General features: G+C 40.8%; 1 protein-coding gene across 1 annotated transcript; it reads left to right on the top strand.

Moving 5' to 3' along the window:
• The first annotated feature begins 37,944 nt into the window (after nucleotides 1–37,944).
• Nucleotides 37,945–89,762, top strand: LOC124775449. Its single transcript, XM_047250282.1, has 4 exons — nucleotides 37,945–38,073; nucleotides 71,889–72,013; nucleotides 78,658–78,942; nucleotides 89,537–89,762. Exons 1-4 carry the CDS (start codon nucleotides 37,945–37,947, stop codon nucleotides 89,760–89,762), a joined length of 765 nt encoding a protein of 254 aa, XP_047106238.1.
• Nucleotides 89,763–144,179: the final 54,417 nt, after the last annotated feature.

Here is a 144,179-nt window from a genome sequence, read left to right as displayed (position 1 = left end):
TGTTGTAGATGTATGTAGGTGTAAGGGAAGTGTTCGTTTTTTTTTTTTTTTTTTTTTTGTATTGGAGGATGTGATCGGTAGGTTCTGTTGAGCTATATAGGTCAACGGAAGTGTTCGATCGTAATTTATGTGATTGGGAGCTGTTGTAGATGTATGTAGGTGTAAGGGAAGTGTTCGTTTTTTTTTTTTTTTTTTTTTTGTATTGGAGGATGTGATCGGTAGGTTCTGTTGAGCTATATAGGTCAAGGGAAGTGTCCGATTCTGGATAGGAATGTGTTTTTTGGTATTTGGTCAGTTTTGTGGGAAATACAGAAGCGTCAGATCTTACCCGTCAGCTTTGACCCATGACGTCACAAATGTAGCGGAAACGACTATAAACGACAATTCCAATATGGCGGATACAAAAACATCGCATACGTATTATCCAATATGGCGGATATAAAAACATCGCATACGTATTATAAACACTGAAATACACAAGTTTCACAAAAAGCCTAATGACTCTAACGGGACAAGCGTGGGAAATTGGGGGTTTTTGGGTGGGGACAATCTAAATATACACAAATGTAGCCACCGACCGCCATACAAAACCACGCAAAACTACGAAATAAATCAACATCACAAAACGGGTCAACAGAAACCTTCGATCTTACTCGTCGGCTTTGACCCGTGACGTAAGCGTGTTGTGGTGTGTGACGTCATTACGGCGCGGAGTTTGTTTTGCGATTGTGGCGTGTTTGTAGATGTCCTGTTTTTGTTTGTGGTGCTTTCTGGTGGTGTGTTCATGGTTTTCGTTTGTTTTAATTTAATGCTCATTGCTGTACGTCGGGTGAGTTTGTTATTGAGTGTATTTGGTTGTGGTTTTTTGTTCAGGAATGGATATGAAAGACACCGTTAGAAGTTATCAAGTTCTTACAACTATTCGGTTTAATCGCCGAAGTTGTTGATCGGACGCTTCTGTATTTCCCGCGTGCGTGCGTGCGTGTGTGCATTTGTGTTTGATTGTGGTGGCCAATCTAGTTTGTGGGGCTGGAACTTTTTTGAGGTAAGTTCCGTTTTTTTTGTTTTTGATGTATGTTTTGTGTCAACAGAAACATCCGATCTCACGCGTCGGCTTTGACCCGTTACGTTAGGGACCTACACATTGATCTGTAGCGTAGCCCTGAATACGAGGTTAGGTTGGGAGGTTTTTTTTTGGCGGGGGGGGTCAGGGGGGGCGCAGCCCCCCCTGCCTGTCCTCGAGTACCACTTGTTTATTATTATCTTTGTTCGATCGTAATTTATGTGATTGGGAGCTGTTGTAGATGTATGTAGGTGTAAGGGAAGTGTTGGTTTTTTAGGTTGGTGTTGGGGGATGTGATCGGTAGGTTCTGTTGAGCTATATAGGTCAACGGAAGTGTTCGATCGTAATTTATGTGATTGGGAGCTGTTGTAGATGTATGTAGGTGTAAGGGAAGTGTTCGTTTTTTTTTTGTATTGGAGGATGTGATCGGTAGGTTCTGTTGAGCTATATAGGTCAACGGAAGTGTTCGATCGTAATTTATGTGATTGGGAGCTGTTGTAGATGTATGTAGGTGTAAGGGAAGTGTTCGTTTTTTTTTTGTATTGGAGGATGTGATCGGTAGGTTCTGTTGAGCTATATAGGTCAAGGGAAGTGTCCGATTCTGGATAGGAATGTGTTTTTTGGTATTTGGTCAGTTTTGTGATGTTGATTTATTTCGTTGTTTTGCGTGGTTTTGTATGGCGGTCGGTGGCTACATTTGTGTATATTTAGTTTGTCCCCACCCAAAAACCCCCAATTTCCCACGCTTGTCCCGTTAGAGTCATTAGGCTTTTTGTGAAACTTGTGTATTTCAGTGTTTATAATACGTATGCGATGTTTTTATATCCGCCATATTGGATAATACGTATGCGATGTTTTTATATCCGCCATATTGGAATTGTCGTTTATAGTCGTTTCCGCTACATTTGTGACGTCATGGGTCAAAGCCGACGGGTAAGATCGGACGGTTCTGTATTTCCGACATGGGCAAGTTTGTGGAATACGCTATCTTTAATTTCAGTATAAAATGTATTTTCTCTTGGTAGCAATTTTTTTCTGGGATGATCGTTTTCGACTACTCTCGAGCCGGTCATGGGTAATTAAGAAAATATAAATTTACAATATAACGCTTGCATAAAATGGTCTTGTCTATCGTAACCAGGATACCGGCCTTAAACTCTGCGTCCTAAAAATTGTAATATCGCTTGTTCTTAAGAAATTCTATTTTAGTAACACATAGAGCCAGATATGCCTGATGACGGTTAGGAGAGAAAAGCTATTAAAACGTAAAAACAATAACATAAAAGAGGAAGAGAGGGAATGATTTTCTCCTTGATTCCAAATGTTGCTTTCCCTTGATATGCGTTAGAAAAACTATGTTAATTACCACGGGAAAAACCATTTTAGTCGAGATAGATTATAGTGTTTGACCTATTGTATTACACATTGAATATAAAGTTTAGGGGGACGTGACAAAAATAGCTATGGATGCGATTTTATTAGTTTCTGGAGAACTGAATTTCCAATATAGATGTTCCAGGGAAGTTTAAAACGTTTAAGAAGAAATGTTAGACAATGATATACCGAAGTTTGGAAATTGTGGGTAGCTGCATAATCATCAGCAGGATCGATCTGTTCGAAGAATGAAAAATTCACGTTGGCTGGGGCGTTGCGTAGTACACTGTTCCTTGCCACAAGTTGTTAACTCACTGTCCGTATCTTATTCTCACGTCCACAGCAGTATAAAACTTTAACGAGACTGGAACAGTATTCGTAACGGAACACTTACATTTTGCGGCCAGTAGTCTTCCACAGTTTCAGTCTCTCAGAATTTGTCTCCTCGTATTTAAATTCGGAAATGCTGGATGTCCCATAGCCTCGCCGTTGTTAATGGACTGAATTCTACTTTGCATGCAACGTCGTATTAGCAATGCTGGACTCTGGAATGGAATGAGAGAGGCGGTCGGAAGTTGAAGCCTTGAGCCGCCCCGTGAGGAATACCGGAATGCACAACAGTGGGAGAGCTAACTATGAAAATAAATTTCCTAGGTTCCAGTTTATGCGCTATTTAACTTTTGACGAATGTTCAGCTGGTAAGCAACTATCATAAGCTCGCCGGACAAGGTAATACTTACCCATTAGCGCAGTGTCTGTGTTAGACAGTGTCTGTCAAAGTCTGAAGCAATGTTCATTTGGACATGCATGCATGCATGCATCTATGTCCGAAGGAACGTTGCGTCGAACTTTACAGACACTGCACTATTGTATTTTATACCAAAGACAAGGCAATCTGGCGAGAAAACTATATTAGTCTCTCCGTGTACGGAGATCACATAATTGTGCGAGCACTATGGTTAGCAGGCACTGGGACATACGGAAGTCTGGGTCTGTCCGTGAAGCGTGCTCGGATAGCCGAAAGTTACGGTGACTGCTCCCATAAAGCGGGAAACACGGGTTCGTGTCCCGATCTGGCACGAATTTTCATTTGGCCCCAGTAAATTGTATAGCTCTGTGGTGATACGGTATTTTCAGTTTGTGAATATTCATGATACTACTCACTACCCCCTTCCCCCCTCCTGGCCTCACCCGTAAGGCAACACAATTTCAGCTTTCGAGTGCTCAACCGCTGATGTAAGTCACGGTAGTGAAGCGGTGTGTGTGTGTGTGTGTGTGTGTGTGTGTGTGTGTGTGTGTGTGTGTATGTGTATGTGTGTGTATGTCAGTCTGTTGTGCGGAACCAGAGTAGCAGCGTTTTTAGATTGGTCGACATGGAGATCAAAGAGATAGACAGAATGGAGTTAACGTGTTTGGATGTGATCATGACCACACTATGTTGAAGTTGCCTCTTTGTGGCAGCTATGTAACACGGCGTAAGAAAAGTGATCGTATAAGGATCGTATCAGAGGCCGGGTACGAGTGAGCCGCCTTATAAGTGACAATCGCTTACAAGCCCGATAGCAAATGCTATCGTCAATGAATGCAGATCCATCTTAACTAGTCTCTTCGTGAACATTGTGGAAGGAACTGTATGAAATGGATGTTTGGAGTCGGGCGCCTCGTGAAACACAATTGCTCACAGTGGTACATACGAGGGTTGTCCAGAAAGTAAGTTCCGATCGGTCGTGAAATGGAAACCACTGGGAAAATCCGGTAAATATTTGCACAGATGTGTTGGGCGGTGTCTCTATTATGCTCGTCGATCGTGTCGCGTCGCTCTTTTCAGTTTTGAGTGAGCAGTGAGCACGTAAAGATACGTAGGGAATAGCGTCTCCCGCCAAGTATGAGAGCCTGGTTAGAGATTTCGCCGGTGTCATGCAGCCCACATAACACAACTGTCGAGCAGTTCCGTCTTCATGCCAACTCTTGGCCGCATACTGCAGGGGCAATGAAGACGCTCCTGCAGCGTTTCCGATGAGATGTGTTTGATCACCCACAATACAGTACGTAATTGGCTCCCCCTGAGTTCATCTCTGCTCACAAGAACCGCTGGCTATGAAGACAAAAATTTTCCACAGACAACGAGCTGCAGGCCAGTGCAGATAACTGGCCGAAAGCACAGGCGGCTGCTTTCTATGACGAGGATATTGGAAAGTTGATGCAACACTACGACAAAACTCGAAGTTGGAGCGGCGACTATGTAGGGAAGTAGGTGAAAGGTGTACCTAACTGTTTCAAATAAAACGTTTCTGGTTTTCACTGTGGTTTCCATTTCATGACCGATCGGAACTTACTTTCTGGACAACCCTTGTAGAAATGCACATCATCAACAGGACTAACAACACAGCGAGTGGTCCAACGGGTCGCTAGTTTCCCTCTTTCAAATGATGAAAGGCGTCGAGTACACTGGCGGCCCGATGAGGGGCTCACCCTATAGTGTGTGGAGAGTGTAGTCAGGCCGAAAGTGGTTCTGTCATGTTTCGGGGGTGCGTTTCATACCACGACCGTGGACGTCAGTCAACCAGATTGTGTATTTCGACACTCTCGGTGACCAAGTGTTGCCCTTTCCTCTATAGCAACATTATGAGTATGGCTCGGCCACTCCCTTCTTCCAAGATGACAACAGCTGTGTGCACATAGTTGTACGCATAAGCTCGTTGTTTGCAGATGTAGTAATCAATACCCCCACAGTTCAGTAGCTCTGTGGGTTAATCAGTGAGTTGCGTCAGCTGGGTGTAGCATACTCGAAGAACCTTGTGGACTCTCATCCTCTCCAGATTGGGGCTCTTACCAGTGTTGGAGGCGATGTTCACGGTTTGGAGTGGTTCTTGAGGGGTAATAATTTTTTTGTCCGATTTGCTTACATGTGGAAAGAATCCGCCTCGAGTCGAGTCCTGAGCATCAGTTGCTATTCAACTTTTCACGAACGCTCAACTGTCGTGCATCTACTCCAGAGGGGTAACATACACGACACGGAAATCGCCTACAAACATAGAAGTCCGGGCCACCTAAATTAAAATATGTAACCTATCAGTAATTAACATAGCAGGTAGAAGAAGAAATTTAATGCAGCTATTGTATAATCCCATGCAATAAAAAAGGGATTATTGAAAGTATTAAACAAAATTATTAATACCGATAAATATGATTAAAAATTAAATGCATTATAGTAATTGACGCTCAGTATAAATACGCATAGGCCTATATTTCTACTTGTCATCAGACGTGCTTATAAAACCTTACTGTACTCACCTTAATCTCTAGTGAAAAATCCGGAGTGCTCTCTCTGAAGCGAAGATATTGATGACTTCATTGACATAAATGAATCCAGCCCTTTTCCTTTCGAAATTAAGGAGGCTGAGTTCACTACGTCTGATTTGGAACATAGGATTCCACAGATAGTTCTTTATAAGTTTTAGCTTCGAAAGTGAGCGTTCAGCTGTAGAAGCAGTAACAGGAACAGCTAAAAACAGATAAAACGCTAAGCATGCACCTGGAACGGTAACAACTACGACTGAATTCTCTATTACTAACAGCTTCGTTAAGTCAGCTGCAAACATTAAAGAGGCTGTGTCACTTTTTCATAGCGTTTTTAAAACCCACTATCTGCTCTGGGAATTCACTATATAAACCCTCCTCATATTCATTTCGAAGAATTATGGCTGCACTGTGAACCTCTTCGACGGAAGCAGAATTCAGATATTTTGAGAAAGTAGCTTTGAAGAAATGATTAACATTATGCATAACTCAAATTTGCTTTTTAACTGGGTCACAATAATGTCCAAATAGCCATTAAAAACAATGGTTCTGAAATACATATTTTGATCCACTAGGCGCTCCACAAGACAATTCATCAGAATGTTTTTTTCACTTTTCGAGTTCTTTTATTTTCGAACTGTGGTGAAATACTCTATTTCTTTGCCAGAGATGTAGCTGATTACATTGCTTCTTCAGAATTGTTTCGATAGCAAGGTAAATTACCTGTTGCATTCTGAACAAGAGAACATACTTTGTCAAGCTTCAAATTTTTCGACTGCATAAGATGAGACACTAAGTTAGTACATTCTAGAATCTTGCGGCAGTGCCTGAAAAACGAAATCAAATTTCTCTACTTTCGTTTACAAAACAACAGCTTCTTTTGCTGCTTCCCTTTTTTAAGATATCAATATTATTTTTAGCTTTGCCTTAAGTACATCGACGGAAGCATAACTCTGGACTTTAATAGAAGGCATTTCGAAGGCCAACGTGTTGTACGAAGCTTTCTTAAGGTACAAGAAGATGTCAAAAGTTCCAATTTTTTTTAATGCTGTGACTGAAGAAAAGATATAACATTTATACTGTGTTATCAAAAGGATCTGACTTTTGGATTCTACAAGCAACATCGTTAAGTAGCAGATTTAAATTTTGCGCTGCACAATCCACATATTCTGCAGTCTTTTGTTCGTGTTAAATTCTCGTTCTACCATACTGTATACATCTGACATATTTGCACAACCGTCATACCCCTGGCCACGGGACTTAGTTAACAAGAGTCCCTTTTCATCTATTGCAGTTAGTATTTCCTTTTCTATTCCTAATGCACTTTGAACTTTTGTTTCACGAAAATCTAAAAAGCTCTCTTTTGTCTTCAAGTCACAAGGTTTTCCAGTGACATCGTGTGAGACGGTAACATATCTAGATACCTGAGTTAATTGATATCATTTTTAATGGCCTGTGTGGTGTCCGTAATAATAGAAATGAATAGGGCAGCTTCAACGTCATTAATAGTTTCTATTTCAACTGTGCGTAGCAGGACGTTTATTAACTAATTTTGAACTGGAGTGCTAAGGTACTTTTGTGTATATTTTGGTCCATTTATTAGATCGCGCTAAGAGCCGTACTTTGCGAGAAGTTCAACTAATTTTTATAAAGTTTCCATTGTTAGAGTTTCCAGTTTCCTCCCCATGCCCTGAAAAGCTATATTATTGGTTGCCAGTGTTAGCGTCACTTCCACAATACGATGAAGGACCTGTTTCCATATATTACCACTTCTCCCACAGTACTGATCCAAACCGGAGCCGAATGTGTTTTTCTTACGCAGTGAAATGAAAACAATCAATGCATTTAAATGTGTGCATAGGTAATTTCGTGTCGCACTATGCTTTTTGGTTAGCCACCTCCAATCTCGAACCACTGCTCTCCAAGATGAAGACGATTTCTGTCCTCCAAAGAGCCAACTCGGTTTACAATAAAAAGTCATTTTTAGATGAAGAACAAAACCATTCTCCCCATACTCTTTGTCCTGTCAAAGCAACCTTTTCGTAATATTTAGTGGGGAAATGCCTATTTTCCTGCTTAGCATCTTTCGGGAATGGCCCCGCTGGCTGCTAAGTATTTTGTCTAACAAAGAACTTTCTAGTGTCATCATCTACACCTAATTTATAATCTGCTTGGTTATTTGAATAGTCTGCAACATCAACATGGCTAGTTTTATTTATCGTCATTTTGTTACAATGTTCTATTTCGCCTTCACGATTGCCATTATCAGTTTTCATTTCAGAAGCGCACTCATTTGTGGCACTGCAGAATTCTGTAATAGTTGAGAAGGGGGAAAAATTACTTATTTTCACTAATTTCTTGTTTCTTTTTCTAATTCTCGCTTCTTCTCTCTTTCGTTTGCATTTAACTTTAAAAGGCCTCATTTTTCCGCAGAAGTACACAGATAAATATGTAAAAAATGTCAAACTTTAAACTGTTCAAGTAAAATTTGAAAAATATCGTACCACTTAACGATCAATCTTTAACTTCCCGCGAAGAGAATTCGTCTGAAATTGAGTTAGCCGTTGACTGGTCGTTATTACACCACAACATCTTATTGGATAATTGACATTGTTGTCGAAAAAATGTGGCAAAGTAAACATTTAGAAAAAAATGTGCTTAATACTATCTCAGGTACACTACCACCAAGAAAGAATAATTTTCTATGTAAAAGTACACCAAAATAGATTTTCATTGTTGTCGTTGTTTCATAATAATTCTTCGTGACGACCGAGGAACATTCTGCAAACTAAGTTTTAGGAGGGACGACAACGACAAGCACAATTTGCACACTCTTACAGTCGTGTTAACTCAGCGTTGACCGATTCTACAAAACCGTTTTGGTCTGACCATTTCCCTGCAGACTGGCATTTGACTTGGCTATTTATTTAACACATATTTCTGTAATTACATTTGTGTATCGTTAACTGACTTTTTCTTCGGTTCTTGGCAGAACGTGATAACAGTATTAAAAAGGAAAACACAATCTAATATTCTGTAAAATTATATTTATTTTGTCACAAGCCGGCTTTCGATTTCTCAGGCCATCTTCAGGTGGCATCTGAGTGTGGCAAACATGTATAAGCATGATGATGTGCGACTTACACTGATATTATTTGTACAGAAGATACGAAAATAGCAGTGTTTACATAGGGAACATTACATTTTTTGGTCACATAGAAATAATTGCATTAACTAAAAACGAGGGAGGGGGAACAGAGTCTGTGTGTGAAGGTACATTCAACAGTAGATGAGGAATAAGCTGAATTTACAGTTTGAATCTAGTACTTGTAACGAAAGCTTAGTTTAACAAAGGGGAAAATGGAAATTGAGTCTGATTATTTAATGCTTGGCTGGCATTCTGTGTCATATGTTTGTAGATTTCCAGTATTTCCAGTAGGGTCATCTTTCTGCTTTTACATCATATGAATGATTTTCAGCTAAAAGATGATAGGCAAACTTTGAATCTTTCTTTCTTAATCTCCAGTTTCTCTCATGTTGAAGTAGCCTAACTGCCACAGCTGTACCTTACGGACCAAAATACACTTTTTCTCATTGCTTGCAAGTGATTTTATGTACACTACTTCATGAGAGTAGTTGCCGTTTTTCTTTACTGTTGAAGAATTTTTTTTAATAATCTATTGGTATTATAAAATGCAAGTCTGCAGACTAACTGTTTTTACAAAGTTGTCTGAAATGTTGCCAATATATGGGATTTTACACCAGGCTTTGTAATTGATGAGCGAGTGCTGGGTAGCCAGTACACAGAAGTGATTTGATTTTATGCATTTTCTATTTTCGTAGAATATTATCAATCAGAGCAGAGCTATAGCCACTGCTGGCAGCGATATGTTTGATTGTCCGAAGTTCTGTTTGAAAGAGTGATTCAGATAACGGAACAGATATGAGGCAAAGCACCATCGAATGTTCTATCATCTGAATCAGGCTTTCAGACAGAACTGCAGACCGTCAAACATAACGCTGCCAGCAATGGCTACAGTTCTGTCCTGATTTATAATATAGTATGAAAAAAGAAAATGTATAAAATTCCACCACTTCTGTATGGTGGCCAACAGCCATGATTCAGTAGTTACAAAGCGTAATACAAAATCCCATATACTGAGAACATTTCAGACAACCTTGCTAAAATGTTATGTCCTAATTACAGATCTGCATTATATAATACTAATAGCATGGCAAAATTTGTATTTAATAGTACAGACAAACTGCAACCCTTGGCACAGTGAGGAGTTTTAAAAACACTGTGGAAAAGTACATATTGGTCAGCCAGAGCTGGGGCAATTAGGTTATCTAAGCATGAGAGAAACTGGAGATTAAGAATGAAAGATTCAACCTTTGCCTTTCAAATTTTAGCTGAAAATCATTCGTATGATTTAAAATTTGAAGTTTTACTATCTGTTTAAGAAAAAAGCAGAAACATGACCCTATTGGAAATACTGTAAATGAACGAACACATGGCACAGCATGCCAGACTAGTATTAAATGATCAGTCTCAGTTTCCATTTTCCCCTTTTTTAAATTAAGTTTTCGTTATAAATACTTGATTCAAAGTGTAAATTCATCTGACTTATCATCTGTTATTAAACATACTTCCGCATAAAAACTTTGTTTACTCCCCCTCTCTCTTTTAGTTAATGTAATTATTTCTTTGTGACGAAAATGTATTGTTTTCCTACGTAAACAATGTCATTTTTATATCGTCTGTACAGATTATGCCAGTCAGTTGTCACCTGAAGCTGGTCTAAGAAACTGAAAGCCAGTTCATGACAAAATAAGTATAATTTTGATCAAACATTTATGATGTACATATGCAGACTACGAATGAAAATTTGTACCAAGGCCGGAATTCGAACCCGTGTCTCCCACTCACTAAGCAAATGTGCTGACCACTGCAGCACATTGGCACAGTGGCTTTGCATAATTGCACAGACTACACTAGCACGCCACCTTCCTCAATCCAAAGTCCCATTCTTTCCTTCTTTGAGAGGGAGGAGGAGGGGGGGAATACTAAGTGGGCTGAGACGTTAATGGGACTTTGGGTTGAGGAGGGAGGGATGCTGGGGTTTTCCATACAGTTGTGCAAAGCCACTGTGCCAGGGTGGTGTGTAGTGGTTAGCGCATCTGCCTAGTGAGCAGGAGACCTGAGTTCGAATCCTGGCATTGATTTTCCTTCGTTGCTTCAATCTGCAAATATACATAATAAATATCTAATGTTGCAGAACAGTAGGTAGTGTTTCCTTTTTAATAATAATTTTTAAACTTAATAGTAATATTTTAGTTGTTTCTCTGCGCGTCCCTGAAGTGCCGGGCGCTAACGTCACGCCTCTGATGCAGCCTGTGCAGGCGGAGTGCGCGATGTCGGTGGTGGAGAGCAACAAGGAGGGCGGCGACGCGGCGCCCGCGACTCTGCTGCAGCCCACCAGCCTGGCGGTGGCGCCCTCGCTAATGCTCGACCCGGCGCTCTCCGAGATGTCGGATGAGCTGTCGCAGTCGCAGTCCCTCTTCTCAGCCTACACTTACCACGAAGACTCTGACGACGCCTACTCACAGGTTGTTGCTTCTACAAAGCTTCGATTTGAAAGGCGTCCATCAGCCCGTCCCTGCTTGACAACTGCTAAGGAACAACTGACACTTGCTAAGGAACAGCGGCTAGTCTTTGCGGAACACCCGACCAATTACAGTAAAAGGAAATGTAGGAGGCGGCACTTGTCAACTGCAACAAAGCCCGTGCACGAACGTTTTGTATGCATTCCACAGTTCATGAAGTACGGTGTTTGACGAAGGTCTGTGAGACATCATTTGAGTGATTTCCATCGTGGTCGAGCAGTTGGACAGCTCGAAACAGATCAGAATGTCACTAAAGTGGCCACAGTAACAGGCGTGTCCAAAAGTGTCATCTCGCGATTAAAGAAGGCCGCTGAAGGTGGCAACAGCATGTCGCTGGTCGTAGACAGACTGCCACACTGCAAGAGGATTGAGTGTAGCCCTAGTGGCGAAAAGGAACAGACATCTCGCTCTTAGGCAGATCACTGCACACCTTGCAACCGTTAACGGTATACGTCTCTCCTCCAGAGAGACGCCCCGATAGTTTAGTGGTCAGCGCGGCGGTCTGCACGTCATGGGGCCCGGGTTCGATTCTCGGCTGGGTCGGAGATTTTCTCCGCTCAGGGACTGGGTGTTGTGTTGTCCTCATTATCATTTCATCTTCAATGGAAGACAACGGGAAACCACCACTATAATCACTTCCCTAGAGCCAGTCGGTGTGGCCGAGCGGTTCTAGGCGCTTCAGTCTGGAACCGCGGGACCGCTACATTCGCAGGTTCGAATCCTGCCTCGGGCTTGGATGTGTGTGTTGTCCCTAGGTTAGTCAGGTTTAAGTAGTTCTAAGTTCTAGGGGACTGATGACCTCAGATGTTAAGTCCCATAGTGCTCAGAGCCATTTGAACTTCCCTAGACGCTCATGCGATGGACCTCTCTGACGAGGCTTCCTCCATGACAAGACCTGCCGTAAGGCAGAGCACAAAAGTTTTAGTTTTAAGTATGCACGGAAACATGTTATATGCGTTCCATTTCATCCACGCCAATGTCGAGAAAGAGTTCATTGGTGTAGGGTGCATGTTCGTTCACTATGGCAAGTGATTCTGGCCACCAGTTAGTGTAGACAGAAAGAGGGGAACACGTCACACAGCACAGAATGTTCATGAACGTCGTCGGTATGGCCTAGGCTGTATTGTATGGGCAGGCATTATCCACAACGGCTAAACTCCGCTGCATATCACTGCGCGAGGTACTGTTAAAGCAAATCGGTGTATTCTGGATCACGTCCATCTGTTTATGGGTGCGCTAGATCCAGACTTTCTGTTTATGGACGACAAAGCCTGCCCACATATGAAAGCTGAGATGTTGAACCCACAGGAAAGTGAAGATATTGAACGTATGGAATGGTCTGCTAACTCCTCGGATCTGAATCCTACACAGCATGCCTGGGTTGCCGTTGGTAGCCGTGTTTGTCGACGAATACCCCTTCCCCGAACAACGCAAGAACTTAAAATCGCCTTGTGAGGGTACTGGAACAATAACCCAAAAGGACTCCTCAACAGTTTGGTAGCCAGCATAAATAGCAGGTGCAAAATGTGCATTATTGCCTGAGGAGGTCATATTCCTTACTGAGAGTCCGATACCGACCTTTATGTTGGAAGTTCGACCTGTCAACCATGAATGTCATTTACTTCTGTTATCCTACTTTTCCATGTGGTCAAATATGCACCATTCTTCATTATAAATGTACTACTCGGCTTGTATTACGTATGTACTGTGTTTCACGTCGTCCATCATTGCCTGTAATCTTTCCTGGCCAACGATGCCACTGTTCCTTAGCAACTGTCAAACAGTGTAGGTTGGTTGTTTTGCTTTACCAAGTAAGGCAGAGTATCTTTTTCTGTGCTTGCGTTTCCTCATATTTTCCATGCCAGGAAGGAGGATCTAGTAACCTAGATTTGTGTGTGTTCATTGTCATCTTCATTGTATCTGATAGTCAGCAGAACATAAACCTGTAACAGAATGTCCCGAACATGAATGATCGATCGTTTTGAATGAATGTCTGTGTAATTACAAATGCATGAAAACAGGCAAATTCATGTGAAAGTACTTGGTTTAGCTTTGCAGTACCAGCCAGGGAAGGCAGGTCAATGTTATTTTCGAAGCCAGCTCCAATGGCAACACTGAGTTGCCACAAAGGGCGGGGCGTCCCAAGGCGTGCGGCCGCGTGGTTGCCCTTTTCGAATTCGAGCTTTGGGTCGTTATCTTCAAAATTTCAGACACTGAACGGAATGGAAAATTTTAGACCGAAAGGAGCAAGTGTTTCGTTCCCCGTCTTCTCAATGGAGAAGATACCTGCTCTTTCTCGAAAAAGCAGCTTCATGATTGCTCAGTGCGCCCTCAGCAAGTTGTCACTATCTGTAGGCAGAGGCGAGGCAGTTGATTTTGGAATGAACTTTACTGGGGCGCGCACGACGTAACTCGCAGAAAGCATTCACTGCTACATGTTCAAATAAGAAGTGCTTTTTGGATGGGGATTAGTTCCGATTTTGAGTTAGGTTTCTCAATAACGAGTAAATTCAATTGTTACAAGCAGTGTGGAATACTCACGAGTTATGATTTCAGTATCGTTCTACGCAAATTAAGACGGAACCGAATTCGTTGTTCAGTCGGTCGCGATGTACCCTTTATATCGCGTGCCTAGTTAATTCTCGTTATTCTTTTCGTGAGCTGGCTTTAATGATTCAATTAGTAATGCGAAGTGGCGAACTTCGCTTTCGAATCTTTGTGTGTGAGTAACTGCGCGTCCATGTTGCCATGTAGCGTTTCCTCAATCCAATCAATTCTTTGATGACAAATGTCTGGTATTTTACTATCGTTTGCTCGTATGGAACCATAAGATTAGCTTTTCAATAGCGTTCCATGCAACTGCAGTCTCATGAGTACACTCCATATGTTAAATGGATATTCATATTGCAATTCAGCTCATTAAACTTCGCCACAACGTGTACGCTAGCACGCTTTCCCTTATCCTGTAATCTCTGACCACATGCATTCTATGACAGAAAATTATTTAATATATTTAATGAGGTGTGGGGTCCCTGACCTGTCATTCTGGAGCCCACTAATTAAAATGCTGTTGCGAAGTTTTCTCTTTAACTTCAGATGATTTGGCGCTCAAAGCCGAGTATGTAATGTTAAGCACGGTATTTGTGCCGTAAGTAGAGTTCAGCTAAAAAAATTCTTGTTATAAGGCGAAAGCGGGCAGTTAGTTCTCAACTACACACTTAAATACATACTTTTAAATGATAACTTCGAAAATATCATGCTACGGCCACGAAACTCAGTGACGTTGTAGCTCTTCCACTAAATATTAGCCCTTCAATATGATGTATTTTTGCCAACGATGGGTCGTTTAGCGGAGACCTTCTTTGAAGACGTTATAAATTTAACTGTTCAAGAAATACTTCATCTCCGTCATCTCCTGCCACACAATGGTTTCTTAATCTGAGAAAAGAGGCAGAAAGGGGGGGGGGGGATTGATAGCGCAAAGAAGCAGCATGTGTGACTGTCTTCTGCAGAATGAGTTTGGCCGTTGTCGTGGATCAAAAACATCCATTGACAGCTCCCTGTAACGGTTCGTCTTCACAGCCCCCCCGCAATTTCGTCAGTATATTTAGGTTGTATACTCCTGTGACTGTCTGCCCCATAACAGCATCCATTGTTAGCAGCACACTATCATAGCTCCAAGAAACACTTAGCATCTTCTCGCCGTGCAGATAACACTCCCACACCCGCTGGAGTGGCGTCTCGTACCAACTTTGAAATTCTGAATTTTCAGCTGTTGTTTCCAGGCCTCCGGCACAAGGCTACACCAAGAAAAGCCACTCCAATTTACCAAGTTGCATGCGTTCGTAATTACATTCAAATTCGTTCTATTTAGCGATCGTCGACGTTCAGGACCGGTGGTTACAAGTTCGTAGTATGCTGAATGTCAAATGTAATAAGAATGAAAAGAAAAAGAAAACCTCGAAGTCGGTTCGCAGCGTGAGCGTCTTCTCTGGGATGGAAAAATGAGGATACACAGGTAAGGAGAAGACCTTCTGCAGAGCTTGATAAAGCGAATTGACTCTCGCCTCTCAAAATGCCTGATCACAAAATATACAAGCAGCCTGTAATTTACTACCTAATTAATTCAGTACATTCTTTCTGTATGTATAGATATTCTTCACAATTTCGGAAGCCCTCAGAAATCAGAACTGTGGCTTTAAGAATATATTATTTATTGTCAGATGGTTAAAAAACCTATTGTTCATTACCTTTTCAAAATTTTTCGAGAATGCTGCAAAAAGTGAAACTAGGCGGAAGATTGATGGTATTTATTTATATCCTTTCTTAAACAATGGCTTTATTCGAATATATTTCAATCAATCAAGAAATGTTCCACTGATGAATGGCCGGTTATACGTAGAACTTAATGTGTTGCTAAGCTCAGAAGGACACATTCATATTATTGAATTTATATGAGTGGTCTGAGATACTCCAAGACAGCATCTACTGAACCTGGCAACCGCATCTTTTCAGTAAAAGTTCTGAAATGCTTGTTAAACAGTTTTGAACGCTGCAACATCTGTTAATAACGTATCATTTACTCGTAATGATCTCTTCTCCTAATCATCTCTTGTTCTATAGGAGTCCTTCTTCACTATATTTCATACTGTCTTTTTTTTTTTGTATTCCGATTTTGGCCGTCTAGGGACCGCGTTAAACAACTATTTTTCAATGTACATTTCTCCTATTGCGCTCCTCCTCTTTTCTCTTCTTCCAATATGTCTTCATCCTCTCTCTGTGCTACTCCCTTCGGTCTTCTGTCCACACTGTTCCTCCAGTTCTTCTCTTCTTCACTTCAAATCCTTCAAAATGTTGAATTTTGTGTCTCATTATGTCTCTGTTGGTTATATCATCTTCTCCTATACCCATCTCCTCTAAGTCTGCTTTGACTTCTTTGAACCAGGTAATTTGGGTTCTGGGGTTCTTGTCAAAAAACATGAATATTTTCTTTGTCAGCCTTTCATCATTCATTCTTTTCAAATGGGCGTAAAAGCTTACTCTTCTCTTCCTCATAGTATCTCCCACTTTCTCAATTTTGTCATACACTTCTCTATTACTTCTAAGCTTCCAAGTCCCATTCTCAAACCTCGGCCCAAGTACTCTTCTAATGATTTTTCGCTCCTTTTTTGCTATAGCTTCCATTTCCTTGTTAGTGTTCATTGATAAACATTCAGATGCATACAGACACTCTGGCTTAATTACAGTGTTGTAGTGCCTTATTTTTGCGTTAATTGATACTGACTTCTTGTTGTACACATTCTTTGTTAGCTGGAATGCCATTTCCATTTTTCTTGTTCTTGTTTTATTTCCTTCTTTATCTGAAGCATTGGGCTGGATGATTTCCCCTAAATATTTGAAATTAGAAACCTACTTTATCTGCCCATACTTTGTAATCATATTGTTCGGTGCCTCTTTTACATTGGTTAGGTACTCTGTCTTTTCAAAGGAGATTTTCAGTCCTGCTTTTTCTGCTGTTTCATTCAGAATATTGATCTGTTTGACTGCTTCTTCCAAACTTCCTGCCAGAATCGCTAAGTCATCAGCAAAAGCGAGGCAATCTACTTCTAATCCATCCTTTATTCTTCCTAATCTGATTTTTTGTATTCCTTCTTCAGTCGTTTTCTTCCTCCACTCTCTAATAACTTTTTCTAACACACAGTTGAATAGGGTACGTGACAACCCATCTCCTTGTCTTAATCCTGTTCTGATTTTGAATGGTCTGGATACCTCACCACGGAACTTTACTTTTGCATAGGTATCCGTAAGTGTTTCTTGGACGATTGCGACTGTTTTCTTGTCTGCTCCAAACTCCCTAAGGATGTTAACCAAGGTTGTTCTGTCAACGGAGTCGTACGCCTTCTTGAAGTCAACAAACGTGATAAAGATGTCTTTTCCTCTTAATCGTCTATATTTAATAATTAACTTCAAGTTTAAAATTTGCTCCACACAAGATCTTCCCTTCCTAAAGCCTGCTTGGTATTCACCAATTTCTTGATCAAGTTGTTTCTCCAATCTGTTTTGTAGGGCCTTAGATAGAATTTTATACGTCACCGGAAGTAAAGATATCCCTCTGTAGTTATTTGCATCGGTTTTATCCCCTTTCTTGAAGATGGGGTGGATTAATGCAGTTTTCCATTCTTCCGGTATACGTTCCGTTCTCCAAATCTCATTGATTATTCCCAATAGTTTTTCTTGAGTTGTATTATCCACACTTTTCCACATTTCTGCAATTATCATGTCTTCCCCTGGTGCTTTATTGTTCTTAAGGTTTTTAATGATTTCTCTGATTTCTATGAGGCATGGGGGTTCAGAATTATTGTTTACTGTGTTTGGGGTGTTGGCTGGTAATTTTTCAATAGGTTCCTGACAGTTGAGGAGTTGTTCAAAATATTTTGCTAATATTTCACAATTTTCTTCATTATTCATTGCTAGTTTTCCACTGGTATCTTTAAAACACAGATTTGGTGCTACATATTTTTGTAGTCTGAATGTGCTGTAAAAGGATCTGTTATTGTTTCTCTTAAAATCTTTATCCATTTGTATAAGTTGATTCTTTTCAAATAGTCTTTTTACTGATCTAATGAGTTTTGTTGTAGAAGATCTTTGCTGTTTGAACTCCAGGTATACCTTATCACTTTTGGTTGAGTGCCATTTCTTCCATGCCTTCATCCTTTGTTCTATTGCTTCCTCACATATCTCATCCCACCATTCGTGTTTGTTTCTCTTTTTCATTTTTGCGGCTTCTTGAGCAGATCTTATCATTCCTTCTTTTATATCTTCCCATTTATCCGAACATATAACTATGTTTTGACAGAATTCTTCTCTTTTCCCCTTCAAGATGTTTGCGTCTATCTTTTGAGTTTTCCTGTTTTGTATTTGTTTCTTTCTTTGTGCTATGACATTTAATTTGATTGTCGATAAGTAGTGGTCAGTTACAATGTTTGCCCCTTTCCGAACTCTCACATTCATTATTTCTTTTTGATTATAGTGTGTGATGGCTATGTGATCTATCAGGAACTCTCCAATACTTGTGTTTGGTGATTTCCATGTTTTCTGTTTCTTAGGAGGTTTTTTGAAATTTGTAGACATTAATTTTAAGTTATGACCCTTGCATAGTTCTATTAATCTTTCTCCATTTCTGTTTGTCCTTTTGTGAGCCGGGTAGTTTCCTACTGTTTTTTTGTATTTTTTTTCTTGGCCTATTTGTGCATTGAAGTCCCCAAACAGTATTTTCACATTTGATGTTGGGATTTTAGAAAGTTCGTGGTCTAGAGATTCCCAATAAGTATCTACTTTCTGAGGGTTTTTCTTATTGTCATTGTTGGTGGGTGCGTGGCAATTAATAAGTGTATAGGTTTTATTTAGGGGGCGGAATGTGAGAAAAGACAAGCGTTCATTAGGTGACTGGAAGTCGGTTATTGAGTTTACCCAGTTAGATTTCACGATGAAGCCTGTTACAAGGTGGGGAAGGCCTCTTCCACATGGGTTCCAGCCTTTCTTTCCTTTAAATATCCTGTATCCTTCATAATCCATTAAATCTTCATCTGTAAATCTGGTTTCCTGCAGCGCACATATTTGGATTTTATATACCTTCAAGACTTTGGTGAGCTGCTTCAGTTTTCCCGGCTTCAAGAGCGAGTTAATATTTAGGGTTCCAAAGAAATGTACGCTGTTTTTCTTCAGTTTAGAGGATTTTGAATTTCTTGAACGACATGGTGCTTCAGGCTCTCCAGAATCCTTAGGCCTGATTGCGCTGCTGTTAGCGGCGGAGGATTGGTTACCTCCTGGAGTAGTTCTATCTAGAGAAATTGACATCATGCATAGTTGTTTGAAATTCAGGGGGGAGATGGCTTTTTGGGCCATTCCGAGGTTAAAACTGGGATTGTAAGTTCCAGAGTGTGTGTTCAGCCGCTCCTAACATGGAGAACAGACGCTGTTTGTAGCCGCTCCCCTAGGAGTTCAGACGCTACATTTCGTTAGTTTTTGGTCCGCCCTGGGTATTTGATTTCCCCAGTACCACCTATATCTAGGAGGCATTCCCCTATCCGCCACCTGGGGAGGCGCCCGATGGGGGTACTAACAACCCCACACGGGATTTAATACTGTCTATTTTGTTATCTGGTATGATTATCTTGCTCCCGTCCGCTGTGCGCCAAGTCCCCCGCTGGCGCGCTGCCACGTTGCGTAAGCTGGGGGTCAAAGTCCAAGCGATAAGAACTTTAACATGGAACAGGCTGTTGCTACCATGAGCGGTGGTGTGGTTATTAAATGTATTGAATGTACAGTATTCCTTGTGCGTCGACGGTACCTCGGCATCGTGGCGGCGTTCAATGCAGTTGCCTGTGCAGCAGCCGTAGCGCGACTGAGCGCCTGCGCATGCGCAGTGCGTCAGCGCGGGGACTTAGAGATTATTTTCACAGTGCCAGCAGAGCGTTATCCCGGACGGGAGCACTAGCCGTACTAGGTGCTCCCGTCCGCTACAGATACAAATACTGTGTACAAGACTATTGAAAACATCGAATTCGCAACAGCAGCTGGCAAGAACAGGATTCCTGTCAAGAACACTGCTGCTACCGCACTCGTCGACGGACCATGTGTTTTCTGTGGATGTCGACTGAATTTCAGCATTGACATTAATGATTCCTTCTCACATGGCAATGTACGAGGTGAATCGGGTGTTCCACAAGTTGGAGGCCTGGAAAGTTTTGTTGATCGTGACGTCATAGCCTATCGAACATATCACGTGACTGAACTTGCAAATAAAGACTTTGGTAAATCTGCTTATATGTCACCTTCTCCTTTGTCCTTATATACACGTAATAAAAGAAAAATATCTGTAAATGAATCTGTATTTGTACACAGACAATTTACAAAACAATTGAGAACATCGAATTCTCTACATCTGCTGCAGACAAGAAGAAGAATACTGTGAAGAATACTGTCGCCACTGCACTTGTCGATGGACCATGTGTGTTTTGTGGATGCAGACTTAATTTTAGCATTGACATTAACGATTCTTTTACAAATAAAGATATCGACGTCGTGTTAAACAAACAGTATATAAAACAATTGAAAACATAGAACATTCCTTCTCACATGGCAATGGTTGGCTGTTGCTGCACAGCAACAGCTGCTGGCAAGAACAGGATTCTTGTCAAGAACACTGCTGCTACCGCACTCGTCGACGGACCATGTGTTTTCTGTGGATGTCGACTGAATTTCAGCATTGACATTAATGATTACTTTTCACATGGCAATGGTTGGCTTACTGTTGCCATTGTACGAGGTGGTACTGGAGTTCCTAATGTGCCTGGCTCAGTCGCGCTACGGCTGCTGCACAGGCAACTGCATTGAACGCCGCCACGATGCCGAGGTACCGTCGACGCACAAGGAATACTGTGTACAAGACTATTGAAAACATCGAATTCGCAACAGCAGCTGGCAAGAACAGGATTCCTGTCAAGAACACTGCTGCTACCGCACTCGTCGACGGACCATGTGTTTTCTGTGGATGTCGACTGAATTACAGATGACCGTACCTAGTAATATCACAATTAAAGTGATAAAGATACTTATAATAAGTTATGCACCCACCCGCTGGCACTGTGAAAATATTCTAAGTCCGTATCAAGGTCACAGACTTAAGCGAGCGATCGCCGCGTAGCGGCTGTTTCGCGCTGCTGCTGCTGCACAGGCAACTGCATTGAACGCTGCCACGTTGCCCATACATTGTCTGCGTTCCATAATTACAACAATTCACCATATAATATGTCTTATAACAGCCATTGACAACGTGAATTGAAAAATTTAAATACACTTCTGCTGCTGCACAGGCTACTGCATTAACGCAGCAATGTCCACCAATCAATCTAATACGTCCTAATATCCTTTACCTGTATAAATATAATATTAATTATGCCCGTGACATTATCTTTAACATTTTGTAGTATCTCTTGTAATGTGGTACAACAGCAATATCAGATCTGAGTCTGACTGACAGATACTGTTTCCTCTTTGTCTCACAAGATACCTTTGTTCCTTGAGTAATCCATAGCTTCTGTGCAGACTTTTGTCTAATCTGCGCTACTTTTGGGGGAAAACAGCTTTCAGATAAAGTAAGGACGTTATTAATGAAAGTGTCGTATTTTTCATGAGCACTGTAGGCATTATTCCAGTTTATGTCATTGAGGAGTGTTGTAAGATAATTTTTGGCTTAATGAGTAAACTTTTAAACCCAGATTTAGTAGATGTTATACCCTCTCCAGTATTCATATTTAACAAAAGGAGCTGAGAGATCATTGACTGTTGGTTACATAATATAATTCTGTTCATTACATCTTTCTATAAAGATATTATTAGTGACTATTTTTGAGCGATTAGCTAACCTAGTTGGGAAGATTACAGTAGGAATTAAGGTAAGTGATCGAGTTTCTCACTATAACAAATTCTTACTGGAATAATTTTTAAGCAAATCTGTAACAAAATCATCCGTAATCACTTTTTTGTTCTTTGTTACTAAGTAGGTCAATAGAGTTTCTAGGACATTTATGAACATTTTCAAAATTACCTGCCACAGCTATTAGAAGGATTTATTATGAGGTTTACTCGTTTTGCACATGGTTCCTTATGCTGTTCTAGGCAAAATTTGTGAATATCTATGTTCTTAAATATATGACAATTCCTGATGAATGTGGCAATGCTCCTTTCTCCATTTATGCTCCACAAAAGTTAGATGCTAAACTAAATCCTGTAACACTTAATACATCTCCACCAGTGGTCACATAATGTTCAGAGAAACAGATTATATCGACTGTGTTTAATGATTAATTCACCAACACAGATAGGTAGTTCACTAATAAATAAAGACAGCTAGTGTCACGACGACAGACATAAAACTGAGTGGAAATAAAAAGTTTCTGTTGATTGTTGAAATCTTTAACCAATAGCTGTTTGTGCTGATGCAATATGCCAGATTTATGTAGTTAAATTTCTTTCTCAAACAGCGGGTTCGCTCTAACTCTAACATCTCTTAAAACTTTATTTCTTCCTGTTCTTCCTATCCCAAAGCTTCATGCCGTACTAATTTGTACAGAATATTGAAAAGTGACTTAATTTGGAAGCGCTAGTACCAGAAAAAAACGCATTATCTCTGAGGCATGAACACCTAATCATAGGAGAGACTATGGTTGCGATTATTGTACTTTTCGTACATACGAATGGTTCAGTATACTTTATATTCTTTTTTCCACTACTGCACAAGTGGGCTACATCTACAGCTGCATCTACGTCTACAACTATATGAGTACACTGCAATTCACACTAAAGTGCTTGCCAGTCAGTCCAGACTATGTCTCGATCATTCCACTCTCGAATAGCACGTGGAAAAAATGAACACCTATATCTTTCCGTGCCACCTCTGATTTCTCTATTTTATTACTATGCTCATATCTCAGTGTGTTGATGGAAGCCAATAAAATATTTTTGTGTTTGGAGAAAGTTGGTGGTCGAAATTTCGTGAAAAGATCTCTCCGTAAAGAGGAACGACTTTGAAGTAACTACGTAGGCACATAGGAGTAGGGGCATCTTCCCTTCACCAAAACTAGTCTTGCCCTAAGGAAGACCGTTGTAATACGATCGAAACGTTGGTTTTACAGTTTGCAATTAAAGTATTTTTATAGAACGATGCGATACAACACCCAAAAGAATTTTAATCATAATGAAAAACGCCTTTGTTTAAATGATTCCCTCCCCTCCTCGCGGATCATATCGGCGACACTGTCTCCCCTATTTCGTGATAACATGAAACGAGCAGCCCTTCTTTGAACTTTTTCGATGCCTTCCGTCAAACCTATCTGGTAAGGATCACACACCCGTCAGCAGTACTCCAGAAGACAACAAACAAGGGTAAAATCTCTTTAGTACCAGTAGATTTGTTGCATTTTCTAAGTGTTCTACCAATATAACGCAGTCTTTGCTCCGCCTTCCACGTAACATTTTATCTGTGATCATTCCAATTTAAATTGTTCGTAATTGTAATCCCTAGATATTTAGATGAATCAACATCTTCAAAGTTGTGTGATTTATCGTATAGCCGAAATTTAAGGTTTCCTTTCAGTACTCATGTTGGGGAACAAACATTTTTTATTGTTTAGAATCAACTCCCTTACACACATATTCTCTAGACCATTTTTCGATTGGTTTTGGTCTTCTGATGATTTTATTAGACCCCAAAAAATCTAAGAAGCTGCTCGGATTGTCTCCTAAATCGTTTTTATAGATTGGAAACTCCAGAGGGCCTGTAACACCAGCTTGTGGAACACCAGAAGTCACTTTTGTTTCACCCTATGACATTCTGTTGATTAGTAAGTATATTTCATCAAAATATTGGGAGTTTAAAGAATAAAGTAGATGAGCTTCTGGTTTGTTTAGAAGATTTAGAAGCTGAGAATGAAATAGATATACTATGCCTGTCTGAGCATCACATTGTTACTGATATGGATAAGGTAAATGTAAGTGGTTATAAGCTCTCTGCACATGTAATGAGAGAAAATATGGAGAAAGGAGGAGTTGCCATATATGTCAAAAATTATCATTGTGCAAAAAGTATAGAAACAAAAAAGTTTTGTGTAGAGAAAAATATAGAAGCATGTGCCTGTGAGCTTAAATTAAATAAAGGCACATTTATAATTGTAACTGTATATAGGTCCCCATCAGGAAATTTTCATCTATTTCTCAAAAATTTGGACTCCTTGTTGTGCTATCTGTCAGACAGGGGGAAGCAAATTATTATTTGTGGGGACTTCAATGTAGATTCTCTGAAAGAGGGTAATAGGAAAAATGACCTTGAAGTATTACTCGGTTCTTTCAATTTGACACCCGTTATTGATTTTCCTACTCGGGTGGTAAAGGATAGCAGCTCACTGATAGATAACTTCTTTATAGACCAAGATAAGTTTAACCAGATAAATGCTCAGCCTGTTGAGAATGGTCTTTCTGATCATGGTGCACAGCTAGTTACAATATATGACATAGCTCCATTCAGCAATACTAAACAGTTCTCCAAAGTAGTGCGTTCAGTCAACGATTTAACAAATGCAAATTTCAGGGAAAGTCTACAGCAGTTTGACTGGGATGAGGTGTACCGTGAACCTGATGCCAATTTAAAATATAATTTATTTCATGACATTTTTGTAAATGCATTTGAAAACTGCTTCCCCAAGAAAATAGTTAAATATACTCGTAAGAAACCTTGTAACAAACCATGGCTTACTAAGGGTATAAAAATATCTTGTAACCGGAAAAGGGAAATGTATCTGACAGCAAGAAAGAGTAGTGACCCAGAAACTATCAAAAATTATAAAAACTACTGTGTTATACTAAGAAAAGTTATTAAAAAATCCAGGAGTATGTGTATCATGTCTGAAATCAGCAACTCTGATAATAAAATTAAAACAATTTGGAATATTATTAAAAGAGAAACAGGTCAACCAAGAGCAGAGGGAGACAGAATTACCATCAAATTGAATGAAAACTTTACGAACAAAAAGTCAGTAGTTGAAAATATTTTTAATAATCATTTTCTAAATGTTGTGGATATAGTAGGATCCAGGTGTTCATTAGAAGATGCTAGGCTGTTAATGGAAGAGGCCATACCTATGCAATTTGATACAATTGAAATCTCACCCACTTCTCCCTCTGAAATTAGGAAAATAATAAACTTGCTTAAAAGCAAAAACTCACATGGAATTGATGGCATTTCCAGCAAAAGACTAAAAGCTTGTTCTCAACAGATAAGTAAGATTCTCAGCCACTTGTGTAATAGCTCTCTGGAACAGGGCATTTTCCCTGATAGACTGAAATATGCTATTGTTATACCTTTGCATAAAAAGGGGGATAGATCTGATGTCAACAATTACCGTCCAATCTCCCTTCTAACAGCTTTATCCAAAATTTTTGAGAAAGTAATGTATTCAAGAGTAGCTTCACATATCTGTAAAAATGAAGTACTAACAAAATGTCAGTTTGGTTTCCAGAAAGGTTTTTCAACAGAAAATGCCATATATGCTTTCACCAGTCAAATTTTGAATGATCTGAATAACCGAACACCACCCATTGGGATTTTTTGTGATCTCTCAAAGGCTTTTGATTGTGTAAATCATGAAATTCTGCTAGACAAGCTCAAGTATTGTGGCATGAGTGGGACAGTGCACAAATGGTTTAATTCGTACCTAACTGGAAGAGTGCAGAAAGTTGAAATAAGTAGTTCTCGTAACATGCAAAAATCAGCACATTCCTCAAACTGGGGAACTATCAAGAATGGGGTTCCACAAGGGTCAGTCTTGGGTCCTTTGTTGTTCTTATTATATATTAATGACTTGCCATTCTATATTCATGAAGAGGCAAAGTTAGTTCTCTTCGCTGATGATACAAGTATAGTAATCACACCTGAGAAACAAGAATTAACTGATGAAATTGTCAATACTGTCTTTCAGAAAATTACAAAGTGGTTCCTTGTAAACGGACTCTCACTGAATTTTGATAAGACACAGTACATACAGTTCCGTACAGTGAATGGTATGACGCCATTAATAAATATAGACCTTAATCAGAAGCATATAGCTAAGGTAGAATATTCCAAATTTTTAGGTATGTCCATTGATGAGAGATTAAATTGGAAGAAACACATTGATGATCTGCTGAAACGTTTGAGTTCAGCTACTTATGCAATAAGGGTCATTGCAAATTTTGGTGATAAACATCTTAGTAAATTAGCTTACTATGCCTATTTTCAGTCATTGCTTTCATATGGCATCATATTTTGGGGTAATTCATCACTGAGGAATAAAGTATTTATTGCACAAAAGCGTGTAATCAGAATAATAGCTGCAGTCCACCCAAGATCATCCTGCAGACATTTATTTAAGGATCTAGGGATATTCACAGTAGCTTCTCAGTATATATACTCTCTTATGAAATTTGTTATTAACAACCAAACCCAATTCAAAAGTAATAGCAGTGTGCATAACTACAATACTAGGAGAAAGGACGATCTTCACTATTCAAGATTAAATCTAACTTTGGCACAGAAAGGGGTGAATTATACTGGCACTAAAGTCTTTGGTCACTTACCGAATAGTATCAAAAGTCTGACAGATAACCAACAAGTATTTAAGAAGAAATTAAAAGAATTTCTGAATGACAACTCCTTCTACTCCATAGAGGAATTTTTAGATATAAATTAAGAAAAAAAAGAAAAAAAACAAAAATATTAAAAAAAATAAAAAGTAAAAAATAAAGAAAACAAAAAAACACAAAAAAATAAAGTTGTTATATTAACTTAAGTAAGTTGTTAAATTACCCTAATTATGTCATGTATTGGAAAATTCGACTCGTTCCACATCATTACGAAATATCGTATTCATGATCCATGGAACTAGTATTAATCTAATCTAATCTAATCTAATCTACGAACTGTGACCTTTCTGACAGCAAATCACAAATCCGGTCGCACAATACCCCATTTCACGCAATTTATTTAGAAGCCGCTTGTGAAGAACAGTGTCAAAAGTCTTCTGAAAACCTAGAAATATGAAATCAATTATTCGAGAATCCCCTGTCGATAGCACTCATCACTTATCGGAATAAATTGCCATCTGCATTTCACAAGAACGAAGTTTTCAGAATCCATGACGACTACGTGTCGATAGATAGTGGTATTTCATAATGTTCTAACAAGGAATGTATGTTCCAAAATCCTACTACAAAATGACTTACTTATATGGGTCTATAAATAAGCGGATTACTTCTGCCTCCATCTAGTGTATTGGTGTGACCTGTACAACTTTCCAGTCATGACTGCTAAATATGGAGGTACTAAACCAGCACACACTGAAATGAATCTGATAAACAGTCTGGACTGGAAGACTTGCCTTTATTAAATGATTTAAGTTGCTTTGCTACACCGAGGGTAACTACTTCGATACAGTGGCAGGTTCGAATGCTGCCTCGGGAATGGTTGTGTGTGATCTCCTTAGGTTAGTTAGGTGTAAGTAGTTCTGAGTTCCAGAGGACTGATGACCTCAGATGTTAAGTCCCATAGTGCTCTGAGCCATTTGAACCATTTTTAAGTACTTCAAAGTTTCTCTTGCTGTTCTTGATTCGAATTCTTGAGTATTTAATTCGTCCTCTTTGGTGACAACCATGTTTAATAGCTTCGTTTTAGCGGAACTATCGAAAGGATATCAGTGGTGAAATTCGTTGATGTCCATGCTATCGTCAGTAAAAGTGAAAAATTACGGCACCTTTTGAACAGAATGAAGATTAGAATGAGCACACACTGTGGATTAAGAGTAAAGCGAAGAAATACCAAAGTAATGAGTAGTAGGAGAAATGAAGTTAACACAAAAATTGGAAACCACGAAGTAGACTAATTTAAGGAGTTCTGTTACCCTGCAAGCAGAACAACACGTGACGGAAGAAGAGAGGACATAAAAAGCAGACTAGCACAGCAAGAGGGCATTCTTGGTCAAAAGAAAATTACTATTATCATACATGGGCCTTAATTTCAGGAAGAAATTTCTGAGTATATACGGTCGGAGCGAAGTGTTGTGTGAAAGTGAATCACAGACTGTGGGAAAACGGAAACAGAACTGGGCTGAAGCGTCTAAGGTTTGATTCTGTGGAAGGATGCTGAGAATCAGGTGGACCGATAAAGTAAGAAATGAGGAGGAGGTTCTCCGTAGAATCGACAGAGAAAGGGACATATGGGAAACATTGGCAGGAAGAAGGGACAGGATGATAGGATATGTGTTAAGACATCAGGGAATAACTTCCGTGGTACCAAGGAAGTTGTAGAGGTTAGAAACTGTAAGTGGAGACAGCAAATTGCATTGACCTGAGGAGGCGATGTGGTATTATATTATGAAGGCTTGGGACAAGAAATGGCAAACTACAGAATGCCATAACAACCTGTGAGCAATAAAGAGGTTATAATGGAGTGTCGCTCTAAGCCTGTAGGAAAGAAACTAACGTCTTATGTTGCTTACACATGGACCGCACCAGACTCTCACATGTGTACCTTTGAGGCACCCCTGAGGGTATCTCACAGCCATGTAGAGTGTATTACCCTAGTCGATCTGCGTTATGGGCTGAAGCTTGATACGTCATTATCTCAGATACAATAGTTTGCAACAGTTTTTTACATTTTTAACGAGAACGTGGACTGATATGTTGACAGCAGATCTCAACGCTGCGGGGATTAAAAGGACCAAGTCCATAGAGCATTTTCAACAACAAACTTTATTTACCACGCATCGAAACAATCAACACTAGTAATAACAGAGAGACACAATGATTTTGCAACTTATTAATTGTTCAAATAATAAAGTCAAAAATTTCAGGAAAATCTTGCAAAACAATAAGCGTAACGTTTAAGAACATGTATTTTAATCTAAGACAAATGGCAGTGACTTCACTCAATAAAAGAATTTTTTTAAACTTGGAACTTATGCTTTATCTTGTGACCAAATTTTAGTTGCAAAATATAGATTTCTCTTTTTAATACAAGAAAACAAAAGGTTTTAAGAAAAGACGTCACGGATGTTCCACTTGTTCAATGCGAAAACTTTAGACTAAATTATTTGAAAGAGGACTAAGAAGCTTGGTGGCTCCGAAAGGATTTGAAATCTTTTGAGTAGTTTAGAACACCAAAAAATTATTTGCAAGCTACAGTTTTAAATAAAAAAAATCTTAAAGGTAGAATACATGCATCAGTTACAGTACTGCTCAAACTCAGCAGCCTTCCGCGGTCGTAGACCCACTCAGTTGTATTGGTCACGCGGCAACGCTTTAGACGCAGCCCAGCCGGCTTAGAAAACAACAGATTCCTTCTATGACACACCAGACATATTATTAGAACATGGCTCGTTTTACGCCAAATGGGAAGGCAGACAACTTTTCGCATGCAAAATGTTACATCAGATGTTAATACACAGCCTGGCAAATAGTCAATAAACTCGAAGTTATTAAAGCAAATTGCAATGCCTAAAAGCACGCAAGACATTTTCATTGCAACTTTAACCATCAAATGATTTAAGTAGGAAACTTACTGAATTACTCTAGTAGCGAGCAAAGCAGTAACAGCACAGAATGCGATTTTCACTCCGCAGCGGAGTGTGCGCTGATATAAACTTCCTGGCAGATTAAAACTGTGTGCCGGACCGATACTCGAACCCGGGACTTTTGTCTTTCGCGGGCAAGTGCTCTACCAACTTAGCTACCCAATCACGACTCACGCCCCGTCCTCACAGCTTTACCTCTGCCAGTACCTCGTCTCCTACCTTTCAAACTTTGCAGAAGCTCTCCTGCGAACCTTGCAGAACTAGCACTCCTGAAAGAAAGGAGTTTTAAAAACATTTTCATTAGATTTTCACTTACAATTTTTACATAAGGTATTTGATAAGCAATTATTAGTATATGCTTTAAATTGCTGTAACTCTGATTTATAAATTTTATAAAGCAAAGTTACTTTCCTAGTTTGTAAACCACCATTACTGTGGAACTAGTGAGCGCTAGATGATTTTACTGCTAAAAGAGATATAAAAGTGAGTGACAGGTAAGATAGGTTGACTACTCTGGGCTTACCCATCCATTGGGTGGGCCCCTGCTGAGAATGTTTCGACAGTGCAATTTGTGTTGCAGGTGCTGAGCGAGCTGGACCTGGTAACCAAGGAGCAGTGGCAGACGCCGGCGTTGACACCCATGGTGGGGGTGGGCGTAGGGGTGGGGATGGGGGTGGGCATGGCACCGGCTACGTGGCAGCTGACGCGGCCCCCGCCCTTCTGCCCCGAGGTCATCGGCGACGCGCCGCCAGTCGCTCCCGAAGCCTACACGGTCAGCCACTACAGCCTAAACATATCTCAGCATTTGACACACTAATTTACAAGGAACTGGAGTTGTGACATGAAGTCGCTTGGGAGGCCTGCGTTCATGATGTAAACCGAGAGCACTTCGTAATACCATTGCTGCATGGGTCGTTCGAATGAACAGATCACTTGTTGTTAAAAAAAGTGTATTTGATATGTTTGGGCATAATTCATCTTCAGAAAGTCATACAGAATGTCTTCGTACAAAGTACAGTGTCACATCGTACATTCCCACCATCAACGCTCAATGGGGCTGAGCATTGATGGCGAGGATGTACGTATGTGACAGTATACTTTGTATGAAGACCTCTTATATGATATTCTGAAGATGAATTACTTCCATACTGTGTCAAATATTCTTTGCCGTATAAGTAGTGATCTGTTCATTTCAAGTCACTCAATCAGTGATATAAGAAATGCTCTCTGTTTATCATTATGAATATCAGGGTTTTCGACCTGTTCACCTGTTAGCAGCTAAATCATATTCTCAGTTCCAGTATAATGAATTTCCTTGAGACAGAGAAGTTGCTGTCCATGCATCAGCACGGCTTTAGAAAGCATCGCTCCTGCGAAACGCAACTCGCCCTTTTTCCACATGAGCCGGCCGCGGTGGCCGTGCGGTTCTAGGCGCTGCAGTCCGGAACCGCGGGACTGCTACGGTCGCAGGTTCGAATCCTGCCTCGGGCATGGATGTGTGTGATGTCCTTAGGTTAGTTAGGTTTAAGTAGTTCTAAGTTCTAGGGGACTGATGACCTAAGATGTTAAGTCCCATAGTGCTCAGAGCCAATTGAACCATTTTTTTCACGTGATATCTTGCGAACCATGGATGAAGGGTATCAGACGGATGCTATATTCTTTGACTTCCGGAAAGCGTTTGACTCGGTGCCCCACTGCAGACTCCTAAGTAAGGTACGAGCATATGGGATTGGTTCCCAAGTATGTGAGTGGCTCGAAGACTTCTTAAGTAATAGAACCCAGTACGTTGTCGTCGATGGTGAGTGTTCATCGGAGGTGAGGGTATCATCTGGAGTGCCCCAGAGAAGTGTGGTAGGTCCGCTGTTGTTTTCTATCTACATAAATGATCTTTTGGATACGGTGGATAGCAATGTGCGGCTGTTTGCTGATGATGCTGTGGTGTACGGGAAGGTGTCGTCGTTGAGTGACTGTAGGAGGATACAAGATGACTTGGACAGGATTTGTGATTGGTGTAAAGAATGGCAGCTAAATCTAAATATAGATAAATGTAAATTAATGCAGATGAATAGGAAAAAGAATCCCGCGATGTTTGAATACTCCATTAGTAGGGTCACGTCGATTAAATATTTGGGCGTAACATTGCAGAGCGATATGAAGTGGGACAAGCATGTAATGGCAGTTGTGGGGAAGGCGGATAGTCGTCTTCGGTTCATTGGTAGAATTTTGGGAACATGTGGTTCATCTGTAAGGGAGACCGCTTATAAAACATACGATCTATTCTTGAGTATTGCTCGAGCGTTTGAGATCCCTATCAGGTGGGATTGAGGGACGACATAGAAGCAATTAAGAGGCGGGCTGCTAGGTTTGATCATCACGCGAGTGTTACGGAAATGCTTCAGGAACTCGGGTGGGAGTCTCTGGAGGAAAGGAGGCGTTCTTTTCGTGAATCACTACTGAGGAAATTTAGAGAACCAGCATTTGAGGCTGACTGCAGTACAATTTTACTGCCGCCAACTTATATTTCGCGGAAAGACCACAAAGATAAGAGGGATTAGGGCTCGTACGGAGGCATATAGGCAGTCATTTTTCCCTCGTTCTGTTTGGGAGTGGAACAGCGAGAGAAGATGCTAGTTGTGGTACGAGGTACCCTCCGCCATGCACCGTATGGTGGATTGCGGAGTATGTATGTAGATGTAAATGTAGATGTAGTAAGTCCTAGAGTTTCAGTTAATCGTGTTAGTTGTAAATTGATTCCTGTTGTCGTGGTTGTAAGTTCTTTGACTTCTTTCCTATTAACTGGGTATGACGTTATTGGCCAACATTACTCTTTACTTCATGGGCATGCTTTTACCGACAGCTAGCCCAGCCTCAGAGCTTCAGTTCTGGCAGTATCTAGGTTCTAGAAAGTGGTGCTGAATAATGGAAAAATTTAAATAATTAGTTGATTGTTTTTGTGGCTGTCGGACACAAGTCTGAGAGCTCTATGTACAGAACAGGCTTCGTTACTAAACAGAACTGACACGTGCCCGATACTAACAAGGGTCTCTCATACTTTTCAAATATTAAAGTTCCTCAATTACAAAACTGGAAACGCCGCTTTAAAATAATGACAGTACAAATTAATAGTAGTTTGTTTTATTATCGTTTGGCATGTAACACACTCCCTAGCAGTGCCTAAGCTCATCCACTCTTATGTTTAAAGTTAAGCTCATTTCAGTTATGCTGAAGTAACTATTTCTGCATTACCTTTCCATATAAATATAGCGGCTTTCACGGTTCACGGATACCGTTTTGTATCAGTTCAAATATCAATACGCTTCACCGACGAAAGTTACTGACCAACAACAACGATGCATTTTCTTCCACAAATATCATAAATAATTGCACGCAACTTTGCGCGAATAAACCGAATCATAAATTGCTTGTACTCTACGAACCGATTTAAGATCTTCAACTCGTAATCATATCTTTAGCCAATTCTTCAAACATTTTATGCGCGACGCGGCTGTCAACGACTGCTTCTTGCGGAGCCCAAACAACAACTCTAAACTCACATACTACATACATTACATACTAGTACTTGTGCGCGGCCAGTAGCACTTGGGCACTGACAATGCTCCCGCCAGAGAAAAGGCTCCCTCACCTTCGAAAATTCCAGAAACTAGCGAAGTGTGAAGAGTAGAATTTACTACGTCATAACTCCAAAGATAGCAGTATTACTTCCAATGCCAGAGTCTCAGTGTTACAGGGCCATCTTTTTCACATGTCTTGTCGTTTCTCTGATTGTCTAGTTTCTGGTACACTTCTTAGTCGTATTTTCATGGTTGTCCCATCGCTTGGTGGTCTGTTTCCGTGGTGGTGCTCCTAATATTCATCTTAGGGCTTTAGTTTGGATTATTTGAAGTGTGTAAGTGTTATTTTTGTTAATTGTTCCCCAAGCTGTACAGCGACATGTGACTTTTAGCAGAAAGGTGGTTTCTGGTGATGGCCACTTTGTTTCCTCCTTCATTTACTTATTCCGGAAGGAGAGAATGGAAGACCTGACTAGTCCAGTACTTCATGTTTTCTTATTTCGGACATGTAGGTGTACATTTTGCTTTTTGAAATTGCTAAACGAACTTCTAACTGGGTTATAAAGCTCATGGAACGGACCAGCGGATGTGACAGCTAAGGATATCTCCACAATAGATACCAAGGTACAACGCTGTAAGTATTAAATCCGTTTTAAATGTAGCATACAACTTATAATTACTTAGTTTTTCGAGAGGCTAGTTGATACTACCAGTTATAAATATTTTAGTATTTTATATAGTTATATACATTTTCCATCATTTCATAACAATCTTACCATGTTGTAACTACCATGGGATCTTAGAGTAAGATCAGCGAAAGTACTTAAGCTACTAGTTGGAAGCAGTTTTATAAATGCTTCATGCATTCTGGCTGACCAGGGATATCGACCAGCAATAACCAAACGCCTGAATAACGTTGAGGTAACCCAAAATCGGGTGACTACCTGGTGTGGAGGCTTGTCACAGTGAAAGCAGTGGTATCATCGCACTGTGCCTCCAGTATACAATTTCTGATGTGAAACAACTGCTACCACTACACGTGGTTGAAAATACTTCAATGGAAAAGCCTTTAGAAATCATTTGCTGCCTACGAAGTCCTTTCTGATTCATGCAGAGTAAGACTTAGTATCACTTGGGATGGAGAAAATCTCATTTTACCCAGAGTTGGAGCCGACTGGTATCGATGTTGCGACCAGCCCCAGAAATATTTTGAATTTCATTAACGAAAAGAAGGACAGTACTCAACTTTATATTAAAGTATTTCACCATTATATACGCTGATGGAAAAAATCGCGACACCAAAAATTAATAATTGTAGAGAAAAAAATTCGGGAATGCGTTTCTCTAGGCAACATATTTAAGTGACTAACACTGCAAGATCACAGAGCGAAATAAGTCATTGCAAATGTGAAATGCTGTTACATTAATAACCGGTGTAACGGCCAGAATGTTGAGAACAAGCATGCGAACGTGCATGCGTTGTGTTGAATAGGTGCATGATGTCAGTTTCAAGGCTGGAGTTCTATGCCTGTTGCATTTGATCGAGCAAAACAAGGAGGGTTTATGTTGTCTGTGGATGATGCTGGAGTTATCGCTCGATGAATCTCACATGTGCTCGACTGGAGGCAGACCTGGTGATCGAACTGTTCAAAGCAATGTGTCGACACTCAGTAGAACTTGTTGGGTTGAAACAGTTGTATGTGGGCGAGCGTTAACTTGTCGGAAAACACCCTCTGTAATGCTGTTCGTGAGTGATAGTGCAGCAGGCCGAATCACGATATTGAAGCACAATTTTGCTGTCATAGTGAATGGTCCTGGTGTCATATGGAATCGCACCCAAGACCATAACTCCAGGTGTACGTCCAGTCGCAAACAGGCCGGCTGGTTGCAGGCCCACAACTGGCCTCCTAAAAAATGGCTCTGAGCACTATGGGACTTAACATCTGTGGTCATCAGTCCCCTAGAAATTAGATCTACTTCAACCTAACTAACCTAAGGACATCACACACATCCATGTCCGAGGCAGGATTCGAACCTGCGACCGTAGCGGTCACGCGGTTCCAGACTGAAGCGCCTAGAACAACTGGCCTCCTCCTAATCAACACACAGCCATAACTGGCACAGAGGCAGAACACCAGCTTTCATCAGAAAAGACAACAGACCTCCACCCTCCCCTCCAATGAGCTCTAGCTTGACACCACTGAAGTCGTAGACTGTGATGGTTTGGGGTCAGTAGAATGCACGCTGCCGGACGTCGGGCTCGGAGCTGGCATAGATGTAACGGATTTATAACAGTTTGTTGTCACTGTGATGCCAACTGCTGCTCGAATTCCTGCTGCAGACGCAGTGCGATGCGCAGCAGGCATACGACGAACACAATGGTCTTCCCTCTCGGTAGTGCCATGTGGGCGTTCGGAGCCCGCTCTTCTTGCGACTGCAAATTCTCGCGACTATCACTGCCAGCAATCATGTACAGCGGCTACATTCCTGGCCAGTGTTTCTGCAATATAGCAGAAGGAACATCCAACTTCTCGTAGCTCTATCACACTACCTCGTTCAAACTCAGTGAGGTGCTGTTAATGGTGTCTTTGTCACCTTAAAGGCATTCTTGACTAACAACACGTCCAATTTCAAAAGTAATTAACGCTCACGACATTTGCTTCGTGTATTTAAAGCAAATCTGATTTCCATTCTCGTAGTGTCATAGTGGCGCTCTAGTGCAACTCTTACGCGACTGGCGCGAAATGTAAATAGACGTCATCTTTCAGATGTAGAAAGGCAAATCCCACCTTTCGTTTATGTCGCAAAACTCTTTTTTGTTGTTGCGATTTTTTTCCTTCAGTGTATTAATCCACATGAGTGAATCTAACCAGGAGAATAACTTTCGTTCCTATGTCGTTTGTTCCCATTATACACTCAAGATTCATTTACCAAATGAAATCACTGCCTGCTGTAAGGAAGTATGTGTGATTTTGAGGTGATTGGAGATTTTTTTAGCTTTCTAAAATTGGCATTTGGTTAATCGGCCATACGACCAATTCAATAATCATGCAGCGCACACTACACACCAATCCCATCCAGTTTAAAGTTTTCAGTCTACTTTCTTTGGCTTCAATTTAAAATCATTATATTTACGTCCTCATCATTTAAAAACAGAGCACTTATGTGGTAAAAGCACATTTAAATTCCGGAATGACGAATTGTCATATACAGTTGGCTTACATATTCATACTGTGATACAATGTGCAGTTCCCCCAAACGTGCTATTGAGGAAGAGAGATATACTTGTGCCCTACTGCCCAGTAGTGCTTTAGCTGCTTTCAGCCGTGAGGCAACATAAAGTATTCCTAATACGCCTCTGAATATGAGGATGGCCTTTGAGGCACGGGCTGTTTCTCCGTCAAGAGGAGTTGCAAGTGGGCAATGCATACATGTTTATAGTATATTTTTGAAATGAGCAGTCATAAACTTCATCACGAGTTGTTTCCTTTGCTTTGGATGATGTAACAATTTATCAAGAACCCATTATGTTTTTGCTTATTTTAGTAAGCTATTCTACGCAGTGTTTGGCAGGAACACTTAGCCTGGCAGCCAAAATGTTTTTACCATAAAACCATTACTATTTTTGATGGTCGGACGGACTTAAAACTGTTGGCGCTAAACAGCGTAGTCACTAGCGTCGTTTCTGGATATTATGATACTGGTTCAGGAGGAGTCACTCTTGTTAAAACTAAAGGCAAAGACCATGTAACTACAGCCATAGTCATAAATAATTTCACTTATAACCTCGAGTAGATCTATTCATGCAATTGCCATGAAATAACAGTATTAATAAAACTCTGGATGGTATTAACATGGCTTGTTGATCGCGGAAATAATAGTATGAGCCAGACACTCAAAGACACTTTGAAATGGTCGTTCAAATACAATGGGCAGGAATCCAGTCACCGTAAAAATGTCATTTTCCTTACTATTGTTTCATCATCTAAAATTGAGGGTAAGCCCCTCAGTAGACCAAAGGCATTCCTTCTATCAGCATACAAAACACACGATGTTAAAACATGGTGCACCGTGAGTGCGTCTCCGCAAGCACTGCATTCAGGTGGGTTTCCAATCCTCAAGAGATAAGCGTGTGTCATTAAGCAGTGTACGATACGGAGCTGCGTGGAACCACTTCTCCCCTTCTTGGAGTTCGAATGGAAATGCTTCATGGTCAAATAGTTGGTCTGACTGACCGCAACTTGTTTTTGGCCACTTCCAGCCACTGTCTTTCCCACTCAGCCAACATTCCCTTTGCCACCCATGACACCATAGCCAGTTCTGGGATGTTAAGGAGAACTGTGGTATTTTATTTGTTGACTATTTCCGCTGTCCTGCCAGCTTCCTCATTCCCCTCGATCGTCAGTGTCCAGAGACTGAGCAGAAGGCTACAGCTTCCTTCTGCCTATGCAGGAGGTGGATAGTGTCCTACACCATCTGAACTATTGCATCTGCTGGGAACATTTGCTGTATAGCCTCCAGAACATTTAGAGTCTCTGCAGACAAGAAACTTCCTCCACCGAGAAGTCTCATGTACTCTGCATTTGGTGCTTAACCATTTTTAAGTATTATAAAGCTTATTCTTTTTCGAAATTTTCAGTAATTTAATGTTTTTATTGATGTTAAAATTTTAATTTACTATGACTTGTTGTTGCTTATAGTTATGTTATATGTACCTAACCAACAAAACAGCGGTTATTTCTGGGGACTGGTGTAGCTGACGAGACGATCTGAATGCCGACAGCAAGATGGGTGGTGTGACCCAGACATGGTGGACGGCGTCGCGGGCGGCGGCGCGGTGGTGGCTACACCTCACGGCACCATTAATCTGCGCCTGCGCGACCGCGTGCGCGTCGAGATGACCGTCGACCAGGCCATCCGCATCGTCAGCCTCAAGGTGACAGCCACAACTAGGCTGTTTTCTGTATCTGTACTGTGCAAGCCATCGCACTGTCTGTGTCAGAATTAACTCATGTAATTGCTGCTTTGAAGATAAGATAGTATGTGGGGAAGAGGAGTGGGGAGGAAAGCTTCCCGTCACTTGTTTTGTCCCTAAGGCGCAGCCCAATACGTTCCTCGTTCGTGAATCCGAATTACCATTCTGTATCTTATCTAGAGCATAGCAGATACAAAGTACATACACTACTGGCCATTAAAATTGCTACACCACGAAGATGATGTGCTACAGACGCGAAATTTAACCGACAGGAAGAAGATGCTGTGATATGCAAATGATTAGCTTTTCAGAGCATTCAAACAAGGCTGGCGCCGGTGGCGACACCTACAACGTGCTGACACGGGGAAAGTTTCCAACCGATGTCTCATACACAAACAGCAGTTGACCGGCGTTGCCTGGTGAAAAATTGTTGTGATGCCTCGTGTAAGGAGGAGAAATGCGTACCATCACGTTTCCGACTTTGATAAAGGTCGGATTGCAGCCTATCGCGATTGCGGTTTATCGTATCACGACATTGCTGCTCGCGTTGGTCGAGATCCAATGACTGTTAGCGGAATATGGAATAGGTGGGTTCAGTGCGGTAATACGGAAAGCCGTGCTGGACCCCAACGGCCTCGTATCACTAGCTGTCGAGATGACAGGCATCTTATCTGCATGGCTGTAACTGATCGTGCAGCCACGTCTCGATGGACTATCAGCTCGGAGACCATGGCTGCGGTTACCCTTGACGCTGCATCACAGGCAGGAGCGCCTGCGATGGTGTACTCAACGTCGAACCTGGGTGCACGAATGGCAAAACGTCATTTTTTCGGATGAATCCAGGTTCTGTTTACAGCGTCGTGATGGTCGCATCCGTGTATAGTGACATCGCGCTGAACGCACATTGGAAGCGTGTATTCGCCATCGCCATACTGGCGTATCACCAAGCGTGATGGTATGGGGTGCCATTTGTTACACGTCTCGGTCACCTCTTGTTCGCATTGACGGCACTTTGAACAGTGGACGCTACATTTCAGATGTGTTAAGACCCGTGGCTCTACCTTTCATTCGATCCCTGCGAAAACCTACATTTCAGCACGATAATGCACGACCGCATGTTGCAGAGCCCGTACGGGCCTTTCTATATACAGAAAATGTTCGACTGCTGCCCTGACCAGCACATTCTCCAGATCTCTCACCAATTGAAAACGTCTGGTCAATGGTGGCCTAGCAACTGGCTCGTCACAATACGCCAGTCACTACTCTTGATGAACCGCCAGTCACTACTCTTGATGAACTGTGGTATCGTGTTGAAGCTGCATGGGCAGCTGTACCTGTACACGCCATCCAAGCTCTGTTTGACTCAATGCCCAGGCGTATCATGGCCGTTATTACGGCCAGAGGTGACTGTTCTGGGTACTGATTTCTCAGGATCTATGCACCCAAATTGCGTGAAAATTTAATCACATGTCAGTTCTAGTATAATATTGTAAGTGGTCCGAGCAGATGTAATTTCCATGTATTGCTCGTGTGCTGCCTGCGATATGCAAGGTCTCTGACCAGAGAGCAGTGTTGACTGCAGTAGGAACTGTGTAGCTGTAGCAGTAAGTTGTTGCTAGTCTGGAGTCTGCTCTGGTCTGGTATGGTGTATCGTGTTGGCTCGCCCGGTCGCAGTGCAGCGATGCCGGAGCCTGAGTATTATTGTATAAGGTAAAAAGCAGCCTCGCGCATATATGGTAATGTTATCTCAAGTCGCATGTACATGTTTTAAAACTCTCGTAATAATAATCTTCCTCATAAAAAGTAACTTTTAACAACCATTCATTTCAATTTAAAGAATTTACTAATTTCTCCCATCCATGATCATCCCAATTACTGCAATAGAAAAATTAGTTGCTTCCTTTCATAAATGACAGATAGGTCGGCCAGCATTGCACAGAGCTGTGCCAGAAAAATTTATTGTAAGAGCAGATACATCCGGCGACATCATTGAGGTAAGAATTTTTCCTATTTTATCCAGAATGATCATTCAGGGCCATGGTGCAGCACTGCTGTCGTCCTAAATTTACCAGGTTAAATTCACAGTGAATTATTGAAAAGTCATAAGTGAGCGACAATTTAATTGAGAGGTTAGTTACATTATTTTATTACCAGGTTACTGCATTTATTTTTTTATTGGGACGTTACACTGAATGTGAACGACATAATTATAATTTTTCACTGTTGAGAGGTTTAGGAATTTTTCTGTTTTGAGGTTACGCTAAATGTGAATGAATTTTGGTAACCTCCCCACTAAATATATTAAATAATATGAATATGATTCTAATTAAATGTAATCTTCTCACAAAATTTATTTACATTTATAACCTCCCTACAAAATTCTTTTCACATTAACCTCCACACAAAATTCTTTCTGATTTAATATAAGCTCAAAATTCATTCACATTTAGCGTAACTCAAAACAGAAAAATTCCTAAACCTCTCAACAGTAAAAAATTACAATTATGTCGTTCACATTCAGTGTAACGTCCCAATAAAAAAATAAATTCAGTAACCTGGTAATAAAACAATGTAACTAACCTCTCAATTAAATTGTCGCTCACTTATGACTTTTCAATAATTCACTGTGAATTTAACCTGGTAAATTATGGATGACAGCAGTGCTGCGTCACGGCCCTGAAAGATCATTCTGAATAAAAAAGGAAAAAATTCTTACCTCAATGAAGTCGCCGGATATATCTGCTCTTACAATGAATTCTTCCGGCACAGCTCTGTGCAATGCTGGCCGACCTATCTGTCATTTATGAAAGGAAGCAACTGATTTTTCTATTGTAATAATCGGGATGATCATGGATGGGAAAAATTAGTAAATTCTTTAAATTGAAATGAATGGTTGTTAAAAGTTACTTTTTATGAGGAAGATTATTATTACGAGAGTTTTAAAACATGTACATGTGACTTGAGATAACATTACTATATATGCACGAGGCTGCTTTGTACCTTATACAATAACACTCAGGCTCCGGCATCGCTGCACCGCGACCGTGCCAGCCAACATGATACACCATACCAGACCAGAGCAGACTCCAGACTAGCAACAACTTACTGCTACAGCTACACAGTTCCTACTGCAGTCAACACTGCTCTCTGGTCAGAGACCTTGCATATCGCAGGCAGCACACGAGCAATACATCGAAATTACGTCTGCTCGGACTGCTTTCATAACACTCCACTGGGGGGCAAAAATTTGGCAGCGATGGTGAGTCAATTGCATTTGCCATAAGCAACAAATTTTTCTAAAATTTACTTAATTAACTAAGTTTACAGTCACAGAGTATATGCATGTATATAAGTGCAGAACATGAATTGAAATAGAGTGCACATGCACTGAGTACAGAACATATCAAGCAATGGCAAAATGTATACGCAATGAGTACAAAACACATTAACAAATGACATACAGTGCACACGCACTGTATATATTTTTTACCATTTTACAAGAACTAGGATATGCAATGAGTACAAAACATATTAATAAATGACATAAAGTGCACACCCACTGTATATATTTTTTACCATTTTACAAGAACTAGGAAAGGAAAGGGAAGGATCGCATCATGATTGTAGCACAGTAGGTTGCATGTAGCTGCACTGAAAGTTCATATCTTTCTACAGAAGCACAACACCGAGTGATAAAATCTGAAGTTCTCTTCCCTGAAGTATGAATCAGTGTAGCCAAGACACTGAAATGTCGTTTACATATTCAATGTTATCATTTTGGTGGTACATTAGGTACACCAAACAGTGGGACCATAGTAACATCTCCATTGTTCAAGGTGGTGGACAGCATGATGTGTCAACACCACATTCCTGTAAGGTACACCAACGTAGAATTAGTGCAAAAACCAAATATAGTGCTCCATGATCATGAGGATGGACAGGACAAATTTCTGGTACTTAGGTCAGAAGGTGAAGGACATTAAGTCTTATGCTAGTCATCACTGAGAATTACACTAGTCTATCAACCGATTTGAGTAATTGTTGGCACTCATTGCCTAGTTACTAAACATTTCTGTACTATGTATGGAGTATTACAGAACATTATTCATAAGTCATCTGATTACACTAAATATTGGCACTCATTGGCCAGTTACAAACCATTTTTATGCATTATTCAGAAGTGATCATTCAAAGCAAGCGTTAATTAATGGCATACCATTTACATAATTCATCTAGTTATAGTAATCATTGGCACTCATTGGCCAGTTACAAACCATTTTTATGCATTGTTCAGAAGTCATCATTCAAAACAAGAGTTAATGAGTGTAGCATCAAGCTACTGGTATTCATATATAATAGCATGTAAGTGACATAAGACAAATTTAAAATATAAGAAACAGTGGCATTCATTGGCCAGTTACAAAGTATTTATATAGTTTTATAAAACATTATTCAGTATTATTCAGAAGTCATCATTCAAAATGAGAGTTAATTATTGGCATAGCATTTATAGAGTATAACAAAAATATTATTTACAGAAATTATTGGCATAGCATTTATGTATTATTACAAAACATCATTCAGTATTACTCAGAAGTCATCATTCAAAATGGGAGTTAATTATTGGCATAGCATTTATAGAGTATAACAAAAATATTATTTACAGAAATTATTGACATAGCATTTATGCATTATTACAAAACATCATTCAGTATTACTCAGAACTCATCATTCAAGTGACATAGGACGTATTTAAAATGTAATACACTATAACTATTACTCAAGATCTGTGTTCCAATAATACATAGATATAATGGATTCAATATATCTGACAAATCTGCATTATATTTAGTACTGTAAATATCTCTTAAACTAGTAGCATTATTTGGGACTTGTAATACATTTTTTTTTTTTTTGTGCCAGCAATGCATAGCGTTCGGATCGATAATTAATGGCTGGGGCATGAAAATATTTGCTTTTGACTTATTGCTGCAAATAAGGATTAGTAACGTCATTCGTCATGAGTCAGCTGTAGCAAGGTTATGAAACAAGTAGACAATATGTGATCACATTCATGAATGACACACACACAGATGGGTAAAAAAATGCAAGTACTAGAGCAGGTTTAATAACTAACTGCTTATAGCACATTAATTTCATGAATAGCTTCTCCTGGAAAAAATGCAAAATGGATTATTAAGCTGAAAGAAGAAACACATATTGTGCTGAAAAGTAGTGAACTTCCAATTAACAGGTAATGAAACGTGTACTCAATATGTATGTACTCTAGCTGTCCTTTCCAAAACATTCAGTCATTATACCATGCGATATAAGACATACTGTCAAAACGAACTGCAACAAATACTTAAATAACTACTAACAGTAAATATAAAAACTTCATCATTATCCTCATCTGCAAAGAAAAACTCCATAATTCATATCACCATAACTTCATTACTATCATCACCTGCAAAGAAAAACCTCATTATTCATATTAGGTTATTCTTCATATAACTATTCATCATCATTCATTATCATCTGCAAAATGACACTTCATTATTCATTATTCATATTACCAATTACTTCATACAACTATTCATAGTATAGAGTTTCTTATTTGTAGCATATTTCATCACTAAAACTAAGATGTGTAGTTCTCTCTGACAGCCTGCATCAATCCCCTCGTATTCTGACAGACAAAATTAGTTAAGACTGCTATCATACGATGTGTATAGTATATTATTGTTAATGCTTGTTAATTCTCATCCATTTAGTCTTCATCACAAGGTATTCCATTTTCTTTCGTTCATTCCGAAGGTCAAATTCCCATTTCATAGTAATCCACTGTGGTTTGTTTAAGTTATTTCTTTTACACGTTATTGCTTCCTGAAAATGATGAATAAGGATTAATATCTGGCATTTAAATTATATACCCATTAAATAAAAACTTATTTCTAGTGATATAATCAAGCATACAGCATAGCATGACAGAAAACGTATTATGTCAAAAACATAGAGAGTGTTCAGGTGCAAAAATGCACACACAGTCTCATAATGCAGTAGCCAAAAGTGTAGAATAGTCAAGATATTGAGATATCATAAGGAAAAATGTTAAAGTCAACTGATGTTTGTTATATCTTAAAGATTTCGTAGTGCACACAAACAAAACAGGAAAACAATCATACATACACGAAAAATGGAAAATGTGCACGGTCTGATATATAATGGCAAGAAATGACTTTCTCTGTGTTCAGCTTGTATGTTGTGTAGTTGATAGAGGCGAGAGTTGAAGACTTTAATGGAGAAAGAATTTGATAAAATTAATATGTCACTAGATAGAATTGCATAATTGGTCATAAAATATGTAAGTTTATCTGGAAAAATGTGCACTGTCTGATGTGTAACGACAAGAAAAGCGACCTGCTAACCTTACCTTGCCAGGCACTTGCCAAAAAAAAATATGATAATCATCAGTAAGTGTTGATATAAATATCTGCAAATGGCATTACAGTGTGATAAATCATAAAGTATATTCATTCGATAAAGGGTTTAATATTGGAGACATGGTGTTTGCCTTTACTTTTTCTGGTTCTCAGAGTTTCGACGTGTACTACATTGGGGTGAGGAATGCTGCGAATTCGATATGGACCTGAGTATAGAAGCTCAAATTTACTGCATCTACTCTTTCCTCTGTTGGATAAATAGTGTGTACGTACTAATATCTTCTGTCCAATGTGAAAGTCAGGGCGTGTAAAAACCTGTTTTTGCTGTCTTCTCCGGCGCTCTGCGGCACGTTTGATGTTGTTCAGCACAATGTTAATTATTTCATGGTGTCGTAGTCGACGAGATGTAGGAAAGGATACTAATTCTTTAATTTTGTTGGGTGGTTCAACATCTTTCAGTATAACAGTCGGAGATAGCATAGTAGATTCATTTGGTATTGAGTTAATTACATCCTGGAATGACAGTATGTGTGTATCCCAATCAATATGTCTCTTATGGCTGTATGTTCTACATAATTTACCAATTTCTTTCGTTAGTCGTTCACAAGGGTTCGAAGAAGCGTGATACTTGGATATATAGATCGGAGAAATGTTTCTTGCTCATAACATACGTGTGCATATAGCAGATCGAAACTGTGGTCCTTTGTCGGAAATTACTTTTAATACATGCCCTACATGAAATAGAAAATGTTTTACAAATGCTTTCGAAACAGATTTAGCAGTAGCTTTGTGTAACGAAGTTAAGGTAACAAATTTTGAAGTGAGTTCAACAGCGACAAAGATGTAGCAAAAACCTCTATTAGATCTGGGAATCGGACCAAAAATGTCTACACCGGCCATGTGTCTCAATTTAACAGGTACAATGGGATGTAACGGAGGAATATGTGAAGTCGTGTCTGACTTAGCTTTCTGGCAGATTTTACATGACGCTAAAACTCGTCGAATACGTTTCTCCATGTTGGCAAAATAACAGTTCTGTCTCAGTATAAGAAAATATTTTCTGGCTCCGTAATGTGCGTAACTTAAATGAGTATACCAAATTTGTTAACAAGCTCGTCAGGAATACATAGTAACCAACTGTTGCTGTCAGGGTGAGAGCGGCGAAACAGAATATTATTGCGTACAGTGTAATGGTTTCTGATGGTAACATTATTCCTATCTTGCCAAAGGTGTTTAATTTCTTTCCATACGTTGTCTTTACTCTGCTCCTGTGCTATACCTCGTAATGACAACGAAATAAAATTTTCGAATGCAACTTGTTGAATATACATGACGCTAAAATTTGCTTGGCAGAAGTTGGTTGCGATGTCTTGCTGATTGTTGGTGAGAGAACGGTATAATGCGTCTGCTACAATATTTTGTGTACCGGGAATGTGAACAATTGTAAAATTAAATTCCTGTAAATAAAGTTTCCATCTGCTTAACCTGTCATGTGCAAATTTTGCTGAGAGTAAGAACTGGATAGCTCTACGATCTGTGTAAACGGTCGTATGTCTTCCATAAAGAAAATGCCTAAATCTCGTAAGTGCCCATACAACACCTAATGTTTCAAGTTCTGTTACAGAATAATTGCGTTCAGCAGGCGACAGAATGCGACTCGCAAAGGCGATGTTTTTAATTACTGTAGTACCGTCTTCTTCACTTTCCTGAAAAATGTGTACGCCTAAAGCGGTGTTAGAACTGTCGGTGGCAATGGAAACATTTCTAGTAAGATCTGGATGTGATAAAAGTGGTGCATTCAACAAAGCTTGTTTCAGATTGACAAATTCAGAATGTGCTTGGCTATCCCAGGACCAAATAGTGTTTTTACCCGTCAATTGACATAATCTAGGGGTGTCTAAAGCAGAGTAATGAATAAATTTACGAAAAAAGTTAATTAAACCCAAAAAGCTGCGTAGTTGTTTCTTCGTCGTAGGAACAGTAATGTCACGTAAAGCTTGAAGTTTTTCCGGGTCAGGCGCAATGCCTTCTGCCGAAATTACATGACCAAGAAATTTTATAGAAGTTTTGCCAAAGTGCGGTTTACTGAGATTAACTGTGAGTCCTTGTGCACGAAAAGTTCGTATCAGTTGTTCAAGAATCAAATTGTGTTCAGGCCAGTTAGCTTCTGCAATAAGAATGTCGTCTACATACGTTGTGATTCTGTCTTTTAATTCTGTAGGAAGTATAGTATTCAAACCGCGAATAAATGCTGCTGAAGAAATAGTTAAACCAAACGGTAATTTGCAAAACTGGTAACAGTCACCAAAACAGAGAAAAGCCATGTACTTTCTGCAGTTCGGATGGAGCTGAATTTGCCAAAATCCCGATTTTAAATCTAATGTGGAATAAATAGCAGTACCATGAAATTTCTGTAGAAGTTCTTCTAGTGTTTGAGGGCGATCTGTTTCATTAATAATAATGTCATTGATGTGACGCGAATCAAGTACGAGGCGAAGTGAACTATCCTTTTTCTTAACAATATGGAGCGCGTTTATGTACGGACTAACTGCCGGTTCAATAATTCCTTGGTCAAGCATAGCTTGCAATTCTTTCTTAACTTGTTCTCTGTGAATATACGGAATGGGATAATGTTTGGCTTTAAACGTGTCGTGCTGTTTAACTTGAAATTCATACATAAATCCGGTCATAGTACCAGGGACGTTGTCAAAAACTGGAGCATGCTGTAAAAGAATTTTGCTTAGCTCTGAACGTTCGTCGTCTGTATTTGCACTGCTCTGTTTAATTTTATCAGTAATCATCTGAATAACGTCATAGTCGGCTTCGTCTGGAGAATTATAGTTGTGTACGTACGTATCTGTGAACAATGTCAAATGACAGTCTACGGAGAAATGACCTCTGTACGATTAATTGTTTGTTCTTCTGCAGATAAAGAGTGCTGAAATTCTAATGCCAGTTGTACATTTTCATCCTTTAACATTAAATAAGAATTTTGAAAGTCAATAATTGCGTCGTGTTGTACCAGAAAATTCGTACCTAAAATAACGTCTGTTGTCAATAAGGGAACAATCCAAAAATGACCTGCAATACAAAATGATAAGTGTGTCTGTGACTTTACATCTACTCTTTTACCAGATACTGCTCCTTTCACTTTAATTTTGCCTAATGGTAACGTAAGATAAGTCTTCTCTTTGTTACATTCGTTGAAAGTTTTCTCATTTATAACTGACATAGGTGATCCAGAATCGATTACTGCTGAAAATTTGGATGATCCAATCTTTACTTCAATGACAGGGTGTGAAATGGTTTTTTGAATAACTGGTTTCTCCTGCAAAAGAGTGTCTTGGATGTCGTCAAAAGTAATAACAATTTCGTGAACAAGATTCTGTGTATCTGATGTATTGCTTACGTTGCTGGAAGATGCAACCTGTACTGTATCTAGTCAAATTCTTTCTGACGTGCTGTTATTTGCGGGAGGATGCTGTGGCATTTCAATTATTTGTACAGTTCTGTTATTTCGTCCTGACGTATTACGTTCGGGATGATATCTACTGTCTGGTTCATTCATGATAATCTGTTGTTGCGGATGATTTTGCTGCTGGTAAGACCGACTGTTATTAAACGTACGCTGAAAATTGTGCTCATTACTTTTACGTCTGTCATAATAATCATTGCTATACGGCGCGTTGCGGTATGAGTTTAAATGGTGTGTTTTCTGTACGTAGTGATTTCCTTGTTGCTGTGCGTTACTATTTGGCGGAGCCGACGCTATACGTGTAGGGGGCGAAACATTAAAGCTTGGTAGACCTTGCAGACTACATTGTTGGTTAGGTATGCTAACCAACTGGTTTTGTTGATGTTGCGGGGAAAAACCTCTAGATAGTTGAAGAGCTGTTTTGATAAATATAAAGGATAGTAGAAGAGAAGGCAGTAGTGCAGAAAACTAAAGATGAAATAGCACTTCTACGGCTCGGGGCCCTGTGCACGCTATGCACATATTCATCGAAGCGTAATGAATCCCCTGAGGTCTATTACGTGCTGCAAATAAATTTTAGTTTCTGTGTTACAGGCAATGCCGGTGAAAATTCAAAAACAAATTGTTGTATCCAGGCCAATTCTAGTTTCTGCATTACAGGCCAAGCTGATGAAAATACAAAAATAAATTGTCGTATCCAGTCAAAAGCGTGACTCTGTGTTCTGTCATTTTTAAATACCTTAAATTTTCTCACGGATAGAAAGTGTTTGTAATCAAAATTTTCGTCTCTGTATGTCTGAGACTGTTCGGAATCTAAGTCACGTACTCTCTGTAAATTACCTAAATTATACAGTCAGTGTGAGTGTGAGAAATGTTCGGGATGTGGCGTATGCTGTGCCGTGTTAGAGGCTGAAACATTTTTCATCTCTGTCACTTCTTGCTGTAAAGTTGACAATTTTCTACGTAATGTATTATTAATTATTAGACGAACCTATCTCACTGCTCGTCTGCTGTAAATTTTGGAATTCGGGAGTTTGATTAAACGAAACTGGTGAAGTATCGTCTGATTTGGTGTCATTATTACTTTCCATAACGTCAATACGACTGGCCAATTCATCATATTTTTCAGTCAGTACTTTTACCTGATCATCGTTTTTAGTGTCACAAGCATTAATTTGTTTTTGTATTTTATGTGTGGTTTTGTTCAATATTTTACGTGTGGTTTTGTTCAACTTTATAACGTCTGCTTTGATGTCATCGGAATCCTGTATTAGTTCCAACTTTTCAAGTCTGTTGGTCATTGTCTGAAAGTCTAATGTGTGTGTGTCTGTTTTTGTTTTAAGATCGGAGATTTCATCATGCAATTCGGTGTTCAACTGTTTGATTTCGTCCGATATTGTAGTAATATTGTTGTCTACGTATGATTTTGCTTTCGTAAATAATTTACGCTTATCTTCCTGTCTCTGTGCAGTAATTGTTTCCATGACTTGTTGCTTTACTTTATTCTATTCCTGTATAAATTTAATGTAACGCGTTTCACTGTTTTGTAGGTGGTGATTAAAACGTTCGTCAATTTGTCTGTTCTGTCGGTCAAATTTCGCGTTTACTTTCGCATCCAGCGTGGGTGAAAGTTTTGCTGACATTAATTTAAACTCGTCGCGTAACTGTGTTGCGTTTTCAGAGCATTGTTTAGCGACTGCACTAATTTCATCTCTAAGTAATTTGGTTGAGGCTGCATGTGTATTACTTATTTCTTGAGCCACAGATCTAATTTCTTCGCTACTGCTCCTAGCACAAGCCTTAATTTCCTCACGTAATTGTTCTTTAGTATCATAACGTTGCACGGTAACGGCTGTAATCTGTTCACCAAGTTGTTTGTTCTGTTCGTTAAGGTTGTCGTGTTTTTCATTCGACTGTTTGAAGCTTTCATTAAGTTGTTTGCACGATTCAGTAAGTTGTTTGAAATGGTTGCCGTATTTTTCATTAAGTTGTTTGAAATGGTTGTCGAAATTTTCATTAAGTTGTTTGAAATGGTTATCTAGTATTTCATTCCGCTGTTTGAAACTTTCATTAATTTGTTGTTTGAGATTTTCATTAAGTTGCAGCAATAATGCCATAACTTGATCCATGCCAATATTACCTACTCTATTCTCTGTGCTGTTTGATGGCGTACCTGCAATTGTCACGTTTTGTGTAACCATTTGGTCATTCTGTGATTCTCGAAAAGGTTTGCCAATCGGATGTGCACTGTGGGTCACTACCTCGGAATCAAATAAATCTGACGTATTTTGACTACATTGCTCATCTTCGTGAGAAAAATTTATCTGTTCACAACGCAAATTTTGCAAATCAGGCGTGTCAAACTGGGCAGCATTCAATGTATCGGAACTTGCCGCGTCATCAATTGTTACATTTACTGTGGACATAATTGAATTTGATTGTTCATCATTAGGATCAAAATCATTACTAGTGGTCGGTACGCACTAATTATCAGTAATTAGAGGGTTATCGCTATTACACTGAGTGTCGCAAGTATTATCGGTCAAATTATTCGAGTCGGCTATTTCACTCATTGCACATTGCGATGTACTGTTAACAGTTTGTCGCGGCATTTTTCGCAAATCAAAATTATGCACAAAATGTAACAAAGACAAAGCGAAATGGAACAAACACAATTACAACAAAGAGTAATAAATTGCCGATGATCTGTGAAAGAAAGAATGACAAGTTAGTAAATGCGTTGCGCCAGATGCAAACTACATTTAAGTAAATAAGAGCAGATAGATGACTACTTCTCAGAGATTCACAAAGAAATACGATCCTGGCCAGTTGTCGCCAAGTGTAACCTCCCCACAAAATATATTAAATAATATGAATATGATTCTAATTAAGTGTAATCTCCCCACAAAATTTATTTACATTTATAACCTCGCTACAAAATTCTTTTCACACTAGCCTCCACACAAAATTCTTTCTGATTTAATCTAAGCTCAAAATTCATTCACATTTAGCGTAACCTCAAAACAGAAAAATTCCTAAACCTCTCAACAGTAAAAAATTATAATTATGTCGTTCACATTCAGTGTAACGTCCCAATAAAAAAAATAAATTCAGTAACCTGGTAATAAAACAATGTAACTAACCTCTCAATTAAATTGTCGCTCACTTATGACTTTTCAATAATTCACTGTGAATTTAACCTGGTAAATTTTGGACGACAGCAGTGCTGCGTCATGGCCCTGAAAGATCATTCTGAATAAAAAAGGAAAAAATTCTTACCTCAATGAAGTCGCCGGATATATCTGCTCTTACAATGAATTCTTCCGGCACAGCTCTGTGCAATGCTGGCCGACCTATCTGTCATTTATGAAAGGAAGCAACTGATTTTTCTATTGCAATAATCAGGATGATCATGGATGGGAGAAATTAGTAAATTCTTTAAATTGAAATGAATGGTTGTTAAAAGTTGCTTTTTATGAGGAAGATTATTATTACGAGAGTTTTAAAACATTTACATGCGACTTGAGATAACATTACTACATATGCGCGAAGCTGCTTTTTACCTTATACAATAATACTCAGGCTCTGACATCGCTGCACCGCGACCGGGCCAGCCAACATGATACACCATACCAGACAAGAGCAGACTCCAGACTAGCAACAACTTACTGCTACAGCTATAAAAAAAAAAAAAATACACAGTTCCTACTGCAGTCAACACTGCTCTCTGGTCAGAGACCTTGCATATCGCAGGCAGCGCACGAGGAATACATCGAAATTACATCTGCTCGGACCGCTTACAATATATTTGTCCAATGAATACCCGTTTATCATGTGCATTTCTTCCTGGTGTAGCGATTTTAATGGCCAATAGTGTATTTTGTAATTTTAATTTTTCTGCACTATGCTCTTAGTTTTACCTTATTGACAGTTAAATTTTACTGATTTAGTTGAGATTTTATGTATCAAATGAAATATATATTATAGTGTGTTGCCTTCACTCCAAAGATTGGTTTGATGCAGGCCTCCAAGCTATGGCGGCTGGCACTCGCTTATGAAATGGGGACCAGATAAAAAGTCAGTAAATTTCATAACGGTATTGTTCCCAAGTGTTTGTTATACAATCTTTGTTGATGTCATACTGCTTATAACACAATCGCAGAATAGTAACTATGTTAACTGTACAACTATAAATATAATCCACGAAAAATTGTAGCTAATACGCTGAAGGAAAGAAATCGCAACACCAAGAAAGAATTGTACGACATAAACGAAAGTTGGTGGTGTGTTTCTACCTCTGAAAGGTGATATATGTCCACAGTTCGCACCAGTCGCATGAGTGGCGCTAGTAGCGCCTCTGTGAGGATGGAAATTGGATTTCCTGTAAATGCACGCTGTAAATGTCGTGAACATTAGTTACCTTTGAGATTGGACACTGTGAGTTGATGTTAGTCAAGAATGCCTTTGAGGCGACAAAGACGCCATTATCAGCACATCACTGAGTTTGAACGAGGCCGCGTAATTGGGCTACGAGAAGCTGGATGTTCCTTCTGCTATACTGCAGAAACACTGGGCAGGAATGTAGGCGTCCTACATGACTGCTGGCAGCAGTGATCACGAGGATGTACGGTCGCAAGAAGAACCGGCTCCGGACGGCTACGTGGCACTACCGAGAGGGAACACCATTGTATTCGTGGCGCATCGTACTGTGTCTGCAGCAGGAATTCGAGCATTAGCTGACACCACAGTGACAACAACAAACTTACAACTCGGTTACATCAATGATAGCTTCGAGCCAGACGCCCTGTAGCGTGCGTTCCATTGGCCCCAAGCCACAGCCATTTACGACTTCAGTGACGTCGAGCAAGAGCTTATTACATCTACATCTACATTGATACTCCGCAAGCCACCCAACGGTGTGTGGCGGAGGGCACTTTACGTGCCACTGTCATTACCTCCCTTTCCTGTTCCAGTCGCGTATGGTTCGCGGGAAGAACGACTGTCTGAAAGCCTCCGTGCGCGCTCTAATCTCTCTAATTTTACATTCGTGATCTCCTCGGGAGGTATAAGTAGGGGGAAGCAATATATTAGATACCTCATCCAGAAACGCACCCTCTCGAAACCTGGCGAGCAAGTTACACCGCGATGCAGAGCGCCTCTCTCGCAGAGTCTGCCACTTGAGTTTATTAAACATCTCCGTAACGCTATCACGGTTACCAAATAACCCGGTAACGAAACGCGCCGCTCTTCTTTGGATCTTCTCAATCTCTTCCGTCAACCCGACCTGGTACGGATCCCACACTGATGAGCAATACTCAAGTATAGGTCGAACGAGTGTTTTGTAAGCCACCTCCTTTGTTGATGGACTACATTTTCTAAGCACTCTCCCAATGAATCTCAACCTGGTACCCGCCTTACCAACAATTAATTTTATATGATCATTCCACTTCAAATCGTTCCGCACGCATACTCCCAGATATTTTACAGAAGTAACTGCTACCAGTGTTTGTTCCGCTATCATATAATCATACAATAAAGGATCCTTCTTTCTATGTATTCGCAATACATTACATTTGTCTATGTTAAGGGTCAGTTGCCACTCCCTGCACCAAGTGCCTATCCACTGTAGATCTTCCTGCATTTCGCTACAATTTTCTAATGCTGCAACTTCTCTGTATACTACAGCATCATCCGCGAAAAGCCGCATGGAACTTCGGACACTATCTACTAAGTCATTTATATATATTGTGAAAAGCAATGGTCCCATAACACTCCCCTGTGGCACGCCAGAGGTTACTTTAACGTCTGTAGACGTCTCTCCATTGATAACAACATGCTGTGTTCTGTTTGCTAAAAACTCTTCAATCCAGCCACACAGCTGGTCTGATATTCCGTAGGCTCTTACTTTGTTTATCAGGCGACAGTGCGGAACTGTATCGAACGCCTTCCGGAAGTCAAGAAAAATAGCATCTACCTGGGAGCCTGTATCTAATATTTTCTGGGTCTCATGAACAAATAAGGCGAGTTGGGTCTCACACGATCGCTGTTTCCGGAATCCATGTTGATTCCTACATAGTAGATTCTGGGTTTCCAGAAATGACATGATACGCGAGCAAAAAACATGTTCTAAAATTCTACAAGAGATCGACGTCAGAGATATAGGTCTATAGTTTTGCGCATCTGCTCGACGACCCTTCTTGAAGACTGGGACTATCTGTGCTCTTTTCCAATCATTTGGAACCCTCCGTTCCTCTAGAGACTTGCGGTACACGGCTGTTAGAAGGGGGGCAAGTTCTTTCGCGTACTCTGTGTAGAATCGAACTGGTATCCCGTCAGGTCCAGTGGACTTTCCTCTATTGAGTGATTCCAGTTGCTTTTCAATTCCTTGGACACTTATTTCGATGTCAGCCATTTTTTCGTTTGTGCGAGGATTTAGAGAAGGAACTGCAGTGCGGTCTTCCTCTGTGAAACAGCTTTGGGAAAAGGTGTTTAGTATTTCAGCTTTACGCGTGTCATCCTCTGTTTCAATGCCATCATCATCCCGGAGTGTCTGGATATGCTGTTTCGAGCCACTTACTGATTTAACGTAAGACCAGAACTTCCTAGGATTTTCTGTCAAGTCGGTACATAGAATTTTACTTTCGAATTCAATGAACGCTTCACGCATAGCCCTCCTTACGCTAACTTTGACATCGTTTAGCTTCTGTTTGTCTGAGAGGTTTTGGCTGCGTTTAAACTTGGAGTGGAGCTCTCTTTGCTTTCGCAGTAGTTTCCTAACTTTGTTGTTGTACCACGGTGGGTTTTTCCCGTCCCTCACAGTTTTACTCGGCACGTACCTGTCTAAAACGCATTTTACGATTGCCTTGAACTTTTTCCATAAACACTCAACATTGTCAGTGTCGGAACAGAAATTTTCGATTTGATCTGTTAGGTAGTCTGAAATCTGCCTTCTATTACTCTCGCTAAACAGATAAACCTTCCTCTCTTTTTTTATATTCCTATTAACTTCCATATTCAGGGATGCTGCAACGGCCTTATGATCACTGATTCCCTGTTCTGTACATACAGAGTCGAAAAGTTCGGGTCTGTTTGTTATCAGTAGGTCCAAGATGTTATCTCCACGAGTCGGTTCTCTGTTTAATTGCTCGAGGTAATTTTCGGATAGTGCACTCAGTATAATGTCACTCGATGCTCTGTCCCTACCACCCGTCCTAAACATCTGAGTGTCCCAGTCTATATCTGGTAAATTGAAATCTCCACCTAAGACTATAACATGCTGAGAAAATTTATGTGAAATGTATTCCAAATTTTCTCTCAGTTGTTCTGCCACTAATGCTGCTGAGTCGGGAGGTCGGTAAAAGGAGCCAATTATTAACCTAGTTCGGTTGTTGAGTGTAACCTCCACCCATAATAATTCACAGGAACTATCCACTTCTACTTCACTACAGGATAAACTACTACTAACAGCGACGAACACTCCACCACCGGTTGCATGCAATCTATCCTTTCTAAACACCGTCTGTACCTTTGTAAAAATTTCGGCAGAATTTATCTCTGGCTTAAGCCAACTTTCTGTACCTATAACGATTTCAGCTTCGGTGCTTTCTATCAGCGCTTGAAGTTCCGGTACTTTACCAACGCAGCTTCGACAGTTGACAATTACAATACCGATTGCTGCTTGGTCCCCGCATGTCCTGACTTTGCCCCGCACCCGTTGAGGCTGTTGCCCTTTCTGTACTTGCCCAAGGCCATCTAACCTAAAAAACCGCCCAGCCCACGCCACACAACCCCTGCTACCCGTGTAGCCGCTTGTTGCGTGTAGTGGACTCCTGACCTATCCAGCGGAACCCGAAACCCCACCACCCTATGGCGCAAGTCGAGGAATCTGCAGCCCACATGGTCGCAGAACCGTCTCAGCCTCTGATTCAGACCCTCCACTCGGCTCTGTACCAAAGGTCCGCAGTCAGTCCTGTCGACGATGCTGCAGATGGTGAGCTCTGCTTTCATCCCGCTAGCGAGACTGGCAGTCTTCACCAAATCAGATAGCCGCCGGAAGCCAGAGAGGATTTCCTCCGATCCATAGGGCAGGGTCGAGGTCTGTTGTCTTTTCTGATGAAAGCTGGTTCTGCCTTGATGCCAGTGATGATGTGTTGGTGAGGTCAGTTGAGGGCCTGCAACCAGCTTGCCTGTGTGCTAGATGTGCAGGACTTACATGTGGAGTTATGGTCTGGAGTGCGATTTCGTATGAGAGCAGGAGCACTCTCGTGGTTACCCCATGCACCTTGACTGCAGTTATGTACGTCAATGTGGTGATTCCACCAGCTGACTACCATTCACGAACAGCATTCCGTGGTTTTTTTTCCAACAGGATAACGCTCGTCCACTTACCGCTGTTGTAAGCAAACATGCTCTACAGAGTGCTGATATATTACCTTGGCCTGCTCGATCATCAGATCTACCTCCATTCGAGCACATATGGGACATCGTCAGACGACAATTTCACTGTCGTCCACAAACAACATTAACCGTCCCTGTACTGAGCGACCAAGTGAAACAGATGGGGAACTCCATTTCGCAAATTGACATCCAGCACCTATGCAACACAACGAAAGCACGTTTGCATGTTCACATTCAACATTGTAGCTGTTAGAACGGTCATTAGTGTGCCAACATTTCACATATGCTGTGGCTTATGTCGCACCTACATTAATATGTGATATTGCACTGTTAATCACTTAAATGTGTTACCTAGATAAATGTATTCACGAAATATCTTTACTTTAATTATTTTTTTGGTGTTGTGATCTTTTTTTGAGTGTGTAGTCCACGAAATACTGAAGCTCATAATGAAGTATATACAGAAGTGAACTCACCATTGTGTGTGTGTGTGTGTGTGTGTGTGTGTGTGTGTGTGTGTGTGTGTGTGCGTGTGTGTGTGTGTGTGTGTGTGTGTGTGTGTAATATTGTACTTGGTCAGGTCCACCGGCTTCACTGGTTTTCCATGCACTTTTGTAGTGGACTTTTGTAGGTGTGTGAGGCTGAGCAGTAGTGCCACATTCTTCCTTTTAACTGTAGTAGTTTTGATGCTTTTTGGATTCGAATCGAATTGTATTTGTCCTCCTGTTACTGATTGTACTTCTCTAAATGAGTTTCCGAAGTGTGGTTGTGGCATACGACAAAACTGGTGTGTCTGTAGGAGGAAGCATATGACTTTTTCTCCATTGGGAATGCAACAGAGAGGAAATAAAGGGACCTTTCTGGCTTTTGGATTATGGTCAAGGGAAAAAACTCTTGGAAAAATCTTTGCTAGGAGTGGTTTCATGTGTACTTTACGTAACTAAAAAATTAACTAATGATTGCTCTGTCTGCAGGCTACTTACACAGTAGTAGTGCATACCTATTCTACTGACTGGCAAACATATGAATCCGTCTGTTGTTGAAGCTTGCAATTTCACTGAATTCCTTCATGAGAATGGAGTCAGTCTTTCCTGATCACTACTATTGCCAAGGAAGGTTTAATTTTTTTTGTAGACTGCTATGCTTCTACTATTGAAACACGTGTAGTTAGTGCAATTTTCAATGTTCTGTGCACTTTTAATGAATATTTCTTCAAGGGAATGTTCTATAAGAAAAGCAAAGCCCACCCGGTTATCCGTGCGGTCTAATGCATGGCTTTCCGGATTGGGAAGGAGCGCCTGGTCCCCTGCACGAATCCGCCTGGCGGACTTGTATCGAGGTCTGGCGAGCCAGCCAGTCTGTGGATGGTTTTTAGGCGGTTTTCCATCTGTCTCAATGAATGCAGGCTGGTTCCCTTCCAGGGACAGAGCCTCGCTGTCGTTTCTAGGACCCCCGGTTAACATAAAATACAAGGAAAGCGAACAGATCACAAACGATGTAATGTCTTTAAACATATCATGGCGGTAAATCACTGACAGTTCATTTCTTAATTTATCATGGAAAATAAATGGACTGTAACTTAATGAAAACATAGGTGCCATGGGACCAAGCTGCCTGACCCCAAACATTATGTAGACTTGTGGATTGATGGGCAAGAGCAGGATAATGGGAATGTGACGGAGTTAACAGGGTTCAATGGGGTGTGGAGAAAGTGAGGTGTGTGTGAGCTAGTTAGTCCTATCAACTGATGCATTATTTTAGTCAAGCTGTCCGAGAAGTTTCTGTTGTCCCCAATTCTGTTCAGTATCTCCTCATTAGCAACGTGACTTACCCACCTAATTTGCGCTATTCTTCAGTAGCTCCGTATTTCAAAAGCATCTATTCTCTTTTTGTCTGAACTGTTTAGTGTCCCTGTTTAACTTCTACACGAGGCTACACTGCAGCCAAACGCCATCAGAGAGGACTTCTCAATTCTTAAATTTATTACATATGTTCACATATTCCTCATTTTCAGAAACGCTTTTCTTGCTACTGCTAGTCTGCATTTTAGATGCATCATCTCTACATCGGCCATAATCACTTATTTTGCTCTCAAAAAGCAATAATAGCATTATTACTATGAAAAAAAGTCTGATACCTACGTATTCGAGCACTATTACAGGAATGAGAGGCTAATTGCCACACATTTAAGTCTGTTTAAAATTACAATACAATGCTTGTTTGCAAAGAGCTCCAAGGGAGCGTTGGATGTCTTGGCAGTGGGACGTCCAGTCAGTCTTCTTTTACCAGAAATCTTCATTGACCATTTGGAAAAGCTGTTCATTAACAAATAACCTCTAAGTGTTAATATTAAATATTGTTTTATGTACTGCCTCTGTGGACTGGTATCACCAAACAATGCAACACATTCCTGTCAAATTTTAACTCAGGATACAAAAGATACAGGTCACCATGGAACTTTCGGACAGTTTCATTAACTTCTTGGGTCTTAACATAGACATTAGTTCAATAATTATTGTTTCAAAATTTACAGAAAACCAAAAACCAACTGTGTAATATCTTCTTGTTTGTAACATCCAATAACACGCGACATGGTGCCTTCTATTCCGTAGAACATCGTCCTACACGTATACTAGTATCACAACAGGATTTCTACAAAGAACAAGACACAATAAAATTCATTGCATCTAGCAATGGCTGTAGCCCTGATTTAAAAGTCTGACAACATTCTACACAAGCAACAGACGAGCAAGAGCTTGCCATAACTTCAAACCCTCTCTGTATGAAGAGCCATAACTAGAATCAGTTGGTGTACAACCCAATTTTTAGCCAACAAAGAAATAAAACCGAGCCTATTAGAAGCATTTGACGAAAGAAAGCGTCTTAGCCACAAAATCCTGTCTTACTCGTCGTTCTATATGACTGCACACATCCCCAATCTTGGTTTCTGTCAACCAGAAATCCTTTGTGACTTCAATCTCAACGTTCAGTTTCATCTCCATAAACTTTTACCACAATATGATGGTCATTATAACTTACTTGGTTTTCCTTACAACCTTTAGCATTACATTCGCAGAACTTTTATATTTTAATATCATGTCTTTTCGTTATGTGCAGTGTTTTATACTATTCAGCTTTTAAACTGTTTTTAACACATGCCAGGAATTGCCGGAAAAACGTCTTACACATAAGTGATAAATGTAGAATCCCTGTCATTAGATAGGTATGCTAGGGAAACATCTTCCTTAGACACAAACTAAAATATGTATGTGTAATTCTCTTTGTGCCAGGCACAGCCTACCACACAGTTGGCTTGAGACACAGACGACACATCGACATACACAAGACTCTCTGGCAATGCAGAATCCCCACCAGATGCAGCCCAGATACAGCCAAAACTTCATAGTCGACCTGCCTCAACTTGTAAATCGCGGAAGACAGGTTTATGTGAACTAGGTAATGGCCAAGCATTCCATAGACAACATGAAGAGCACACCTGCGTCCTGCAAATAACACACACAGTGCATTTTAAAAGACAGCTACCTAGCAGCATTGCCTACACATGGAAATAGAGAGGCTTGTGTGCTCTCCAAAGCAGACACCAAACGTAGTATACAGCCAACATTAAATACGTTCTACAAGTAATTTTATTACATAGCTCTTGTATGTTGCTGAGCTCGTCTGTGAGCAGCTGGATTTCACCATAGAGTGTTCTTAAGCAAATGGATTATTTAATAACAAACACATTCCTTCTGATAATCGTTACAATTTAATCATAATAATAATAGTGTTTGATTTCCTCCTGGTTCTCATGTATCATTGGACACTTTCTACAACAGTGTCACTGAAGAAGAGGCCCAAACTGACTAATATCAGAGTCCAGTTCAGTGACTGATACCGCTGAGAGAAGTAGTCTGTTGATAAGACGTTACTGAATTTTTGTTTCACTGTCTTGTAAGGTGGTAATTGTAACCCTTCATGTGTGTAGCAAAACACACCGTATTGTGTTTTGCCATAGCAGTATGATTGTAAAGTCTGGAAACAGAATATGCTTTTTGTTCAGGACGGTTATTCATATTAATAACTAAAGACTCTGGATAAAGATCAAGTTGACAATTCTTCCAGTCCAATGATCTTGCAGTCATACCTTCTAAAACTCCAATGCCACCCAGTTTACACCATACGAGAATCTTATATATGGGAATGTGATGTAAATACTGCTAGGTTATTTGAAAAAATGTGTAGCACACCTTATGTGTAATACTTCAATAACAGGTTTTAAGGATCTCATGTTGTCTTATAGTCAAGTGTAATATCAATTGGGAATAATATACTGCTTTCTCACTCACACAGGTCTAGTGGGAATATGTCAATTTAGTCTTGACACCATGTCTGCAGAACGCACTGTCTTTCCGCCATTACAGAAGATGTATATGCATGTGTGGTGCCGCCCTCTGTATATAATCGTTACATCAAAGAGATACAGCTATTCTCTACAGCATATTCTGATTACTCTGCCTGTATTATTTTTGTGTCTATTTTTTCAAGTGGTCTGTGCACTTTCTCAATCTTTGGCGCAGGTCTCTCAGTCATTTTGGGCGCAGATGGTGCTGTGAGTCTTAATAGTTCTCTTGATTGGTACACTTTGTAGTTTGTATCAGGACTTTGTCAAATTTAATCTTTTTATATTTTTTTGTTTCCTTTTCTGTGTATTTTCCATATTTTTTAGATTTTTCCGTTCTTCAGTTTTTTCATATTTGTAAATGTGCACATATATATATGGTATGTGCTGTTATTGTTTACATTACATGATGAATTACCACTTTTACCACGCAACTGTGATACAGATTGCCAAACCAATCTGATGATCTACAAACTATACTTCTTCCAAATGTCAAAGATAACACCTATGCTAAAATACATACATGCATGGATTGGTGCTAAAGTGGGGTATTGACTTTATCCTGTTATAACTCAATTACTCTACTTTGTATGTCGATTTCTCGTGGGAGGCCTCCGGTTCCTATCCCTCCAGACCACCACTGGTTAATCCACTTCAGGACATTACCCCAGACTTATTGGTGGTGGATCCACCTTCAAACTCTACCTCTTACCTACTGTGGGATAGATCTACAGGTGGATGCTAGCCAGACGTAACGTGAGTGGATTCATCTTTGGACTCTCTCCCAGATATAATGCAGATGGAACCATTCTGAACAATGTCCTGGGCATAATGCTAGTGGATCCATCTTCAGTCATTACCCCAGACATAACCAAAATAGACCCACCCAAAACACTATTCCAGACATTGTGCTGGTGGATTATGTCCAGAAGCTTTAGAGAGCTTGCAGACCACTTAAAAATATTATTATTTATAAACAGGGAGTAGTTGAAATTTGTGGCATTTGAGGCCTTGCTAGAAAGTGATGCTTCATAATTTTTTATGTGAAAACTCTTAAAGCGTTGACAATTAAACAAACTTTATTAACATTCTATGTCTTTATTCTTCATGTCTCCGCATAATAACTCTGGCGATGAACAGGTTTTTCCCAACAAGAGACCTGTTTGTTGATACCATCATATTACAATGTTCGACTTTGTTGACGGGGCAGCAACCACATGTCTACTTGCACCACTTTATCACTATCAAACTGAAGTCCTCGAAAGTGTTCTTTAAATTTTGGAATCAGATGAAAATCGGTGGGGGGGGGGTCATTCTGAGACTCTATGGAGGACGATTGATGACAGTGATCTCAAGTCGTCAGATTGTTGCAGATGCCATTGTCATGGTGAAAGTGATGGTGCTCCATGTTTGGAAGAGCTCTTCGAGTTTGTACATTGAGTATTCTGATGGTTTCGCAGTACTTTGCGGAGTTTATGGTAGTGCCTTTAGGCTTGAACTCCAAGTGTACCATATCTTGAACAATCCAGATCACTATGAGCCTGACTTTGTCTGCTGATGGCATGGTCTGAACTGTCTTGAGTCCATAATTCTTTGTAGCGGAATTCCATTGATTCTCTCCTATTTTTTGTGTGAAAATTGCTAACTCCGCTTACTCCACCTGTCACAGTGCTGTTAAGGAATTCATAGTGCTCAAGCTCAAAACTCAAATGAAGCTGTTGACATATCAAATCTCCTCTTTTTCATGTCAAGAGTGAGCATTCGAGGCACCCACTGTGCACACAGCTTTCTATACCACGTTTCTGCAATGATGGTGTGAACACCTTCTCGTGATATACCACACTTACCTGTGAGCTTTGTCTGTGTTATCTGACGATTTTCTCTGATGAGTTCCTTAGTTCGATTCTGATGAGCTGCATCTGTTTCCATACGTGGTCGTCCACACACGTTGAGGTGAGCACTATCATTCCATTCGTTACAAGGATGAATAACCCAACATTGCACATCACTGAATTCGATACACAGCTTCTGTTCGTCTATGAATCTCAATGAAAGGCGTGTTTTCTGTTGTTACAAACGAGATTACAGCGTGCTGTTTCTCATGCAGTGACATTATTACTTTCAATATCACAACGTTACATGTTATAATTCGGAGTCCTCTTGATACGGTTGCAACTTGCATCAGAAAAGTGGGGAAGTCGACCAAATAATACGCCTAACGTGTAACGCCTCAACCCATATTGAGAACAATAAATAATTCGGATGCATTACTTTCCAGTACGCCATCATAAATATAAAAGAGAATGTCACACATTCATTTACGAATGAAAAAGCAGTATACAGACGGAATAATCGGAATATCCGATGAATGGGGACTGTATGTCTCCAATGTGAAGACTATACAGGGGGAATCACCTAAAATTTGCACCACAAATATTGCGAAAATAGAAAGTGCTCCTGATGTTTCGTTTTGACAGAATGGATTGATAGTCAGCGGCTCATATTGTTAGCCAATCAACAGACTGTAATACTACTTATAAAGTGGATTTTTTGTGCAAACATACACTTCTTTAAAAGGAATAAGGACTGTTGACATTAACAAACTAAAAGGAGGATAAATTAGAATGTCAGTGGTGATTGTTGCAGGATTCTCGTGCGAGTTGTTTATTGTATTTTGAAAAGTTCCTGCACTATCGTTTGCAGTATAGCTATGGTAGCACACACTAAAGAACAACGCACATGCGTAGACTAGGTTTGTAGATTCTGACCAGTAACGAGACAGTTTGACCATAACAGTTTGTGTTCAAAATGACCACTGGCACCGGCAATACACGCTTCCAGTCTAGTATGGAACAACTGCTGCACGTGTGCTAGCTTTCCAGAGAAGTTGCCCGAGCAGTTCGCAGTAATACGTCGTTGTATATCATTGGGTGTAGTTGGTATGTCCTTGTAGACAGCTTTCCCCACAGAAAAAAGTCCACAGGTATCAAATCCGGGGGATGTGCCTGCGAAGATACTGGTTCTCTGTGTGGAGTCCAATCATTTGGAAATAATTCGTGAAGACATGCTGTAATATTTCGTGTACAACGGGCTGGACAGCTCTCATGTTGGTACCACATGTTCCTCCTAGTCAGCAAAGGAAAGTCTTCCAGCGCCCGAGGAAGATGGTTTGTGAGGAGGCTGCGACACTTGTGCACATTCAGTTTTCAGTCTATGAAAAATGGACATATGAGCTGACAGTTCACTATCCCACACCACATGTTTACACTCCATGGACGCTGACATTCCACTTCACGAAGCTAACAGGGAATGTCAACAGACCAGAAGCGCATGTTTCAGCGGTTTACATGGCAATGATTGGTAACTGTGGCTTCGTCACTAAACAAGTTATGATACATCTGGAGTATCCTGTCTTAATGCCAATGTGTGGAAGTTCTCACGATTCTCATAACAGTTCCCATGTAGCTCTTGATGGAGAGAAATGTGATAGGATGGAGCCTATGTCGATGGAGAGTGCATAGGACACTTGCCTTACTGATCCCTCTTCCTGATGCGATTGTGCGAGAACTAACATGCTGATCAACTGCAACAGCAGCAAACAATTAATTTCCTCCTCTTCTGTCGTCACTTGTTTCTTTCTGTTACATTGTCTAGGTGTGACACTACCACTGTCAAGTAATTGATTGAAGTGGTTGATAGATAACTACCGGGACAGTTGATGTCTATTGGGATATCTTACTGCATACACTGTAAAAGAACGAACTGCATTCATCCTACACTCTCCATACATCATGAACACGTTACTTTTTGCTGCATTGCTAAAACCCATTGTCCACTCACCACCTACTGCTTGGACTGTCACACACTTAGTAACAAGTTTTAGTGCACTCAAGGAACACAGAAGCACACCGTAAGAAAACATAACAACATTATACCTAGCAACAACACACGTTAAAAGGCACAAACAGTCTCTGTGTGGAAAATTTGCACAATGCAATATCTCGTAAACGATTCGCATTAGGCTAGTGTGACAAACGCCACTGACATTTTAATTTCCTCACTTCTAATTTGTTAATGTCAATAGGCAGTGTTCCATTTAAAAAAAGTGAATGTTTCCTAAAAAATTCACATTCTAAGTCTTATTCAATCTGTTGATTGACTAACAATACGAGCTCCTGATCACCAATCAATTCTGTCAAAACCACACATCCCACATCTGCATATCCATAGCACATTCCATTTCCACAATATATGTGGTACAATTTTTCGGTTATTAGCACTGTATATAGTCGAGGGGATGACACCACACAAGCAAATACATGTTCTATAATGGTGAAACGACAGTGTGTTCTACAGACACGGCGACAAGACGAAATTGTCATGTTCCCACTAGTCCTGAGTAATTGAGAAAGCAGTATATTGTTCCGAATTCACATTACACAAGGCTATAAGACAACATGAGAACCTTAAAACTTGTGATTCAATTATTACACATAACGTGTGCTACAAATTTTTCAAATTACCTAGCAGTATTTACATCACGTTCACAGATATAAAATTCTAGTATGGTGTAAACTGGTTCGCATCCATTCCTTTCGTAAACTGGTAGTTCTATTCGTAGGAATATAGTGTGAAAAAGTTGCTGACATACTATAAGTCCTTTCATCTTTTGTCGTTTTAATATGGTGGAGTGTGATTTGCAAGATAGCCTTTATCTGGTATGCTCTCTCAACACATACAAGCTTCAAGTCATATGTAATTCAGTTCATAAAAAAGTATTTGGGTACACTGTAAGGTGGAATAATTCTGTAAGAGAAAATCGATACACATGAAACACATATTGATACTCTCACTGCAGATGAAATCACGAGGAGAAGTTCGCTGATACAGGCTAAAAATGCTCCAAGCCCAACTGGTGGCATACAGTTATCTACATAACTTAGATTAACAACTAATGAGAATAAATACAGGTTGGAGAGACAGACAACATGGACACTGCATATGTTAAATTGTCGCTGCGAGATTGGTTATGGATGTAGCTGCTGAATCGTCAGAGATGCTTGGCAGCGTTATCTGACAGACTGTGAGCGTTTGTCATCGTCCTTTGGTTTTAATGTTTAACATTTTACAGTCACATATTATTGCGTTTTAAAATAAGCTACTATATTGTTGCCACGAATTGGAACTGATCAAAATTAAAATGAGTTTTCTAACAAAGTACTGTAACAGCCTCGAGTAGGCAATACATGTATTATCCATAAGTGCGATATTAATGTTATTATTGTCATTATTATTAATGAACTGAAGAAATACGTTTTATACTCAGTCTGCACCACACCAATGTTCGTAAAGCAGTTATTGCATACAACTGAGATATGTTTGACAGGTAAGGATCTAGCGCAAACAATTGTCTATCTGTCTATTATTTAATATGAAAATAGAATATACAAATTCGTAATGCTGGTGTACACGTAAAAAAAGTATTCTGAGATGTTTACTACAAAGAATATATAAGTATGTATTAGGTAAGAACTGAGGGCCATAGTCTAGAGTGTGCATATTATTTTGTCAAAATATTCGTCTTAATTCTACTTAAAACGATATAAGAGTCATCCACACATTAAGATGACTCTCCATGCAGGGTAATTATACCAACGTTAGCATTACCTCATTCTTCAACACAATTGTCGAGGTTTGGCATGTACTGTTCACCTGGGAGTGTCATCTCAAATTTTATAGTCATCCGAACTGATAGTGTAATAAACATACATCAAGGAATTTTTTTCCCTCAGTTTGTCTTTTGGTGTGTAGAGTAACACTATGCATACAAAAACATATGCACGTTGCTTCTTGCTGCTGAGTCCACTCCAGCACTTCACCCTTGGGGTATCCATGTCACAGCACATAGTGTAACTGGGCCAGGAGTTTACAATTGGATTGCTATGACAAAACACACATGAACAGTTACATTTACCACCTTACAAGACAGTGAAACAAAAATTCAGTAATGTCTTATCAACAGACTACTTCTCTCAGCAGTAAAAATTCAGTAATGTCTTATCAACAGACTACTTCTGTCAGAAGTATCAGGCACTGAGCTTGACTCTGATATTAGCCGGGTTGTGCCTCTCCTTCAGTGACAGTGTTGTAGAAAGTGTCCAATGATACATGAGAACGAGGAGGAAGTCAAACACTTTAAACTGTATGATTAAATTGTAACTAATATCAGTAGGAAAGTGTTTGTTATTAAATAATCCATTTGCTTAATAACACTCCATGGTGAAATCCAGCAACTCACAGACGAACTCAACAACAGACATGAGCTGTGTACTAAAATTATTTGTAGAACGTTTTTAAGGTTGGCTGTATACTACGTTTGGTGTCTGCTTTGGAAACGGTGCAAGCCTCTCTACTTCCATGCGTGGGCAGTGCTGCCGGGCGCTGTCCTTTAAAATGCACTGTGTGTGTTATTTGCAGGACGCAGGTGTGCTCTTCATGTTGTCTGTGGAATGCTTGACTCTTACCTACCTCACATAAACCCCACTTCCGCGATTTGCAAGTTGAGGTAGACCGACTATGGAGCTTTGGCTGTGTCTGGGCAGCATCTGCTGGGGCTTCTGCATGCCAGAGACTCTCGTGTGGGTGGACGGTATCGTCTGTATCTCAAGCGATGACGGCACAGCCATCTATGTGGTAGGTTGTACCTGGCACAAAGAGAATTACACATACAATATTTTAGTTTGTGTTTAAGGAAGTATGTTTCCCTAGCATACCTATCCAATGACAGGGATTCTACATTTATCACTTATGTGTAAGACGTTTTTCCGGAAATTCCTGGGAGCTAATGTGCATGTATTGCCCAGAAGTTGGAGTTAGTTTATGTGTTAATTGTTGTGGTCTGCATTTACGTGTGTGTTGTCGTGTGGCAATTGTAATTACACGGTTTTTTTATTCTGCTTGGGTGTGCTGGCTTACTAAAGATTACGTCGTCCATGTGTGAGCTCTAGTAATAAAGGGGGGATGGTTGGGGAGGAGGGGTAGTTTGTTTCTTATTGTCTCCGAGAGAAAGTGTGTGTGTGTGTGTGTGCGGGGGGGGGGGGGGGGGAGGGAAGTGCTTGGTGCTTGTTTTGCTAGCAATGCTTAACTGCAAAGGTGTCCAGTGATTTCTGCGGCATATGCATAGGCGCAAGTGGGATAAGACAGTTTTGTTGTTATTAACGTGGGGTGGATGCCGCTCACTTGATGTTTGATTTAGTAGCAGTGCCTTTTCTGCCAGCAGCCAGGTCAGTCGCATTGAAAACTATTACACAGACATTGTTTAAATAATGCAAAGTTCTCTACCATTTTGATGCGCTAGCGTAGTGTTAGCTGCGAGATTTGTTTGGTTGCGAGCAGCATCACCCCTCTCTAGATGGTACTATTCATCTCTGTAGAAACGTATTTGTAGCATTGTGCTATTTCTTACTCATACTGTATTTATGTGCGTGCTGACTGACTATCTTCGAATTCAGCAGAACATCACTGCTTACAGAATTTTGCTATAATGCCACACAATAATGTCTTATGTTAAACACTCGGTTAATATTTATCGAGGTTTTGTGAAATATACTATGATGTCATTATTTCACAATATGAGAGTGTGCTGGCTTTAACACACACACTACTACTACAGGTAAGACGTAGTAAAAGTTTATTTGTTTGTGTCTTGCACTGTGGTTTTTCTTTAACGTTTAAAGATTTTGCAAGTGTGTACTTGCTGTTAAATTAGGCCTTTCTGTACTTGGCTAACATCATATATAGGACAGAGATGTCATTATTTAGAAAAAAATCTGTAAAATTGCAACAAATCAGCTAAAAACGCCAATTAATTATGAGAATACTTAAATGCTTTCTTATTCTGCGTGCGGGTGGTGACTAAACACTGCTGGCGCGGAGAAAGATGAAATTTGCTGATCGGTATAATAATACAATTAATTTGTCAGTTATAACAAATGCCCACACTCTGGTCCTCTCACAACAGACCACATACTTCGAGTAGCGAGCAAAAGCGCATCATCAGATCGTTGGGATACTTTCGAGCAAATGATGCATTGTGATTGGCTGAGAGCTTCATGACGTCGACGTAACAGGATGTGATGTGACATCGTGAGCAGTGCTGACTGACTATCTTCGAATTCAGCAGAACATCACTGCTTACAGAATTTTGCTATAATGCCACACAATAATGTCTTATGTTAAACACTCGGTTAATATTTATCGAGGTTTTGTGAAATATACTATGATGTCATTATTTCACAATATGAGAGTGTGCTGGCTTTAACACACACACTACTACTACAGGTAAGACGTAGTAAAAGTTTATTTGTTTGTGTCTTGCACTGTGGTTTTTCTTTAACGTTTAAAGATTTTGCAAGTGTGTACTTGCTGTTAAATTAGGCCTTTCTGTACTTGGCTAACATCATATATAGGACAGAGATGTCATTATTTAGAAAAAAATCTGTAAAATTGCAACAAATCAGCTAAAAACGCCAATTAATTATGAGAATACTTAAATGCTTTCTTATTCTGCGTGCGGGTGGTGACTAAACACTGCTGGCGCGGAGAAAGATGAAATTTGCTGATCGGTATAATAATACAATTAATTTGTCAGTTATAACAAATGCCCACACTCTGGTCCTCTCACAACAGACCACATACTTCGAGTAGCGAGCAAAAGCGCATCATCAGATCGTTGGGATACTTTCGAGCAAATGATGCATTGTGATTGGCTGAGAGCTTCATGACGTCGACGTAACAGGATGTGATGTGACATCGTGAGCAGTGGGTTCGACCTTTTCTTGACTATTGTTGGAGTGTTATATGAGCCAAAACCAGTCCTGTTATACCACTCTTGTTCTCCTTAAATGCGGGCCCTGTGCTCTAACCATAGCACACCTCGCTCTTTCTTTCTGTCATGTGGTACAGATCATGCTTCTTTAATATGTTTCTTGTCTGTACTTTCCACACAACAAGGGACAACTAAAGACATGTCGATCACCTTAGTGATTTTCACAGTCAGACGCAAATCTTGCTCCCCTGCATTCACCTATGACATTAAACATTTTCATTTGAAGAAAGAAAAAAATCCAGCCTTTTTATTACGGTTTCATTCTCAGATCTCCATCAAGCTGAGCTTTCAGAGATTATAATTGCGTTAAGCAGAACCCTTGTGATGCTTAAATTACGTGCAACCGACTCTTATTTACTAAACAGCCCAAAAGATCGCTTCCATACCGTCTTAGCAACATGATTGTCGAGCCCAGGTGGTGCCCGCCATTCTTAAACTTCGTTGCGTCTATATTTTGAATCACCGCATCTGATTCTCAGCAGTGACTGCTGTGAAAATTGGGATGGACTCGAATGATTGCTTATTGCTTCTGTGTATTTTTAGGACCATGGCATTTTGTTGTATGGATCTTATTGTTGACTCTAGCAAATAACAGGTGTAACCTTCTGAAGAAGGGCACGAAGGGAACGAAACCGATGAAAGAAATTTCTTTTATGCGACTGGTTGCTTTCTATTTCGTTACTTTCTTACTCGCTGCCATAATTTGCTACTCTTTTCGATTCCAATCAGTTTAGTATTAAACTTGATCTTCTTGAATTGTAAACAAACATTCGAAGTGATGAATTACTTTCGTTACTTAAAATGGCCTAAACTGTTCATTACTAGTTATCTTTTAGCATGAGTTTAGCACCATCTTTACTACAACTTTTATGCAACTGTGGTGTACTGTAGACTTGGTGCGATGCTAGCATTGCTTACTGCAATGTTACGTTAGCGAGTCTATCTAGCTCTGCTCATTGGTAGACAGTGTATCCAGAATCATTATTCGTAAAAAATCACAAACTTTAACATATCTCGTTCGAGGCCGAAAGATGCAGATGCATTTAAATAGGTAAATCTAACGAGTTTAGTCATACTTGATCCGTGAGGAAAAAAGAAGAAATAACTTCTTTTGTTTTAATGTAAAACTGATTCAAAACTCAGATTTTTTTTAAAAAAAAGGTCTAAGAAGCGATACAGTTCTCTTGTACGATAAGTCCTTGTTAGAAATTAATAAAATACTACATAAAACGAAAATCAGGCTCAGCATTGTTACACGTGGTAATAAATTACTGAAACGATGCGGGTTGGCTGAAATTTGGGATGAGCTGTTAAGTAAAATTTAAAAATAACTTATTTACTTGCGGCAGAATGGCATCAATTGACTCACCTAGAATGTCGTTTATGCAAGCTATGGATGACAACTGAAAGAAGTCCTTATGTTTTTTGGGATTTTTTAATGTAGGAGAAGATACTTAACTGGATTTTGTATTACAACATGCCACAAAGAACTGTAGGCTAGGAGCAGAGCGGCCAAGAGGGTTGCGAAGCTACGAATATATGCCATGTTCAGTGACGATACTCAGGCTAATCACGAATACTGGATTATTCAACTTTCATCTGAGAGCAGGAAAGATCTTGTTCGTCTTTTTATTTCAAAAAACAAAGGCCAATAGAAGTGGAGGAATTGAACCATATTTTTTCTTGAAAGGCGTTCAACACAAAAAGACGTGTCAGATCGAAAAAAGTGAGTAAAACCTGGTAACGAGAAGTACAGAATCCACCTGTCCTGTTGGAAATACGTTGTTACCTTGTAATACTAAATCGTATGAAAATGACCTCTCGCTATATTTTAATGAACAAGCAGAAATAATACCTTTCGTTGACAGCAGCTGCGTTAAATGAGTGATGACGGAAAGTCCTGATCGGAGACCACTGCAAAAATTATTCATTACAATTACTGTATTTTTTATTGCGCATAGTCTCTTTATATCTTAATGAAATTCGTCTTATTGTAACTAATCAAGCATTTGAAAATAAATTTTACTTTCATGCAAACAGAATAATATAACTGCTATTTCTATATCGATCAATATCGTTTTCTCCTTTACCTTTTGATATCTACCAATGTTGTGATGCTCGTTCAGACTTAGTAATATAGGGATAGCTCTATTAGTGAACCATTGCTTTCAGAACAACATATTCTTGGCACTGAGCAGCAGCGGGTCATCTTCAGCACTGATCCACCCAAATGGCTGCGTCTACCAGTACGGCAGCCGCGTCGAGATCCTCGCCAACGATGCCAATGGAAATTACAAGTAAGATAACCACGTAAAATTCTGCACTGTAGAGGTCTTCCAATATACTAAGTTACATGTTTTCAGCCGACTCATACTCAGCGAAACAAGATATTCCCGATCATAAATGTAAATGACGTCATAGAGAACACAGATTATCTCAGATGTCAAGTTGTTTTCAGTGTAACCCGATTTTTTCCGTCAGATATACTAATCTCGTATCAACCATCCCGGTTAAATACAAGAAGTATTAGAAACTGAGGGACTTAGATATTTTGTGTGGGTACTGTCTCTTCAGTTGATGCCGTTAAGGGGAGTTAGAACGGGAATTTTTCCACATTTTCAGATTTTTATCTCATTATAAAATTTGCAATTTTCCGAATAAAATTATATATATATATCACTTATAACCTAACATGGGAAGAATTTTATTATTTTTTTTAAGTATAATCTAGACCGGTTGAAATTGTTAAAACTTTTACGTGCATTATTTCAAGATCTAACAAAATCGGTAATTTTATATACAGAAGGCTGTGGATTGCTGTGTTATAAAGGTTAAATTACGAGGTTAAATTACGTGTTTGTATTGGTAGAATTGTCAAATATAGTATCATTATCGTTTCATGGCATAAACGCGCGCTGTATACCGACGTGCTAACGTTTTTCTGAGGAAAAGTGACGAATAGATTAACAAATCTCTCAAAAAGTGAAGTATGACGCCAAAACCAAGTGTTTTTAAGAAGCATGGGTTTCATGATAATAGATTTTCGAATAAAGGGAAACATTGTGTTCAACATGTGGCATCTGAAGTTACAGACAATGAAATACAGGCAAACTCGTCAGTATCTAGAGAAACACCCATTAGTACTTCGAAGATTAAAATAAGACGTTGTGATACACAGTTTTCTCAAAACGAAAGTGATGTAAATGGTAGGTTAGGTTATATTCTGACAGATTTACACATCATAACAAGGGTGTATAGGTGAATGTGTGAGTTGTAAAATATATGGAAGGCCAGTTAGTTTACATGAAGACAGTGATGTGTCACATGGCTAACCAGGAAACTTATCATTAATTGTGCCAGTTGTAAATATACTCATTCATTTTGGAATTCTGATAAGTGTAAAGATAATGATTTAGAAGTAAATGTTAGGTGGTTTTATGGATTGAGAGCTATTGGCAAAGGACTCACTGCAGCAGAAACAATGTGTGCCGTGATTAATATGCGATGCCCACCTTATAAAATCGACAAGTATGCAGGATTTATTGGAGCTGCTGTCGAATCTGTTGCATGTGAGTCAATGAAGGGTGCTGCAAACGATGCGGTTGAAATAAATGATGGTATGACTGACATACCAGTAGCTTTTGATGGCACTTGGCAGAAGTGCGGCAACAGTTCTAAGAATTCTGTTGCTACAGTGACCAGTGTGGATACTGGAAAGGTATTCCAAATTTTAACCAAACATTGTTATAAATGTAAATCAGGGAATGAAGAAGGGCATATCTGTGACAGAAATTAAGAAGGAACAAGCGGTGGAATGGAGGCATCTGCAGCTATTGAAATTTTTAGTCGATCTGCGAATGAAAGGGGAATGTGTTACACTAAGTTCTTAGGTGATAGAGACTGAAATGCATATAACAGTATAGCAGCCGCTCAGCCTTATGTTGAGAAGATTATCACAAGACTGGAATGTGTTGCTCATGTCCAGAAGAGGATGGGCACCAGGTTGAGGAACTTGAAACAAAGTTTGAGAGACAAGAAACTTTCTGATGGTAAAACTGCAAAAGGCAGGCTCACAGACAAAATGATTGATGAACTACAGCAGTATTATGGGATAGCCATTAGAAATAATACTGAGGATTTGTTGAAAGTGAAACAGACAGTATGGGCTACCATCTTCCACTGACTGTCAACTAATGAAAAACCAGTAAACCACCTTTGTCCTCCTGGAACTGACTAATGGTGCAATTACTGCAGTGCCCAGTACTTAAACAGTTGATACAGCCATAAACATTCCATCCCAGCAACAGTCATGGATATCATAAAACCTATTTACAGAGACCTGGCAAATCCTGAATTACTGAAGAAGTGTCTGCATGGTCAGGCTCAAAATCCCAATGAGTCATTCAATAATCGTATATGGACTCGCTCACCGAAAAATGTTTTTGTTGTAATGAAGACACTGAAGTGGGGGGAGGGAGAGGCAGTGAAGCTGTTATTGCTTTCAAAGATGGCAACATTGGTAGCGTGAAAGTGTTAAAGCATATGGGAATTAACCGTGGAGAAAACTTCAACAGAGAACTTGAACGGGTGGACAAGGTTTGCATTGATAAAGGAGAGTATACAGCACAGTTGGCCACTAAGGGGTCCAGAAAGAAGAAAAAACTTGGAAAAAGATCAAGAGGATTATATACAGGGTGGTGCAGGGAGCTTCTGAGTGACTAAAAATAAAAAATTAAGCATATATCGAGTTATAGTCTTTTGAAACTTTTGAAGCCGTTCTCTGTTCCATGTATTTTTAGCAATTGCTTAGCACCGCCGGGTTTGTTAGTGTATCTACATATTCTGGTATTCATAGTATGTCGGCTGGCGGATATACAATTTAAAGTTATGCAAACTTTTGAATTTTGGGATATTCAGGTGAACATTAAAAAAATCGACAAATCCAGGGACTGATTTCTGACTGAAAATGGAGGAATAAACGTCCTATGAATATGTTGCCACGGTAGATGGCGCTTACGAATGACTGTTCCTCTGACCATGTGCTAATGTTCCTTCTGTGTCGCAGGCTGTGTGATTGATGCACCGTGCTGTAAGCAGCAGAATGGCCCAGTATTCATGTTGGGAATGAGGTGATGGTGTCTGTGTAGGCCAAGCAGATGGGTGCGGTAGAGAAGCAGCACGGCTGTACCGAAACAAGTACCCTCACAGACACCAACCACATCACACAACATTTCAAGCCCTTTTTGGGCGTTTGGGAGATTATGGCTCTTTGCAGAGAGACGAATGTGGTTGTCGTTGCACGCTCACCGTCCATTTATGGACACATGATCATATGACCTTTTTTCTTTCGTTTTCAGGCAGTAATCCACCCCTGCAGTTTGTCGGTTTTACAAATGTTCAACCTGTATAGGAAGTACCTGTATTCTCATGTATTCTCAGTAACGCACTTATCTCCTGTCCTTGCGATTTAAATAATTCGGTTTGTACCTTGTGGCTTACAATGTTTACATTTTTTACCCAATTTCATCTTTCTTATGTCGTGTCGCTAGATTGCCGTTTAAGGTTATTATTTGGAAAATGTCTAGAATTGAGTTTTTCTTCTCAAGAATGAAGTTATTTACAGAAACATTTCTCATCATTCTACAAGTCGATAACATAATGAAGACCCAACACTGGAAATCATCACTGTGGGGTAAAAACTACATACCTATCAGAGGCGTGGGGGTGGGGTGGGGGTGAGAAAGCAGTGTAGTCGTCCCATATTTGAGAATGAGAGGACTTGGTGACTTGAAACAAACTTTGCGCATAATTTCAAACCTTTAAGAGACTTTTTCTCGCTGAAAATCCCCGTAAAATGATGAAAGGAAGAAATTCTTCGCATATTACAATTTCGCTGTTGATGCAGTAAGACTGCCACATGAAACATGACGTTTTGACTCATTAGTTCTTTACTACAAACTCTAATCACAACACATTTCGCAGACAACTACTACATGTATCACTGGATGTACCTGCCAAATTATATCATTTTATAGCACATAGTTCAGGAGATTCTCCGTAATAAAAATTAAGCTACGTAAAAATGAAACTGTAGAGCGCAATTCGCTACAGATACGGTTGAAATACGTGTACAAATACGTGTGAAAAATGTTAACTATACGTGAAATATACCTGATATATGCGTGCGCAGGCAGAACCATGGGTAAAAAGGTAATCCTAAACCCCTGGAACAATTTCAGGCAAATTCGAAACACACATTAGTTACGAGCTGGGAAGAAATACTGTAGAGGTAAGAACCACTAACGTCCTGTTGGGACGAGCGTGATAATGTGGTGACAGAACAGGGAGGAGGAGATGGACAGACAGCGAGGGGAAAGGAGGAGATGGATACAGGCAGGAGGAATAGATGGCCAGAGGGAGGGGCAATGGATAGAGAGAGGGAAGAGGAGGAGATGGACAGAGAAAGGAAAAAGGAAGAGATAAACAGGGAGAGGGGAGGACAAGACGGACAGAGAGGATGAAGGAGGGAATGGACTATCAGATGATTGGAATAAATACGTACCCTGGCAACGCGTGGTACTCAGCAAGTACGAGGGTGAGTCAAATGAAAACCTTAAAGATTTTTTAAAATATTATTTATTGTGCAGAAGTGGTACAAAGCTGTATCACTTTTCTACGTAATCTCCCCCATGCTCAACGCAAGTCCTCCAGCGCTTACAAAGTACATAAATTCCTTTAGAAAAAAATTCTTTTGGTAGTCCACACAACCACTCATGCACCCCGTGGCATACCTCTTCATCAGAATGGAACTTCTTTCCCCCCATTGCGTCTTTGAGTGGTCCAAACATATGGAAATCACTTGGGGCAAGGTCTGGTATGGTGGAAGAGGAAGACACTCAAAATGCAGGTCTGTGATTGTTGCAACTATTGTACGGGCAGTGTGGGGCCTTGCATTGTCATGTTGCAAAACGACACCTACTGACAGCAATCCACGTCGCTTTGATTTGATTGCAGTGCCGCAGATGAGTTTTTAGGAGATCTGTGTATGATGCACTGGTGACAGTGGTCCCTCTAGGCATGTAATGCTCCAAAATGACGCCTTTTTCGTCCTAAAAGAGTGTCAGCATAACCTTCCCTGCTGATGGTTCTGTTCGAAACTTCTTTGGTTTTGGTGTTGAGGAATGGCGCCATTCTTTGCTCGCTCTATTCGTTTCCAGTTGGTGTAAGTGAACCCAGATTTCGTCCCCAGTAGCGATTTTTGCAAGGAAGCCATCACCTTCTCGTTCACAGCGCCGAAGAAGTTTTCACAATCATCAACACGTCGTTCTCTTATTTCAGGAGTCAGCTGTCGTGGCACCCATCTTGCAGACACTTTGTGAAACTGGAGCACATCATGCACAATGTGTTGTGCTGACTGACCCATGATTAATCTGTAAACATGCTGCAATGACATTCAATGTCACTCGGCGGTTTTCCTTCACTATGGCTTCAACTGCTGCAATGTTCTGTGGAGTCACAACTCGTTGTGCCTGACCTGGACGAGGAGCATCTTCCACTGAATTCACACCATTTGCGAACTTCCTATTCCATTCATAGACTTGCTGCTGTGACAGACATGTATCACCTCACTGAACCATCTTTCGTCGATGAATTTCAATAGGTTTCACACCTTCACTACGCAAAAACCGAATAACAGAGCGGTGTTCTTCCCTGGTGCAAGTCGCAAGTCTGGCGGCTATCTTTATACTGATACTGCGACGGTATGTGTGCATCTGCACTATGCTGCCACCTTCAGGCCATTCTGCACGGTTTGTAGCACCCTTACCAACTTACAGGATAACGACGCGAAATTTCGATTTGTTTCATTTGACTCACCCTCGTAAATTCTACACACAACCCTTCCTCGTGAATAAATTTATCTATTAGTGAAAACCGATGAAAATCCCTACATTAGTTCCTGAAATTAGACGTCAATGTATGAATCAATAATATGTATATATATGTACAATTTATAGTGGAGAGCACGCCGATATAAATGTTCTTGATAGATCTGAGTGTCGGGCAGGAAGTCGAACATTGTTCATCTTCCTCCATAGGCAATGCTCGCCACTGGAGACGGTCCAGAACATTCCATTGATTGAGTCAAAGCTTCACTCTACTAGTATATTCCTACCACTATTACGAGTGGCACAGAGACTCTTCCGCAAATCTTGGTGGGTTGGCATTCATAGTGCCAATCTGATATACAACTTCAATCTTAGACATCGATTCGAGGAATATCATTAGACCATTAGCAGAGTTAGAATGTTAAATTTTAATACATTGCCAATAGAGCACTTAGTTCTGGTCTAGATAAACATCTCATTCTTACAAACCCGGTGAGATGGCTTTGAATGGAAAATACGAATGCCACCAGTCTTAAGAGAATTGGCAAGCAAGACAGGCAGTTTCCAGAATGAGATTTTCACTCTGCAGCGGAGTGTGCGCTGATATGAAATTTCCTGGCAGACTAAAACTATGTGCCGGACCGAGACTCAAACTCGGGACCTTTGCCTTTCGCGGGCAAGTGCTGGTAGAGCACTGTGCCGTGGCTAAGCCATGCCTCCGCAATATCCTTTCTTTCAGGAGTGCTAGTTCTGCAAGGTTCGCAGGAGAGCTTCTGTAAATTTTGGAAGGTAGGAGACGAGGTACTGGCAGAAGTGAAGCTGTGAGGACGGGGCGTGAGTCGTGCTTGGGTAGCTCAGTTGGTAGAGCACTTGCCCGCGAAAGGCAAACGTCCCGAGTTCGAGCCTCGTTGAGGCACACAGTTTTAATCTGCCAGGTAGTTTCAAGACAGGCGGTTCCTGTTCGCCCTATCCCCCTTCCTTAGTAACTCCAGCACCGAAGTAATTGCTTCCAGAAGTCGTATTACTTACGTAAGCTTTTAATGCTGTGCCTGCAGGCTGGCGAAGATGTGGTACAAGGGCGTAAGCTTCACGTCGGAGAAGTGCGCGCTGGTGTACCTCGTGGACGCGGCCGGCACGCGCACCACCACTGACGTATTCTCCGACATGAGCAACGACTTCACCCTGTCCGTTTTCTACGACGACTCCTGCCACGGTCTGCCCTACATTCAGGACTGCATCGCTACGCTTCAGCGGGCGCAGCATTGGGTCACCGATGAAGGAATCTTCCACTGGATGATCAACAGCGTGCACATTTCACAGACACAGGATGGACTCGTAAGGCAAGCGTCTCCTGATTTACGTACACAGTTTTCTTCTTCCACTCTCAGTGAGTAGCTTGAGTCGTACCCGAGGACGATTCAAAACGGTTGTAACGTGATCCTAAGAAACGTTGATGTCAGGCTGCCCTTAAATGTAAACGTTTCCCAAACAAGATGAAAAATCCTTAGAACACCTAATTACATCATTATTGGTAAATTTCTATACTCTGTCAACCCTCTTAAATATCTAGGAGTAATACGAAGGTATCATTTGAATTAGAATGAATAAATAAAATTTGCTGTAGCGATTAACATTTGTATTAGAATGAATAAATAAAATTAACTGTAGCAACTGAAAGATCTGATTTTCTTTGGAGAATTCAGGGAAAGTGTGGTGAATCCATATAGTACACAGCTTTCGAGAGCGCTTTTTCTAAGCAGGATGCTGTCTTCAAGTAGGGATGGCAGTAGACGTCGAAGGAATCCAGAGGCGCACTGCTGCGATCGTAACTGGCCGATATAATGTAGTGAAGTGTAACAGATACATTCGCGGAATTTAAATGGGAATCTTTCAGAGATATCTTGCAAAAACCACCTTGGGCAAATTTTGTGAATTGGTGTTCTGGAGCAAAATTTAACTTTCTTCGTATACCTCAGAGCAGGAGAAGGATATATGGAAAACTCGTCCATCATGGAGATATTTTTTGCAGATGGAAAAGGAGACTGAATCATTAATCATTTCAGAACATCTTAAAATACTGTGGTTTTTGTTAATTGAGGCTATGCTCTCTACGTTTAGCAACCGTGACTGTGTGGAATAATTATTTGTATTTTTCTGCTACCAGTAACATTTATTTATTTTGTGTTTAATTTAACATATTGTAGTGTGTTTCAAGGATGTAAACGTTTATGCATAAAGGTATATTTTACTTAAAAATAATACATCTTCATGTAAATTAACATAGAACACTGTTTTGTTCACTGCTGCTGGCATAACTAATGGGGTATTTGGAAGGGGGGGGAAGGGGGGGATAGAACAGTGGATGTCCAGAAATCGATATTCTAGTAGTGTCTCCTGCTGGCGTGGAACTCTGCCTCGTTATTTGGTGTGACTGATACCACAGCCTGCACTTGATGCAGATAGTTTTGCATCACTTCATAGTGCAATAATCATGTGATGCACGTTTAATTAGTGAGTTCTTCACTTACGATTTTGAAGTCCCAAAGCTTCATTTGCGTTGTTGGTACATTGGCGGAACTCTCATAGTCTAACGCTGACTTGAACCAATTGCACTGTTCAAAACGTTTCTACATAGACATAAACATTATACACTTAATGCAATACAGCGATACTGCAATGTATAGATGAGTAGCGTCTTTCGTTTCTTTGCAGCAGTATTTGACGACACATGAAGTGCAGGTTGACCCCATACCAAAGTTCCAAGCAAAAGTAAGAAAATGCCTTAACAACAATAACTTTCTTTACACTAAGAAGGAAGTACAGGACCTTATTGTAATGACTCCCACAGCCCCTACATTCAGAGCACAGCCAGAAATTCATAAGATCAACGCACTAATCAGGCCTACTGTGAACTCAGTTAATAGCCTAGCCCACAAATTAATAAGAGAGCTAAGTGGATTGCTAGTTGAAAAATGCTGTTCTAAAAATTATTAGCCCATAAAAAACAGCTATGAACTTATAAACAGTGTGCATGACCTGTCTATACCACCTCAGAGCAATTTTCTGTATCAAGACATTGTAAATCTGAACAGTGGTACATCTGCAGATGAAACAGTTGAGATAACAAAAAAGAACCTAATGACAAAGCAGTGAACAGACCAGAAATAATAGAGTCTAGAGATAAATTTAATTCAGTACTTTCAATAATGACTTCTCTTTCAAATACAAAATTGACAAGGAAAACCGAGAGCTTCCAGTGGGAAGCTCTTTTAGTGGTTTAATAGCTGAAATGTTTACTACCATGTACGCTATGAAATACTGAAAGTTAAGGATAGCATTACAACCAAAGTTATATTCTACTAACTTAGTGCCTGCTGCTTTGCTCGCATAAACTGCATGGGCTACACAGGTATTTTTTGTTTTTCTTTAACCGAATTTTTGTATAATTCAGAAATTGCAATTACTTCTTAACTTTGCACACTAGTTAAGGCCATAGAAGCATGGTCTTTTCTGAAAGTACTTCTGACCATAAAGCGATTCCGTCTGCTGGAGTCGGAGGTCTTTGCTAATCCTGCCTTTTGAGTTCTTGTAGCGACATTTCGGTAGAAATATACATCTTTATTTCCTTAGAAGTAAAATACTAATATTAATAGATTTAACTTTAAGTATATTAATATAAAGAAATATTTTAATAACAATTTTCAGCCCCTATTTCACCCCCTAGGGATTTAATTTCGAAAAAAACATTGGAACACGTATTTTTTATCTCTAACCGAGGAGCCAGAATCAGATTTTCAGAGATTTAGTTTCAAAAATGCTTCCTAATGAAATAGTTACATAAGAACTTTCATCCCCTATTTACGCCCTTAGGGGTTACAGTTCCAAAAACACTGAAATACGTATCTCTTTATTTCTAATAGAAGACCCAGATACCAATTTTAATAGATGTAGCTTTTAAAATGCTTCAGTACTTCTTTAAAAATATGTTTTCGAAAAAATTTCACCCACTACCCCTTAGTGGTTAAATTTCCAAAAATGCTGAAATACGTATTTCTTATTTGTGACTGAGAAAACAAATACCAATTTTGGTAATTCTAGGTCCAAAAAACACTTCATTCCATATACGTCCTTGGGGGCGGAATTTCAAAAATCCCTTCTTAAACGATGCTTACAGTATAAGATCAACACCTTCTCCAAAATTACAAGTTTCTGTCCTTCGCAGTTTGTGCTGGGCTAGTCAGGACTTGTCTTATATACCGCGTGATCAAAAAGTCAGTATAAATTTGAAAACTGAATAAATCACGGAATAATGCAGATAGAGAGGTACAAATTGACACATATGTTTGGAATAAATGGTTCAAATGGCTCTGAGCACTATGGGACTCAACTGCTGAGGTCATTAGTCCCCTAGAACTTAGAACTAGTTAAACCTAACTAACCTAAGGACATCACACACATCCATGCCCGAGGCAGGATTCGAACCTGCGACCGTAGCGGTCTCGCGTCTCCAGACTGCAGCGCCAGAACCGCGCGGCCACTTCGGCCGGCTATGTTTGGAATAACATGGGGTTTTATTAGAACTAAAAAAATACAAAATTTCAAAAAATGTCCGACAGATGGCGCTTTATGTGATCAGAATAGCAATAATTAGCATAACAAAGTAAGACAAAGCCGTTGGATAAGCAGCTGAGCAGCAAGCAAGTCGTATACTCCTAGCTCACTCGTTTGTTACATAGTTTAATTCTTAATTTCTTTGCGTGTTTTTGGTACTTGCATTGTTTAATTCATAAATTTCGGGCGTATTATAGTATTTGAGAGTGTAGCACGCGTTTTAGTACCTGAATAGTGTAATTTCGCTTAGTCTCCTTCCGCCGCCGAGCAGTGTCAGCAGTGCGCAAGTAGCAGCATTACTGCATTTACTAGGCAATCTTGTATTTTAATAACCGTTTAAATTTTGTCGATTTGTTTGCGCTCTCTGTAGATTAGTTCAGACGTTCTTTGCAAAACAGTTTTTAGCATGGATAGGGACTGCAACTCCTGTGTTCGGATGCAGGCTGAGTTGGCATCCCTTCGCTCCCAGCTTCAGGCAGTGTTGGCTTCGGTCACACAGCTTGAGGCTGTTGCCAATGGGCATCACTGTGGGGGTCCGGATGGGGGTTTGTCGGGGACGGCCAGCTCGGCCCACGCATCCCCTGATTGGACTACGACTGTGGTTGCCCGGGATACTGCCCGCATTGAGGCTGATCCCTCACCTGTGGTAGAGTGGGAGGTCGTTTCAAGGTGTGGCAGGGGGCGAAAGACATTCCGGAGGGCTGAACGGAAAGCCTCTCCAGTTTGTCTGACGAACCGGTTTCAGGCTCTGTCTCAGGCTGATACTGATCGTTGGCCTGACATGGCTGCTTGTCCTGTTCCAGAGGTTGCCCCTCAGTCTGCAAGATCCGGGCGGTCGCAGAGGGTGGGCTTACTGGTAGTTGGGAGCTCCAACGTCAGGCACGTAATGGGGCCCCTTAGGGAAATGGCAGCAAGAGAGGGGAAGAAAACCAATGTGCACTCCGTGTGCATACCGGGGGGAGTCATTCCAGATGTGGAAAGGGTCCTTCCGGATGCCATGAAGGGTACAGGGTGCACCCATCTGCAGGTGGTCGCTCATGTCGGCACCAATGATGTGTGTCGCTATGGATCGGAGGAAATCCTCTCTGGCTTCCGGCGGCTATCTGATTTGGTGAAGACTGCCAGTCTCGCTAGCGGGATGAAAGCAGAGCTCACCATCTGCAGCATCGTCGACAGGACTGACTGCGGACCTTTGGTACAGAGCCGAGTGGAGGGTCTGAATCAGAGGCTGAGACGGTACTGCGACCGTGTGGGCTGCAGATTCCTCGACTTGCGCCATAGGGTGGTGGGGTTTCGGGTTCCGCTGGATAGGTCAGGAGTCCACTGCACGCAACAAGCGGCTACACGGGTAGCAGGGGTTGTGTGGCGTGGGCTGGGCGGTTTTTTAGGTTAGATGGCCTTGGGCAAGTACAGAAAGGGCAACAGCCTCAACGGGTGCGGGGCAAAGTCAGGACATGCGAGGACCAAGCAGCAATCGGTATTGTAATTGTCAACTGTCGAAGCTGCGTTGGTAAAGTACCGGAACTTCAAGCGCTGATAGAAAGCACCGAAGCTGAAATCGTTATAGGTACAGAAAGTTGGCTTAAGCCAGAGATAAATTCTGCCGAAATTTTTACAAAGGTACAGACGGTGTTTAGAAAGGATAGATTGCATGCAACCGGTGGTGGAGTGTTCGTCGCTGTTAGTAGTAGTTTATCCTGTAGTGAAGTAGAAGTGGATAGTTCCTGTGAATTATTATGGGTGGAGGTTACACTCAACAACCGAACTAGGTTAATAATTGGCTCCTTTTACCGACCTCCCGACTCAGCAGCATTAGTGGCAGAACAACTGAGAGAAAATTTGGAATACATTTCACATAAATTTTCTCAGCATGTTATAGTCTTAGGTGGAGATTTCAATTTACCAGATATAGACTGGGACACTCAGATGTTTAGGACGGGTGGTAGGGACAGAGCATCGAGTGACATTATACTGAGTGCACTATCCGAAAATTACCTCGAGCAATTAAACAGAGAACCGACTCGTGGAGATAACATCTTGGACCTACTGATAACAAACAGACCCGAACTTTTCGACTCTGTAAGTGTAGAACAGGGAATCAGTGACCATAAGGCCGTTGCAGCATCCCTGAATATGGAAGTTAATAGGAATATAAAAAAAGGGAGGAAGGTTTATCTGTTTAGCAAGAGTAATAGAAGGCAGATTTCAGACTACCTAACAGACCAAAACGAAAATTTCTGTTCCGACACTGACAATGTTGAGCGTTTATGGAAAAAGTTCAAGGCAACCGTAAAATGCGTTTTAGACAGGTACGTGCCGAGTAAAACTGTGAGGGACGGGAAAAACCCACCGTGGTACAACAACACAGTTAGGAAACTACTACGAAAACAAAGAGAGCTCCACTCCAAGTTTAAACGCAGCCAAAACCTCTCAGACAATCAGAAGCTAAACGATGTCAAAGTTAGCGTAAGGAGGGCTATGCGTGAAGCGTTCATTGAATTCGAAAGTAAAATTCTATGTACCGACTTGACAGAAAATCCTAGGAAGTTCTGGTCTTACGTTAAATCAGTAAGTGGCTCGAAACAGCATATCCAGACACTCCGGGATGATGATGGCATTGAAACAGAGGATGACACGCGTAAAGCTGAAATACTAAACACCTTTTTCCAAAGCTGTTTCACAGAGGAAGACCGCACTGCAGTTCCTTCTCTAAATCCTCGCACAAACGAAAAAATGGCTGACATCGAAATAAGTGTCCAAGGAATAGAAAAGCAACTGGAATCACTCAACAGAGGAAAGTCCACTGGACCTGACGGGATACCAATTCGATTCTACACAGAGTACGCGAAAGAACTTGCCCCCCTTCTAACAGCCGTGTACCGCAAGTCTCTAGAGGAACGGAGGGTTCCAAATGATTGGAAAAGAGCACAGATAGTCCCAGTCTTCAAGAAGGGTCGTCGAGCAGATGCGCAAAACTATAGACCTATATCTCTGACGTCGATCTCTTGTAGAATTTTAGAACATGTTTTTTGCTCGCGTATCATGTCATTTCTGGAAACCCAGAATCTACTATGTAGGAATCAACATGGATTCCGGAAACAGCGATCGTGTGAGACCCAACTCGCTTTATTTGTTCATGAGACCCAGAAAATATTAGATACAGGCTCCCAGGTAGATGCTATTTTTCTTGACTTCCGGAAGGCGTTCGATACAGTTCCGCACTGTCGCCTGATAAACAAAGTAAGAGCCTACGGAATATCAGACCAGCTGTGTGGCTGGATTGAAGAGTTTTTAGCAGACAGAACACAGCATGTTGATATCAATGGAGAGACGTCTACAGACGTTAAAGTAACCTCTGGCGTGCCACAGGGGAGTGTTATGGGACCATTGCTTTTCACAATATATATAAATGACCTAGTAGATAGTGTCGGAAGTTCCATGCGGCTTTTCGCGGATGATGCTGTAGTATACAGAGAAGTTGCAGCATTAGAAAATTGTAGCGAAATGCAGGAAGATCTGCAGCGGATAGGCACTTGGTGCAGGGAGTGGCAACTGACCCTTAACATAGACAAATGTAATGTATTGCGAATACATAGAAAGAAGGATCCTTTATTGTATGATTATATGATAGCGGAACAAACACTGGTAGCAGTTACTTCTGTAAAATATCTGGGAGTATGCGTGCGGAACGATTTGAAGTGGAATGATCATATAAAATTAATTGTTTGTAAGGCGGGTACCAGGTTGAGATTCATTGGGAGAGTGCTTAGAAAATGTAGTCCATCAACAAAGGAGGTGGCTTACAAAACACTCGTTCGACCTATACTTGAGTATTGCTCATCAGTGTGGGATCCGTACCAGATCGGTCTGACGGAGGAGATAGAGAAGATCCAAAGAAGAGCGGCGCGTTTCGTCACAGGGTTATTTGGTAACCGTGATAGCGTTACGGAGATGTTTAATAAACTCAAGTGGCAGACTCTGCAAGAGAGGCGCTCTGCATCGCGGTGTAGCTTGCTCGCCAGGTTTCGAGAGGGTGCGTTTCTGGATGAGGTATCTAATATATTGCTTCCCCCTACTTATACCTCCCGAGGAGATCACGAATGTAAAATTAGAGAGATTAGAGCGCGCACGGAGGCTTTCAGACAGTCGTTCTTCCCGCGAACCATACGCGACTGGAACAGGAAAGGGAGGTAATGACAGTGGCACGTAAAGTGCCCTCCGCCACACACCGTTGGGTGGCTTGCGGAGTATCAATGTAGATGTAGATGTAGATGATGTTATTTACAGGAAATGCTCAATATGTCCACCATCATTCGTCAACAATAGCTGTAGTCGAGGAATAATGTTGTGAACAGCACTGTAAAGCACGTCCGGAGTTATGGTGAGGCATTGGCGTCGGATGTTGTCTTTCAGCATCCCTAGAGGTGTCGGTCGATGACGATACACTTGCGACTTCAGGTAACCTCAAAGCCAATAATCGCACGGACTGAGGTCTGGGGACCTGGGAGGCCAAGCATGACGAAAGTGGCAGCTGAGCACACGATCATCACCAAACGACGCGCGCAAGAGATCTTTCACGCTCCATTTGTCGGACATTTTGTGAACTTTGTTTTTTTTTTTTTTTGTTCTAATAAAATCACATGTCATTCCAAGCATGTATCTACATTATTCCGTGGTTTATTAAGTTTTCAAATTTATGCTGACTTTTTGCTCACCCAGTATATATATACAGGGTGAGTCACCTTACGTTACCGCTGGATATATTTCGTAAACCACATCAAATACTGACGAACCGATTCCACAGACCGAACGTGAGGAGAGGGGCTAGTGTAATTGTTTAATACAAACCATACAAAAATGCAGGGAAGTATGTTTTTTAACACAAACCTACGTTTTTTAAATGGAACCCCGTTAGTTTTGTTAGCACATCTGAACATATAAACAAATACGTAATCAGTGCCGTTTGTTGCGTTGTAAAATGTTAATTACATCCGGAAATATTGTAACCTAAAGTTGACGCTTGAAACCTCCGACGTTCAGTTGCGTGTTGTAACAAACACGGGCCACGGTCGGCGAGCAGCATCTGCAGGGACATGTTTACGATGACGACCGTGTTTACGAGTGTGGCTGTAGTGCACTGTTGTGGTTTGGTCTAGCTGTCGCAGTGTCCGCATGTAGCGCTTGCTGCTATTGTTTTTCTGCTTCGTCTCCGCACGCAGACCAACTGTAGTACACCGTGTTACCAGACGTCTGTGATAGTGTAGTGTTGTAGGAACTGTGACCATGGTGTATTCGAACTCTGAAAAGGCGGAGATGATACTCATCTATGGCGAGTGTCGACGAAATGCAGCTGAAGCCTGCAGGTTGTATGCAGAACGGTACCCGGACAGAGAGCACCCAACGTGCCGTACATTGCAAAACATCTACCGCCAACTGTATGCAACAGGTATGGTCGTACCACGCAAACGGATCCGTAACAGGCCCGTCACAGGACAATCGGGTGCAGTTGGTGTGTTAGCTACTGTTGCCATGAACCCACACATGAGTACACGGGACACTGCGAGAGCCGGTGGACTGAGTCAAAAGTAGTGTCATGCGCATACTGCATCGTCACCGCTTTCACCCGTTTCATGTGTCGCAACATCAGCAATTACATGGTGATGACTTTAATCTTCGAGTGCAATTCTGTCAATGGGCATTAACAGAAAATGCGTTACAGTTCTACCTGTTTACCGATGAAGTGGGTTTCACAAACCACGGGGCAGTGAATCTACGGAACATGCATTACTGGTCCGTGGACAATCCTCGCTGGCTCAGACAGGTAGAGCGACAGCGACCGTGGACTGTAAATGTATGATGAGGAATCATTGGCGGCCACCGCATTGGTCCTCACTTCATTGCGGGGGCCCAAACAGCTGCAACATACATCGCGTTTCTACAGAATGATCTGTCAACGTTGCTCGAAAATGGTTCAAAAAATGGCTCTGAGCACTATGGGACTCAACTGCTGCGGTCATTAGTCCCCTAGAATTTAGAACTAGTTAAACCTAACTAACCTAAGGACATCACAAACATCCATGCCCGAGGCAGGATTCGAACCTGCGACCGTAGCGGTCTTGCGGTTCCAGTGCTCGAAAATGTCCCACTGGAAACGCGTCGACGTATGTGGTATCAGCATGATGGTGCACCTGCACATTCCGCAATTAACACTAGGCTGACCCTTGATAGGATGTTCGACGGGCGTTTCATAGGACGTGGAGGACGCATAAATTGGCCAGCCAGTTCTCCTGATCTTACTCCTTTGGACATCTTTCTGTGGCGTACGTTAAAGGAGAATATGTACCGTGATGTGCCTACAACCCCAGAGGATATGAAACAACGTATTGTGGCAGCCTGCGGCGACATTACACCAGATGTACTGCGGCGTGTACGACATTCATTACGCCAGAATTGCAATTGTGTGCAGCAAATGATGGCCACCACATTGAACATCTATTGGCCTGACATGTCGGGACACACTCTATTCCACTCCGTACTTGAAAACGGAAACCAAGTGTGTACGTGTACCTCACCCCTCATGGTAATGTACACGTGCGTCAGTGAAAAAGACCAATAAAAAGGTGTTAGCATGTGGACGTAATGTGCTGTTCCAGTCTCTTCTGTACCTAAGGTCCATCACCGTTCCCTTTGGATCCCTACGTAATTCGGTGCTCTCCGATACACACGATCGAACAGCGGAGGAGTGGTACTCAAGCGTCAACTTTAGGTTACAATATCTCCGGATGTAATTAACATTTTACAATGCAACAAACGGCACTGATTACGTATTTGTTTATAAGTTCAGATGTGCCAACAAAACTAATGGTGTTCCCTTTAAAAAAACGTAGGTTTGTGTTGAAAAAACATACTTCCGTGCATTTTTTTATGGTTTGTATTAACCAATTGCACTAGCCCCTCTCCTCACGTTCGGTCTGTGGAATCGATACGTCAGTATTTGATGTGGTTTACGAAATATATCCAGCGGTAATGTTAGGTGACTCACCCTGTATATTAAAAAGGGTTGCTACTTCATCATCTGTGTCATTAACTAGAGTGAGAGTACCATCCACCCAACTCCAATATATATGACTCAGATGATGAAGTAGCAACCCTTTTCAATAAATTCAGTAGTCTGCATAAAATATCAAATCCACCCTTGAATATAAAGAGAAGAACACCATATCTTTTCTTGACATGAAAATATTGAAACTAAACGAGAAGGTGTCTTTCAATGTTAAGTGTAGGTGTAGCGCAGTCCGTAAGAAGCCAAAGTTTGGTGTGTAGGGTGGCGCGCCACTCCAACAAGTACCAGATGCGGACGTCGCCTGCCAACGGGACGGCGTCGCTGACGACGCCTTTCGTGCACTGCACCGCCTCGCTGGGACAGTCTTCCCACCTGTTCGTGAAGCGCGGCGAGCGCCGCATGCACTACGACGGCTCCAGCTTCATCGTGCGCAACGCCGGGCATTCGGCCGGCTTCGACGAGAAGAATCAGCTCAAGGTCTACTGAGGGCGGTGGCGCGGGACATCAGGGAGGCGGCACACCCTCGGCTTTTCTACGTCTTTTCTAGAAGCGCGTCACCTTTCCTATATACACTCTTCACGTATTATTTTTACTCGTGTCGCTTTTTTTCTTTTGTAACTCTTTATTGTATACAAATATTGTCTCGTTTTGCTTAAACCGTTGAACTTTTTTTCGTGTTTCCTCACACAGTAAAACACTTTTTGTTTTATTTTTATTTTTTGGAAGTTGTTTACACTCAGTCGAACATTCACCTCACTCGCAGCATGCTTTGGTGAAATAATTTGCAACTTTCTCCTCTGAACAGTTTAGCAAAAATTAAGTCCTTTGTAGACAATTACGTATCGTAACTAAGCGACACTTTGTAGAACCTACCACGTAACAGTAACGAATAAGTACGTCTCTTTATGTCTGATACGATACAACTTTTTGTCAAGCTGTATCAGTCTTTGCTTTTTGTTAGTCATACACCAAAAATTTTCGTAACACATAGCTACACACAGACTACCTAAAACATATTTATTCTTTAAAAAAAATTAGCCCAGCTAATGTGCGCGTTCTTGTCTTTTCATTCTGCTGTGATAGATGGATTTACTTCACGACTCGATGTACAAAGTGGACTTACGGTTTCGATATAAATATGTATCCGCCTCCCTATAATTTTCCAAATTACGTATATCTTGTCAATACCAATGTTTTGAAAATAGAAATTTTTCGTTATTTCGTCGCATTGTGAGTTAAAATCCAAGCAAAAATGTTTGTAGTGATTTGTATTTTGTTCAAATGTAGTGATGTATTATGTGGCTTGCAATATAATACAGTATGAATTTCGTTCTCTTTACGTTGTTTTTTTATTGTGGCTGACAATATCTTCATTACTCTTTCGTTCACTGGATCTTATATGAAGTCTGAAGCATTGACACAGAATTCACGATTCACTCGAAAACAACAAACAGTTTACGTTTCAGCACTGGACGACACCAGTACCTTCATGAACAATTAGTTCTGCATAGCATCAAGGCAACGCGTAGAAATGCCCCATTTTTGTGAATAACTAATAATGTGAGGATATATGACTTCGTTCACTGAAATGTACAAATTATTATGTTTTGGGAAGCGAGGATAAAATGTTGTTTCATTGGTTTGTTGCCCGGTGTAGCCTGGTTTCTCTCCTCCCTCCTCCCTCATCCCTCCTGACTGCCCCACCAATCTTTAGTATTTTTTATACACTGAATCATTTCTTATACTGAAACTGGATACAAAATTCATATCTTGTACGTTTAAATTCTATGAGGTTCTATAGATTACTGATCATTTTAATGTAGTACTACAATTTCATTGTAATTGGGAATATCACCTGTGAGCCTAGTGAACCTGAGTACTAGCACTACTGTTCTTAGTTTTTCATTTTTTTTTCAGATGTATCCTCCTCCCCTACCCCTCATCCTTAAAATGTGCCACATTTTTCTAACCTCACATTTCCTTTTAACTATTTTTTCTTATATTTTGGGAGTAGTAAGCCACACGTTTACTAAACTTGATTGAAATCGTACAGGCATTGCAGAGGGACGTTCTTCTTTTCTTTTACATTACAGTACTTGTCATCACCCATTAGCGCTCCTAGAAACGCTACGGGTGCCATAAGTGTACAAAGTTTCGTTGAAAGCATTCAAGAATTTCGCTTATTTTTATGTGTTAGATTTTTACCACTAAGAATCCCATGCTAGGGCTTCTGTTCTTTTTTTAAATCTTAACACTTTTTTTCTAATTAGTAAGTCATGTGAATACCAAGTCTGAAATTTCTGCGGCACTTACAGACTTTTGCACCCACTTCTAAAGAGTGTAAGAGTGCCTTACACTCCAGTATGTTTTTAATATTTAATGAGTCACGTGGGTGTTAAATTTGTTTCAAATATGTCCTAGTGGTACAGAGCTATGCTTGCTTTTTATACTTCACACTTCCTGCCCTGTTCTCCCATCCCCAACCTCTACCGTAGGGGTGCTATGAATACCTTAGCCCATTAGTATTTGTTTCCTGGTAGTAACCAGTATGTATACCAAGTTTAGTCAAAATTGATCTAGGTGTTTCAGAGTTCTCATCCCTGTATCTACAACTAGGAGTATACCAAGTTTAGTTAAAATTGATTTAGGTCTTCCAAAGTTCTCATCCCCATGTCTACAACTAGGAGTGTTCGAGGTGCTTTTATCCAGTTTCTTTTTGTACAAATAATAGTAAATAATGTGTGTACGAAGTTTGGTTGAAAATGCTCTAGGAATTCCAGAAGTATACTGGAACAAAATCTCACTTCCATCCACAAACAACCGAAGATTTATTTGCTTTTAGTAATAATGCAGATATTTATCCACGCAGAATCGAACGTTCGGATTCGTATTTATATTGGACCAGATACTTTACACCTGGGAATGTACACATTTACTTTAAAATAACTCAACAATGACATTACAAGAGAGCATGGAATCATTTTATATAAATAATTTAGCAATACATAGAACGACAAAAATACCGATTAAAAGGAAAAAAGCAAGAAAAAGTCAAAGTAATCCCATATTCAGGAAAGGTCGGGGAAGAAGGACAGTGTTCACTCTGTCTGCTTGCCGGGGGGTCTCATCCGAGATGTGGAGGAGGCCCTACCGGTGGCGATAGAGAGCACGGGGTGCACCCGACTGCAAATTGTTGCTCATGTCGGCACCAGTGACTCCTGCCGTCTGGGTTCAGAGGTCATCCTCAGTTCGTACAGGCGGTTGGCGGAATTGGTGAAGGCGGAAAGCCTAGCTCGCGGGGTGGAATCAGAGCTAACTATTTGTAGTATCGTTCCCAGAACCGATCGCGGTCCTCTGGTTTGGAGCCGAGTGGAAGGCTTAAACCAGAGGCTCAGACGATTCTGCGGAGATCTGGGGTGCAAATTTCTCGACCTCCGCTATCGGGTGGAGAAATGTACGGTCCCCCTGAATAGGTCAGGCGTGCACTACACGTCGGAAGCGGCGACAAGGGTAGCGGAGTACGTGTGGAGTGCACATGGGGGTTTTTTAGGTTAGAGAATTCACTCCCTAGACCCGACAAAACGCCTCCTGAGGCGCGGCAAGGTAGGAGTAGGCAAAATGCAACAGGGAATAATATTACTGTGCTAAAAGTAAACTGCAGGAGCGTCTCTAGAAAGGTCCCAGAACTGCTCTCATTAATAAACGGTCACAACGCCCACATAGTACTAGGGACAGAAAGTTGGCTAAAACCAGACGTAAACAGTAATGTAATCCTAACTCAGATTGGAATGTATACCACAGAGACAGGCTGGACAGTGAAGGGGGACGCGTGTTTATTGCGATAAGAAGTGCAATAGTATCGAAGGAAATTGACGGAGATCCGAAATGTGAAATGATTTGGGTGAAGGTCACGGTTAAAGCAGGCTCAGACATGGTAATTGGATGTGTCTCAGCAGATGTTGTGGCTGAGCACCTGAAGGATAATTTGGAAAATATTTCGAGTAGATTTCCGCACCATGTTATAGTTCTGGGTGGAGATTTTAATTTGCCGGATATAGACTGGGAGACTCAAACGGGTGGCAGGGACAAAGAATCCAATGGAATTTTTTTAAGTGCTTTATCTGAAAACTACCTTGAGCAGTTAAACAGAGAACCGACTCGTAGCGATAACATATTAGACCTTCTGGTGACAAACAGACCCGAGCTATTTGAAACAGTTAACGCAGAACAGGGAATCAGCGATCATAAAGCGGTTACGGCGTCGATGATTTCAGCCGTAAACAGAAATATTAAAAAAGGTGGGAAGATTTTTCTGTTTAGTAAAAGTGACAAAAAGCAGATTACAGAGTACCTGACGGCTCAACACAAAAGTTTTGTCTCAAGTACAGATGGTGTTGTGGATCAGTGGACAAAGTTCAAAACCATCGTACAATATGCGTTAGATGAGTATGTGCCAAGCAAGATCGTAAGAGATGGAAAAGAGCCACCGTGGTACAACAACCGAATTAGAAAACTGCTGCGGAAGCAAAGGGAACTTCACAGCAAACATAAGCATAGCCAAAGCCTTGCAGACAAACAAAAATTAAACGAAGCGGAATGTAGTGTGAGGAGGGCTATGCGAGAGGCGTTCAATGAATTCGAAAGTAAAGTTCTATGTACTGACTTGGCAGAAAATCCTAATAAATTTTGGTCTTATGTCAAAGCGGTAGGTGGATCAAAACAAAATGTCCAGACACTCTGTGACCAAAATGGTACTGAAACAGAAGATGACAGACTAAAGGCCGAAATACTAAATGTCTTTTTCCAAAGCTGTTTCACAGAGGAAGACTGCACTGTAGTTCCTTCTCTAGATTGTCGCACAGATGACAAAATGGTAGATATCGAAATAGACGACAGAGGGATAGAGAAACAATTAAAATCGCTCAAAAGAGGAAAGGCCGTTGGACCTGATGGGATACAGTTCGATTTTACACAGAGTAAGCGAAGGAACTTGCCCCCCACCCCTTCTTGCAGCGGTGTACCGTAGGTCTCTAGAAGAGTGTAGCGTTCCAAAGGATTGGAAAAGGGCACAGGTCATCCCCGTTTTCAAGAAGGGACGTCGAACAGATGTGCAGAACTATAGACCTATATCTCTAACGTCGATCAGGTGTAGAATTTTGGAACACGTTTTATGTTCGAGTATAATGACTTTTCTGGAGACTAGAAATCTACTCTGTAGGAATCAGCATGGGTTTCGAAAAAGACGGTCGTGTGAAACCCAGCTCGCGCTATTCGTCCACGAAACTCAGAGGGCCATAGACATGGGTTCACAGGTAGATGCCGTGTTTCTTGACTTCCGCAAGGTGTTCGATACAGTTCCCCACAGTCGTTTAATGAACAAAGTAAGAGCATATGGACTATCAGACCAATTGTCTCATTGGATTGAAGAGTTGCTAGATAACAGAACGCAGCATGTCATTCTCAATGGAGAGAAGTCTTCCGAAGTAAGAGTGATTTCAGGTGTGCCGCAGGGGAGTGTCATAGGACCGTTGCTATTCACAATATACATAAATGACCTTGTGGATGACATCGGAAGTTCACTGAGGCTTTTTGCAGATGGTGCTGTGGTGTGTCGAGAGGTTGTAACAATGGAAAATTGTACTGAAATGCAGGAGGATCTGCAGCGAATTGACGCATTGTGCAGGGAATGGCAATTGAATCTCAATGTAGACAAGTGTAATGTGCTGCGAATACATAGAAAGATAGATCCCTTATCATTTAGCTACAAAATAGCAGGTTAGCAACTGCAAGCAGTTAATTCCATAAGTTATCTGGGAGTACGCAATAGGAGTGATTTAAAATGGAATGATCATATAAAGTTGATCGTCGGTAAAGCAGATGCCAGACTGAGATTCATTGGAAGAATCCTAAGGAAATGCAATCCGAAAACAAAGGAAGTAGGTTACAGTACGCTTGTTCGCCCACTGCTTGAATACGGCTCAGCAGTGTGGGATCCGTCCCAGATAGGGTTGATAGAAGAGATAGAAAAGATCCAACGGAGAGCAGCGCGCTTCGTTACAGGATCATTTAGTAATCGCGAAAGCGTTACGGAGATGATAGATAAACTCCAGTGGAAGACTCTGCAGGAGAGACGCTCAGTAGCTCGGTACGGGCTTTCGTTAAAGTTTCGAGAACATACCTTCACCGAAGAGTCAAGCAGTGTATTGCTCCCTCCTACGTATATCTCACGAAGAGACCATGAGGATAAAATCAGAGAGATTAGAGCCCACACAGAAGCATACCGACAATCCTTCTTTCCACGAGCAATACGAGACTGGAATAGAAGGGAGAACCGATAGAGGTACTCAGGGTACCCTCCGCCACACACCGTCAGGTGGCTTGCGGAGTATGGGTGTAGATTTAGATGTAGAAATGAGCTTAGGGAAGCACGCAGGATCCTAGTGGAGGTTCTATACCACTGCCTTTCTCCAGCTTGTTATGAAGTATCAATGATTGGGAAGGAGGTTGGCAAAGCTTATAGGTGACAGCATAGGTGGGGTTGGTGGGATCACTCATGGGAAAATTCCTGCAGTAGTGGGTGTTAGAGCTGCACCTTTTTTAGATTGAAGTCAGCTGATAGGTATTCCTGCTTAAGGGAAGTCTCTCTAACAAAGGAACCACTTTCGACAAAGCTTAGGTATCCGAGTAATGAGGGAATTAGTATATTTCATCAAAATTTACAAGGTATTAGAGATAAAGTTAGTGAACTGCTTATAGATGTTGACTCTGAAATTATTGGTATATCTGAACACTTCTTAAATAAGGAGATAATTCAGAGGCTTCCTTTACCAGGATACAGGTTGGCCGGCAGCTTTTCGAGGAGCTCTTTGCGGTGTGGGGGAGTAGGCATGTATGCGAAAAACACATCCCATTTGAGTCAATTGATGTTTCAAAGTACTGCACTGAAAAGGTATTTGAATGTTGTGCAGGTGTGGTTAAATTTAACGGAGCTAAACTTCTAACTGTTGTTATTTATAGATTCCAGACTCCGACTTCACAACATTTTTGCTATAGCTAGAGGAGGTTCTTGGTTCACTTTGTAGGAAATACAAAAAGTTAGTTAAATGTGGTGACTTCAATATTAATTGTAGAAGTGATTGTGCAACGAAGAGGATGCTGGTAGACCTCCTTAATTCATATAATCTTATGCAAACCGTATTCTTTCCAACGAGAGTGCAAGGGAACAGTAGAACAACCATAGACAACATTTTTATTCATTCCTCATTACTAGAAGGGCATTTTGTTAGCAAAAAAGCGAATGGCCTTTCAGATCATGATGCACAAATTTTAACTCTAAAAGATTTTTGTGGTGCAACACGTGTTAAATATAGCCATCAGCTGTTTAGGAAAGCTGATTCAGTTGTTGTAGAGACCTTTGTAAACCTTATCAAGGTACAAGAGTGGCAAGATGTTTATATCGCTGATACAGTAGACGATAAATATAATGCTTTTCTCAAGACTTTTCTCGTGCTCTTTGAAAGTTGCTTTCCGTTAGAACGTTCAAAACAGGGTACTAGCATAAACAGGCAGCCTGGGTGGCTGACTAGAGGGATAAGAATATCTTGTAGAACAAAGTGGCAATTATATCAAAACGTTAGAAACAGTCAAAATCTAAATGCAGCAGCCCATTAGAAACAGTATTGTAAGGTGCTTAAAAATGTTATTAGGAAGGCAAAAAGTACGTGGTATGCAGATAGAATAGCTAAGTCTCAGGATAAAATTAAAACCATATGGTCAGTAGTAAAGGAAGTGGCTGGTCTGCAGAGACAGGTCGAGGGTATAGAATCAGAGCGTAGTGGGAATGTCCGTGTTACTGATAAGTCGCATATATGTACAGTATTTAATAATCACTTTCTGAGTATAGCAGGTGAACTAAATAGAAACCTAGTCCCAACAGGAAATCATATAGCGCTCTTAGAAAAAAGTGTTCCGAGACTGTTACCTGAAATGCTCCTCCATGATACTGACAAGAGGAAGATTGGGTTAGTAATTAAATCACTAAAGACCAAGAACTCTCATGGATATGACGGGGTATCTAGCAGAATACTGAAGTATTGTTCTATGTATGTTATACCAGTACTTAGCCATATCTGTAACTTTTCCTTTAGGAGTGGTCGGTTTCTTGACCGATTAAAGTACTTGGTAGTGAAGCCACTTTATAAAAAGGGAGACAGGGATAATGTTGACAACTTTAGACCTATTTCTATGCCATCGGTGTTTGCTAAAGTTATCGAGAGGGCTGTATATACAAGGTTACTGGAGCATTTAAATTTACATAATTTGCTGTCAATTGTACAGATTGGTTTTAGAAATGGTTTAACAACTGAAAATGCTATATTCTCTTTTCTCTGTGAGGTTTTGGACGGATTAAACAAAAGGTTGCGAACGCTAGGTGTTTTCTTTGATTTAACGAAGGCTTTTGACTGTGTTGACCACAAAATATTACTGCAGAAGTTGGACCATTATGGAGTAAGGGGAGTAGCTTACAATTGGTTCGCCTCCTACTTTAAGAACAGAAAGCAGAAGGTAATTCTCCGCAATATTGAGAGTGGTAGTGATGTTCAGTCCAATGGGCCCCTGTTAAGTGGGGCATTCCCCAAGGGTCGGTGCTGGGGCCACTGCTGTTTCTTATTTATATAAATGATATGCCTTCTAGTATTACAGGTGATTCAAAAATATTTCTGTTTGCTGATGACAACAGCTTGGTAGTGAAGGATCTTGTGTGTAATATTGAAACAGTATCAAATAATGAAGTTCATGAAATAAGTTCGTGGCTTGTGGAAAATAATTTGATGCTAAATCACAATAAGACTCAATTTTTATATTTTCTAACTCACAATTCAACAAGAACTGATATTTTGATCAGACAGAATGGGCATATTATAAGCGAGACGGAACAGTTCAAGTTCCTAGGCGTTCGGATAGATAGTAAGCTGTTGTGGAAAGAACACGTCCAGGATCTGGTTCAGAAACTAAATGCTGCTTTTTTTACCATTAGAACAGTATCTGAAATAAGTGACAGTTCAACACGAAAAGTAGTCTACTTCGCATATTTTCATACACTTATGTCGTATGGTATTATTTTTTGGGGTAATTCTTCTGATTCAAAAAGGGTATTTTTGGCTCAAAAACCTTGTCGACCCGTATTCAATAGTCTGGGAATTCTGACATTGCCCTCACAGTATATATTTTCTTTAATGTCGTTTGTTGTTAGCAATATTAGCCTATTCCCAAGAGTTAGCAGTTTTCACTCAGTTAATACTATGTAGAAATTCAATCTGCATGAGGAATGCACTTCCTTGGCTCTTGTGCCGAAAGAAGTGCAGTATTCTGCTGCATCTATTTTCAATAAGCTACCACAAGAACTCAAAAATCTTAGCGGTAGCCCAAACTCTTTTAAGTCTAAACTGAAGAGTTTCCTCATGGCTCACTCCTTCTATTCTGTCGAGGAGCTCCTGGAAGTGCTAAAAAATTAAGCAAATTCCAGTGATACATTTGATTTTCTTTATTTAAACTTGCGACTTGTCACCTGAATATGTTTTTTTGTATTTCATTTTATCTGTTTCTAATGTCGTGTTATAATTTCATGTATTGACTCGTTCCATGACCATGGAGACTTCTCCTTAATCTGGTCCCACGGAACAATAAATAAATAAATAAATAAATTGTGATGAGCGCTTGTGCAGTGTAATGTTGGATTTGTGTAGGCAGTGGGCGAAACCCTGTACCTGCAAATAGCGTACCCCTCTCGAACAGTAACAAGGGGCTGAGCTTAACATCCCCATCCGATCAACGGACATACGGACTCTTCCCTGTTCGCTCGCCGCTACTTGGGGAATCCTTGTTAGTTTCTTTTCCTCCGCTTAGTAATATGCTTAAATTCAGCGGGTAGTCTCGCCTGCTCTGAGGTCGTTGTACGAGGTGTCGCACGCCACACCGCCAGCCGGCTGTGCACGCTACCGAGAAAGTACCGGTATGCGAACCGCCAGGCGACGGGCGCGCATCGCACCTCGTATATGTCCTCACTTTATGAGATGCTGCGGAGAGGTTTTGACACATGTGCAAAACCTGGTGACCAACAGCGGTACGCAGCCACCTCCCTTCCCCTTGCTATCTAAATACTGGCAATGAAAATTTTCCACTATCGGGAATAGAAACAGTGTACCCTTGAGTGAAGCGCCAACACACAGGTGTGTGTGTGTGTGTGTGTTAGCGACCTCGGCTACGGAGGCAGGTCAAAGAAAAAGTGACGGGTAAAATATGGAAAAAAGGACAAGACATGTCTAAGATTATGAGTAAACATGTAAATGTGAGTATATCTGACGTAAGGACGATTATAAGGGTTCAAGTTGCTGGTTAACCACACTAGCACTCGACAAATCTTACTGTAGGACTCTGCAATAGCTACATGGCGTGTATGTAGAAAATAACACAATTAAGCATATTATGGAATATCAGTCTGAGAACTATCATAGAACCACAGCTGGAGGAGGAACAGTGTGGCTTCAGAAGTAACAGATTAACAATAGATCTAATTTTTAGCACCCGCACGTTGATGGAAAAGTACTGGGAGAAAGGCAAGAACCTGGTCATTGTATTCTTGGATATAGAAAAAGCCTATGATAGTGTTATAAGAGATAAGATCTCGGAATGCCTGAGGAACAAGAATGAGCCTGAAGGACTAATAAGAAAAATTCAGATGTTGTGCAAAGACTGTACTAGCTGTGTACAAATTGGGGAAAGACGATCATCATGGTTTGAGACCAAGAATGGAGTTCAGCAAGGAAGTGCACTGTCCCCACTACTATTCATCGCTGTTATGTATACTATAATCAAGAGCGTCAAGGAGAAGTCTGGCAAACCGAATGAATTTGCCTGTTGCAGCAGCTGATGTGCCTGCGCTAATTCGTCAAATACCATGTCGATCCATTGCCGGAGGATGTTGTGCTAACGAATAGCGTCAGTTGCAGTTCGAGCCCGGAATTAATGTTCCTGAAGCATGATGCAGCTAGGCAGCTCCGCAAATGGTCGGCGAAAAAACGAAATGTTGTATATACATGCGTAGAATGGGTTTGTCAATGTGCGCCACATGGAAAGTCCATGTAAAAATGAGTCCAGGAGCAAGTTGTACTGAAAGTTCAGCTGCGCCGAGGACGTTAATAATGGAGTTTCTCGCGGTGCACAATGTCGATTTATCTGGCGTTGTATTTGCTGGAGCTACTGCAGGGGTTATCACACTGGCCTCACCACCTGTGTCGATCAAAAAGTTATAGCCAAAGAAACCGTCCAATATGTAGAGGCGGCCGCCGGTAGTTGTCGTGGCAGACGCCGGCTGTTGCAACTTAAGGCGTGATGAGGAAGTCATGCGGTCCAGCTCGCCTAAACCGGACCGCGTGTGGAGTTTGTGTATGTGCAAGGCGCAGTGCAGCATCTCCAAACGTGGAGTGAAACCAGCACAGCAGGTACACTAGGTGGGGGCTGTTGGCTACTGTGCGTGTGCTGTCAGCTGCAATTCAGACGGAAGTTTAACGAGCCAGACGGTCCATACAGCCAAATCTGGCTTGAACGCGGCATCAACGAGGGCGCGAAGGCAGTGCCATAACTGATCCCGATTTCATGTCCGCCTTCCTTGAATTAACCTGCATTCAAGTAATTTACTGTTCAACAATCGCAGCGGCCGATGCAGCCAACGACGCCATTACGTGGCGATACTAACTTATGAAAAATTAGCGGAAGCGAAAAACCCGCCCGCTATTAACATAATATTAATTTTTCTCCACAGCCGCCCGACGTTGCAGAAAATACGTAGCTTTAAGATTCTTATTTTCAGTACCATAGCCGAGAGCCAGAGCCAGGGCTCCGACTACAATACAATGGTTAACGGAGGTAAGAAAAAAAAAATACTCTCGCGCGTGTGTGGGCCGCAATTGTAATTAATAACTAAAGATCTTTTGCTTTAAACTGAACTGACTAGCCGAGGAAATTAATATGAAAAGTTTATTCCAATGTTCAACTTGTATGCTCATGTTTCAAGATTCAGCGAGTCTAACATTCATTAACGTAACAAATAATTTAAGATTAATATTGTTAAAAAGGAGAACTTCACAAAAGCATTTAACCGTGAATCAATATTGAATGAAATATCATTTTTATTAAGGCCCACCACGTAAGTCGGCAACAATCAAAAAATAATAATAACAAGTAATAATATATTAAATTACGACGGCCGACGGACGCGAGAAGTTGTGGAAGCACTTGGAAGTGTGTTGGTAATGGCGGAAGGTCTATTGTGCGAAGTGAACAACACTGCCGATCGAAAAAATTTTCGCGGTGACGGAAAGAACGACGAACACAGTCTGGTGTCACCAATGTGGATATTACATATGGTAGTCATGTAGGCTACACTAGTAACAGTCAACCACGTAATGATTTGAGTGGATTTATGAACATGAGAACACAATAAAACACGACACTTTACAAAGCATGACGTGAAAAAGGTTAGAGAAATGAGAAAACCAAAGAAGTCGGTGTAGAGGAGAATATAAAACCAACGATTTTACTTTGCTGTGGTCGACAATCGCCACAACTGCAAATAATATTTATAAAAATTCGTTTGGAAAAATATTGAAAGAGATTTTTTGAACTTCTTATACGTTACTTGTGGATACATGGAAACAACAATTCCTAGTCTTACTGAAGGTAGCTAAAATACTCTCTCAACAATACGTGTGACTTCGTGGAGACAAATGTAGACTGAAAATGAAATCCCTGCTAAGTGCCCAAATGGAAAAAAGTTCGGTTTACTGTGAAAATGTGGGCTATGTGCCTAACGCTAGTCAATAAAAACTAGCCGCCTAGTGTTCGCTGTGGAACTAGTGCAAATATGCGCATACTTATTTAGTTTTGCCGTCGTGGTCCAAACGGGGAGATCCGTGTTCAAATCTCCCTCGTTCCCTATATTTTTTTTACAAAATTATAAACTGTCCATCCGGTCATTTGACGTGTCGGTTCACCGTATTCAGATTTGTGTCTGTGTCGTGGTGTATCGTCCGTTTGCAACAACGAGGTGTACGGGAGGATCCTCTGAAAGTACGTACCTCCTATTTATTCTACACAAGCGCCACATTTTATGACTCTTGCGTTCCGTTTGGAAGTTTCGACTTTTAAATTTCTTTGTTGTAATGTAGTTCACACCCATTTATTTGTTGTTTTCATTTCTGTGAGAGACCTATGAGGGATCTTCCTTGCTCTCACTATTCATCATATTTACTTGTAACAGTAATATATTCTTACCACATGACTCATATTCTACAACCAGTGTACATATAGTACTCGTATGACAATTGCCAAGGTAACAGAAGGAGAACAGACGCATCAACGACCGAACGAAAAGTTCATAATTTTGTGATTTTTTTTAAGAGTCACAACGTAAATTTGAACACAGATATTCCGCTTTGCAGTTCAACACCGTTCCGAGACAGCCACGACAGCATGCTTGTTACAATGCGCTCGATGTTGCATATCTTTAATTTGCGGCTTTCTCTGTTTCTATTTTGCTTCTTTTTTCACACTTTCTTCCTTTAATTTCCATCTTCATCAGTGTTCAGCTTTTGACGGGCTACCCAATGGACCATTTTCACGCTAAATCTGAGGGGGTTGTGATGGGGAGTTTCCCTTGTGAGTGATAGCATCACGCAACGTGTCTTCACTATAGTTAATTCAACATAACACTAAACTTTCAATGCCTGGTGAGACCTTTGATTTCGTCTGTCCACTACTACATGGATTTGACTATCAAAGTGATGATCCACGAGTTTCAGAAAATCGTCGTACTTGACGTTCTCTGGAACATTTCGGCACATAATTTGACAGAGGCGATACACGTTTGAACCAACGATGGGCAAAAAGTAAGCATTGTCCTCCCTTCCTATTATTTTGTAGGCGGCGAAGTGTGTCTCTAATTGTGTCCTATAGTCCGCCGGTTCTTCGTCTTGACTGTAGTATCGACGAAATTTTGTAGCAGCTACCAGCGGCAGTGCAGCTATTTTGGTAGTAATGATGTCAATTGGCTGACAGTGAGCTGCAGGCGTTCAATCTGCTACGCCAGAAACTGTGCAGGATTGGTTAGAGGCATTTTCTGTGGCTGTTCCGACATGTCGAAATATAGTAGGACATACACTTATACAACAGAACGAAATCGAGGCCAGGAATAAGTGTGCAACTCACACAAAGGGAGGCAGCTTATGTGACAGACAACCGATTTAGGCGCCAATTCTCGTCGCCATTTGTTACAAATGTCCGACCATAGCTATGAGTTCATTGATTTCTCTGGAAGAGTGCTTATTGGAACTACAACATATGAAATACTACTTCACTTTATTACACGAATGATAAAAAGACTTACTTAACTTGATATAATCCTTTGCCACAGGTGTGCTTGATAATATACAATTGTCATTGATTATCAAGGCATCAGTTTGTACAATAATTAACAAACTCTTCTATGGAAGTCAAAGTACAACATTTATAAAAGTACATTTTCATCTGAGACATGAATGAGACTTTAATCCTCTTTGATGATGGTGACTGCTTCAGCTGAGATCGCGCACTGGGGGCACAGTGCTTCCATGCCCAGCTCTATGTTAACCTCAGTGTGAGAACGCTGCTGTGTCTCTTCTTCAGCCTTTCCCATTCATCATTGTGGATTGCAGTGAGACACTGATAATGTCTGTCGTATTAATGTTTGTTGCTGTCTTTGGTGTGGCAATGTAATCTTTGGACAATACCACGTGCCTTTTCAAAATGGGAAGTGGTTCCAGTGATCAATTGCACAAAGCTGTTGTACAGACATTAACTGCAGACTTTCTTCAAAAAGAGATAACATGCAATTTTTTCAAACTTTGTTTGTGTTTGCATGTACACACCAGGTTTTCATGGTACTGCCACCACATGTCTCAGACATAAACAAAAAAACCGCAAGCTTCGATTTATTAATAAGATTCTAGGAAACAGTAGTTTGTCTTTGAAGATATTATTCACTTACCACTAGAACAGCCTATGCTGTTGAACTGTTGGACTCTAAAAATCTGAGCCACCCAACATAAGATGTAAAATGTACTCAAAAAACGGCAGCACGAAGAGTCGTAGCCGAATTGTCCTCATGGGATAATACACTGTTTGACAAAAAAAAAGTAAGCGCCCAGAAGGAGGGGTGTGGGAGGGGGGGGAGGAAACGAAATGAAAATTTATGGGTTGAGAAGGTATGTGATGGTGTTTCAGTAATCACAAAATGGATTCAAATCTACAAATAACTTGGTAGTATGAGCCCACTTATAAGTATGACTTTGCCGCCCCCTCTGGCCTTGATGTATGCACTGATTTGGCAGGGAAGGGTGTCATAAAGCCATTGTATCCTCTCCTGGGTCAAGCTGCTCCATAACTCTCATAACTGGCCCCCGATACCCTGGGCAGTGACACTGGGAAGGGGCTGAGGGTTGAGCTGGTCTCACACATGTTCCCTCAGGGACATACGTAGGTTGGAACTTAAATAATGGCAACACTGTTGTGGAGACACTATCCAATGGAATCTGCTATTGTAGCTGATAGCATACGTTGTTCGCATACCTACCTTACCTCCGAGAAAATGGACTCGCCTGTCCCACATCACCGGTGTGCGCACAATCGAGGGAAACACAATCACTTGTGAGCGAGCGGTCTAACGTAACGGTGCCACTGTTTTCGAAACACGAAGACCAGAGTTGGATCGAGATTGAATGTGCCCAGAGATCGCACAGCACGGCAGTATCATCAACGTCTTGAAGAGGTGTGTGGGGAATCGGCATTGCCGTGCAGAACAGTGGCATGTTGGGTAAAAGCCTTCAACGAATGTCGGCAAACTGGCAGACATGCATCGGGCAGGTCGTCCTAGCGTCTCTGAAGATGAAGTGCATGCTGTTGTCGCGTTAGTGGACAGTGATCCGCGCCATACAATTCGTGAGCTCGCACACGAAACCAGATTAGCGCATACGACTGTGCTTCGCATTCTGAAGGAATGCCTGGGCATGCGAAAAATTGCTTCACCATCGGTTCCGCATGACTTAACGGAAATGCAGAATGGATGCGTTACGACGCCGCGCAGGCGCACTTGGAGCGCTATGAGCGCAAAGGAGAGGCTTTCTTTACGCCGTATCGTATCTCTGAATGAGACATGGGCCACATCGTAGAGCCAAAACTGAAACGCCAATCCAACGAATAGCGTCATTATGGGTCGCTGCGAAAGTCGAAAGTGCGTCAGAGCCTCAGTATGGTGAAAGTCATTGCGATTCTCGTGTACGACTGTGATGGTGTTATCCTAACGCATTACGTTCCTCCACGGCAGACCGTCAATGCACAGTATGACTGTTGGTTTTTGGAGCATCACCTGCGGCCAGGTTTGCGAAAGAAGCGGCAACACCTTCTGTGCATCCCACCCATCATTCTGCACGACAATGGGCGGACGCATACAGGGAAAGCTGTGGCTGCTCTGTTCGGTCAATGGCACTGGGAAGTACTCCACCATCCACCATACTCTCCGGACTTAAGTCCTTGTAGCTTTGATTTGATTCCGAAGATGAAGGAACCAGTTCGTGGCAGTCGCTTCAGAACTGCTCCAGGGATTCGACAGGCAGTAGACCGCTCAATTCGCACCATCAACAGAACAGGCTCTGCTAACGGTATACTACGCCTTCCACATCGCTGGCAACGGGTTCTACACAACGCTGGTGACTACTTTGAAGGACAGTAACAGGTGCAAACATGTAACTCTTTTGTATCGGTTGTGAATAAATAGTTGCCACTATTTAAGTTCCAACCCTCGTATTTGGAGATCTTGGTGATCACTGCAGTTGCTCAGCATCACACATACAGTTTATACATACACATGACCTGAGAGAACGAGCATTGTCTGTTGAAACGTGGCACCACTGTCACGAGGTGGGTCACATGAGGAACAAGATGTCCGTGACGTACAATTGTGCCATCCGAGTGCTCTCAATCGCTATCAGCCATGGCCTGAACTCATACCCAGTCCTCCACACCATTCTGTAAGTAATTTTTCGCGAAATGCAAGTCGAATTTCTCCAGTTGTTCGCCAGTTACAGTTTTCAACGTTGTTCTTATACACTGACTGACAAAAATGTGAAGCACATGGTCGCATATCAATGTAACTTCATACATATACACATCACCGACACTTATATACACGGAAGGGCCAAAGAAACTGGTACACCTGCCTAATATCGTGTAGGGTCATCGCGAGCATGGAGAAGTGCAACAACACGATGTGGCATGCCTGAGGTAGAGTTGGAGAGAGCTGACACCATGAATCCTGCAGGGATGTCCATAAATCCGTAAGAGTATGAGGGGGTGGAGATCTCTTCCGAAAAGCACGTTGCAAGGCATCACAAATATGCTCAATAATGTTCATGTTTGGTTAGTTTGGTGGGTTAGCGGAAGTGTTTAAACTCAGAAGAGTGTTCCTGGAGTTACTCGGTAGCAATTCTGAACGTGTGGGGTATCGTATTGTCCTGCTGGAATTGCCTAAGTCCGTCACAATGCGCAATAGACATGAATGGATGCAGGTGATCAGACAGGATGCTTACGTACGTGTCACCTGTCAGAGTCGTATCCAACTGCACATGCCCCACACCATTACAGAGCCTCCAACAGCTTGAACAGTCCACTACTGATATGCAGGGTACATTGATTCGTGACGTTGTCTTCATACCCGTACAGACTGAAATCTGCAGCATTTTGCGGAAGGGTTGCGCTTCTGTCGTCGTTTGTCCTGTTCTTGCACGATCTTTTTCAAAAGTGGTGCAAATGGCTCTAAGCACTATGGGACTTAACATATGAGGCCATCAGTCCCCTGGACTTAGAACTACGTAAACCTAACTAACCTAAGGACATCAGACAAATCCATGCCCGAGGCAGGATTCGAACCTGCGACCGTAGTAGCCGCGTGGTTCCGGACTGAGCGCCTAGGACCGCTCGGCCAGATCTTTTTCCGGCCGCAGCGATGTCGGAGATATGATGTTTTACGGGAGTACTGATATTCACTGTACACTTGTGAAGTGCTCGTACCGGAAAATCCTCACTTCATCTCTACCTCGGAGGTGCTGTGTCCCATCGCTAGTGCGCCGTCTGCAACACCACGTTCAAACTTACTTAAATCTTGATAACCTGCCATTGTAGCAGCAGTAACCGATCTAGCGACTGCGCCAAACACTTGCTGTCTTATATAGGCGTTGCCGACCGCAGCGCCTTATTCTGAATGTTTACATATCTCTGTATTTGAATACGCATGCCTATACCATTTTCTTTGGCGCTTCAGTGTAAATGATTAAGAGTTGCGATTCTCTGTGACAGGTACAGCTCCCACAAGAGTGCAACAGTGTTGTACCTGTTTAGTGTTGTTAGAAGGCCTGATCATGTATATTAGGGGTGTGAACAGTGTCAGATGTTGATTGATAAGTGTGAAGGACAGGTAAATATCACGTACATGAGTGAGACACTTTTATAAGCACCTGACAGAGTTTGAAATGGGCCTCATTGTGTTCCTCCATTTGGTCAGCTAGTCAAACCACGCAATATCCAGATGTGTGCGCCATCTAGATTTGACAGTGGTCAAGATGTTGGGCTGCATGGTAACGCAAGGGCAAACATAACCGTCGTCAAGGTTCCCGTCGTCCATGTCTTACGACCACAAGGGAGTGTTGCCTTATTGTGCACCAAGTAACAAGTGTGGTGACAGCACTGAACATGGACGACACTAATGCACTCTGGTTGCCGTTCTACCTGTCACAGAAAATTTCAGCTCTATCCATTTACATACCCACCAACGGTTAGTACATGCACGAAGTCACATTGACATGTGACCATGTCTTCCGGCGCTCCACTTTCGTTGCCAGTCAGTATATGACGACAATGCTGAAAGTCGTAGGTAGCGAACACTTGGAAAAATTCGACTTGCATCTCGCGAAAAACCTACAGAATTGTCTGGGAAGCCATATCGTATGAATTCAGGTCATGACTGGTAGTGATTGAGGGAACTGTGACGGCACAACGGTACTTCACGGACATGTTGCGTCCTCATGTTGCGCATCATGCGTCAGTATTGTGGTGCCATGTTTCAACAGGGTAGCGCTCGTTAAGATATGGCGACGGTGTGCGTGGTCTATATGCAGCTATGGTCTAAACATGAGGGGAAAGAATCTAGTCTTCACGTCAGTGTATTTTTCCTTAAAAGTCCCCTAAACACGTCTTAAAATGTTTATTAATATCTGCTGGCATATCGTTTGCATTCTCTTATAGTTAAGTACAAATGTTCAAATCACAATATGATTTTCACTCTTTCGTTCGCCTTTGAAACCACGGCGAGAGTCATTCGCAGTGTTGCCAACTCTAAAAAACCCGAGTCGCTAGATTCAATATCAAAAGTCACTATAAAGTCGCTAAAACTGATTTTACTAGGGGTGTATTGAAAATTGCGTACTGTGAATGGTGCAATAAGCCAGTGGGGGGGGGGGGGGGGCTAATAAAATATTAATAAAAATTGTCTCATACGCAATTGCTATATTGTCTAAATTAAATGACGCATCGCTTGCAACAACATACATATAAAATACGCTAACGTTTAATTAAACATATTATCATAATTTACGCAACACATAAATTGTTGTTTCATTCACAGTAGTCAAATATACTAGAAATACACAACTATATTTGTAACAAAAGAAAGCAAGAACTCAGCCGGCCGCGGTGGTCTAGCGGTTCAGGCGCTCAGTCCGGAACCGCGGGACTGCTACGGTCGCAGGTTCGAATCCTGCCTCGGGCATGGATGTGTGTGATGTCCTTAGGTTAGTTAGGTTTAAGTAGTTCTAAGTTCTAGGGGACTGATGACCACAGATGTTAAGTCCCATAGTGCTCAGAGCCATTTGAACCATTTTTGAAAGCAAGAACTCAAATTAGGTTACAAAATATATACATACCGGTAAGTGAGCTATCATCGTCGTCACTCAGAAAATCGGACAACTCTTCTGTTGCATGCTCTGACAGAACTGTAGTTGATGTAGAGTGTTGAACGTCACTCAAAAGATGATGTCGCAGTTCGACTGGTTTTGTCGCAAAAGAGTAACTTTTGTTCGTTCCAATAAGCTCCAATACGTCTGACGATATAGATGCACAATCTTTATTTTGTTTCTTCAGCTGGTCTCTCAATATGATCAAAGCATTAATTGTCTTTAACGATAATCTGTTACGTTGTTAAGTTTTTATAATGTACATAAAACTGAATATTCTTTCCACTTCTGCATTTGAATGAGGTAGGCATAGAACAGTCATTGCTAGCTGTGAAATCAAAGAAAAAGGATTCTCCCTCGTGGCATTTTTGTACTGCAAAACCTCACTCCAAAATCGAACAGTGTTAGTAGTATGTAATCATTTCAGGATCGTAACGTTACTTGGCAGTCTTTGTTGAATTTTTTTTATGAGTTTCAGACTAAACTGAATGCATCTCTTCTTCAAATAAACTTTATTTTCTTCAGACAAACTTGACTCAGACAATTTCTGTTCAAACATAAAGCCAAGGTTCGGATTTGCGTACATACATTCGCTTCGAACTGGTGTTGTCAACAAATCAACAGTTGGAAAAACTATGTTTTGTTCGACTGACTGCATGAGAAATACAAGTGTATCTAGTAATTTAGTGGGGTCATTGTCTTCTTCTTCAAAAGCTTTTATTGCTATTTGTACGTCTTTAAAGCATGTTTAATGTAAAACATGTAAAGATGATCTGAGTCGTCACAATACATCTTGTAAAAAAGATCGGCAGTGTAACAATTATCTTGAATCATGGCACGTGAAAAATGTAGCTTTAGTTCTTCCCACTGCTCCAGAATTCTTCGTATTGCTGGTTCAATTGAAAGCCAACGTGTTGCACAGAGCTTCAAAATTTTTAGTGGCTGTTTTCCACAATTTATTGTCTCATAAACCTTTTTATATTCCTATTCTCTTTTGGGTGAAATGGAGAACCAATTGTAGATTTCCTGTACAAGAAATTCTATGTTTCTAGGTGTGGTATTCACTGAGGCGTGCGAAACTGCAAGCTGAAGATAGTGACAAATGCAACGGATCAATACCAAATGCTTCAAACCATATTCTCTCTTGAGTTGTTTGAAAAGCCCATTGTTTATTCCAACCATTGCAGAAGCATTATCTGTGCCAATTCATACCACATTAGCGATTGGAAGTTTGAGATCTTTCAAAGAATTCACAAGAACAGCAAGCAGATTTTTTGCATCTGCAGTTTCTACTGCAGCGAGTTTGAGAAATGCTGATCTAATGGTTTGGTTGTTTACACTATAGTACCGTATAACGATATCTAGCATTTTAGATATTGATACATCTGTGGATTCATCTATTAGTACACTGTATTTTTGGTTACCTATATCTTCAATCAATGATTGTGTAAAATATGGAGCCAAAACTTCAGTTAAAATGTTAGTACACTTAGTACGATGTAATTGCATGTTTTTAGCGCCCTCGTCACCGGAAAACACCTTCTGGCACAGTATTCCTAAACGATCTACAGCTAAAATAGAACAATGTTCAGCAATAAATAAAGAAAGGGCGCCTATTCTAACTGTAGTTTTCGGAACAATTTTCACAGGTAAGGTGGGTTGTGTATTTTTTAATCAATTTTTTGTTTATGCTTAATAGTTTTCGAATGCTTTCTAATATCACATAATGTAGCATAAAACTCTGTTGCACATACTTCACATCTTGCCTTGGATAAATCTCCAACGACTGGTTTCAGCCACCCATTGAATTCAGGTTCTGCTTCTGACGCACCCCGATATCTTTGAGCGTACTGCTTCTTCTTCTGCGATAAATCCATTATGTAAGCCACCACAACATAAGTTTCCCTAATTTATGATCACTAAAAATACATTAAAACTCAGGCGAACTAGAGGTCATGAAACAATCTACTCACTTGGTATCTCCATATCAGTCCTGTTGTTCATTGTTTAAAAGGTAATAATGTCTGAGATAACCCCACCGAATTGTTCTTGCGTTACCACTGTGCATGTGGCAATAATTTGACTGCGAGTTAACTTTTCGAAAAATTAGAGGTTGCTCGACAGAAATGTATTTTATCATACTTAATATTACGTATGTTCTTTGTCATTTCGAAAAATAAAGGGAGTTCAAAAGCTGAAGAATTATAGATCGATGCGCTATCGACGATAATGAATTATTCTATAGTCAAGGTTTTCTTACTCTGTAGGCAATTCCCACATTCAGGTTTACTAAATGCTGAACAATGCTACATGATCTGCTAAGAACTTAATTTAACTTAGTAAATCTAGAACAAAGTCAGTGTAGTACCCATTCTATAGCTAAAATCTTAGTTTTGTTAATGAAAATACTGGCCCAAAATAGTTTTTATTTGTACTTCAAAAGTCGTCAGTACTCGAAAAGTCGCCAGATAAGTCGCTAAATAATTTATGTCGCTAAAAATTTTTTTTGTCGCTAAGACGAAAGGCGAAAGTAGCCATTTCTAGCGACAAAGTCGCTAAATTGGCAACACTGGTCATTCGTATCTTGAAATATCGATATACACTCAGTTAAGCGACACCCCGACGCAACAATGCATATTTCGTGCACCAGCTAGGCTGCTCATTGTCGGTTCAGTAACGTGCACGATCTACTGCACTGCGCTTTGACATCGTGTGTGCTGAGAGTTTACTGTCACTAAGTGTTCACAGTATCTTGTTTAGGCGTGTCCACATGACATTAGCTCCTGCACGTCGAAATATAATCGTTCGTACAGGTCAGTTCTCTGCAGCACAGCGTCTTTACATAACTTATACCCTACACGATTGCATTGTGAATTTGCAAGTGACTGTGTGTTTAGGAACACTTACTCACATTTTGGGAAAAACGTGTACATATAAGCGACAGTTATCGATGATTGTTCTGAAAAATTTGCCCAAATATCTGTCTCCACCAACAATAACAAGTTCGGTAAAAGTTCTTTTTTCATTTAGCTTTGTAAGTCATAACAGTTATATGATGATGAGGTCCCATACTCCGAGGAGCGTGAGGGACGATGCGGGAGACCCGCACCGCTGTACTAGGCAAGGTCCTAGTGGAGGTGGTTTTCCATTGCCTTCCTCCGACCGTAATCGGGATGAATTATCATGAAGACGACACAACACCCACTCATCTCGAGGCAGGAAAAATACCTGACGCCACCGGGAATCGAACCCGGGACCCCACGCGTAGTGAGCGAGAGCGCTACCGCACGACCACGAGCTGCAACAGGTACATAAAGCATGAATAAAAAAATCTACCTAATCTGATGATTACGGAAATCACATGGTGGTTTCACATAATAATCTGTAACCATCCTCATTACTTGACCAATGGCATGTGACCAAATACAAGGATAATTGACGTAATTAGCCCAAGAGCTCCTGACAAAACGAAAATTCCTGTATGAATCCTTAAGAAGTGTGAAAAAATTATTCTAACATTAGTATTGTTAAAAAAAACAAATAAACCGAACATCAGGTTACCTTCCATTAGGAAAGTGGGTGCACTCAGCGACTGTGATGTGATTTATAAATTATAGAGCACAGCAATCAGTCGTCTTTTTTTTTGCGGGTTTTATTTGGCAAATCCAGATTTCGGCTAGTGTCTAGCCATTAACAATGCACTATTTTCTATAATCCAATCATCATAAGAATATACCTGATGTAAACAAACAAACGCGATGATTGGTCAAAAGCCGTAGCACACGTACGCTGGTGTTACGCTCTTGAAAGTAGGTCCCAGTTATGTATTAGGTATCTTATTACTAAGTTATGTTAATAAAACTTTAAGATATTCAAATGTATTAATACCCATCAACGTTTTTCTTAATCACGCTTTAGCTATGTAGTTTTTATTTCGATAAAGTCGTGTACAGTCAGCCTCCGCAGTGTCGTGCTCTGATTGTCGTGCTGTTAATGAGCAGTATGAAAATGGTTGAAGCTGCTTTCTGTTCCGTAGCGAAACACACGCGTGGAACATGGCTACAAAGTGCCGAGAAATAGGCTGTTCTTAATGTTTTTCGTAAATTTATGGAGATAATCAGCTTCGAAGTTTTCCCAGAACAATGCAGTTTTTATTCAATACACGTTGAACGTGTAGCGCAGTCGGTAGCGTATTGGCGTGTGACCCAAATGGCGCTATTCCTGTATTGGTTTACGTCTCCCGAGTATCAATTTTTTTATCGTTCAGTTTGAGATACCTACGTCTCATAATTATAAAATTCATTTTTTATGATAATGCACGTCTTCTTGTTTCTAAGTACAGTCTGGACGCGAAATTCCTGTTTTCATTTCAAATACAAATTCTTAATTATCGATGTTTTATGAAAGACTGTTAGTAAAAGTTGCTTACATTAAGGAGATTCAACAATTTAATTTTTATGGTGAAAATGAAAAACCAAATCTTCATTACTTGGACTATGTCCATTGTTTTATACCAAAGAGGTAAATAAGTATCGTAGAAACATGAAGAAAAACAATCATTTTCACAGCATCGAGCACGTCATACAAATGCTGCATTTTTACATTTGGTGTACCATTACACTATGAACCCAACAGAACTGACCTGGGGCGAGGGTGGTGGTAACGGTGGGGGTGGGGTGGGGGTGGAGGGGGGGGGGGTTATAGCCCCCTACCAATGGAATATCATATTACACTGGATAAAATGACTTCAGAAATCAGCGCATACATTACTTCAACAGATTCAACCATTTTCTTTAATAATTGCGTAGCAATATAGGTTGCAGTGTAAATCTACATCTACACGGATACTCTGCAAATCACAAGTGCCAGGCATAGGGTTCATCGAACCACCTTCACAATTCTCTATTGTTCCAATCTCGTACAGCGCGCGGAAAGAATGAACACCTATATCTTTCCATACGAGCTCTGATTTCCCTTATTTTATCGTGGTGATCGTTCCTCCCTATGTAGGTCGGTGTCAATAAAATATTTTCGCATTCGGAGGAGAAAGTTGGTGATTGAAATTTCGTGAGAAGATTACGTCGCAACGAAAAACGCCTTTCTTTTAACGATTTCCAGCCTAAATCCTGTATCATTTCTGTGATCCTCTCTCCCATATTTTGAAATAATACAAAACATGCTACCTTTCCTTGAACTGTTTCGATGTATTCCGTCAGTCCTATCCGGTACGGATCCCACACCGCGCAGCAGTATTCTAAAAGAGGACGGACAAGTGTAGAGTAGGCAGCCTCCTTTGTAGGTCTGTTACATTTTCTAAGTGTCCTGCCAATAAAACGCAGTCTTGGGTTAGCCTTCCCCACAACATTTTCTATATGTTCCTTCCAGTTTAAGTTGTTTGTAATTGTAATACCTAGGTATTTAGTTGAATTTACGGCTTTTAGATTAGACTGATTTATCGTGTAACCGAAGTTTAACGAGTTCCTTTTAGCACTCATGTGGATGACCTCACACTTTTCGTTATTCAGGGTCAACTGCCACTTTTCGCACCATTCAGATATTTTTTCTAAATCGTTTTGCAGTTTGTTTTGATCTTCTGATGACTTTATTAGTCGATAAACGACAGCGTCATCTGCAAACAACCGAAGACGGCTGCTAAGATTGTCTCCCAAATCGTTTATAAAGATAAGGAACAGCAAAGGACCTATACCACTATCTTGGGGAACACCAGAAATCACTTCTGTTTTACTCGATGACTTTCCGTCAATTACTACGAACTGTGACCTCTCTGCCAGGAAATCACAATCCAGTCACATAACTGAGACTATATTCCATAAGCACGCAATTTCACTACGAACAGCTTGTGTGACAGTGTCAAAAGCCTTCAGAAATCGAGAAATACGGAATCGATCTGAAATCCCTTGTCAATAGCACTCAACACTTCATGTGAATAAAGAGCTAGTTGTGTTTCACAGGAATGATGTTTTCTAAGCCCACGTTGACTGTGAGTCAATAGATAGTTTTCTTCGAGATAATTCATAATGTTCGAACACAATATATGTTCTAAAATCCTGCTACATATCGAAGTTAACGATATGGGCCTGTATTTTAGTGGATTACTCATCTTGAATATTGGTGTGACCTGAGCAACTTTACAGTCTTTGGGTACGGATCTTTCGTAGAGCGAACGGTTGTATATGATTATTAAGTATGGAGCTAATGCATCAGCATACTCCGAAAGAAACCTAATTGGTACACCGTGTGCTTCACTACTCCGAGGATATTTACTTCTGCGTTACGCATGTTGGCATCTGTTCTCGATTCGAATTCTGGAATATTTACTTCGTCTTCTTTTGTGAAGGAATTTCGGAAGGCTGTGATTAGTAACTCTGCTTTGGCAGCACCGTCTTCGTTAGTATCTCCATTGCTATCGCGCAGAGAAGGCATTGATTGTTTTTTGCCGCTAACAAAAAATGGCTTCAAATGGCTCTGAGCACTATGGGACTTAACTGCTGTGGTCATCAGTCCTCTAGAACTTAGGACTACTTAAACCTAACTAACCTAAGGACATCACACACATCCACGCCCGAGGCAGGATTCGAACCTGCGACCGTAGCGGTGACGCGGTTCCAGACTGAAGCGCCTTCAACCGCACGGCCACACCGGCCAGCTGCCGCTAACATACTTCACATACGACCAGAATCTCTTTGGATTTTCTGCCAGGTTTCGAGACAACGTTTCGCTGTGGAAACTGTTATAGGCATCTCGCCTTGAGGTCCGCGCTAAATTTCGAGCTTCTGTAAAAGAGCGCCAATATTGGGGATTTTGCGTCTGTTTAAATTTGGCCTCTTTGTTTGGTTGTTTCTGCAACAGTGTTCTAACCCGTTTTGTGTACCAAGGAGGATCAACTCCGTCGTTTTTTTAATTTATTTGGTATAAATCTCTCAGTTGCTGCTGATACTATTTCTTTTACATTTTAACAAAAGAATAAGAGCGGCAAATAGCTTACTATCTACACCAATAAGTTTAGCTTAAAATGGGCGTCTTATTATTTATTTATGTGCATTTGATGTATATTAATGTACGAGTACCACTTACAATAATCAAGAAAGCTTAATATGCCGGGTATGCCTACTAACACTTAAATTGCTGACTCCAGACAAAAACTTCGAAATAGCCAGACATTTGGATCAAATCGTATTATTTTCCCAGGCACACACATTCCGTAGACACGTTTTTACTCTGAACTCCAAAACAGTTACCAAAAACTACTTTAAGCAACACTAAATTTCACCAGTTTATCGACGGAACACTCCAACTTGCCCTTTGTTAAGCGATATTCCATTTCTCCAACCCCCTCCCCCCTGTCATTAGCCACCTCCCCCTTGACCGACTTTTAGAATCGCCCCTGTCTGGAGCCAAGATGCGGCATTTGGCCCGAGAAGTAACAGAATTGTTAAGCTGCCAGTCGTACTGGAAACTAACGCTCGCAGCTTTTTCACGCGTCACAGACAAACGCTGTCGGGATATAGAACGGCTCGTCATAAAAGAAAAGAAAATTCTGCGCCTGGTGGGCTTCGTGGATTATGTTATTGATAGGCTCGTTATCAACGTAGCAGGTGACACTTCCATCAATACGTAATTACATGGTGAAATCCTTCAATACTCTCTTACGTTACACACAGCTGATGCAGGAAAATTATCCTGTGGTTAAGTCAGGAATTTTCATCATTCTTTTTTTTTAATTACAATAGTATGTTAGCAAAAAACGATAAAGTGTTGCAGTTTTCGTCTAGTCGTGTAAGGAGCGTATTGTGGCAGATTTTCAGTGTGTTGTTACATTCTGCTTAAAAATTAAATGACATCCGAGGCTGCATTGCTCCTCTCATCGTCTATTTTTACGTGTGTACTGCAGCTGGCCGCATCATTGTACGGTAGCTGTATCAGATGGCCGGCCAATGCTGTCCAAGCTAAATGCGCCGGTAAAGCCGATGTCCTGTATTATCGCAAAGCCGATGTGCGCGTAACGCACACCACAAAACGTATCTTTATTATCGTACCTGATAGTACTCGAGACAGCTTGGCTGCAGTCCCACGTGAAACGGAAATCCAATGAGGTTCCAGCAAACGCGGAAGAATACATAGTGCAATGTTTACATTCGGTTCATTCTTACGATGAGCGGATTATAGTGTCTATGCATGTCAGTTCCCTGTTGTATGGGTGTCATACAACCAATCGATGTGTTCTCCACACAGTCTACCTTCTTTATACAGCAGTATTCAAAGAACTGTGACTGACGCCCGAACAACAGGGAACTGACATGCATCGACCCTAGAAAATAGTGCATTGATAATGGCCAGGCACTAGCCAAAATCTGGATTTGCCAAATAAAACCTGCAAAAAAAAGACAACTGTTTGCTGCGCTCTATAATGTACAAATATGAAACCAAACAAATTATATATCATCACGCGTAAGGATAGTAAACGTAAGGATAGTAATACAGACGCCCTCTCCTGGCAGCATTCCTGCAAAACAAAGCGTAACAAAATGTGTGTACACCTGAAATATATCAATGGTAGCCACTTTGCTTGTTTATTCACAGTGCTTTCCATGACATAGATTTCAGTGTAGACGTGTCATTATGACTGCAAGCCGCTGTAATGAACGCGCTTCACTCACAACAAATAGCTGTAGCCACTTGCCTTACAATAAACCTCATGGGACGCACGATTTACGTTTAACGAATCACGTTTATTATTAGAATGACACATTTTTTAGACAGACACACAACACACACACAAACACACACCATAAAATTGCTTGAGGCTGTGATAGTACTATAATCCTTTAATCTCCAAGGGTTTGAAAACCATAGCAGTTATGCATCGTCATGGGTAGGCTAATATTCGCTAATAACGTTCGCTCCAAAGTATAACGGTTCTCATTTATTACATGACAAGCTGAAAACCCCTTTGTTGACTGGATAATCTTCAAATGTGTGTGAACGCCTGCTGAGGTCATCGGTCCCTGGACTTTTACACACTACTTAAACTAACCTCTTTTCTGCATCCACTTCCTCGCCCCTTCACTCTGTCCATCTCCTCCTGCCCCTCCCTGTGGCCATCTCTTCCTCCCCCTCTCTGCCAGTCTGCTGCTTCCCCCTCTGTTCATCTCCTCCTCCCCTCTGATTCCATCTCCTCCTCCCTGCTGGCTAGGGTGGCAGAGCGGTTCTAGGCGCTTCAGTCTGGAACCGCGCGACCACTAACGGTCGCAGGTTCGAATCCTGCCTCGGGCATATGGGTGTGTGTGATGTCCTTAGGTTAGTTAGGATTAAGTAGTTCTAAGTTCTAGGGGACTGATGACCACAGATGTTAAGTCCCATAGTGCTCAGAGCCATTTGAACCATTTTTCCTCCTCCCTCTCTCTTTGTCAGTCTCTTCATTTTCCTCTCTCTGTTGATCTCCTCCTACCCCTCTCCCTGGCCATCTCCTCCTCCCCCTTATCCCAGTTCATCTTCCCCCTTTCCTTTCTATGTCCATGTCCTCCTCTCGTGTCTCTCTTTTCATCTTTCTTTTCTCTCTCCATTTCCTCCTCCCCATCCGTTGACCTTCTCCTCCTTCTATCTGTGCCTTTCTTCGTCTTCTCCCCTCCCCCCACTGTCTGTCCATTTCTTTGTCCTCGCTTCTCTCTCTACAGTTTCACTTTCACCCGAGAAGGAGGCTGGTGGTTCTTACCACTACAGTATTTTTTCCATATTGTAACTACTATGTGTACCAAACTTGACTGAAATCGTTCCAGAGGTTTAGGATGAGCTTTTTATCCTTGGCTTTGCTCACATATGCATATGTCAAATATATTCCACACTTATTTAACATATTTCACACGTATTTATGCGCATATTTCACCTAAATGTCTAGCGAATTTCGCCCTGCAGTTTATTTTCACGCAACTTAATGCTTATGAAGTCTATTTCCTGAACTGTGTGGTGTAAAATGATGTAATTTTGCACATACGTGCTGTGGTATAACTGCCTTCAGTCCGTGAAATGTGTTTTGAATAGAGGTAGGGTGGACGTTATATATATTTTTGTAGGTACATTCAGCTGCATGTGTGGTTACTGTGACGTTTACATGTTGGATGAAGTGTGTGCACGTCGTAGCTTGTAACTAATTTTTTTTTTTTCATATAGTTCAATAATTGTCACCCTGTAACTGCATGTAAAGAAGAGACTGCTTGTGAAGAATGCTGTTGCACTGACCGAAGTTCACATCGATGGGCAGAAGTCGTGCCGAGTTTGTAAACCTGAGGACAAAACCGCTGAATATTCGAAAGCCAAATATATCCATTGGTTGACAGTCTCTTATCCCACCAGGTGGTATCGTCTGTACAGGAACCATCGTGTCTTCACCTCAACGCTCTGCATGCATTGACAAGCTTATGTGACCGGAAAATGAGTCCCCGGTTACAAATGTTCTCCTGTCATCTTGGACAACTTTAGAAAACACCTTCTGTCGCCACATCTGCAAATGTTCCCTGTTGATTTCTCCAGAAGGTGAGGAGACTGATACAATATTTTCTGCATGAAACAAACTTGATTTGACTCGCAGCCCAAACATTCTGGTCAATTCTTTTAAAGTTGCAAACAGATGAGAGCGAGTGTCATTCTCCAGATACCGTTGTCATTATTGTGTAACTTTGCGTCGTGTCACTGGTGGATTCAAATGGCTCTAAGCACTATGGGACATAACATCTGAGGTCATCAGTTCCCTAGACTTAGAACTACTTAAACCTAACTAACCTAAGGACTTCACACACATCCATGCCCCATGCAGGATTCGAACCTGCGACCGTAGTAGCATCGCGGTTTCGGACTGAAGCGCCTAGAACCGCTCGGTCACAACGGCCGGCTCACTGACGGACTGCAGAACTGCGTCGACATCTTTTATTCATTTTCTGGCAAGTGATTGACCGGGCGTGATTTCTGAATTAAAAACGCTCTGATCCATTTGTATTCGTTCTCTCTGCCGACTATTTTCATAATAGCTCTGATGTTAGCGACAAACACTTCACATGCAGTAAGTATGGATGTCCCGTTACCAAGCTTATTAGTTGTAGCCGCGGCACAGTACCATGTTTCTTCTTGAAAGCGTGCACCCAACCAGTAAGTGCCTTAAACATTTTTAGTCCCACCTCCATTGTGGCTTGGCGTCTCGTTTCTGTATATTAACTTTATGGATTGTCACATTTTTTCCTAAATGCGTTATTAAATTTAACTAGACAGATTGTGTTGACCTTGGAGAGCTACCGATCGAGATGACGCAGTAGGTAGCACACCACTCGCTTTCAGGAGGACGACGGTTCAAACCCGCGGTCCGGCCATGATGAATTAGGTTTTCTGTGATTTCCCTAAATAGCTTCAAGTAAATACCGGAATGATTCCTTTGAAAGGGCAGGCCGACTGCCCCATCCTAACGTAATCCGAAGGGGCCGATGACCTCGCTGTTTGGTACCCTCTCCTGAATCAACCAACCAACCAACCTTGGAGAGCTTTTATTGGTGCGTAGCCCTGTTTTCAAGATTTTTACTCCAAATGTACAGATCCATTTTCTGTTTTAGTAATTTACAGTTCCTCTCGTCGGTCCTGAAAAAGGCGCCAGTTCGTTTTCACGGACAAGAGCGAAGTCGTATCCCACGACATTACATGTTCAAAGCAGGCATCATTATCACTTACGCCCTTGTTTTCACATCCCTGGCCATTGTACCAATGACGCTGTTCGGCGAATGTGGCTGTGCTGAAAGAGCAGCCTCTATATCATTATCGTCATCGTCGCCCTCTTGTAAATAATCAGCTAACGTCGTCCAATATTTTGCTCTATATCTAGCACGTCTTCCTTCGTGCAGTTGTGTACGATTTCTGCAATGAAATTGAAACGTATCAAAAATAACGCAAAATAAGCCCCGTAAGCTTTCTTTTGCCTTGTATAAAAAATTAGTCGAACAGCCGCATATCAAGATGCTTACCAGTAAAGACTTTCAGCTCTCTTTCTTTGACGTTTAAACGTTGCAATTCCCCAATATTCCGTACCGCTCCTGAGATGCCGCACTATCGCTTATTGGTTGACTTACATTACGAATATAAACCTCTTACTCGTTCCACTGTGCAGTACGGTATTTCGCGCACGGGCATTAAGCGGGCTATCGAGCGACAAACATGCTATGCGTGCAAGTGCGTAAAAGCAGTACTATCAGTGTCATAACTACGTACTAACAGAATAATGGCCCAAATTTTCGCGCGGGATCGTTTTATGGGGCTTACATCTTACACGTATGTTTCTTTCTCCTTGAAAAGCGAGGCCGTGTTGGGGATGTATCCTTATAAGGGGGAGGGAGGGGGGCAGGAATTGAGACACGAGTGGGATGGGAAAGAAAGGGTCTATAAGTGACAGCAATGATGTATGCCGGCACGTATTTTTGAATCAATAAGGGGGATATTTGCTTCTTAAGTTACGTTGGGCGAGGCAAAGAAAATCACATAATTGCTCGTGGAGATCAGGAGAGCAGACCAGATACGTTGTGAAGTGGGCTCGCTAAGCAAATTTTTGAGAAAGTTTTAGGTATGTCGAGGATTTCCGAAAGTGTTCGCTCAGTTTTAAGAGGCTGGGGATTTAATTAACTGGTTGTTGCAAAAGGAGTAGAGGAAAAGGCAATATTTATGCGGAATGCGAGGCGAAGAATATGTGCGCAAAAACAGGGGGAGAAGGGTTTTTTGGGTTTGACGACGCCATGGTAATTAGGAATACCTTAAAGTGGTTAGAGATTTGAAATCATCTGCGAATTGTGACGTCTGATTTAATCAGAAATTGTATTCAAATATTGGTCTTTTGTCAGAACATCATGTTATGTCTTGTATAAGAAGAAGAAGAAACTCCTACTAGCAGACGTCGGAACTCAACAACGGTAGAATCGTGACCTATCGAGACGACAGTTTATCGTTCCGCGATATTGCTGTCGTGTCAGATAGAGTTCCATGAATACCACGCAGGTACGGAATCGATGAGCTCAGAAGGTCAATACCAGCTCTCAGCTCCCCCTTGTAACTATCGCCCGAAGGACACGCATGATGTTTTCTTTTCAGGCCTGGATTGAACAACAGCATCACGTGTCTTCGGTCGGGAAATTGTTTTGCTTGGCGCAAGACAGTCTCAGTACGGACAGCGCGACAACGTCTGGATCACGACGGTCTGCAAGCACGGCTTCCTTGACGCAACAAAGAAAGCATACCCGACAGTGATGCGCACAATGGCAACATAGACAACACTACCAAGTCCTGGTTCTACGAACAGTACGTACCTACAATATCACGATAGACGTATCCGTGTGCGCATGTAAGGGGGGGGGGGGGGGGAGGGGGGGGGGTCCAAGGAAATCGAATGTGGCCAGACTGAATTCGTTATCTGGCGTTTATCCTCGTTTGGGCCCAGGACATGGAGTGACGGAATGTGGTTGCCAATGGTTACACAACACAACCATCTCTGACTCGCATAGCCAGTATTTTGGACAGCACGTGTTTCATTTCTGACGTTTTAAGGCATGTGGCTGTTCCCCGTCTTCGACAACATAACGCAAGATCGCTTGTTGCCCGTGCAATACTGACCTACTTCGATACAAAGAATATTCCACTGTTGCATTCCAATACATTCTTCAGATCTCTCACCCACTCGCCAGCCGTTACGTTTGATGAACTCGGGCAAAGAGCTGAAGCAGCATGGAATGACGTAACCGTTATCTCCATCCAAGCCCAGCTCGCCACAATGCCTAACCGGGCTGTAGCCATCTTTGCTGCCAGAGGCGGCAGCTTTGTGTACTAAACTTGCATCATGTATCACCCAAATGATCTATAAATTTAATCGGGTAGTCTTCCTACTATACTCTGTACCCACGATAGTGAGGTTATAACACCCACGCTAATGGTTTGATACTGATTTGGAACAGAACATCGAATCCGAAGCGAAAGTATTACCTGGAAGAAGTCAGGTGCTATGATCGTTATTGTGCAATCGGCAAAAGTAAAGAATGTACAAAATAATACAGAAACAAGCTAGTCAAATTTTGGCCCGATATGATGAATTAATTTTGATTCTGTTCGGATATTACTGTAAATGAACGGTCGCCAGCTTACTTAGTGCGAGCAAAATCAATTAAACCTCTTAACTTCTAAATTAATTTACGTTACTATTGTAGTACGTTTGCAGGCGTGGACAGTCGCAAAGGCACTGAATCGCGCTCATTATCAAAACACAATCATCACCCAGAAAAATTTCAGTCACGGATAAAAACAAACTTGCAACTACTTCATGAAATTAATTACTAGTTCTTTACACTACCAGTTCTGTAACAACTGAGCTGCTTTTCTCACTGTAATGCTAGCTGCTATTAAACTGTTTTGCAAAAGGTAAACTTTTCGAAAATAATAATTGACTATTTTGTCTGAACATGAATTATTGTTAACTATATTGCTTTCTCAGACTATTTGTCAATAATCAGCACTTAATTAGCAAATCCAAATAAAAATTGTTTCGTGCGCTTTCATTTAAACTATTAATCAATTCGATATACTTCACACTTCTTATCGTTTACTTTCAGTTCATCAATGACACACTCGGTTAATTATGGATACGGTGAGGATCCTGTCGGGTAGTTGTTACTGAGGATTACACACGATAACACACATAATTTGCTAAAGTACTTGTTATTGGACGATTCGCAACTAACACTGACAAACCTTTTACAATTCAAAATGATAAATTGATCGAGTCTTACTTCATAGCGGTGCAGTTGATGCTGCGAGGTCCGTTATACACTGAAGAACCAAAGAAACTGGTACACCTGTCTAATATCGTATAGGCTCCCGCGAGCACGCGGAAGTGACGCAACACGACGTGGCATGGACTCGACTAATGTCTGAAGTAGTGCTGGAGGGAACTGACACCATGAACCCTGCAGGGCTGTCAATAAACCGTAAGAGTATGACGGGTCGGAGATCACTTAAGAACAGCACGTTGCAAGGCATTCCAGATATGCTCAATAATGTTCATGTCTGCGGAATTTGGCGACCAGCAAAATTGTTTAAATTCGGAAGAGCGTTCCTGAAGCTAGTCTGTGGCAATTCTGGACGTGTGAGGTGCCGTATTATCGTGCTGGAATTGCTCAAGTCCGTCGGAATGCACACATAGGACATGTATGGATGCAGGTGATCAGACAGGATGCTTACGTACGTCTCACAGTCGTATCTAGACGTATCAGGGGTCCCATATCACTCCAACTGCATACGTCCCACACAATTACAAAGCCTCCACCAGCTTGAAAAATTCCCTGCTGATATGCAGGGTCCATGGATTCATGAGGTCCTCTACAAACCTGTACACGTTAAAGCTCTCGACTGAATTTGAAACGAAACTCGTCCGACCGGGCAACATGTTTCCAGTCGTCAACAGTCCTGTGTCGGTGTTGAAGGGCCCTGGCGAGGCGTAAGGTTTTATGTCGTGCAGTCATCAAGGGTGAGTGGGCCTTCGGCTCCGAAAGTCAATTTCGATGGTGTTTTATTGAATAGTTCACACGCTGACACTTGTCGATGGCCCAGCATTGAAACCTGCAGCAATTTGTGGAAGGGTTGCACTTCTGTCACGCTGAACAATCCTCTTCAGTCGTCGTTGATCCCGTTCTTGCAGGATCTTTTTCCGGCCGCAGCAATGTCGGAGATTTGATGTTTTACCGGTTTCCTGATATTCACGGTACACTCGTGAAATGGTCGTACGGGAAAATCCCCCCTTCATTGGTACCTCGGAGATGCTGAGCCCCTTCGCTTGTGCGCCGAATATAACATCACGTTCAAACTCACTTAAATCTTGATAACCTGTCATTGTAGCAGCACTAACCGATCTGACAACTGCGCCAGACACTTTTTGTGTTATATAGGCGTTGCCGACCGCAGCGCCGTCCGTATTATGCCTGTTTACATTTCTCTGTATTTTAATATTCATGCCTATACCAGTTTCTTTGGCGCTTCACTGTACTACGACTATGTACGGCCACAGGCCCTTCACCACAATTAGCTTTACCCCTCCCCCCCCCCCCCCCCCCCCCCACCCTTCGCTCTTCTTAAACACTGGTGAACGTTGATGCTTTGCGCTGCGCCCAATTACTTCTCCACATTAAGCTTGGCCACACCGGTACGTGGATACTTGCTGTGAAACAACTGTTGCATCCTCTCGCAGCAGAATTCCTCCTTTGCGTCCGAGCCGCTCGCTCGCTTCTAACCGACTCTCTTTACCATCTGACAGACACTGCCCGTTTACGCCGCGCTCCTGCATCCGGCTATAGCACAACAGCAATTACCTTTTTTGGTTTACATAACGATATTCCCTGGCTTTGCCAGTGCGTCTACTACAAATTCTTTACATTTTATTTCATTTGTTATTTTGCGCACAAGAAATTATTAAAACCTATATACCTCATTTATATGTAGGCACTGTGTTCTTGTGTTACATATTGACGGCAACTAATGATATTTTCGGCGTGGATGCACTCTTCGTTCGACCTCTTGCGGGCATCAGGTGTGGTTGCGAACAACGAGTATTATGGACAGGGGGCGCTACGTATGTAGAGTACGACATTTGGCAGTTGGGTTGGACGGAAAGCGTGCTCGGATAGCCACAGTGGTTCAGCCGACCGCTCCCGATAAGCGGGAAATCCGGGTTCGAGTCCCGGTGTAGCGTAAATTTTCACTGGATTTATTTTAATTCCCGATTGCAGATGATGTCGGAAATTCTCTTTCGTCAGGTGAAATTTTGATGTTTACTGTTCTTACTGATGTTGCAGTTTTAATGGCCAGCAGTGTACATTCATTTCTAGTGAACATATTTCCGTAAGAGGAGTTAAAGTCTACTTTCAAGCCACTTTCTTCTACAGTTTATCGGTAGTGTAGTCCCCAAACAAATGAATTCTACCTCTAGACAACATCAAACAACTAAAAACGCTGATAATGAACGAGATATTTATTTTTCTCTAGCATTGTTACCACATACCCTTATTCGCTACATCTGTAACTCTACACAAAATTACGAGGTTGGTAAACACTATACAAACGATATTTGTGTACGGAAATGTTAGGTAAATAAGCACAAGCTTTGCGCCTCACCATAATTTGTGAATTAGTTTGGATGAAGTCTACCGGAGGCTAGCACACAGGTGTATACGTGATTTATTTATATTCTTCAGTATTTCGATCCACTTTACGCTTATTGTCAGAAGAAAAGAGTCCAAATATTATGTACGCCTACTGTTTATATTCGTATATATAAAGCTTGCTGTAGAAGTGGTGAGGTTAAATATACGTACTGAATGTGGTGTATTGCTTTGAATCGTAGATGTAAACCTATTTTGTCTGTGTCGTTTGTGTCGCCAACAACCGAGAAAAATTTCCGATTTAGTCCCGCAGGTCAGAGTTTCATTTTGAATACTACACGGGTGGAGTTTGAAAACTGAGCAAAGCCAGTGTAGAAATGAAATAGAGTGGGATGATATGCGTATAATATATCGATACACTATAAAATGAACTATGCTTATAAAGGACAGTTCTGTGATGTTGCGATAATTTGCATGGTGAATTTTCATTATATCTGTAGCAGTGATACTATCAGACTATGAAATATAGGGTGCATGTAAAATGACTTTACAACGCTGAAAACTAATATTGATTTATTCATTTAACATACAGATATGGTCATTAATACCAAATACATCCAGCTTTTTTTTTACAGTATAGACTACGTAAAAGAGGTTGTGAGGCACACATACCATCTGAAGACGATTTCTTGCCAAACTCGCTGCAATAAGGCGTGAGTTGTTCAATTGCGAGGTAGATTCTGATTCTGAGCTTTGATAGTGAATCTGGTAAGGGCGGAACAAACAAGGTACCCTTGATGATTCCGCAAAAGAAAAAGCCAAGCAGTGTCAGTTCCATTGAAAGTGAGGGTCATGCAACTGGCGCATATCGGTCCGCTCACTGACGTGGAAAGCGGACATTTAGAAAATACCGGGCCTTTGACCAAACAGTCAAAACGTGATCTATTTTCCTTCAAGGCTACATATGTAAGTCGTATAAATAAGTTAGTACGAATTTTCAAAATAGTCAGGTCCTTTTTAATGCACCGTATACTTTGCGATCATCACAATTGAAGAATTTTCTTCCAGTATAACACGCTGCCAGCTAACGGAATAAAAATCTGAATTCATTTTACGCAAGTCATTTCGCCAAGCTCGCCGGTATGTATATGATGTATACCGCGTATTTTTGAGGACTGCCCATTTTTTCACTGGGCATGGGTTTTAAGTGCTGCAGAAGCAAAATTCCTCGAAACTTCCAGGCAGAAAAAAGGGAGGTCATAAAACTTATTGCGTTCTAGTGATAATAGGTTGCATGAAGTTGCACCTTTCGTGTGGGTGTGTGTGTGTGGAACATAAAAATAGTCCTTTTTACGTTAAACTAGGGAGCATTGCGGAAAAGATGAGCATTGGTAGTGATGTTCCCTATCCTTGAGAAAGACCTTAAAGGTCTCTGTAACTTCACGTATCATCGTCCCATCAAACAGCTTCAGACGCAAAATCTCTCGATACAGCCAGGCAGAAAGTAGCGAGATCATAAAACGTATTACATTCTAGTAACCATAGGTTGCATGACATCGCACCTCTCGTATCGGTGTGTTCGTAGAACATAAGAAAATAGTCCTTTTTACGTAAACCTAGGGAGCACTGGGAAAAAGATCAGTGTAGTTAGTGATGCACCCCATCCTTGAGACAGACCTAAAAGGTCACTGTGTCTTCACGTATCATCCTCCGATCAAAGAATACTCTCTAGACAACAATACATATCCAGGTAAGGCAGAGTATCATCTTTGGATATTAAACTACAGCGCGTCGCATGCTTCATCTGTTATTAGATGCTCATTGAAAGTTTATTCAGTGTAATCCGAGTAACAACAGACGTTCCACATACTTTCGGCATGCCGGGATCGTCTAGCATAGATTTACTGAAAAGTATTACGAAAGATCAGACAGACATTGGCAGGCCAGTTCGACCCAGAAGTGTGTACACGGCGTACCCATATGTCGACGCCGGAGAAAACCGCACCCAGGTAAAGAATAATTTTAGCTGCTCCTATTAAAATGAATACTTACAAGCAGAGACAAGTAAAAAACATTAACTTCTTTGATCCCCCGTTGAGTTATTTTGTCGCATATATATATATTTATAACCTAATTACTACAGTCTCACGCAGTCGATCTTTCCTGTTCGTATCTCTCTCGAATGAATTGGAAAGAAAGAGGGGAAAAAACACAAGACGGAAGAGGAAACCACGTTTATTCATTGCAGTAGATCAGTACTGGCATTTTACGGCCTTCCGTGGAATTTTAATGTAACCGAACTGCTATATGCTTTCTAAAGTAGTTTTACTTCTAGGTACAGTGATCGAATCAAGATTTCTTCGTCTTCTTTATTTATTTTTGAACAAATGCTCTAGATAGTCCCCTCCCACAGATATACGGTACAGATTTTCGGTTGAAAAAAAAAAAAACAACAGAAGTTTTTGAATTCCTACATCTGCCGATTCTTTCCTATTATTTCTCGTAAGGATAATAGGATGGAGTGTATTAGGAAATTATTTCTTTAATCGCTGTTATGATTAGTTATTTTACGATTGCTCGATTTCTTGTGATAATAGCTACCATAATTAGTAAAACATCAGTGACAAAAATATTTAGTTCTACTGTACGTCTAATTTAACTATGGCACTTTAAGCAAATATCTAGGGAGATAAAATATATTTTTCGAATTTTCCAATCGTTTGTCGAATAATTATTTTGATTAGCGTAGGCTATGCGTATCTGATGCACAAGTACCGTTTGTGAACGTTCCTAAAGATGACCGCAAGAGTTCTGCGTCATAATACTCGCTCAACGGACAGGGTGATTTTCGAAAGATGAAACTTCTAGATATATTGATCCAATCAAGATTTCTTCATCTTCTTTATTTATTTTCGAGAAAATATTCTAGATAACCGCCTCTCACAGATATAGGTATGATTTTCGGTTGAGAAAAACAGTAGAAATTTTTGAATTACTACATCTGCTGATTCTTTTATAATAATTCTCATTATCATAATGAGATGGAAATTATGTCTTTAATCGATGTAATAAAAATTTATTTCGCGATTGCTCGAATCCGTCTCATGGCGCCCATTGGAACAAGCTAAAAGATGATCACAAGAGTTCTGCGTTGTAATGCTCGCTCAGCAGACAGTCTAATATCAAAAAGTGTTGTTTGATTGTATTTACGGAATTCTGTCATGTATAATTAATACGAATTAGTGAGAACAACAATGCAAAGAGACGCCAGATGAAACTATGATGTCAGATTGAAGTACGGCAAGTTGCTGAGCTTGTCCATTGGAACAGTTCGGTACGGGCTATGTTCTGCAGAGTCCATGTACCTAAAAATTATCGATTCACTTTGTTTTTGACTGCAAGATAAAACGTAGGCAAAGAACGAAGAAGATCACGTCCAGATTACTATGCAACAGCTGTAAATTAGAGCGTCCGGTTATGAAAGTAAGTAACTGTGCTAAGTAATCACGAGGCAGTGTGAGGTTTTTAACTCACTAGTTTATTCTAGCTTTTTATGCAGTACAGGGATGTGATGGTGGTAGTAATAGTAGTAGTAGTAGTAGTAGTAGCTTTGTTCAGCTTTCGATCACTTGTGCAAGAATATTAGACATGTCATATTATAATCAAAGAACAAAAAGACAACGTAATTCATTCCTACAGGCAATCACATACTCACACTTCTAGTTTGACGAGGTTGGAACAGGTAGTGAGCAACGCTGACCATGTAGAAGGAACCATCTCGTGATTTGCCTGAATTAGTTTAGGGAAACCACAGAAGATCTAAGTCAGAGTGGTCGGATGAAGACTGGAACCTCCATCCTTCCAAATACAAAGCCAGTCTGTTTAAAACAGCGCTACCTCATTCGTTTATCCCTAGTGTGCAGCACTGTTTTGGAAAAAAATTATTTTGATAATGAGACACCTAGTGCTACACTGTTCATTCGTTTCTCACTGCCAATGACCGTGTGCACCATATAGACACGATTTCATAATTTAACACTGTGCATATTACCAGTTGACAGCAGAATCATAGCGACAATGTTTGATTTCTGTTTTGTGTATCGCAGCTTCTCATTAGCTTGCCTGAAAAACTGAGTCACTATCCCACCACAATGGCTGAGATGTAAGCTCGGAAAGACGATAAAGTGTTAGTATTATATATTACAGAGCTTTGAGAGTGAGGTAATTTTTTTTTTGTAAAAAAATATAATTACAGTGCGAAAGAGTAATGTGAAATGACAGAGGTTTTTTATTATCTGTTTCAGGCAGAAAAAGCAAACAAAACGTACTTTTTGATTGCCTTTTTATGTAAGTTTGTTTAGTAATCTCTTTATTTTCCTTGCGAAAAGTGTTGTATATATTAGTCCTTGATAGAAAATGCCGTTTTGTGATCTATATTTGTTCCTTCTTGGTAAAAGTAAATTGCTTAAATTTTTGTGTGCAAAACTTGCTGGTGAATTTATTCACATTGTGTGATTAAGATTCCCAATTTTTTAAACAAATTTTTATACAATGAGTTCGATTACTATTTTTTTAATTCTGTTTCTCTGTGACGTGAAAACTATGGTAATGTTTTGTACGTTTGTTCATCATAAAATAATTCTTTAGCTAATAATATGAATAGTATCTAATTAAAAAACATAGGTTGTTACACACTATAACAGTCAATAATCCTGTCTGCCCAATGTCCTGGTACAATTATTTCAATTGGAAGCTACTTTGGCGACATGCGTGACCCTAATATACACCAGCAATCATATTGGGGCAGTGGGGACACTGGTTCCCACAAGTACACCGAAGTTATGCTGTAGGGCTTGGTTATCATTTGGATGGGTGGTCGTCTGGGTCTGCCTAGCGCTGTTGGCAAGTGGGGTGCATTAGCCTTTGTGAGGCGAATTGAGAAGCTACTTGACTGAGAAATAGCCGCTCCGATCCCGAAAACTGACAACGGCCGTGAGAGGAGTGTGCTAACCACATGCGCCTCTATATCCGCATCAAGTGAGGCCTGTCCGCTGAGGACGACGCGGCCGTCGGTCGATACCATTGGGCCTTCCGAGGCCTGTTCGGAAGGAGTAGTTATTGATCGTACCGGGGAAATGGGACTTATAGTTGAACGTCGAAACGGAAACACGTATCGTTCTTGGCAAATCTCCGAATCATTGAGACGTGACGGCTAGGTTAAAGGCAGACTGATTCGGGTTTCGCGGCCTTTCGGTTTCCAGGCGATTGCTTTACAACCATACCAACAGGTCCAACAATGTTACCCGCTGATGACAGGACTCTTTAACTGTAGTAAATGCTGCTGATATTACGTTCGCACTTATATTGCGAATCAGTATTCATTCCTAGAAATTTAGTATTTGTTGCGTGGTTTTAGAAGTACCATCTGTATTTAATAGCAGTGTTTCTCGAAAATACAATAAAGTGATCTACAAGAGAAAGAAGATACTGTAGTTGTATGATCGTCTTGGGTAGGACATATGAAATGAAACAAAATGGATAATCATCACCTCTCACTCATGCTGTTCTTTAAAAACTAGGAAGCATAAGAAGGCATACAGTCATTTTACTGCCGATCCGCTTCAAAATGTTGTAGGACAAGCAGCGAAGAGAAAATTTCTAGTTACGTGCAAGAATAATTTAGCCAAAAATGACCAGTTAATAGGGATCGTGCTTAGTGTTGCTGACAATTTTTCTTGAGATGTATAATGAGCACCAGTAATATATGCCGTAAATATTACAGAAAACAAAACCCGGAATTAACATGCTGCCGATTGCTTTGTCTCTGAAATGATGTAGATGGCAACGTAATGTCTCCTTGCGGCAAGTTTTCAAAAATGTTATCATCCATATCAGGTATACTCCTGTGCCATATACGACGTATCGATCGACAGGACACGTTTCTTTCCGTTACATCACTAATTATGCAAGGGTCAGTTTACATGTATTTCAGACAAATAGCACTCTACAACTGTCCCACCAACAGAAATCAGAGGAAGTGATGTTAAAACTAAATTTCTTGCTTCCATTGCGGAAATTGAAGATCATTAAAAATGGATTATGGTAATAGTGCAGTTGAAGAATGACAGGAAACCAGTGTACCTCGACGTTCAGTAGAAAACTGACAAAATGGTACTGTAAAGAGAGAATAGGAGCCCTTAACAGAACATTGCTCTGCGTAAGGTCAGTAGCTCTGATGGTTGAGCACTCCACCACACTCATGTAACTGACTGAAGAACATCCACGCCTTTTCTGGCATTGTTCTTCGTCTATTCACTGTGACTTAGGACAACGAGAAGGGGTGGAAACTAACTGCCATCTTGACACCTCCAGAGACAAAAAAGTGCTTTTAAGCTTGGCAGAGTGCAAGAAATGTACACCAGACTACGTTTATAAAAGTTTATTTTCTTCAGCTTTAAGACCGTATCGGTATTTCATCATTGTATATGCGGATGAATCTAACCAGTAGAACAGACTCGCTCGTTCAGTCTTCTTCTCTGATAGAATCTTCAGAGTTTGCGTCCCGCAACAAATAAAAAATTTTGATTCTGGGATACAAGGCTTGGCGCAGGTGAGACGCCATCACAGCTGAAAGTTTGTCATCTATCTGCCCTCGGTCCTCTCAATATCTTGCAATTAGTACACTCTATCCAGTGGAAAAATGATTCAGACTGTCCAAAATGCAAACAGCAATCCAAAACCAAGGCAGTGAGCTGGGAACCGGGACATGTTGAGAGATGAGGAAATGATGCAACTGACAAAGAAGCCACAAAAGTATGTAATTGAACCGTTACGACTAAGTGTTCGATCCCTCAATACGCTACAATCTCATTTTCGGACAGGAAAACGAGTGCTTGGAAATGGTAAACAACAAACTGCGGTCAATAAAATGGAAACCGAAGCTTGGCGAGTCCAAGCCAGCCATACGGATGGAAGCAAGTTATGTTCATCGGGTTAAGGATAGCACAGCGTCTACTGACATAATTTTCTAAATACGAAGTGGCATACCACTTCCGATAAACATATTTTAACGAACGACATGTGTTTCGTATGCTGACATGACCTTCTTAGGTGGAAAGCACCCTAGCTTGACAATGGCAACTGTTAATACGCACTCTAAAATTTTGTGAAGTGTCAGGTGTCCTACCTAAAGTACTAAAGATAGAAAATCAATGAGTTCTGTGTGGATGGCTTGGCCAATGTTTTTTGTTTAAGTAGTCAGCCATCTGTTTTTCATTAGGATTTTTTCCAAACGATTGGAGGATTTTAACACGTATGTACCAAATATTTGTATCAATATAGCCAGACTGTCTGAAGAAATCTGCTACTGTTAGACAGTTACTTGTTCCACAGATCATACTCATTATGTGGAGCATATCACCAGAATAAATACAGAAAAAATATTACAGTGGCTTTTTTTTCTAAAATGACTAATTCTTTCTATTTAAGAATTCTTCTATTGTATAGGACGAGTTTTAAAGGAGAAACATCTTTAACCTGCATCTGAAAGCACTTCTGCTACCTGTCAGACATTTTATTTCCATGAATAGATCATGAAAGAGTTCTATAGCCGCACATTTTACCCATTTTTGTGCCGTAGATTCATTAAAGGATAATGCAGATGTTATACTTGTGAATATCTCTGTTGCTCTCAAACTCAAATGAGTTGATGACAAATTTCAAAGTGAATAAATGTATTGTGAGGCTGTGATTAATATTCCCAGCTGTTTAAAGAGATTCCTACAAGATGTACATCTGTGAACTCCAAGCAGTTCTAATTACTTTCTTTTGTACAATGAATACTTTTCTCCTTAAGCGAGGAGTTACCCCAGCATTTTATTCCATATGACGACACTAAATGAGAATATGCAAAATGGACTCATTTCTATATCCTCAAAGTTGGTAAATATGTGTGTTCTTGAGTAATCGTCGCAGCAATTTCACTTGTGAGAACAGACATTACACAAACCGTGAAATGTCTTTGTTTACATCCTATAAGACCGCTGATGACCATACTGATGAGTGTCATTAAATCCAACACCATCAACATCATTTCATTATTCTGCTTGCTAGTGTACAGCGCACGACGGCTTATTGTCGTTGCTGTGGTCTTCAGTCTGAAAAACGGTTTGATGCTAATTTATCTTATGCAAGCCTCGTCTCCGAATAACTACTGCAACATACAAATCACCTGATTGGACTGGACTATATTCCATTATCCTTGTTTTATTTCTGTTGATGTCCATCTTTGATGTTCCTATTTCTTCTCCCTGAACTGTACGAAGCGATCTGTATGACCAGTGGCCCTGTCGTTTTGGAGCACAGCTTCTCCAGTGGGGAACAAATATACTATGGGATGGACTTAATGACCAAAATGGTCAGATAATCCTTGGCATTAATTGGACCTTTCAGCGTAACTATTGGCTCCAGGGAATACCACGATATCGCTGTCTAAATCGTCACAGAACCCTCGCCATGTTTCACTCTTGGCAGCAAGTAGTCTGCTTCATAGGCTTGGGACGGCGCTTACCAGACGTAAACTCAACTGGAAGCTGGTAACAAAGTGAAACAAAATTCACCCGACCAAATGACTTTCATCCGTTGCTCCACAGTCCAGTTTTTATGGTTTCGGCACCACGTTTTACTGCCACGAGCATTTGCGTCACTGATGTGTGCATTTGAATTTCCAGCTTGCCGAGCAATTCCCTGCTTATGGAGCTCCCTTGGTGTTGTTTTGGTGCTGACAGGGTTCGCAAGTGTGACATTCAGTTCTGCAGTGACTTTTGCAGCTTCGCCGTCTTATTTTTCAATGACCATTTGCCACTACCACTCAAAACACACTTTCGTCCGTGTTGTGACTCAGCTGACGATTGTATTGTATGCAGCACTAATCTTCGACACGGAGCCTCTTGACACAACAAACACTTCGGCGTCTTTAATTACGGAAGCACCCACCAGATGAGAATCAACCATTTACCCACTTTCGAAATCACTTAGCCCCGACATAAAGCACTCTTCGGCCACGACTGACACTTGCAACGTATCCATGACATTCCACAGGTGCCGTTCGTGGGAAAAAACAACAGCGCGACCTGTAGACTTGGCCAGCATCTACGTTTATTTTTACCCAACACTGTAAGTCGTAGAGTGAGTATTGTCACGCGTGTTCCTACATTTCTATGGGACCCAAACTAATCTTTACCGATGTCAGCTTCTAACAGTTTTTACATTCATCTGTAAATAATTCTTTCAGTAATCTGCAACCATAAACAGATAGACTGATAATATTCATATCTGTCACCACCTGATTTCTTTGGAATTTGAATAAGTACATCCTTCCAGAAGTCTGAGGATATACTGCCTGTCTCATACATCTTGTACACCAGATTTAATAGTTTGATCGTTGCTGGCTCTCCCAAGAATATCATTATTGCTGGCTCTCCCAAGAATATCATTAGTTTTGAGGAAATCTCATCTGCTCCACTGTTTCGACTTAGATCTTTCAGTGCTCTGTAAAATGCTTCTCGCACTATCAAATCTCGCACTCATATTCATCTAGTTCCTCTTCCCTTTCCACAATATTGTCTTCAAGTTCATTTCCTTTGCAGAACCCCTCTATACCAGGTGTAGAAGTATGAAACCGGAATTTATTTGCAATAATCAACGTCTATATTTTGAAACTGATAAACAATATTTTATTCAAAATAATCTCCATTGCTATATATACACATTTCTCCCACCTCTCCGGCAGCCTATGAATGCCACGCCAAAAAAGCAATTCTTATCTTCGTACATTTTCATACGAATTGAAGCGTTTTCGTGTCCCAGGGATGCAAATAGATGATAATTGCACGGAGCCAAGTCTGGAGAATAAGCCGCATACCCTAGTATTTCCCAACCGAACGCCTCGATCGTTTGCCCGACCCGTTTTGGTGTGTGAAAGGGTGTTATGGAGTAATATGACTTTGTGCTGTCTTTTTCCATATTCCGGTCGTTTTTCACTTAATGCTCCATTTAAATCGATCATTTGTTGTTAGAAGTGATCAGTGTTTCACCATGTTTTAGCAGCTCATAATAGATGACACCCTTCTGATACCACCAAATACAGAGCATTGTCTTCTTTCCAAGGCGATTTGGTCTTGCAGTGGATGTCGATGGTTTGCCTGGATTCACCCATTATTTACGACGCATAGGATCAATTTTTCATCACCTGTCACTATTCGATGGAGAAACAACTTTATTTTGTAACTTCATATCAACGCACACTCCGCTGCAGAGTGAAAATCTCATTCTGGAAACTTTATTTTGTATCTGGTGAGCAACGTTTGACAAGTGGTCTTTCGATTTGCTTGCTATCTTTCATTCAGGTCATGCGGAACCCATTTTCCCACTTCCTGCACCTTTCCCATAGCTTTCAACCGAAGGAAAACGGCTTTCTGCGTCACATTCAATTGTTCCGCGAGTTTCTGTTGACCTTGAGTATCATCTTCATCCAATAACGCTTGCAATTCGTTGTCTTCGAACTTTTGCGGTGGTTTCCCGCACTCCCACGTCAAAATCAACTCTCTTGAATTTTTTGAGCCACTCGAAACGCTGTGCTTTCCCAAGCGCTTGTTCGCCGAAAGCTTAGACAAGCAATCGACGCGATTTTGCAGCAGTTTTCTTAATGATAACAGAAAACCAATGCTGCCCACAAATCGTAGTTCGTAGGCACAAAACTCGACATGTTAACCGGTTTGAAACGATACCGATGTATGGAACTAGGTTTACTGTGTGTTGACATTCGTCGACAGCCGTTACAGGAGACAACGGTTCAAACACGTGTCTGGCCATCCTGATCCAGGTTTTCCGTGATTTCCCTAAATCGCTTAAGGGCACAGCCGATTTCCTTCCCTATCCTTCCCTAATCCGAGCTTGTGCTCCGTCTCTAATGACCTCATTGTCGACGGGACGTTAAACACTAATCTCCCCCTCCGTTACAGGAAGCAGATGGCGCTGCAGACGCGGTCTCACTGGCCCTACACTGACAGCTAACACCATGCATAGGGAAATTCCGGTTTCATACCTCTACACCTGATATATTCCTTCCATCTTCTAGCTTCCCCATCCTTGCTTATTACTGGCTTCCATCTGCTCTCTTAATATCCATACAATTGCGGCTCTTTTCTCTAAAGGTCTCTTTTAATCTTGCTGTAGGTGGTACCTATCTTTCCCGTAGATATGCATGCTTCTACAGTGTTGCATTTGTCTTCTACCCATTCCTGTGAAGACATTTTGCACTCTCTGCCAGTTTCATTTTTTAGATGTCTGTATTCTCTTTGACCTGCTTTATTTGGTGCATTTTTATATTTCTCCATTAATCAATTAAATTCTATACAGCCTGTGTTATGCAAGGATTTCTGCAAGGCTTTTTTTTTTGCCAATTTTATTCTTCGCTGCCTTCACTATCTCATCTCTTAAAACTACCAATTTGTCTTTCACTGTATTCCCTAGCCTGTTTCAATCAGATGTTGACTAATGCTTCCTCTGAAACTCTGAGTAATCCCCGCTTCTTTCAATTTACCCATGTTCTGTCTCCTTAATTTCCTACCTTTTTGTAATTTCTTCAGATTTATCTTACAGTTCCTAATCAATAAATTATCATCATAGTCCACATCTACTCGTGGAAACTTCTTACAGTTTAAAATATAGTTTCAAAAGCTCTGCTTTACATTACTGAATCAGTCCGAAATCTTCCAGTGTCCCCAAGCCTTTTCACGTATACAATCATCTGTCACGATTCTTAAATCAAATGTTAACAATGACTAAATGATGCTCTGTGCAAAATTCTACCAGGCAGCGTCCTCTTTTATTCTTTCTTCCTACTCCTGCATTACCATTATTTGATGTTGTATTTATAACCCTGTACTCACTTGACCAGACATCTACATTTACATCTTTTTCTACATGGCTACTCTGCAACTCACACTTGAGTGCCTGGCAGAGTGTTCATCGAACCACCTTCACAATGATTCTCTGTTATTTCACTCTCGAACAGAGCGCGGAAAAAACGAACACCTATATCTTTCCGTGCGATCTCGATTACCCTTATTTTGTTATGCTATCGTTTGTTCGTATTTAGGACGGCGTCATCAAAATATTTTTGCATTCGGTGGAGGAAGTTGGTGATTGAAATTTCGTGAGAAGATCCTGTGGCAACGAGAAATGCTGCATCATATTTCTCAATAATACAAAACGCACCGCCCTTCTTTGAGCTTGCTCGATGAACTGCGTTAATCCTATCTGGTAAGGATCCCACAGCGTGCAGCAGTACTCCACAAGAGGACGGACAAGCATAGTGTAGGCAGTCTCTTTAGTAGATCTGTTGCATCTTCTAAGTGTTCTGCCAATAAAACGCAGCCTTTGGTTCTCCTTCCCCACAACATTTTCTATGTGTGAAGGTAGTTCGATGACTTTCTATCAGTTATTACGAACTGTGACCTCTCTGACAGCAAATCACGAATCCAGTCACATAACTGAGAGGATATTCCATAAGCACGCAATTTGATTACAAGCCGCTTGTGAGGTAAGGTGTCAAAAGTCTTCTGGAAATTTAGAAATACGGAACCAATTTGATATCCTTTGTCGATGGCACTCAATGTTTCACGATGTTTTCTAAATCCGTGTTGACTGTGCCAATAGACCGTTCTCTTCGAGGAAATTCATAACGTTCGAACACAACATATGTTCCAAAGTATGCTGCTGCATGTCGACGTTAATAATATTGGCCTGTAATTTAGCGGATTACTCCTATTGTCTTTCTGGAATATTGGTGTAACCTGTGCAACTTTCCAGTCATTGGGTACGGATCTATCGTCGAGCGAGCGATTGTATATGATTGTTAAGTACGGAACTATTTCTTCAACATACTCTGAAAGGAACCTAATTGGTTTACAGTCTGGACTGGAAGACTATCTTTTGTTAAGTGATTTAAGTTTCTTCAGTACTCCGAGGATATCTGCTTGTAAGTTACTCATGTTGGCAGCTGTTCTTGATTCGAATTCTGGAATACTTACTTCATCTATCTTGATTAAAGAATTTCCGAAGGCTGCGTTTAATGTCTTTGCTTTAGCAGCACAATCATCGATAGTATTTCCATTGCTGTCGCGAAGAGAAGGCATCGATTGTGTTTTGCCGCTAGCATACTTTTACATACGACCAGAATCTCTTTAGCATTTTTCCAGGTTTCGAGACAAAGTTTCAGAAGCTCTGTTCTTCCTACCTGCGCACTTCATTAATTTCCACTATATCTAACTTCAACCTGTCCATTTACTTTTTAAATTCCCTCTGTAGAATATCAGTTTTGTTTCTCAACAAAAAAAAAAAAATGTTCAAATGTGTATGAAATCTTATGGGACTTAACTGCTAAGGTCATCAGTCCCTAAGCTTACACACTACTTAACCAAAATTATCCTAAGGACAAACATACACACACCCATGCCCGAGGGAGGACTCGAACCTCCGCCGGGACCAGCCGCACAGTCCATGACTGCAGCGCTGGAGACCGCTCGGCTAATCCCGCGCGGCTTTGTTTCTCTTGTTGACGATATTTTCCTGAGTAGTCCGTGACTTCGCATAAAAATGAGAGAGTAGTTTATCTCCTAAATATTTTAGGCAAGAGGACGTCATCATCATTTAACCATACAGGAGAACTGTATGTCCTTGAGAAAGATAATTACAGCTGTAATTTCCCCTTGCTTTCAGCCGTTTGCAGTACAAGCACAGCAAGTGCATGTTGACCAACGTCACAGAGTCAGATCAGTCAATCATGAGGGTTGTTTTCCCAGCTCATAATGACAAGTCTGCTGCCCTTCTTCAGTTATGACATGTCTGTCTGACCTAGGTTCATGGGGTGAGAGGGGTAGGGCGGTTACGACGACTTATTACTCAACTTGTGCATTGTAAGACACCATTTGGAATTTTAAGATCTTTGAGTCTTTTAATTAAAAGTAGTATGATGACACTGTCAGAAGCCACCGATATAACTAAAAATAAAACAGTTTGGTATCCGTTTGTTAAGTCGTTCAGTCAGTGTCCGTAGATAGTATTGTCAAATTTCCAGTTACGCATTTGGAATTTAATGTTACGAGAGACTGCTTACACTACGCTTGTTCGCCCACTTCTGGAATATTATTGTGCGGTGTGGAATCCACATCGGGTAGATTTGATGGAGGACATCGAAAAGTTTCCAATAAGGTCAGCTCATTTTGAATTAATGCGAAATACGGGAGTGAGTACCATGGATATGATACACGAATTGGGATGACAACCATTAGAACAAAAGCGTTTTTCGTTGCGGCTGAGTATTCTGGTGAAATTTCGTCACAAACTTTCTCCACAGCTTGTGGAAATATTTTGTTGGCGCCCACCTACATAGGAAGAAATGATCGTCATAATAAAATAAGAGAAATCAGCTCTCACGGAAAGAGGCAAGTTCGTTTATCCTGCGCGCTGTGCGAGAGTGGAACGCTGGATAAATAGTTTGAAGGTGGTCCGACGAACCCTCTGCCAGGCACTTAATTGTGAATTGCAGAATAATCACGTAGTTGTAGTAGTTGGCCATGTTAGATGCAGCGTTCTAGGAGTCATTTTAACGTATTGTACATTAAAAAGTTTTAGCCATGCAATGCAAAAGTATCATTGTCATCTGACTGGAATATTTTTTATTTTATTTGAAAATTAGAACAGTTATTGCAAATTGTCCACAATTTGGAACTGGATTTATGGTAGATACATCAATACTTGATTCAGTCGCAACTTTCAAATCTTACTCGGGTCGGCTCTCCACGATGACAATAGAATCAGCTTATAAGATATACACCCTAATCAATGGACATGCACCAACTAACATCACTAACAAAAACAAAATAGAAGAAGTAGAAGAATTCTGGAACCAATTAGATAATATTCTCCAAAAAATCCCAAATAACCATGTCAAAATCCTTATGGGCGATTTCAATGCACAAATCGGTAAAGAAAAGAAATATCGATATTGGGTAGGTAAATGGTCAGGGCATACACAGACCAACCGGAATGGCATGCGACTCATTGAAATCTGCAAAAACCATGACCTATTTTTCAAATCAACATTTTTCAAGAAAAGAGCCTCGAAAACGAAAACTTGGATCTCACCTAATCCATTACTAGGTGAATATCAGTTGGATCATGTAATGATCTCCCGCGTAAATACAGTAGAAATCATGAAACTTAAAGTCCTTAATGGACTAGACCTAGATTCCGACCATTACCCAACAAAATTCTCCCTAGATGTTATTCCAGAAAAAAGAAAATTCACTAAGAAATCTCCACACCGTAAATATGATGTACAAAAGATAAATGGCAATGAACAATTTACAAAAGAAACACAAAATTTAAAACCACAAAATTGGCAACAACTGCAAGCAGGACTTTTAAATGCAGCTGAAACTGTAGCACCGCAAACAAGAACACGTAAACACCCATGGTGGACAGATGAGTGTGACCAACTGATAAATCTCAAACAACAGGCATGGCAAAATTGGTTGTGCAACAAAAATCAAAAGACCCTGGAAGATCTCAAAGATACCAGGAAAACAGTCACAAAAGCAATACGAACAGTCCGTAAACAACATGAAGACAAAAAATTGCAAGACATAGAAAATGATTTCAAGAAAAACAATTCCCGAAATTTCTACAGAGTATTCAAACAAAAATTAACAAAGTACTCTCCACCATCACTCCAGTTCAAAAATGACCATGGGGAAATTGCTCATACCAACACCGAAAACTGTGAAATTCTTGCAAAATACTTTTCTAAATTACTGAATTGTGAAAAGCGCCGGCCGAAGTGGCCGTGCGGTTAAAGGCGCTGCAGTCTGGAACCGCAAGACCGCTACGGTCGCAAATTCGAATCCTGCCTCGGGCATGGATGTTTGTGATGTCCTTAGGTTGGTTAGGTTTAACTAGTTCTAAGTTCTAGGGGACTAATGACCTCAGCAGTTGAGTCCCATAGTGCTCAGAGCCATTTGAACCATTTGTGAAAAGCCTGCAGAAAAATTTGAGTTCCATCGTACACAACGAAACCCAGACTCAAAGCCACCAAGTTTACAAGAGATTAAAGAGATAATTCAGTCACTGAAAAATAACAAAGCATCAGGAGAAAACCAAATCATCGCAGAATTATGGAAAAATGCAGGATAAAATCTTATTGCAAAACTCAAAGAAATTATACATGAAACCTGGAAAACTGAAAAAATCCCCACAGATTGGAAGACTGCAATCATACATTCTCTGTACAAAAAAGGAAGTAAAACAGACCCCAACAACTATCGTGGAATCTCTTTATTGTCAATAACATAACAAAATTCTGTCTAGAGCCCTACTAAACCGCGCAGAACCTCATCTGGATTCAAAACTAGGCAAATACCAAGGTGGGTTCAGAAAAGGTCGATCTTGCGTAGAACAAATCCTTAACTTGAAAAACTCAGTGAAATATTTACATAGTACTTCAAACAAAAGTTATGTCATCACGTTTGTCGACTTTAAAAAAGCATATGACAATATAGACCGAGAATCCCTTTTTGAGGTATTAGCAGATTTGGACTAGATCACAAGACAACAAACATCATAAAAGAAACACTCACGGAGACCAAATCCAAAGTAAAATTTATGGGAGAATTGAGCACAGAATTTGAAATAGACACAGGAGTACGACAAGGGGATGTACTGTCCCCAGTGCTCTTCAATTGTGCTCTTGAAAAAGTTGTTAGAGAATGGAAAAAAGCAGGTGCACCAGCACACAGACTGGGACCAAGACATAAGGGCATAGAATTACACTGTTTAGCATTTGCTGATGACATGGCACTGATCGCACAAGACATTACTGATGCACAGAAACAGCTAGAATTATTACAAGAACAGGCAGCTAAAATAGGATTACAAATTTCATTTGAAAAAACAAAATTTATGACTGACGTCAAAGATGCACCTTCTGTTCTTAAAATTGGTAATAACTACATCTCTCGAGTAAAAGAATTTAAATATTTAGGTGAATGGATTGCAGAAAATTGTAATGAAAAGAAATCTGTCAGATCAAGAGTCCAGAAAATGGAGACGGCGTTTCAGTTAACAAAAAACATTTACAACAAAAAGAGTCTCTCGTGGAACTGCAAAATACGACACTACACAACAGTAATTAGACCCGAAGCTCTCTACGCATCTGAGACACTAAACCTTCAACACAGAACATTAAAAGAGGAATTAGAAGTGAAAGAACGTAAGATAATGAGGAAAATCCTAGGACCAAGAACTAAAGATGGGGTACATTATCCAAAACCCAATGCAGAAATATATAAAAATATCTCCAAAATAACAGACACAATGCGCATGAGAAGAATCCAATTCATGGGGCACTTAGAAAGAATGGACTCAAACAGGTTAACGCACAAAATCTATACTTTTTAAAGAACAAAACTACAAGACCGAACTGGTACAAACAGACGGAAAAAGACCTGAGAGAATTAGGGTCTCCAAATCTACATGATAGAAATGAAATCAGAAAAATCACA

Source organism: Schistocerca piceifrons, chromosome 2, assembly GCF_021461385.2.
Source record: "Schistocerca piceifrons isolate TAMUIC-IGC-003096 chromosome 2, iqSchPice1.1, whole genome shotgun sequence".
NCBI lineage: Eukaryota > Metazoa > Arthropoda > Insecta > Orthoptera > Acrididae > Schistocerca > Schistocerca piceifrons.
The sequence above is the reverse complement of the archived record's forward strand: the minus strand, read 5'-3'. Positions and strand labels throughout refer to the sequence as shown.

What these genes read in the sequence shown, in the direction of transcription:
- LOC124775449 (XM_047250282.1), top strand. Translation starts at nt 37,945, where the DNA reads ATGGTGGACGGCGTCGCGGGCGGCGGCGCGGTGGTGGCTACACCTCAC. An exon ending in TCCGCATCGTCAGCCTCAAG is followed by an intron (nt 38,074 to 71,888) that starts GTGACAGCCACA and finishes CATTGCTTTCAG; the next exon opens with AACAACATATTCTTGGCACT. An exon ending in GATGCCAATGGAAATTACAA is followed by an intron (nt 72,014 to 78,657) that starts GTAAGATAACCA and finishes CTGTGCCTGCAG; the next exon opens with GCTGGCGAAGATGTGGTACA.